The sequence below is a fragment of the Marmota monax genome, unplaced genomic scaffold, assembly GCF_021218885.2.
Source record: "Marmota monax isolate L192 unplaced genomic scaffold, Marmota_monax_Labrador192_F-V1.1 WCK01_AAM20220418_F8-fsc00131, whole genome shotgun sequence".
In the NCBI taxonomy this organism is placed as follows: Eukaryota; Metazoa; Chordata; class Mammalia; order Rodentia; family Sciuridae; genus Marmota; species Marmota monax.
Genome location: NW_026693141.1, coordinates 4,551,397 through 4,673,292, shown reverse-complemented (window position 1 = coordinate 4,673,292; position 121,896 = coordinate 4,551,397). Strand labels below are relative to the sequence as shown.

Genomic DNA, 121,896 nt, shown 5'->3' with positions numbered 1-121,896 from the left:
GGTATTGGGCTTGAGAGCAGAACTTGGCCTAAGGCAGGCTACCCTGGACTCCTTACAAATAAAGCTGCTCAGTCTGTCTGGTGGCTCCAGGGCATCTGCAGGTCCAAAGATGTGGGCATCCTAAAAATCCTGTCTGTTCTGGTTCTAGGTGGGGACGGGGACATCCCTGGATCCAGTGTCACATCAACTTACTCTCTGGGGACAGCAGCCTTCAGAGATAGCAAGCGAAGTTAGAATGAATTCAACTTCTCGGGCTTTGGGCCCTAGACAATGTATCTCAGAAACTTGGGATCCCCCTTCCCAGGAAAGGGGCAATGCCTCAGGCAGGAAGTGGCAAGTCACCAGTGACCCAGGGAAGCAGCTGAGGGGTGAGTGATGCTGGGCTCTCACTGGGTGGGGAGGGAAGTGGTACCAAGCTCCAGTGAATGCAGAGACTGCTTCTGGGGTAGTTTTCAGAGGAGCTGCCCTGGACATTGTTTTAAGCAGAGCGATGGGTCATGTGACCCAGGTTTCTCTTCTTCCTTTGTCAGTTGAATAGCGGATGCCCAAAACTCCCAAAGCTCTTGGGGTCTAACGCTACCTGTCTTGAAACTGGTATCCCGAGGATTCATGTAGTGTCCTCTGGAGATTGAGATATGGTGCTTTGGAGCTGCATGGAGTTGGAGTCACAGGTGTCAGAAGCACTAGTCTGGAGACCTCATTGTACAGCTGAATGCCTGAGGCTCACAGAAGCTCCATCCAGGAGCTCAAGGTCACTGCTGGTAATTGGGAGAACTAACAGCTCTGGTGGCCCGACCTCTGGTGGGGGGGGGTTGGTGAGCACCAACTGCAACACACGACCATGCAGGGAGAAAGAAAATTTGGGGAATGAACGAAGGGGAAAGTGGAAGAGGGGATGGGCAAAGAGCAGGAAACCAAAGGAAAATTCTTCCCTTTGTTTTACAGCTTTTTAACAAAGCCACGGGCAGTGCTGGTCAGACTGCCTGAGCAGCATTGCCATCTGGCGGTCATCAAGGGCATGCGTACTAGGAAGGAATGTCTAATTGGTCTAAGGCAGCGATGGCTCACTGGGGAAACCAGCTGCTGTCCCACCTGAGGCAGGGTGGAAGCTGGCAGAGAGCCAAGGAACTACTGTTTTGGCTGATCCTCCCAGAAGAGATGGCTTTTCAAGGTACTAGTGGAAACTCTTCTCAGCCCCATTTCTAGCCAGCAGCCATCCTTATCTGAGGACAGAACTGTGGGCAGGGCCTCCTGGTTATTATTACCTGTGGGCCACACATTCTCTTCCCACACCAATCCGGTCAACTGTCTTATAAAAGTTGTTCAGAGGAGCTGGAGGAACAGCAAGTTGTTTAGGTACCAGGGAATGAATTTAGGGACTCTACCACATCCCCAGCCCTTATCTTGTATTTTATTTAGAGATAGGGTCTCACTGAGTTGCTTAGTGCCTCACCATTGCTGAGGCTGGTTTGAAAAATCCTCCCTCAGCCTCCAGAGCTGCTGGGATTATAGGCGTGTGCCACAGGGCTCAGAGACATCATGGGGCTTATCTTATTGATCAAGGTCCAGCCATTTGCCAAGGTATATACACATTTTATTTAAAAAAGTTTACAGTTTTCATTATACACAACTATTAAGAGGTTATAGTCAGAGGAGGCATTTGTCTTGGTGACAGACATGCCACAAGATCATCACAATGCAAGGAAAAAGGTGAAAGGAAGGAGATGGGGCAAGGAAAAAATAAGCAATAAAAAGCTTCGATTTCAATGAAGGGCTGGTAAGTCCCTTTTCTCTCTTCAAGTATCACACAATATGTACCAAATACAATCAGTAAATAATGGCCATTTCTTCCCAAGCCCACAGCCAAGATGAGTATTTGCTAAATTAAGAGCCCTGGCCCTTCCTCAGGTGAGCAAAAACCCTCCTGCCCCAGAGGGCTCCACTTTATCCAGTCCCTGATGGGATCACAAGGTGTCCAGTGGCCAGAGGAAGTATGAACATGGATTCAGAAGTCCAGAAAAATGCAGTTCTTTGTGCCCAATCAGAAATGATTTGATTTTACTCAACAAGGCTGTGAACCCAGTTAGGAAGTTGATGAAATGAAGTAAAACTCTTGCTCACTTTTGTAAATGGCTTTCACTTTTCTAATCGAGTCACTAAAACATTAAAGGGCCACATGCCATTTAAAATCAAAAAGTAGTTCCCAGAAACATGTGCCTAGGAACTTGACCCACAGAGGCTAGCAGAGGGCCTGTCATGATTCTCAGCCATCCCAGCAGGAGGCCTAGGAAAAGCAAGCCTCAGGACAAGGCCAACTAGGGTTTCAGGGAGCCTTTTTGAGGGCAAAATTCCTTCAAGGGGAGACACTCCTCCGCAGCCTAGATTAGCCCGTTGGCAATTAGAACAGTTTTTGAAGTGGATGAAAAGTATCAGCATTGGAGAGTTTATATGGCAACTTTGATAATTATCTCACTAGTAGAAAATGCTGGTTGAAAATGCACAGTAACCTCAAGAAGGGTGACAAGACTGAAGACAAGCTCAAAAGCCAGTGTCTGATTGGCTACTGTTGAGCATGGCCCAATGGTCACCACGCTAGGCTTCTGGAGGGCACTGGGTTCATGCTGCAGGGCTACAGTCACCTGGCTCCTTAGTGCTTGGTGAGAGCTTGAGCTGTCATGTAAATAGGGGCAAAGGATAGCGTGTGCTGGTAAACCAGTTAGGATTTCAAAAATTATGGGTACCAAGAGTAATTTCCAGATGCAGCTTTTGACCTACTTCCATTGCCTCTAAAGCCAAGCATGTTCAGCAGAGCGTACACACACACCCGCCCCAACACCCTGGAACCATCTCTGGAGGCTTGAGTGTTAGAAGGGACACTTTTGGACAGCTCCGAAAGGCTTTTGGGTGTTGTAACCCCCTCTACTGCAGATTTAACTCCTCTCATAGGTGAGCAACTTAGAGACCCAGCCAGGCCTTCTTCCTTCTCTGTACCACCTGTATCAGCTCCTATTCCACCCTGCCCAGGAGCTGGGAAGGAGCAGTGTTAGTCTAATAAGAGATCCTTCCAACCTACCAAAAGCCAATTTCCCAGAGCTGAGGAAAAGGCCAAGAGTGCCAAAACATGCCTGCGACCAGGGTTAGTGCCAAGATGGGGTAAGTGCACAGAACCAGGGTAGTGTGATTTGGGTGGGAATCACAGGAGCTTCCATTGCTAACAGAAGCCCAATTAGACCTTCCCCACAAACTCAAAAACACGCACTCACGCACACTCTGTAACTACACTCAGACTTGCTGCTTAGCCCTTGAAGCCCCCACCTGTCTTCACGTGGAAATTCTGCATTATCAGCCCCGAACTGCTGCCACTTCACACCAGGCAAGCTGATGGCTTTTCCCTGAAGCAAAGTGGAGATGATTTCCCAGTGAGGGGCAGAGCTGTGACGCTGCTCACAGACCTTCCCTAAACTTTGTTCTATTAGGGATTTTTTTTTTTCTTGGACAAGATCAAAACCAATTATTTATTTTTTTTTGGAAAGGTAATTAGAACACTATTGTTTGTACAATATTGAAAAAATACAATTTATTGTTTGAACTCAAATCATCACCCAGCACTTCAAGCCTATTCTAAGTAAAGGCTACAGAACAAGCAATCTGCTAAAGTGCAGGGAAGCAGGTCCCACAGGGCTGGCAGAGACCCTCCCTCCCGTAAGGCCATGAGAAGACAGCAAGCCAGGTCAAGTACACCATCACATGTTAAATAGTTAATACTACCCTTCCAACACGCCACTAATGCTAGCAATAGTCAGTATAGTTAACTAACCACAGCCCTACAGAACTGCATTTTTCAAAAAGAAAACCTTTTGCTTCATGCCCGTAATTAACATAAAGTTAGTAAATTCTGTGTCTTTTTATTTAGGAAAATAATCATGCTAAAAGCAAGTTGTACTTTCTAGATTTTCAAAGAAAAGATTGATTGTGCTTTTTGAATTAAAAAAAAATAGGGTATCCTTCCAACCTCACTGACTTAAACCTTGTGGAATACAGCACTTCTAAACTAAAGACACACATCAGAAAGAAAAATTATCCCAGGGACACTCAAAAGTTGTCTTTAGAGGCTTTTAGGATTAACTAATTCTGCTTTTGTCCTACTGGTTGCAGGGCAGGGGTGGGGAGCTGCTGTCTATAATGTCTCCAAATTCCCTCCAGATACAGCAGGCAACACTCAGATTTGAAAGAAAATTCCACCGCAACCTGGACGCAGGGTTAGGTGAGCAAACATGGGACTAGCAGGCATTTTAAACTGAATTGCTCTGAACCCACCCAGGACAGAAAGTGACCTTCCTTCACAACCCACCCTACTAGTGCATGTTTCAGGATTCCTTCTTCCTTGTCAGTCACTCTCTGAAGATAGCGGTTTTTCCCACGTAGAGCCACTTTGGGTACAAGAAACTTTATTTGTTCCAATTGTTATGCATCTTAAATTTAGCATGTGTGTTGGGTCTGAAATACTCATTTCCCACTCCCACAAGCATATGATGACCAGGCTGCTGCCAGGAGCAGCAGCAGGAGAGAAAACAAAACCCAAGCATTAAAGAGGGCCCAGGGCCTTGCAGCCACCAGGCAGATCTTCTTCCCAGGTCTAAAAGTCCACTGAGCGGCTTGTCCAGCGAGGAGACCATCTCTTGGTAGGTGAAGTTTAAGTTTGTTATCTGTCTAAGCACAATTCTCACACACATACACACACCCCCTCCCCCCCCAAAAAAACAAAAAAACCCCCCCCACACACACACACAAAACAAACAAACAAACAAAAAAACCCAAACAAAAAACCACCACCAACAAACAACAAGCCCCTCCAGTTTAAAGCTCTTAGTCCAGGGCCGTGGTCTCAAGCTGGCCCAACACTAGGATGTGACTTTTCACTGTTGGATGAGAGGAAGCATCTTCCAGTCACTTTTCTCCTCCTGTCCGCTCAAAAAAGGTCTGGATTACAAGCTGTACCCCAAGAAAAAGAATTGGGTTCAGAAAACACTTCCAAAAGCTTCTCCAAAGCAAAATGCTGTGGCCACAGGTCTGGTAGCGTGAAGGGCAGGAATCTACGTATAAAAACGTACTTAAAATCAGTCAAAAAGATGTTTTAAGTTTCAATTCTCCAATTGGCTCCCTGTTTTACACTGTTACTCCACAGAAACGGGCCCACTGAGGACTCTTGGAGGAGCAGCTGATTCGTACACGGCTGGCTCTACATGCTCCCACAGCAGGCCTCTTCCTCCCCAATTTTTTTCTTTCCACTTTGAAAAAGCACTATTCTATCTTCATGTCCAAGAGCTGGTTGGTTTGGTTTGTTTCTTTGGAACCATCAATAAAAGAAGCAACTTTTTCCTGTTAGTTTTACTCATGTCTACCTATCGAGCGGCTATTTCTTTTGACAGTTCAGTAGCACACAGGCTGACTTGGCCAAATGGACTTATGAATGCATGCATTCAGACCGCATATTGCTACCAAAATGGAATGTGGGAATATGCTATGCACCTCAGGTTGAGAAATGACCAAGAAATCAAGATCTAAAGGGTGATATATAATATATATATATCAATGCTATTATTCATAAAAACCTTGTTTAGTAATAAAAAAAATTGCTTTGTTTAAATATGAATATTATAGTCTGCTTCTCATGGTTAGGAAATAATAGTCTTTCTGAAAAGCAGGTGCTTTTTCTACTACAACTCCATGTCCTGGGCCTCATCTTCCGAAAAGTCAGACATAGAACTCTCCGATGAGCTGTCACCAGTGCCCTCTTCTTGCTCCTTCAGGGCCTCCTCCGTTGCATATTTTTGGATGTACTCTGCATGGAGTGGGGGAAAGAAAACATCAGTAGGTGAGTGGGCAGACATGTGCTTTTAGTGACCCCAATGCTGTCAAGTCCCACAGAGGTTCAGACTCCTCTTCTATAGTAGGGGCGAAAAGATGACATTTAGTATGGTCACTGTAGCTAAGGGGGACCCTACAGGGGAGATGGCAGTGGCAACACGGAATACTTGATTTTCAGAAGGATAACTACTTTTCATCATCATCCTGGAATGCTGGAGGGATGGGAGAAATGATATTTCTCCACACTTGATATGTTTTACTTTGATGTTAATAAAGCGACTCACACCCCAGATACAACAGGACTAGTTAGGATTCCACAGAAATTTATCAGAAAATCCCCATCATTTTCAGATTTGCAGTTGTATAATTATAGCTAGATCTATTATTATTTAGTCTACACAGATCCTGCCTGTCAGATTTTGGAAGCAGCCAGCAAAAACCATCTCCCAGACTGTTCATCAGAATGAGCTGCTATTTGGAGGCACAGGAGCCTCTGCGTGATTTTACCATGCATTATTCACCTGAAGATTTATGCTGCTAGTGCCTAGTCTCAGTCTACTGGCTGAAAAAGAATTTAAGAACTGCTGAATAAACAATGAACATGTTCCTAAAATTGCACACTGTTTTCAAGTAAATCACACACAATATGAAGAGACAGGCAGACAGTACAAATCACATCAAGAATGCAAGCTGGTGCCAGTGGCACACGCCTGCAATCCCAGCAACTTGGGAGGCTGAGGCAGGAGGATCCTAAGGTTCAAGGCCAGCCCCAGAAACTTGGTGAGGCCCTAATCAACTTAGTGAGACCCTGTTTTAAAATAAAAAATAAAAACATTGAGCTGCAAATGGCTCAGTGGTAAAGTACCTCAGAGTTCAATCCCCAGTAACCCCTACCCCCTGATAAAAAGATTGCAAGCTGTTCAGGCACAGTGGTGCACTCCTGTAATCTCAGCAAGTCGGGACATTGAGGCAGGAGAATTACAAGTTTGAGGCCAACCTCATTGACTTAGCAAGGCCTTGTCTCAGAAAAAATGTGGGGGTGGTGGGGGTGGGAGTGGTTTGGTATATCTCCACGGTAGAGCAACCCTGAATTCCCACTACCACACCCACCCACCCACACAAAAAATCACGTGTCCTTGTAGTTTTGTCTTTTCTACTATGTTGTTGCAGGGATGGAGATAGGCAGATGGCTTCATGGATTGCCAACTTCTAGGAAACCACAGGGCTATAACTAAGAATATTTTTCATATGTTCTTTACAAAGTTTGCAGACTTGAAACTTTAAGCCCTTTAAGTTCATAACAAAACTTGATACCAAGTTCATGAAGTTTAACTAGCCCTAATCTAGGTAAGAATTTACTTTTTGGAGTGAGAGAAATATTAAAGCCTTAGAAATTTTATTTGTGCCTGGCTATTCTGCTTCTTCCTTCACAGAAATTGGTCACACTGACATTGTTTTTTGACACTGTAATTTGATCTATCAGCTTTCTTTAGTATAGTCAAGGGACAGAGCTGGCCTATAATCCTGGCACTTGGGAGGCTGCTCAAGCACCAGCAGGGAAGCAGCTTGGGAAGAAATCAGCGGAGGGTCCTGGGAGGGAGGTCACAACCACACTGATCCCAAGCTCTGCTAGCTGCAGCATAGGACAGGCCATTCTAGGAGAAAGGCTTGGAAAAGGTAAGTGGCTGGGAGTGAGAGCACAGCAACAAAAGAGAACTGTTTGAGTCTTTTTTCTTGAAAGAAATCTGAAGTACATAAGGCAGAATAGTGAGGTTTTGCTACAGGTCAGTGGTGGGTTTATGGTAATTGTTTTTCTCCATAGATTTAAAACTATCCATGACAATGAAATTATCCATTAACGAAAGAAAAGAATATACCTGGGTGCCTGAAACTCCTCCAACTTGACTGTCACATAGTGACACATTTAGAGAAGTAAAGGCAAAGATGTCGATTACCTCAGTAGCAGAAAACCTGGAATAATGGAACACTTCATGCCACTCAGCAAAGGTTTTTGAGCAGAAAGTGACATGTTTACACAGCTCCAAGGGTGCCCAGTTCTTCAGGCTGTTCAATATTTAAACCTGTTTTCAGGTTTCATTTCAAATGTACACTCTAAAATGGCACTGACAAGTTTCCAGGACAGGAAAGGGTTCGAAGTGATGTAAATGTGCTGCTTTTGTGGTGACTGCCACACAACAGCTATGCCTGTCAGGCAGCCTGGGAGAGGGTCAGGCCAAGACACACACATTTGGAAAGCATTGACCTGGAGGAGTACCTGATACTGAGAGAAGTGGATAGCTCCTCAATGGGGTACAGAGGGGTCTAAAGACGAATACATATGAGAACTGTCACATTTGGCAAGTGACATGAGAAATTTTCAGAAAGGTAAGGAGTGAAAGATCAAAGCTGCAGAGAGGTCGAAGAAAATAGAACTTGAGATGGGTCCACAGGATCAGAAGAATTGAGGTCACAGATTCAGGAGAAGAGGGGAAACAACTATGGAGTTTAAGGCAAGGAAGCAGGAAGTTTGAAGATGAAATAGATAGCAAGATTCCTAGAGGACCCCACATGAGCAGATAAAGGCTTCTGAAACAGGGCAGCTCTGGCAGCAGGGATAGAACAGGAAGGGAGAACAAAACACAGGCTGGTAAGGAGTGAGTTTTGGAAATAAAATGGGACACCTCTTATTCCTGTGAGGACAAAGAAAAGGTGAGAGGGCTAGATAATAAAGGCACAGCAGGAGGCAGGGATGCACTCAGGTCTGATGGCCTTGAGTCCTCAGGTCACCAGGAAGATAAAATTATCACCAATTAACAATGGATTCCTTTTGTAACTGGGACCAGAGAAGATATGCACAAAAATAAGGCTAATGTTAAACTGCTGAGGCATAATGAATATGAGAGCTATAGAAATATATTCTGCACTGAGATATCTGTGGTTTGCAGATGCTGTTAAGCGATTCCTATGTCAAACTTTAGTATGTTCTCATAATAGAAATTTATCTGGTTGAAATGACTGCCTTTTTTTTGGAATACCTGTTCACTTGGATATGCAGATACTGTGCTACATAAATTAAATATTAATTTGAGATCTAAGTAAATTATACTAGATTTATTTCTGCTTTATCTAAAAAAAAGCTCCAAACAATACCCTACCAGAGACTACAGAAAATGAGGAAACAAACAGAAGGAAAACAACTGTTCAATAAATACCCACAATGTTCCTGTTTGTTTTATGCCTGACACAGTTAAGACTTAAGGACTACAAATAAGAACTATATCTTCAAGCTCTCATAAAAACTACTGCAGTCTCTTACAAATATATCTCAAAGGCCCACACATTTTGAGAAAGCTGACACATGGATCCTCTGCAGATGAGAAAGTTGTATTAAAACTGGGAGGATACCAGTGCCTGCCATTTGATAAGAGCAGGTACACTTTCACCAATTGAATTTTTCTTCTTTTTAATTGAGTTTTATGTATCTAGATTTTTCAAATGTGAAAGTTCTCAAACACACAGAGGTGAAATGGAAAAGTCAATGATCATGAGTAAGACCACTGGAACTATAGCTTTCTTTCACATATTTTCCTTTCAATAAAATTTCAGCCCCATTAATATACAAGCTGTCTTAATTATGGGAGAGAAAAGGATTCTAAATCCTAAGGGCAAACCAATTGGCACTCTACCATGATAAACTGGAGGTTGGCAAGTACTACTTCAGTCCACAACTGTCTCTTTTTTTAGGTCTGAGAAAAATTGAGGAACTAAGCTCCTTAAGACTTTTAAGTGACTTAAATTCTTTTGACTCCAGTTTAAACTATGTACCTTCTTACCTTTAATTTTCTGCTTGTATTCTTCTGGTCGGTGGAGGTACATGGCTGCAGCATCACCATTGAGAGGATCTATGGGGTTAGGATAGGCCAACAACTGAGGCAGGAAGGATTCAAATATATTGGTAAGATCTGAAACAGACAAACAAACAAGCACTTCATGCATGGGAACAGGAACATGCAAGTTCACCTAAACCTCAACTGAATTCAGTAATAAAACCTGCTTAACTTCTTAGATAAAAAAAAAAAAAAGTTGTTTTTTTGTTTGTGTTTTTTCACTTCATCTGCTATTATTTTTGTTTATTTTTATGTGGTGCTGAGGATTGAACCCGTGCCTCACATGTACCACTGAGCCACAACCCCAGCCCCTTAGTTTTTTCAAACTACACGAGGATGACTTTCCATAAAAGCGTGCACCACTATATGTGACCTATATTACATATGCATTTCAATGACAATTGAACTTTTAAATTTGAATTAATTTTTTTTGCAGTGGGTGGTAGGAATCAAGCCCAAGGTTTCATGCATGGCAGGCAAGTGCTCTGCCACTGAGCCCTTTCTCCCCAGCCCTTGTTTTTAAATTTTGAGGCAGGGTCTCATTAAGGTGCCCAGGCTGACTTTGTCCTTGAGATCCTCTTGCCTCAGCCTTCTGATTGGGATATGCCACCATGCTCAATTTCATTTTAACTTGAAGAACCAGATTCAGATATACCTGATATTTGCTTTGAAAGGCAATTCTCCTTAAAATATAAATATATATAATAATAATATATTTAATTTTGTGGTACTGGGATGGAACTCAGGGCCTCAGCAAGCACTATTCACTGAGCCATATCGCCACCCCCAATTTTCCAATTCCATGTTACTCTATTTTCCAAAATGAAAACTTAGAAATACTGCACATATTATCAAAACTTGTGCCCAAACTCTAAGGTACCCTATATTCTTACAAAATGAACAGTTTCTTAAAATAGCCATCTTTACAACTTTTAAAGTCCTCTAAAAAGTATTCAAGTACCAGATCTATAAGAACTGAACAAAATTGTATAGGACTTGATATTTTAATTCTCACTTTTTTTTTTTTTGTTACTAAGGATTGAACCCAGGGGCATTTTATCTCAGAGCTACATTTCCAGCTCTTTTTTAGAGAAGGTTCTCACTAAGTTGTTTAGGGCCTCACTAAATTGCTGGGACTGGCCTCAAACTTGTGATCCTCCTGCCTCAGCATCTCAAGCCCCTGGGATTACAGGTATGCACAATCGTGCCCATCTCTAATGATTTTTATTTTTACAATGAACCTTCTATGCAGTGTTACATGTGAATGTGCTGCCAAGTCATATCACTTGAGATTCGTGGTTTTTTAACCTCGGGTTTTGCTCCCCAGGGGAATCTGGCAATGATGGGAGACATTTTTGGTATTATAACTAGGGGCTGCAACTGGCATCTAGTGGGTAGAGTCCAGGGATGCTGCTGTAGCATCCCACAATGCACAGGATAGCCCCCCACAACAAACAATTTTCTGGACCAGAACTACAGTGCTGAGGCTGAGGAAACTGGCTCTTGAGAAGAGGTGAGCAAAGCTTTTTGCAAAGCATCAGTAAATACCTTAGGCTTTGTGGGCCCACTTAGTCTGTATTCAACAAACAGCTCTGCTACTGTAGCACAAAAGCAGCCAAAGATAACAGCTAAACAAATGGGTGTGGTTGTATGCCAATAAAACTTTATATACAAAAATGGGTAGACTGTTTGCCAGACTCTGCTCTAGAAAACTCTCAACTTAAGAGGTGGCTCTTCCTTACCACTGTAAGGTTAAGAAACTGAGCAGTTAGAATACTCTGGAGCTGCATTATTCAACAGGACTTTCTGCAGTGATGAAAATTTTCTCTACCTGCACTGTCCAAAACAGTAACCACCTGTCACATGGCTAGAATGACTATGGGAATAAATTTTTCATTTTATTTAAATCTAATTTGAATTTAAATGACCACTAATGGCTAGAAGATGCTGGATTGGGAGGCACCGGTCTGAGAATGATGTACATAGCTCCTTAACAGCTAGATACTGAAACCAAACAACTTTTTTTTTTTTTTGATACCAGGATTGAACCCAAAGGCACATAATAACTGAGCCACATCCCCAGCCCTTTTAAAAAAATATTTTGAGAAAGGTCTTGCTAAATTGCTTAGGGCCTCACTAAGGGCTGGCTTTGACCTTTAAATCCTCCAGTCTCAGCCTCTGAGATTATAGGCCTTTACCACTGTGCTCAGCCTTTGTTTTCCCTCTCTTAATCCTTGGGTTGGTAGGTGAGTTTTTAGGGTAATGACAGAAAATGCCAAAGAGCAAGCAAACTAAAAAGATTCACAAACTCTCTATTTTACACATAAAGAAACCCAGGTACACAGAGGTTAAGTAATTTGCCCAAAAGGTTGGATTTCAAACCTGGGCATATCCACTATGTTACCTCTGTTAATGGATTAAAAAAAAAGGAGAGGGGAATGTTTCAATTTTCATGATAGCACAAGCTCCCCATATCTCTGCAGCAAAACTATATACCTTCTTGGGCAGGGGAGCCAAAGCCCACGGCTTAGAGACGAATCCACCCCTTTCTACAAGTGCTAGTCCAGCAGGACAAGCTCTAAGCAGACCATGTTTGGGTGTTTCTATGGTCCTTTCTAAGAAGCAATATGCTTGTTTGTAAGAGGACAGAGCTAGGGGCTTCTGTCACTCAGAAGGATTAGCTGCTGACTACACCTACCAAACAACAGAAATCTTTACAAAACAAAGTATAGGTTCTGTTCTCTGTAAGTAACACTGAGAAGTGCTTCAGGGCTAGAGAAATGCTGCAAACAATATACTATATAACTAGAGGTTTCCTGTATCACAGAAAGAGATTTTATACCCTTTCCTACTACCTTTAAGTTTTCACAAGCTACCAATAAGTGGCTTTGCCTACGTGTTTGTTCCAAACAAGTAAAAGAGCCCTTAATTATTGGTTCTTGCTTCCTGTGTTAACACACTTTTGATCCATTTTTACAGCTGCACTGAGTCACATCTACAACGAAGAGCAGAAAAGGAAAGTCCACAGCTTGGCTCTGGGTGAAGATGATAGCTTCTGCAGGCCATCTTAAGATTTTCTGGTCCTGACCACTTAAAAGCAGTGTGGCATTCCTCAAAGTGGCTAATAAGGGTGCTAAGAAGCCACAGTTCTCCCAAAAAGGAACATCTCTTAGATACGCAGATAATCTGCTTTCAAGATAAAGATGCTGCAATGGCACAGTGGCACACACCTAAAATGCCAGCAAATTGGGAGACTGAGGGCCAGGAGGATGGCAAATTCTAGGCCAGCCTCGGCAAGACCCTGTCTCTTTCTCTTGTGTGGGGTCCTGGAGATCGAACCCAGGGATCTGTACATGCTAGGCAATTGCTCTACTCCTGTAGCTACATCCCCAGCTTATGACACCCTGTCCCAAAATAAAAAATAAAAAAAGAGCTTGAGATATAGCTCAGTATACCCAATCTAGTGATTATAGTCAGCTGGCTCCATTTCTGGCTGCCCTATTTTGTACAAACTGTCCCAAGATCCCCGAGAAGCACAGTTTATGATGAGCCCTAGACTAAATCAGCAGGTATTGAAGTGTGGTTCTATAGCATTCATGTAATACTCTTACCCCAGTTAAGGAATAAAAACTATATATTCATATTATTTTTTTAAACACCCAAATCATGATTTCTCATCAAAAGCAGCATCATTTACCTCACTCAATCTACAGCAGTGGTCCCTAGGTGAGTCTAGGTCTTAGTTATAAGTTTATCAAAATCACCCACAAAGCTCTTCATACCTACCCCAGGGCTTCCAACTAGGACTGGCTGGCCTTGCATGCACATGATACAAATATCTGAGCACAAATGAGCAGCCAGGGACACTAGTCTATGCAGACCCTATCCCTAATGACCAAACTGGAAAGGTGTGGCTATTTGTTTGCAGGTTCTTTGGCTTAAGAAAACACAGGTTTGTCAGCTGAGGTGAAGAGGCTATGGCTGAGCAGTCTTTCCTGACCTCTTCTTCTCTTTCTGCATACTGCATCATCACCACCCTCTTCAGGTGGAGGAATGCCAAACCATAGGCAGGAAAAGGTGGATCCATTAAAGCAGCATTAAAAGGCTGATTTAGAGAATGGTAGGACACACACTGCTTAACACACTGTGGAGAGCAAGCAGATTCCATTAGGATGGAGTTTCCAGCAAAATGCAGGTTGGTTTCTCAGTGGTGAACAATGAATGAAAACCTAAAGTCTAATCTTGGGCCTTTCCTGACTTACTCTTTGACCTCGGGCAGGTCTCTTCCTCTCTGCATCTCAACTTCTGCAAAAAGAGAAGTATAACACTTACCAGGAAGTATTACACATTACTAAAAATGACTATAACATCTGCCACAAACTGCACTAAGGAGCTACACTAAAATATTAATACAAATGTAACATCTCTTAATTAAGAGTAGAAATTTCAGCTACTGTAATCCTTAAGGATTAAATGTTAATTAAAATGAGTCACACAGGAAAAAAAAAATCATACTAATTCTTAAAGTAAAGCTACCCTACCCCAGGTGATTCACAATAAGATGGCCTATCGTCTAAAGCGGAAAACACAGGAGGAACAAATAACACATCCATGTCTTATTCTTGGCTATTTATGATCCAGTGACCTTAAGTTATTTCTTCTTCCTCTATTTCCTTTGAACATCAAAATGGAAAATTTGGTAAAGTATGCTACTTTCTTGAGGTTATATTCCTATGGATGTTAAAGCAGGACATGGTCTGCCCACCAGGAAAGCAGGCCCCACTTGGCAAGCAGGCGGTCATCTTAGGGACTTTTATTTGCAGGATCTTCACTTGTTATATATATATATATATATATATATATATGTGTGTGTGTGTGTGTGTGTATATTTATTTATTTTTTTAAAGGTACCAGGGATTGAACCTAGGGATACTTAACCACTGAGCCACGTCCATAGTCCTTTTTGTTTTATATTGAGACAGGGTCTCATTAAGTTGCTTAGTGTCTCACCAAGCTGAGACTGACTTTGAACTTGTGATTCTCCTGCCTCAGCCTCCTGAGCTGCTGGGATTATAGGCATGTGCCACCGTGCCTGTTTTTTCAGATTTAACACTTAAAAAAAAAAAATAGCTGTAACTCCGATAATACCACTATCATATAATATAGTCACAACCAGGTGTCAAGAAAAATCAAAGCCATTCCTACTTTCTCAAAAGCCATCTAACTCACTCCTCTTTCTACTTCTACTCCCTGTTCTCTGGATGCCCATGTGCTGCTCCTTTTTACAAACAAAAAGCAACTTATTTGAAAAGACAGCAGTTCCTGTACAGCAGTGTGAATTCTGAGGTATTTTTAAAAATTAGTTTTGTACTCACTCACTCTGGGAAGTCTATTCTTAAATTTTTATTTTATTTAGTTTTGGGGAGAGGAATCAAGAAGTCATATACCTCTGAAACCCATTCCCTCCTCTTAATAAAAAGTGTAGGTTTACTGCAACACCCTCGCCCCTGGGCGCCAAATCTTCAGAGGAAATGTAGTCAGGCTTTCTTCTTATACAACACTCAGTTTCCTGACTTACCACGAGCTCTAACAAAACATCTCTAGTTCCTCTTCTTCCCAGCATGTCTAGTCAAGCCCCATCCATATTCCAGCCCTGGATCAAGGCAGCCATCTTCTAGATAGCCTTCAGGGCTCCATACTCTTCCTTTTGTAATCAGGAAAAAAACTTTCCTTAAATCAATCAGGTAGGGGCTGGGGTTGTGGCTCAGCGTTAGAGTGCTTGCCTAGCAAGTGCAAGGTGCTAGGTTCAATCCTTAGCACCACATAAAAATAAATAAATAAAGGTATTTTGTCCAACTAAAAAAATACTAAAACAAAAACAAAAAACAACCAATCAGGTAATTTCTCACTAAGGGCAAGTTGCTCTGGTCCAAAACTCTTCTTATTTCAGAAACATGCTATCAAATAAACATAGAATTCTCTGTCCCTCTTCCCTCTGGTGGAAGACTTCTTGCTGCCCAAGAGGAAAACCAAGGGAAGTCTGTTCTGTAATTTAGTGAAGAGAAGGGTTGAAAGGAGGGGAAGAAAATAAAAAATCCTGTTCACAGTTAGAAAGGGAAAAGATGCACAAAAATCACAACAGGTCAATTCTCATGGTCTAGAACTGATGATTCCCTCTGTGATTTACACAGAACTTTTCCCCCTGGGTCTAGCCAGTAGAGTTGAACTAATGGCTAAATAAGCTGTGATCACTTAGGAGTTTCAATCATGTTATTCATATCCTCAATACTAGGGAAAATCAGCTGCCAAATCCCCTAGGCTGACTTTTGCTCATCTTCTAAGAAACTGTTGAATTCTTCATCATTAATCGCTGAGCAAGTCATAAACTGATAAACGGTAAGAACAAAGCCAACCATAAAAATGTCATTTCTTTCTTTAGACAAGTTTTTATTGGCGGGGGTGGGGTGGGTATCTACTGTATGTATAAAAACCAGGTAGCTAAATTTTCAGTGTTAAGACTGAGGGCTGGGGATGTAGCTCAGGGGTCTAGTGCTGGCTTAGCCTACCTTTTCTTCCCCCTAACAAAGGAAAGGGAAAGTTTGGAATTAGGATAATAAGATTTACAGAATATGTAATAATTTTGGGTTAATTAACACATCTTCATCTTTTGCTCTTTTTCCAGTTCCTAAGAAGTTGCAATAATAATATATTTGAGTTTTTATTTTCTTACTTTCATCCATAAACATTGAAAAAAACTAAAATTCTTATAATCCCAGTGACTAAGGAAGCTAAGGCAAGAGAATTGAGTTGGAGGCCAGCCTGCATCAAAAAATAAAAAGGAGCCAGGCGCAGTGGCACATGCATATAATCCCAGTGGCTCAGGAGGCTGAGGCAAGAGTATTGCAAGTTCAAAGTTAGCCTCAGCAACTTAGCGAGGCCCTAAGCAACTCAGCAAGACCCTATTTCTAAGTAAAATATTAAAAGGGATGTGGCTTAGTAGTTAAGTGCCCCTGAGTTAAATCTCTAGTACTAAAAAAAAAAAAAAGAGAGAGAGAGAGAGAAAGAAAGGGCTGGTGGGGATGTACCTGAGGTCCCTGGGTTCAATAACCAAAAAAAAAAAAAAAGTACAAAACCTATGTACCTCATCAACCAGAGATTCCTGCATTGTCCACATCTGAGCATTTGTTACGTATAGGGGCAAAAATATCTTGGTAAGCAGATGGCCAACACCCCTTGACGTTTTGAAACTTCAAAAAGCTAATCAGGAATACCCTCAGGTAGGCAGACTTCAAAAGAGAAAAAGTTTTTAAGATTTAGAGTAAGATTCTCTAAAATGATTATTTTGAACCCAAATTCAATGATCAAGAGCCCACTTCTCTACTGTTCCAAGGGCACACAAGACTCAAGCTGGAACAGCCTACCCATAAAAACTTCCTGTGGTGCCACAGAACAGGCCCCATTGGCCACAATTCATCACATCAGATTCAGTTTGCTAAATGCTAACAAGCTACAAATACAATGGTACATACCACCACTAATTTGCTAAAAGGCAAATTAAAGAATGTACATAATATGGGGTTGGGGGCTGTAGCTCAGTGGTAGAGCACTTGCCTGGTGAGGTACTGAGTTTGATTCTCAGTGTCACATATAAATAAATAAATAAATGTCCACTAACAACTTAAAAAAAAAATATACATAACTACTGAACTGAGAGGGTCTTACGTGTGGATAAAATATACAAAAGATATGAACCCGTAATCCATGCTAGTTCATGGATCTTTCTTTTAAAAGGTCTCAATGCAGGCAAAAACCAAAACAAATCATAACACCTCCCTCCTCACAACTCTTCTGCTATTAGCAGGGATTAAGAATTAGTTGCGATCTGGGGCTGGGGCTCAGTGATACAGCACTTGCTTAGCATGTGTGAGGCACTGCGTTCGATCCTCAGCATCACATGTAAAACAAATAAAGCATTGTGAAAAAAATTCTTTAAAAAAAAAAAAAAGAATTCATTAAAAACTTTTCAAAATGAATTATTTGCCATATATGCAATATATTTAACGTCTCTTTGTGGTAGCATTTTGGCTTTTAAGTATTCTAAGATTAGAAACAGGTAGTTCTGTTATGTGTGGGAAAGGGCCACGTCAAAGATGCAGTATACTAAAACTTACACAAGAGCAGCTATGTCCTCTGAAGTACCAGGTCACCAACATGAGGTGTGTAGTTATGTAACATGGATGATTTTAAAGCATTCCAAACCCAGTTACAAAATCATTTCCCATTCATTGCCTAACAGTAACATCCCCACCCAATATATTTAAATTGCATAGTCTACAGAAGAAAACGAACATTCCTACGTAGATCAGAATGAAGAAAACAGATCTTGTTCATCGAAACTACTGTTCATTGCCTTGTCAATCTCAAAACATTTCTCACCTTACTGAGGTATTTTTTAGAGGTCATTCTAGTTCAAACCTTATGTGACCTTGCTTACCTTAAGAGACTGCAAGCTAAAATACATTAACAGGATTTGTTATTAACCTTTCTGAAATAAGAGCAGTTAATGTGTAATTAGCTAGCTAGGTATTCTTGCAGTTACACTAAAACTCCTTATTAAAGCTTTTAATTGCTAGGCAATAATATAATTGTTAATGCCAAAAAAGAGTAACAAGAGATAACGTCATGCAATCATAAACCAAATGTTCATGCACGGGGGAGACTTTACCCACACATTGTAATCACAAGCAAAGTAAGAGAAAATAAATCAAGGTTACTTGTCCATATAATCAAGAATGAAACTTGAGCTCCGAGAACTACAGCACCGAAGAAAGCAGAACACAGCTGTGGCTATCTTTCAGAACCATCATGTTCCATGATCCACAAAGCCTGGACTACTCCATGATTATAATGCTGATCACTACCAAATGTGGTATGTTTTCCTTCCTTTTTGTTTTTGTTGGTTGTTTTTTTGAATGGTACTAGGGACTTATGGGCACTCCACTGCTGAGCTATAGCCCTGGTCCTTTTTATTTTAGACACAGTATCACTAAGTTGCCCAGGCTCGCCCTGAACTTGATATCCTCCTGCTTCAGCCTCCCAAGTCACTGGGATTAAAGGTGTGCACCATCACACCAGGCTGAATTTGGTATTTCTACTGAATTTCCACTAAGTGTTCAACACACAAACTCCATTTTCCTGGAATAACTAACTGAATTCCTGAACCACATATTTATACCACCTCTGAAGATTTCCAAGCAAATAAAGGAGGATGGTCAAGGAGCTAACTTGTACTGCTGAAGTCAACAAATCCAAAACTTAGCATATTCATATTTCTTCTTTATTTATGATAGGTGACATTACTCCTAAGTACTGAAAATAAACAACTCTACCTGGCATCTATCTACAACACTCAGAATGACATCCAGCCACTTCAAAGGTAGAATGATGTCTGTGATTCCAACATGCATGGACCAAAAAATACTGAATACTGGAGTTCTGGAATCTGTTCAAAAGAGTAGCTTTTGGCCAATCAATCACCCATGAGCACAAAGATTTCTTTATCAGTGTGATGACACTATAGTGTCTGGAAACAACATATACTAAATGCAATATAAACCAGTAATTTAAAAAAATAATTATCTTGAGCCAAAATTTGAATTATTGGAAGATGTACGGGCTACTTGGCTGAAAAGGTGAGTAGGATGACTACTAAATCTGTTTTAAGTTTTTCCTAACCACCTGGTAAAAATTACTTCGCTTCTCTTGCCTCATCTCCAAGTTCCTGACACATTCCTTCTGTGGTAGTCAACTTCATTTGTCTATTACTAATGCCCTAGATTACTAATGGAAGTAATATCCTACATGTTAATTTTTCTCCTCAGCAAAGACACAGGGAGTGTAGTGTTTACTGGCTAGCAAGCCTAAACTTAAGAATTTTATAAGAAAATAGCCTCTCCACTTTATTTGTAGAATCCACAATATAAGTAATTTACCAGTCAAATGGGGATGATAACAATAAAGGCTGGAGAGAGAAACGTTAAGTGCAAGAGTCAGCGTGCATAAGATCACACTGCACTGCCAATGATGGTGCTGCAGCCCTAGGAGCACAGCTAAGGATAAAACATGTTTTGGAGAAAACCAGAAAATGACAAAAAAGGGGGTTGGTTTAAAAAGCAACCCATGGCTTCACACTCTTTCCATCAGTTCTTAAAAATTACATTTGTTTTTGAAACTGAAATCAAGATTCTCTTGGCTGCATTTTAAGTTTTCTCATGCTTTTATCACAGCTGTCTGCAAGAACAGAAAGGATGGTAAGAAAAGATGCTATCATGCAAGAAGCCAAAATAAATGAATTTTGTCACCTGCTACTTTCCTTTTAAAGTCACAAGAGTAGCAATAGATAACTTCAAACTGATGACAAGCACCTTTATAGAATTAACTGTACTACCCACTATAATCAGTTCTCTTGCAAAGTTAAATAAAATTAAAAATTACTGGGTAATTAAACTATGATTATGCCAATTTTGAACTTCTGAATGAACTAGCTGCACATTCACTTGGCAAAGAGAAAACAGGATGCAAACAGGCAATGTGTCAGATGGGCTTCCAGAAGTCAATTTTCTTTGGGGAGACAGAGAGGATTAAATTTACCATAAAGATGAACACTTTTTAAAATCAGGCTATGGTAAGTATAAATCTAAAATTTATACTACACATATGTATACCCATTGCACAGTACATGCCTGGAGCACAGTGAACTGCAGGAAATTTCACAATCAACTCCCAGCTACTCACCATATTATATAGTAGGGGTAGGTGTTGAAACAAGTTTCAGGTGCCAGACTAAGCCTTTTGCTTTTCAGTTGAAAAAATTATGCTAACATGCCAACTTTCTCCTGTTATTATTAGTTTTTTTTGGTCATTTGAACTACGATTCTCTCAAAAATCACTGTAGGAAATGAGTGATTCAGAACTCGACAATTGTGTTCTAACCCCAATGCCAGAGGGTTTAGCAGTTTGTAATAAAAACTCAATTCTAATCAAGATCAGGAAAGTCTTTAAAACAAACAAACAAACAAAAAACACCTTCAAGGTCATTTGAACCAACTCTTTTCACCAGTACTGTGTGTTATTGAGATTGAGCCCAGGGCCCACCTCTAAACTACATTGTCCCCCATTTTTAGTTTTAGTTTGAGTCACTAAGTTGCCCAAGATAGCCTCAAATTTACAATCCTCCTACCTCAGCTGAGATTTCAGGCCTGCACCACGGTACTTAGCTTATACCAGTACTTCTATATATATTATACTAGCCTGCTTCTAAAATGTCTCATGGAAGAAATGCTGAATTTTCTTGAGAAACTGTTGGTATTGAGCAAAATATCAGAACAGTTTTCCCATGGTGAGTATATTTTTGATCAAACTCTGAAAATATTTCTTTGTGTTTTCCTGTACTTACCCGTAATGTCAGTGTGCCCATACTCTTGTTATGGAACAGTTAGAATAACTCATACACATTCAATGTGGAAATCTGCTTTCTGTTTCTACTGATTTAACTTTTTTCTTTTGTGGTACTGGGGATTGAACTCAGGGCTCTCTACCACCCTTTTATTTTGGAACAAGATTTTGCTAAGTTGATGAGGCTGGCCTCAAACTTGCAATCCTCGTGCCTCCCGAGTTGCTAGGATTACAGGTATAGCCACCATACCTGGCCTGTGGTTTAACTCCTGTTGCTTATTAAATGCTTTGCAAGCAAATACAAGTATTTATCATTTTATAAATGTGATAAAGCCTTAGTCATGTTGGCTTCTGCTTTAAAATATGTTCTGACACTCACACAGCTGATAGAAATGTGAAGATGATACAGCAACTTTGGAAAACAGACTGTCATTTCCTTAAAATGGGAAAATACAGAGTTACCATATCATCTATCAAACTCACTCCTAGGTACATACCCAAGAGAAATAAAAACCTATGTCCATGTTGAGATTTGTGCACAAATATTAACCAAGGGATTATTCATAATAGCCCAAAGTGGAAATAATCTAAATGCCCATCATCTGATAAGCACATAAACAAAATGTGGTAGCAATAGAATATTATTCGGCCATAAAAAGGAAATTATGATACATGCTATGTCAGGGATAGGCCTTGAAAACATTATGCCAAATGAAAAGAATAAGTCACAAAAGAACACATATTATATAATTCCATTGATAAGTAATGTCCAGGACAGATAAATCTATAGAAATAAAAAGTAGATTAGTGGTTGCCTAGAGATGGGGGGATGTTGGGGGTGGGAATAACGAAAGACATGACTTTCCCTCATTCCCTTTGCAGTACCAGGGGCACTTTATCACTGAGCTGCATCCTCAGCCCTTTTGATTTTGAGACAGTCTCACTAAATTGCCAAGGCTGGTCTCAAACATGTAATCTGCCTGCCTTAAGTCTCCCAAGAACTGGGATTACAGGTGTGTGTCACCATTCCCCATGAGTTTCTTTTGAAGAAAATGTTCTGAATTGTCTGGTGATGGTTGTTCATAACTGAATATACTAACTATTGAATTACACATTTTCAGTGGGTGAGTTGTGTTTGTTAATTACAATAAAAGAGTTACTAAAAAAATTGTTCTGAGACATGAGGTGTTTGAGAATCAGCAAACCTCTTCTAGAAAAAAGGTTTTGATTAAACTAAAACCACTGTAATTGAAACCAGCTTGCAGTATCTTGATGTGTATACATTTCTAAAATGTGAATGCAGTTTTAGGAAAATACATCATTACATCAGATATTCCAGGCAGCCTGCCATGAGACTTTTTTTTTTTTTAACAACCCCCCACAAAAAAAGTCTTAAAAGGAATCCGTTTAATCAACTTCAGAGTATATGTTCTCTCTTGTTGCTTCATCTCCTTAAGCCATCATCTCCCTAAAACTCGCATGTTAAAACAGTACTTGGGCATGATTAATTCATTCATTTAACAAATAGTTGAACCTGTCCTGTACACCAGGCATGGTTTTAGGTATGTGAATGTGTGTGCAGACAAGCAGCAAGACAAAGTCCTTACTCTTGTGGAGTATTTAACTCAATAGGACAGGAGAAACAATAAATGAGTTTTAAAAACTTATTTAAAGCAAGGTACCATACCATGGAGTAGTTAGGAAAGGAGGCTTCTCTGAGGAAGTGATGCTTGAGGTGAGAAAAGAAGGTACAAACCACACAAAGATCAGGGAAGAGAACTGCAAATAGAGGAAATAATTCCTGAATAGAGAATGGGGGGAGGGGTGTTATCTGTGTGCTGGTGACCAACCCTCCTCTGTGATTCTCATTCACTAACAAGCACGAAGATATCTGGGAGGACCGAGATGCCTTACCCACCTTAGACCATTAAAATGTCTCCTGACTCTTCAACTAAAGGAAGCTGTCTTGCGTCCTTCAGCAACTGTTCACTCACTCACTCTTGTAAACCATAATGGACTGTGCAAAGAGTCCCAGGACTTTTAAGACAAGACATGCACCTGACAACTTTTAAGGTAGGAAACAAGCTAGCAGCACAATAAATGAAGGTAAAATCAACAAATACAGAGTACAAAGTAAAAGTAGGCCAGAAAGAATTGTAAAATGTGAGGGTATCCAGGATGACTGCCAACAGGAGAATCAGAGGAGTTTCATGGGGTGGAACCACCAGAGCAAGGAATGTCTAGACTGAGAATTTGGACATATGGGTAGAACAAACAGATTTGCTTTTATCTCTAACTTCAAATATAATTAAAAAATATTTTCAGCTCCCCAACCTGGTCACAATCTCAAGGAAAAAAGGCTTGATACTTCTCCTATCTCTGTGATTTTTAGTTTAGTATTTTGCAGAGATGGGCCATTCATTTGTTCATTCACTGCAAGAGATAAGTTATCAATTTCAGCCCTGAAGAAAGGCTAAATTACTTTTTGCTTCATAAAGAGCTTGTGGCCTTTGAAAGAAATGATTCCTGGAAACCACTTACTACACTATTCATCTCATTTCAGAGGGACATTCCTAAGAGGTTTCTCAAAACTAAATCATATTACATATAAACAGGGATATGCAATGTGCTTCTGAATATAATACACGTATTTAAAAATTTCCACATGTACTTGTGCCTATATACATATTCCTTAAGTTCAGTATCTCAAAAATATTTTAAACTTGGACTGCTAAACTGAAGCTTTTTTTTTTCTTTCACTCAACACACTTTATCATCCAGTCCTTCAAAATCCCTTCCCGTCCCAACAAAGCATCTTAAACCAGAGAAGAAAAACCAACAACATTTTCTTAGGCAGTGTCTCAACACCTCCAAAAGGTATTCCATGGCCAAACTCACCATAAAGAGCTGTCCAAGTTTGATTAATTACATCTAGACACACAGTTCCTGACCTGAAACAGATGGAAAGAATGGTATTTTTTAAAAAAATTAGAAAGTTAGTTGCATGTATCTGGCAACTAATTTTATTTATCACGAAAACACCTTTAATAGATCCTTAAATTTTAAAAATGGGGGAAAGTATAATGAGGAGCAAAATATTTACAAGGTCATAGGTGTCTCCTTACAGACTGAAAAGGAAAAATAATTATAAGAAACCAATAAACACCTGAGCCAGGTGGTCGGAATTAACATTGGAAACAAGGGGCAGATAGAGCTGTGATACCCTGATAAACACAAATTTTCCCTGTGTGGTTAAGCGTGTGCATACCCTGAAACTAATACAGAAACGGACAAATCCAAATTGTGGGAGAACTTATAAAATAAATTATCTATATTCTAAATGAAAGTAATTTTAAAGAAATGACAAATAAATGCAATATGTGGTTCTGGACTAAATCTTTTACTAAAAGGGGAAAAAATGCTAAAAAGTACATTACTACAATATAGCAATAGACTATAAAGTATTACATTAAGTTCCTGAATCTGGAAACTACTTTGATTACTACATTTTGTTGTTAGGATGACTGATATGCTGAAATATTAAAGCACAAAGGGACACAATATATGTACCAACCTACTCACACAAAGTTCAGAGAAATCTCACAGGTAAGCTTTATGAGGGCAAAATGGGATACTGTGAAAAGTAAAAACTGCAGTCCAAATGGTCATGCCTTCTAAATAGCACTGGAGAGGGACACAAAGACTGCACTGGGACCACTTTAACATACCATTAACACCACAAGGAAAGAAAATGAAAATGAAGATTCACAACTGAAACAAAACTTTTCTCTCAAGAACTAAGAAATACATTTATGGGCTAAAAATGGCAAATCTGTATGCCAAAAACAGATCTCTGAGCTGTGTCTATATGATGAGAACTAAGATGTGAAACATTGCAAATGTTAGCTGGATATCAAGGGAAGTGAAGGATGCAGGCATGACAATGGAAAAAATTAACAATGTACAGCGAACCAGAACTCAGTGGTTTAAAAGAGCATATCCCTAGGACTGTACAGTTTAAATGACACTCATAGTCCACCTCCCCCATAAAATCCTAGATGATAAATACAGATTATTTCATAACCAGGAGAGAAAAAAGAACTCTAATCAAAAGCAGTTGCTACTAAAATGTAAACATTTTTAAATAGTTACTTACGCTTCATCAATGTTGGGATGGAAAATTTTATTCATGAATCCTGTAAAAAGAGATGTTAATTAGCAGCAAAAAGTATCCAGAGAACAATGAGTTTTAAAGTATGTCAGAAACAACTTCAGTATGATAAGGAAAAAGGTGATAATACTCATAAACCAATACTTTCAACCTTAGATCATTGGCTATTGATAAGACTATATTCTGTTGGCTCCAATTAACTAAAATATATGAGAGTTCTAGTAACAAACAAACAACTTTTGGGGAGTAATGAAACTTTATACAAAATAATCTTAAAAGCAAGTGCTTCCTAAGCTATGAAGGTACTTGCCAAAGAAGATTTTTTTAATACTAAATGATTTATAACTAGTGTTATGATAAACATTAAGAAACTTCACTGACAACCCCCCACCACACACACACAGTTTTATTGTTCAAGCTCTAAACTTTAGGTTCTGCACTTGAACTTCTCCTTCTGAGGCTCATTTACCGTCATCATTAGGCTACACCTTGTACGGAACATGAATGAAGCTGTTGAAATGTTGTAGGAACACCACTTGCAAACCACAAAGGATTTCACAAGAAGTGACCAAAATATTTCCTTTAATTTTGTCTACTCATTCAAGGAAACCCAATCTTGATTAAAATTGAGGCAACTAAGAAATTAGGCAAGGAGTTTTAAAAAATTCTTCAAGATGGCTGCATCTGTCAGGGATTTTTTTTCCCCCTAAAAAACAAGTACAGATTTTAATGTACTGCTGTTTAAATTGCAAGGAGAAATTATTTTCTAACTTAGAATCAATGATTTAAGCAATATTTGTATATGCAAATGACAATACTCTAAAGCAGAGATCTATTGTCAAAGCTGTCATATTGTCATTTTTTCCACTTTATTTCCTTACTGCAGCAGTTTTTGCTATTGCTGTGCCCCAACCCCACCTTCCCTCACCCATCCCCACAGGTTCACTCCCTCATTCGAAACATAGCAGCAACACCTACATGACAGCAGTTGTGCTTTTTTAGGGTACAAAAATGAAACAATACACCATTCTCCAAAAGGTCACTAAAGAAGGACAAGAGCCAGGAAGAAATAAATGCAATGTGTATAAGGTATGGACACAGGGTACACGTGGAAAGGGGAAGAGTCTTAAAGATTCAGAGAGGCAGCACCGCAAGTGCTGCAAGTGAGCTGCCATGGACATTATCTCCAAAAATCTTAGAAACTTTATTCGAATTAGCAATTGTGGGAAAAGAATACAAAACCTCCAATATTCCAGTCTTTGACTGCTCTAGCTACTCCAAATACTAATCCTGCTTCAATTTCTGTTTTTACATTCTTTTTACTCTCTGTACTGAAACAGTTTTATCTACTATAATGAAGAGTGTTTAAATTCTTTAGATGCCCCCCACCCGCCCCTCAACACAAAAGCCAGGTTCAATATTAATTTTTCATTAAGGAAAATGAAGATGTTTCAAAGTCTAGACTTAAGGGGTATGTATTTTACAAAGAGATCATAATAAGCTGATAGAAATGGTCATGCCTAAATATTAAAAAACAGGGGGAAAAGTTCCAGATGGCCATAGTTATTCATAGCAGCATTGTTATAAAAGCCTAGAACCAAATTCGACCTCATGAACACGAGATGAGCTATAAAGTACCCATACACTTGGGAGTCCTATACAGCCAAACATAATCAACTAGACCAATATGCACTAACTTGGATAGAGATGAAGCTCAGTTAAAAAGAAAAAACACATATAGTTACAGCATACTAAAATAAAGCAATAATTCTTATCTCCATGCTTTAAGTATGGAAAAACATATCAAAGTTGTAAAAGTATTTCATGTAGGGTACAGGGCCATGGCCATGGTGGGAATAGGGAACAGAAGAGGAAATAGCAATTAAAAATGATTTTATCTGTCACTATATTCCTTTTAAAAAGGGACAAAGTGCTTGTATATTATTTACTATTTTTTAAATGTTTAATACAAGCATGCACATAGACAAGAAACAGGAAGCAAATATGAACAAAGATTAGCAGTGTCCAATTCTTGATGGTGCAGGCCTTTTCTCCCCTGCATTTTCCATATCCTATCACTCCCTCTGTCACCCCTGTACCAGAAGTGGGATTGAGAAGATGTGAAAGGCCAGTGTCAACAGTAGTCGTTTTTGAGAGACTCCCCCATGATTTCTCTCTTCTTTTGACTCTCCTAAATTTCTATAATGTGTAACGTCAATAGTTAAACAAAAATCACTTTCAGTCTGGGTGCAGCAGTCCAGGCCTGTAATGCCAGTGACTTGGGAGGCTGAGGTGGGTGCATCTCAAGTTCAAGGCCAGCAAGGGCAACTTAGTGTAACTCTATCTCAAAATAAAAAAGGCTGGGGATGTAGCTCAGTGGTAGAGTGCTTGCCTAGCATGAGTGCAGCCTTGGGGTTAATCTCTAGTACAAAAACAAACAAAAAACTCTTTAAATAAAAAGATCATAAACAACAAGTCTTCTAAAGTAATCTAATTATACATGAGTTAACTAGTGCTGAAACCTTTTAAGAGAAATGTTATCATGTTCACATCTTAATTTCTCTTGTTTAAAACAATTTTGGGGGAGGGGAGTGGTACTGGGGATAAACCCAGGGGCCTTCTACTACTGAGTTACGACACTCTAGCCCTTTTCATTTTGAGACAAGGTTTTGCTAAATTGCCAAGGGCAGCCTCAAATTTTTGATCTTCCTGCTCAGTCTCTGGGATTACAAGTATATACCACAGCATTAATCAAAAAATCCTTGGGTTCTAAGGCATGTCATCTTCAAGATCAGTTACATAGGAATATGCTGTTTTCCCTAATGCAAGGAAACTTTTTTTTTTTTTGGGGGGGGGGGCGGGTGGGCACGGTGAGGCCAGGGATGAAACCCAAGACCTCACTTGTACTAGGCACTACCACTGTTACCTCCCCCAGCCCAAGAAACTTTCTGATGAGTGGGAAACAATGTTGGGCCACCATGTAGTCTAACTAAAGAGAATGGTTCTACTATGGGAAAGTAATATGTTCTTTTTTTTTTTTGGTGGTGCTGGGGATTGAACCCAGGGCCTTGTGCATTCTAGGCAAGCACTCTACCAACTGAGCCATATCCTCAGCACCAAGTAATATGTTCTTGGTACTTACTTAAAATCCTGCCTCTGTTAGAACCCTTAAAACTAATACCTAGTGGAGAGTATCTATGGCAAAAGTTCCTGATGCTGGCTACAGATGAGAATCACCTGCAGAAACAAAATAAGTGCTAGGTTATAAAGTGGCTAGTGTTGGGGCTGGGGTTGTGGCTCAGTGGTAGCGTGCTCGCCTAGCATGCATGAGGCACTGGGTTCGATCCTCAGCAGCACATACAAATAAAGACAATAAAGTCCATCAACAACTTAAAAAAAAAAAAATTAAAGTGGCTAGTGTTATAGGAAGGCTGGGATAGGAGTTGCAATTTTAAACATGATGGTGAGGGAAGGCCTTCCCGAGAAGATGCCTTATCCTGAAGGAGGCGCAAGAGCACCAAGGGGAAGAACATTTACTCAGCCCAAATGCTCAAGTGCAAAGCATATCAGGAGTTTGCTTAATGCATTTGAAGGTCAGCAAAGGCATTAGTGACACTGAAACGGAATAAGGGATATAAGACCAGAAGTGGGTCCCAGAAGTGGGTCACAGAGGTGATCAGCACACTGAGGGCTCTTTTACATTCTGAGGGAGACAAAGCCACTGAAGCTAGTGTCTGACATACTAATATAGTATCCATATCATTGAATTAAAAAAGAAAGGCTAGTTGGAGAACAGCTCAATCAGCTCATAGCAGTTCAGTGTTGGGGAAAGAAGATGAGGAATGGCTGGTCTCACATAAAATGGAAAGGGAATCCTAGAAATGAATTAAGCTTCAACAGTTTGATGCCACAGGGCACCTTAAAGGTGTAAGTCAAGAAAACAGCTGTGATAAAGAACTTTAAATGTTTATCAAAACTGTCTTTAAAAGATTAAAGTGCTTCCCTCATTGACCATGGCCTGGAGAATACATTTGGAATGAATATAGGTTCTACACTGTTTTCAATTAAATCTAGATTTGGCCTGGTTGAGTCTAGGAGTACATAGTAGACAGGCCCAAAAAGGACTTAGTAAACATGCTTTAGTAATAAGTGAATTGGGCCCAGTCCCTAGTGCCCTGCAAGACTAAAATACCATATGAGCTCTGGAACAGAGGGCAGAAGCAGACAGCAAAGAGCAAAGTAGTACACAAGGGTTCTAACCCCAGTTCTGCTCTCAACCATAGGCCCTGGGTCAGTCACTTCACTTCTGGGGTATGTTTCTTTATCTATAAAGAAAAATAGCTAGATTTCCAAAATTCCCACTCTTATTCTATTTTAAAAGGTCCTGTCAGCACCAAAAATCTAGGAGTTAACTATAATGAACAGAGTTCCGAGACCAGAGGACTTTATCAAAACACATTTTCTAAATTAAAATGACCTCTCCTTATTCCAAACTTTTTTAATTGTTTAAAAGAATGTATCCAAAGTAAGTCCATGAAAAGGAACATGTCTCCTTTGCATTTGTTCTTGGACAAGCTGTGAGCAGTATTTCTGGCATTCATTTACATTCTGGACAACAATGCCAACAATGGAACTTCTGGACCAGGACGGGAGACTGGGAAAGAACAGGCTAGGAATTCTGAGAAGGAACATTCTCAGGACCCAGTGTTTGCCCTGGCATGTTCTCCTTCCTTTTGGCAAGGCTATCACCACACTAATGAATATGTCTGCAAGAAGAAAATTTTCCCAACACTTGTTTCCATTCAACCAGGAACTATTTTGAAGATATTTTAAGAGAACATATTTTGAAAAAAAAAAAAAAATTTTTTTTTTTGGAAACATGATAAAAGGAAGCGGCAAGTCTTTTTCCTTTTTTTTTAGTGCTGGGGATCAAACCCAGAGTCTCAAATGTGTTAGGACAAGCATTCTACCTGAGCCCACCAAATAATTTTTAATCTATATGACTTGAGATTTTATTTACTACATTTTCTAATGATATATTTCAGTTATCTCCATCAGAGAAAATGAGAACTCCTTTAAATCTTCTGGATATTATTCTCAGGCACTGCTCTAGCTACTTATTAAAAGGTGTGGGGGGGGAGATGACAATAGGAATAAATAGCTAGGAGAAGAAATCCAAACCATGCTTAATCGATGCAAAACTATCTTAAAACACACACACACACAAATTATTACAATAGAAAACTATTCTGTGCTTTTGCTTATTCCACTTCAATACTCAACTGCTCCAGAAGAGAAAGTAAACATCATGAAGCCAAATCATGCTGAATTGGTTTTTATTTCAGCTTATTTATTTTTATATATTTTTTAGTTATACATGGACACAATATCTATATTTATTTTTATGTGGTGCTGAGAATCAAACCCAGTGCCTCACACGTATGAGGCAAGTGCTCTACACTGAGCCACAACCCCAGCCCCTTTATTTCAGCTTATTTCTATATCCAATCCCAAAAGGGCTCTGTACAAAGTTGTACACACCTGAGTAACTTCTAATGTTGAGGTAAATATGCGAATAAATGAGATGAAAATTAATCTTTTAATGCTTTCATTTCCTTTATTTGGGGAGGGGATATTAATGATCAAATTTGTGGGTGATCTATCTAGAAACTTCACTCAAAATTACCTTGACGATAATGAGAAGTTAGCGTGTTTTCTTTGTCACTTGTCTAAGTCTACCCTAGTGGAAGCTGATGAAAAGTGCCAAAGGTAAAAATGAGCTCGCTTCCCAGGAATACAATGGACCTGTACTAAGATGGTTAAAGCAGCTGTGGCCTGATGTAACTTAATGGTAAGTTTATGATTACTGTGTGAAAATATTTAAGTCATTCTGATATTTCTACCTTTAGGACAAATGCCCACATAAGGTAGACTATTCACAACCAAAATGACTTCATTCCATTTAACTAGGTATGATTGTTTAAAACATGTTTTCAGGGGCTAGGGTGTAATTGAGTGGTAGAGCATGTGCTTATTAAGCACGAGATCTCTGTGTTCAATCCCCAACACCAAAAAGAAAAGAATCTATATACATTTATTAAAGATCAGACCTTGGCCTGGGGACATAGCTCAGTTGGTAGAGTGCTTGCCTCACATGCACAAGGCTCTGGGTTCAATCCCCAGCACCACACACACAAAAACATCAGACCTTATCTTTCCATGTAATATCTCAGACAAAAATTTTTAAAGGCTAGTAACTTGGATCTCAGTTCCTAACATGGAGATGACTTGAGTCAGAATACTGCAGCTGATTCAAAGGGTAGGGATGCTGCCAGTCTCATCTGTGACAGCCAGAGGCTGTGTCTATTAGTGTGCATTAGTGCACACTCTAACAAATTTTTCATCTTACCTCAGACAGCCAGGCCCAGCCTGCACCTGGGCAGAAGTGTCTTCAGAGAGGTGGGCCTTTCCTACTCAGGAGAGATGGACCTGGGCTGGTCTCTTCTTGGGTGAGGAACCAAGCAAGAAGCTCACTCAATGCCCTGTGTCATGGGAACTTCTGAACTGATCCTGTGTGTGTTCAGGAGATCTAAACTCATAAGGGGTCCTCTTTTCTGTTTCTTCCTTTCTCTCTGATAATATAGAATCTGAGGAATGGGCTGGATGGATAAGAAAAGTTCATTTATAACTAAGAAAAGGTGAAGAGTTATCCTTCAACAGCATAATCCTTATACTGACCTAGCAGATCATCAGAACCTTAGCTGACTGTCCAACAGTTTCATTTTTGGAAGACTGTAACCTCTTTCCCATTTCCAGAGTTTATCTTTTAGTCTCTTGGTCTTTTGTATAACCATACTGTGGAATCCAGCAGCAGTTTCATGGCCAGAGGCAGGACAATATAGAACACATTGGACTTGAAATCACAAGACCCAATTTCAAGTCTCTACCACTCACAACTTACTTCTTTGACTTTCTGTTCCCTTATTTCTAAAACCAGATTAAATAATGTTCTCTACATATCATAGGACTGTCATGAAGATTAAATGAATTAATATGTGGTCTACGTTTTCTAATGATATATTCCAGTAAGCATTCATTGATGTTAGTTTCAGTTTAAAGAGTTTAGGCAAGTAATTCCACCTCACTTTCCTTATCCTAAAAATGAAACTATCTGCCCTATGCATCCATCTCTTAAGCCTTTAGGTACTGTTAAGAATATTAGAGGATATTTTGATTTAGGGGATATGCTTATAATCTTTTCACACTGGAAATGGAAAATATAGTTACTCTAATGGTTTTTTAAAAGACCATTCTGACTGCATTTGGTATGGTGAGAAAATGAACAAAACAAAACAACAAGAGAATGGAAGGCAGATTCTGCAACAAGTAAGTAATGATATATCTCAGCCTCATTTTTGTCCATCCTTCAAATGAGGCGACTAGATGACCTAATCACTAAAGTTCCTTTTAACAATATGGTTTTCACCAATACCAGGAATATAAACAAATCTTTAAACTGTGTGAAAAAGTTTTTCAAAAGGAGATAAGACATTACTCTTGTCGTTTTTAACAGAAATTCAGTTTAACTAAAGAAAAAGAAAGCCAAGAATACATGTTTCCATTCTTTTTTTTTTTTTTTAATATTTATTTATTTTTTAGTTTTCGGCGGACACAACATCCTTGTTTGTATGTGGTGCTGAGGATCGAACCCGGGCCGCACGCATGCCAGGCGAGCGCGCCACCGCTTGAGCCACATCCCCAGCCCCACATGTTTCCATTCTGATATCAAATCCTAAAAGGAAAAAAAGTGGACTTAATACCAAAACAACATCAGAATAACCAGCTCAAAAAGCTAGAGGTCACCCACTTTAAAGCAGGCACCCAGGCAGCAAGTAAGATGGAATTTTTATATAGCAAATGGAAAGATATATAATAACGAACTGTCAAAGGCAGAATTCAAATGGACATAAGTCAACTTCCAGAAGGAAATGGACAAGTCCTCTGATGGTAATAAGCAAAAGCAAGGTTACTATCAGAGGAAGAGAGGGAAAGCTTGTTTGTACTCTAATAGTAAGATGAAAGGAAATGGATTTAGATAATGCAGATCACTTAAAGCAGGTTTTCATATCAATAAGGCCAATTTGACCACTGGCTTCTTCCCTAAAAACTTTAGCATCTGGTCCCTAAGCCTCTCTTCACTCAAATCCTGTCCTTTTCAGTCACATTACTATTAAGACCACACATCTGACACCCTGGCATCTCAGTTCCTTATACTTCTCCTCAATGACCTTTCCTCTCATTGCACTTCACATTTCCCAGAACATACCTTGAACTGTTATCCCTATAAAGAGTTCTACCTCCCATATCACAAATTCAGACATTCCCTCCCCTAACATTGTCTCCTGTCCTTGTGAAGGAGCTTCCTACCCCATGAATTAGTCTTTTGCCTGTGAACTCCAACTTATTGATCCATTTTCTACCTGCCAGCACTCTAAACTTCACCCTCTGTCCTCTGTCCCTCTAAGGTGATTAAGAACCATCACTATTACCACTATGCTCTAGCAATCCTCTGAAAAATCCCCTGCTCTCTCCCCTCCAAAATGCCCATCCAGCAAATCTACAACTGGAGCAAGTCAATCATGCATACTCTCTCTATACTCATTCCTCAGTTCCAAGGGAGAGTGGTTCTCACCTCCTCCCCTAGAATCTGCTCAAGTCCCTACTCTAAAATGGCACAGCATTTGCATATAAAGTGTGTGTATATATATATATAATATATCATATACTTTATGTCTTCTCTCATAATATATAATACAATCTACTTGCTACATTGTTATACTGTATTTTTCAGGGAATAACAAGGGAAAAAATGTTTTCAGTATAGATGCAAATTATTTTTCCAGAATATTTTTGATCCATGGTGTTGGTTGAATTGGTGGATAAAGAATCTTTTGGGATGGGACTGTAGCTCAGTGGTAGAGCGCTCGCCTAGCATGGGCAGGACCCAGGTTCGATCCTCAGCACCACATAAAAATAAAGGCATTGTGTTGTGTCCATCTACACCTAAAAAAAAAAAAAAGAATCTTTGGATTTGGAGGACCAACTATACTTGGACATGAGGGTGCCTGCCACTAAGTAGAAATTCATTCACTTACTTATTCAAACATTCTTTGGAACAGGCAATGTTATCAAACCCTAAGTATTTGCTGGAGTGAGTGCTATCAGTTAAATAGAGCCGGAGCTGCCTTAATGGATTTCCTATCTATTGAACTGCCAGGGAGGTATGATGTAAATAAACAAATATATACCAACTTGTCAAGATAGGCTCATCAATTACCTGCTATGAACTCCACATCACCTACAACTTTCTTCTCTCTTTTCTCTAGCACCTTGCTCTCCCCCCATTGCTCAATGAGTTTTTCACTTGCTTCATTCTGCAAATTTCCCACTTCCTTTTCCTCCCTCATCCTTCTCTCCTTGCCCATTTTAAGATGGGAGCCAACTGGCAGAACCCCCTACTTTCCATTTCTAAAATCCTCCCTGCATACATATTTTATTCTCTTTCCTCAACACTCACACCAATGCTCATGCTCTTGCCAACAACGGTCCTCTGTGCTCTGACCTTGCCCTTTCCTTTCCAAAGGCATGGCTCCTCCAATCCTCCTTCCAATCCCCAGCATCACCAAGCTTCCCTCTTTTCTAGACAACTCCCTACAAAGAACATTTAAATATCCTTCCAAATCTTCCATTAAAAATATAAAAAAACAGAACCTACCCCACTTCTTTTAGGTACGCCTCTCCTCAATTTGGATGGTACCCTTAATATAGCCAAATTTCCTTAAAGCTACAAAAATATAGACCAGAGCTTCTTAATATTATTACCATTATTATTAGCTCTAAACCGGGCCTCTTTTTTGAAGAGAAACATGGAACAAGGCGGTGGGGAAGAACAGAAGAATCAGAAAGAAAATCTGTTCCTGATAATAGCTTGTATAATTTTACTTTTACCCTGTCACCCTGACTTTCCCCATAGCAGTAGAGTGATCATTTAAAAATGAAATCTGCTGGGCACAGTGGTGCACACCTATAATCCAGTGACTCAGGAGGCTGAGGCAGGAGGACTGCAAGTTCAAGGCCAATCTGGGCAACTTAGATTCTGTCCCAAAGTAAAATAAAAAGGGCTTGGGATGTAGTTCAGTGGTAGAGCATCTCTGGGTTCAATCTCCAGTACTGCCAAAACATTAAAAACCACAACAACAACTTAACCTTTTACTCTTCTTAAAACCTTATGACAATCTTTCCATTAAACAAAATGAAATTCATACCTTTAACCTAGCTTACAAAGCCCTTGCCTATGTTTGGGCCTTATATTACACCTCACTTTCTACCTAGCCCCCATCAGCCAAGTGCACTGACACTTGTGGTTTCTTCTGCTTGGATGCTCTTTCCCTAGTCTATAGGGATCAGGGCTGGCTTATATTTTTATTTGTGTTTCAGCTTAAGTTTTCTTTGCCAGAGAGGCTTTCCTAAATATGTAACCCAAGGTAGCTATTCTATTACATCAATTCTCTGTATAAAGCTATCAAAATTTTATATTTTGCTATATCTTCTTCCCTTGAAAGAAAGTGTCGAGACTAATTTGCTCACTTTTGAATTTTTAACACCTAGAATAATGCCCAGTACACAGCAAGAATCCAATAAATTTGTGGAATCAGAAGAAATCATGTCAGATGACTCTTAAACCTCAGTAACTGGACTAAGTTTTTTAGAAATTCATCCTGAAAAATTTCATTTTCAGAACATCAGTAAACAGAAAGCTTTTAATTATGGCTATATTCTCAGAGCATTATCTCAAAGAACATTTACAAAACTTTCCTCCTAGGGCTTGGGGTTGTAGCTCAGTGGCATAGCACTTACCTAGCATGTGTGAGGCACTGGGTTTGATCCCTAAAATAAAAGTACTGTGTCCATCTACAACTAAAAAAATATTTTAAAAAATACTATTAAATAAAAAAACTTTCCTCCTAGAACTTTGCTTCTCTTGATTGGAATTCAAAAGATATATAACTGCTATTGTGTAGTGATATAACTAATTGAGACAGGAACTACTTCCATGACCTTGGGTTTGAATTTAAAGAAGTATACAGATGATCTTAATGAAATTTTGCTTCCTCAGCCCAAGAATTTATTTTATTTGTGGAAATACAGTGGCCCAAATAGGCCTTTGTTAAATGAGTAAGCAACACCTCTCATGAATGACACACTCCTCTCCACCCTGACTAAATACTGCTCACTTAAGTTACTCAAACTAGTTCTTGAGGGAGTAACTGTAGAATGTTTTCACTGAGGAACATAGAAAATATATGGTAAGTATTCTAAGTTCTATAGTTAGTTTAGTCATACCATATTATAAAATTACACTCCAAAAATAGTGTAAGGTATTTCTGGCCATAGTGGGGAAAAAAATTATTTCAGAAGAGTCTACTATTCTAACAATAAAAAAGATTGAATCATTTTCCTTAATCACTGGCAAAAGATATATATATATATATGGCTCACTGATTATCAAAGTGTTTTTCAATGAAGAAACATGATAATAGGTAGGCAGGTTGGCTCACACCTGTAATCCTACTTCCTTGGGTGGCTGAGGCAGGAGAATCACAAGTTGGAAGGCCAAGCTGGACAGTGAGATCTGGTCTCAAAAGGAATGTAGCTCAGTGGTAGAGTCACTTGCCTAGCATGTGGGAGACTCTGAGGTCTAAGCCCCAGTACTAAAAAAAACAAAACAAAACAAAAAAAACAACTCTATGACAAGATTGGGAGATTTAAAAAGGATTTTGACAAGTTATCTAAGTCCAGTGAAAGGACAACCTAAACCATCCTATTTAGATGACAGCTTGACCACAGTACAGCTTGACACTATACAGCCACTTATACAGCTCACTATAATATTTTAACTATTTTACTGTTGCCTGTGACTTTCATTTTGTCTCCATTTACTTGCCTGGGTTTTGCTAGCTCTTTTTTTTTTAACATACGATTTATTTTTATTTTTATTTTTTTAGTCATACATGATTGGCTAGCTCTTGATGTATGCCACTTACATCAAACTCCACACTGCATGGGCTTGCTGGATTTTTTCTGGCCATTCTATTCACATTCTTAGATCACCATTATGCAGTCTCTCCAGAACAGTGTTCTCAAGCACCCACTTCTCCTGCACACTCCACTGTGGAATTAAATTACAATCTAGACAGACTACATACAGCTTGCTCTGAGGAAAGGACCTTCTTCACTGAGAACATGTAGATACATACTGGTAGCATTTCAAAAGCTAGTTTTTAGACTTGTGAACTACATCTTTCAAGACAGTTTTCTATTTTTTCAAAAAATATTTTTAGGGCTGGGGTTGTGGCTCAGTGGTAGAGCGCTCGCTTAGCATGTGCAAGGCCCTGGGTTCGATCCTCAGCACCACATAAAAATAAATAAGTAAAATAAATATAAAAAAATATATATATTTTTTTAGTTGTAGACAGACACAATACCTTTATTTTATTTAGTTTTTTTTTTTTTTTAATGTGGTGCTAGGGTTTGAACCCAGTGCCTCACATTTGTAGCAAGTGCTCTACCACTGAGCTACAACCCAAGCCCCAGTTTCCTATTTTTAAAATAAAAGTAAATGGTGACATGGGTCCCATGCTGGTCTTAATAGTATTTGCAAAAGATCCTAAAATACTCTACATTTTTATCTGAAATTAGCAAAATGCGATTCTATTAATCCACTGGCCAGCAATGATTATTTAAATATAAGATAAAACAACAATTTAATTTTATCTAGCATTTAGGTAGATATGATCTGAGGGCAACTACTATACATTCTGAAGAAGACTTCATGGTACTTTCAAGACCTTCACAGGCTAAAAGCCCTGAATCTAATGTTTTGTATCTTTATTAGACTTGCAATTTTCTTTTTCCTTGACTCAGGCTTATTACCATCATTAGCTTTATACTGGGCCCCTTTTCAAGAGAAACATGGAGCAAGGGTGGTGGGAGAGAGTGGAAGAGTCAAAGGAAAAGATGTATGGTGAGAACTGCTAGAGAAGCCAAGAGAAGAGGGAAGGGGGGAAGAAAAGGAATGAAGAAGTGTGTAAAATTAGACTATAAGCAGAAGAAAAAGGAAAGAAAAGAGTATGCACACTTACCTGCATACACAATTAAAATTTAAAGGAAAAAAGGAGGTTGGTAGGAAACCTGCAGGTCAGACAGGTTTTTAGCAAGCTACCAGGTGGGAATTCTGGCCAAGGAAAGCTTGGTGACTTTCTAGAATGAAAGACAGAAGTGCAGACAATGATGCGGACAGGACATTCAAAGGTCATGCCTTTGTAATATTTAAAAAAATATTTACTTTTGTAATAAAAGCACACAGTGTAGACTATTTAGAAATTACAGAGCAGTTATGTTTTTAACCTCTAACTCAACAGTTACTGATAACTATAGCCAATATTCTGACATTCACAATTGAAATTTGCATGGAAAATATTTGCATTTTCCTTTTTGTTCCTCAAAGATGGTGTTAAAACGTGAGTAATGGTTGTAAAACATTTTTGTCCATTAAGACATAGTATGTTATAGTATAACTTAACTAGTTTATTACCAATGGGCTATTCAGGATACTTCTAATTTTCAAAAATAAATTTTAACACTAAAATTTTTATCTTTTTATCTGAGATCACTCATCTTTATTTCACCTCCATTGGAACTGCAAGTCTGTATTTTCTTTGATGAAAGCTTTTCTCCTTAGTTTAAGCTAAGTATACATGTACTAGGTAAAAACTGTGAGTGTGGAGAAGTAGGGAATAAATAATACAGTCTCTGCAACAACATCTTTGCATAAAATAAAATCTTCATGGACTGGGGAATTACTTGAGGTTCTGAAAGGATACTAAAGTTCTCAGATGCACCTTCACATCTTCAAAGCATTTAAAGACTACTTTCAACATACAAAACAAATTTTCTTTTAAATAAAACCCATTTCCTCCTTGTACCCTGTTATAAACAGGCACTGACTCACTCACAGCTCATCTAAAAACACAATGAAGGGCCACGGGCATAGCTCATTGGTAGAGCACCTGCCTAGCACATGTAAAGAAGAAGGCTCTGGGTTCCATCCTCAGCACCACAAAAACAAAACAAAATGAAACAGTGCCACCAAAGAATATGTGTTGGCACACACCTATAATCCCAGTGACACTTTAGGCTAAAATGGGAGGCTCGCAAGTTCAAGGACAGCCTGAGCAACTTAGCAAGACCTGTCTCAAAAAACAAGCGCTGGGGATATAGCTCAGGGACAGTGTGCCCCTGGGTTCAATCCCTAGTATGCCCCCCTCCCCCAATACACAAAGAACATGTGCTATTTTATTTATGTTCATCTTCTAACTGGTAAAGGCCGCCTACAGTTTTCCTCATGTCCAGAAGGACCCCATACACTCTGAGTATTTAATGTCCTGGTCAGTATCAAGCATACAGAATTAACTTAATTCCAACATCACATTTTTCTTTTCTTTTTTTTTTTAAAGAGACGTGGGTATCACTTCTATTGTTGCCCAGGTTAGCCCTGAACTCCTAGGCTCAAGCAATCTTCCTGTCTCAGCCTTCCTAGGAGCTGGGTTTACAGACATGCACCACTGTACTCAATTATCTTGTTTTCTAGAAGAGGAACAACAATTTTCATTGGTCAAGGAGAACTGGGTCCAGAACTTCTCATTCCTGATAACCAGTGATAAATGTCTAATCACCCACTTTTAACTCTACATGGTCACTAATCCCCAGCAGCATTGCTAAGTACTCTAGGAAATATTTCTGAGTGAAAAGATAAAAGTCAGTCTGACTTTTCAGAACTTAAGAGACTTAAATATGATTCCTTTCGAAGCAGTCTTTTCTGGAAGAATATGTAAATATTTCAATGATGTTATAGTTGATTAAAGAAAGTTTTCTAATTTCTCTTTGGGAATACCCACAGGACCAGTTTTATACCAACTGATATTACTCAGTTTTTCTATTCATCTCTCTGGGATTAAATTACCTTTAGCTATTTCAAAAATTCATTTGTAGCTTCAAAGCATCAAGATTCATCATTACTTATGATATTCAAAGAGAATGTAAAGATGAGCTCTAAGTGGTTGAAAAGAGAGTCCATAACCTCCCAAGGTGCTCATTTATATTCCTTTTCTTTCCCAAGAGGATTTGGGGTAGCTATGTCACTATTTGGGGGAAAATAAGAACTTATTTATAGATGTAAATTGTTTAAAAGAACATCTCACGTAATCAGGCAACTACTAAAAATCTTCTCAAATTAAGTTTTCAAAAAGTATCCCAAAGATAAATATGTCAAATTATATCGAATGTATATTCAATATGCAGAGGAATGTTTTAAATAACAGACAAGAATATAAATAATGATACCCATTTAAGGCATAAAATTATGAAATGTTTTAATTTTTTTCCTTTGTTTTTGCTCACAACTTTCTTACATTCCTTAATGGATATGATCATTTATACAATTAGAAAATATACACAAACACACACAATTAAAACAGGTATATATTTAAAAATTCCAAGATGTAAGCATTAAAAACATTTAATCTCAACTTTTTTTTTGGGGGGGGGGGGCTACACTGGTAATTGAACTCAGGGTCTCATGAATGCTAGACAAGTGCTATAACACTGAGCTACATATTCCCCATTGCAGCTACACCTTAGTATATAAGAGCTTAAAATTTGGCTCAGAAGGAATGTACATCTGCCAGATACAATGGAAACAAGGTTTAAAAAGAATGTGTTACTTTATTTCCTTTCCCTTCTGTATAATTTAACATCTACACAACTCAAAAAGGAAAACTTGCCTTTTCTAAGTGAGCCACTGCTTTTCGAAATGCTTAAAGCACATCAACAGTAATTATACTGTTGATGACTTGAAAATGGGTCACCCCTCACAACTGATTAAAACTCTCTTATGCAATCTTCCTTTGGAGGAAACAAGGACAGCTTGTACAAATATTTCAACTAGATCTACTTCCTTAAGAGAAGATGATACACATTTGTAGACACTACCAAGTTCGGAAAACACACAGAAAGGAAAAGGAAACTAATGAAGTTAAGATGGTCTGTCCATTTGCCCCAATTATTTTTTGCAGTGGTGGTGACAGGGTACCAGGGATTGAACTCAGAGGTACTCAACCACTAAGCCACATCCCTAGCCCTATTTTGTATTTTATTTAGAGACACGGTCTAACTGAGTTGCTTAGCACCTCACTTTTGGTGAGGCTGGCTCTGAACTCAGGATCCTCCTGCCTCAGCCTCCCAAGCTGCTAGGATTGCAGGCGTGCACTACCACGCCCAGCTGTCCAAGTCAATTTTATACAAGGTCACTGACTTTTTGGAAAGGACACAGGCTTGTTAATAAATAAGCAGTGTCTAAAGTTTAGATATTTTAGGGATGGGGGTGTAGTTCAGAGGTACAGCACCTGCCTCACATATACAAGGCCCTTGTTCTAACCACAGCATCAGGAGGAAAAAGGCATACTGGATAAAGTTGTAGATATTTTTATCTTTTTTATTTAAAAAGCTAAAATGAATCAATCATGTTACCTGGAACAATAACAACATTTGGGAAATAACTACTTTTGTACAGGATATGCAACTGCATTTCTATAGGTTAAGTACTAATTTCAATAAGCTCTACTGTCTCCTCTCTGACTAGGAATGTAGTGTAACAAAACTGGATTTGGAAGGCTAATTTTTACTTTTTAAGTCAATGTATTTATGAGATGTGTCTGAATGAATTTACATGGTTTGGGTAATTTGTAAAGGCTTTAAGATCATATCACTTGACTACATACATGTTTCAAATGTCTGAATAGAAACACCCCTCTCAAGTTAAGAGATGAATAAACTATCGGCAGGGAACAACAACATGCTGTCATGGATTGGAGGCAAGAAAAGGCCGATGCCCTCAACCACACAGCTATTAAAGTCAGATGCGCTCTTGAGTTGTTTCAAACACTACACACCTCATGATACCACTTCACCATTCCTAACTCTAAAACTTGGAGCTCCTAAACCAATGAAAAAATTTCAGATTCATTTATCCATAAAGTATCTTCTCGAGTGCTGGTTTAGAAAACTCACCTAACAAACTCAAGGAAATGAGCACAAAATTTATCCAGTCTAAGAACAAATTTATAGATGCTCTATATTTTTAAAGCATAAAATACTAAAGCATGTAAAGTAGTTAGATATTAAGGAAGAGGTTACCGCTTTTGGACTTAAGTCTGTGACCATCCTAACTCTTCTGTACTATTTGCCTTACAAAGAAATACAGAAGCATGAAATGAAATCAAAGCTTCAGAAAGCTTTGGTTTTTTTTTTTTTTTAAACTTTTTTGTTGTTTGCAGCCAGGAGATCTATCTGGCTTTAGCTCTGAAGACAGTTACAGTGGTACCAAGATATTTTAACTCTGGCTGTTCTCAGTACAAAGCTCAGTCGGATCATCAAAGATTGTTCAATATATTCCAATTTTATTTTATTGTTCTTACTTAAAATTGGTCAATATTTTATAATATTTTAGTTACGTATAGACTAAAGTTAAAAAAAGTTTACTAAAGTTAATGAGAGAACTATCCTTCTACAATCTCAAATATTTAGAGTTGTCACTTTCAATCAGAAGTACTAAAATAACTTAATTATCACTGAGCACACCTCAGTGGAGGAGACAGGTTAATAACATCACAAATTGAGGTATAAGGAAGATGAAGGCAAGGAAACCTCTTGCATAATCCCACACTGAGGTTGCTATTCTTCTGTCTACTGTTTATAAGGCTAAAAAGATTGGAGAGAATGAAAGAGTTGTTTCATTGCTTAGTACCCAGAACTGGGGTTAGCCAAAGTGAAGTAAGAGCTAGGCTGGATTTTTAGATGACAAAATTAGAACAGTTATTATATACCATTCGTTGACACCTAAAGAGAAAAATCTACACTGTAAGTCATTATAATCATGCAAAGAGGTGTGTGTGTGTATATATATATGTCCTTTATCACACTGTGGAAGTCCCCACCAAGTCACTGATTTAACCAACCAAAAATTCAGTTAAATCATCATTTCTAGAAATATCTCCCACAAAATGTAGGATATCTTTTCCTCTTAGATTTCAAAATTCCCTAAGGAGAGAAACCAAACCAAGTACTCACATACCTATAGATGGAGATTTGAAAGGGTATTTATCAGGAAGATCCACTCTAACTTTCCATACTCCACCTTCATACGGTGCTAGAATAAAAGTAAAAAAGGTTAAACATCAGAATTGTGTCCTTAAATTAGAAAATAAATCTTAGTATAAGTTAAATGTTAAACCCTAATCTCTTCTGAAAACACTCAAAATTAATTCTTTAAAGAGTCAGAACCCTACTATAACCAGTAGGTTCTCTATGTACTTTAAAACATCAAAAGTTGGAAAATCAGCAGTGATTGTCTCTTTCAAATATATTTGATTCTATTAAACACTATAATCTGGTAAGTAATAGCTACTTACATTCCCTTTTCTCCTATCTCAGCCAAGCCCCACCAAAAAACAACAACAACAACAACAACAAAACAAGAACAAAATGTCCAGTGTGGTGGTGCACACCTATAATCCCAGCAGCTCAGGAAGCTGATCACGAGTTTAAAGTCCGCCTCAGCAATTTAGCCAAGCCTTAAGCAATTTGCTGAGACTCTGTCTCTAAATAAAATACAAAGAGGGGCTGGGGATGTGGCTGAGTGGTTAAGTACTCCTGGGTTCAATCCCCAAAAACAAACAACAACAACAATAACAAAACCCAAAATGCACTTCCCAGAAATCACTCTCACAGCTCATTAGAAAGTGTATAAAGTAATTATGATGAGAAATTGGTTTTCTCACTGGTTCTAGAGTTCAACTGTACTTACTTTTCAGCAAAAACTATACATGCTACTATTTGTCCATGATGTTCTGTCTTTAAGAATAAAAGACTATAAAAGAACACATATACTTACTTCCTTGTGGTCCATAAAACTTCACTACAAATTCATTGAGTCCTCCCAGGATTGTAACCTCATGCTTACTCTCAATGCTAAGGTGGAAGGTAAAGGAAAGTACACAGGCTTTATATCAGGGGAAGAACTACTGATAACATCCTCAAGATATGCCAACTAAAGTGTTACCAAAACTTGACATGATACTGATACACAGTACACAACACAATACAATACACAACAGCTCTAGTAGTTTAGAAGGCATCTGACTCTAATGAAAAGAATATGAATGAACTTTGGATTCAGAGAGAGACTGCTGTTCAAATCCCAGGACGGTCACTTACTTGGTTTGTGAGCCTCGACAAAATAATGCCCTTTGTGGGCTGGGGCTGCAGCTTAGCAGCAGAACGTTTGCCTAGCATGCATGAGGCACTGGGTTTGATCCTCAGCACCACATAAAAATAATCAAATAAAATAAAAGCATGTGTCCATCTACAACTACAAAAAAATAATGCCCTTTGTTCTCACCCTGCGAACTGGGAAAATAGCATTTAATCTGTGAAGATTAAATATGGAAAATGTATAAGAAGAATACATCTGCCTATATGTAAATGAAAAATGGGCACTTTTAATATTTTTCCTAACTATACCTTCTACTCCCCAATAAGCCCTTAACATAATTCAGTACTCTTTAGTCAAATTCGCATGTCTGGTAAGTCACTAAAAATTCTCCTAAACTAGAAGTGCTATGCTCCTAAAATTAAGGATTTAACTAAGGAAAGTCCCCACAACTTTCTCCTTGGCTTATGAAATACTCAAAATAATTAATGATACAACTTTACTATAAGGCAGACTGTTTTATCTGTTGTATTTATTTTCACTTACTCTTTCCTTTCCTCCCCAGACTCCATCCCCTTTAGACCTGCCTTTAGGTTCTGGTGTGGTCCAGGGCTTTAATTACAGAGAGGTAATTCAGAATTCTAAGTTCTCTTCCTAAAAAACTGACCTGGCCTGGAGCTCTCACCGCTTCACTGACTCAGTTACAGAAAACTAATTAATCCGTCTTAGTAGAAGACAGTGCTACTGATCTAAAACCTATTTGAAGTCTTTGCTTTGTGGACTAACTCAACAATGACACTACGATAGGAATTTTAGGTGGTATGGCTTTGGAAATTTTTCAAATCTAAATGTAACAATAAAGAAGAAAACCAGAAATGACAGAACAGGTATCATCTTTCTCAATCAGCAGTGCCAATTACATTTTAATTACACATATGAATATACAAAATAGATAAATCAAAAATTTTTAAATGATCTCAAATAATGGAAAAAAATGATATTTTTAAAGGTTTGAAATTAAATATTTGGCTCCCCAAGTCCTTGTCCTATAGGCCACAATACAAACTGCAAGAGACCAGGTATATTTTGGGTAAAGTCCTTGCTTGAGAGCCTTGGATAGTATCCACAAGAGATATTTAAATTATATAATCCAGACTATACTAATTTAGTCTCATGCTTTTCTAACTGAAAACTATTCTCATAACAAACATACTCAAATAATATTCACATAGGAAAACTGGGATCATTTCTCACTGGTCTAATGACACACAGATGCCTGCTCTGATATACTAAATTTTTCCTGACCAAAGAGTCACCCTCTGACACCCACAAAATATCCCAAAGCTAATGCAGTATTTTTTGTTTGTTTGTTTTTAAGTACAACATGTTTAAAACATTTTAAAAGTTTTAAAAAAGCACCCTTGTGTGAGTGTGAGTTTGTGTGTGTTGGGGGAGGGGGGGTCAACTCCAGTTATAATATAAAAATTAAAAACAAACAAGAAGCACACAAAGAAAATACTTTTCTATGGAAAAGGCCTTCCTGAGACCAAAGCCAGAAACCGCAAAGGAAAAGATTAGCAGATATTATACATATTTAAAACTTTTATATTGTAAAAGATAAAAAAGACAAAGGAAAGGCTAGGGAGAAAAAATATATAGCATACAACCAAAAAATGTAGATTTTGCTGGGGATATGACTCAGAGGTGGAGCATGGGTATGTTAGCATGCATGAGGCCCTGGGTTCAATTCCCAGCATAAATAAATAAATAAGGATTTTTAATATATATTGTGTCCAACTACAACTAAAAAATAGATATTAAAAAAAAGTTAGGGCTGGGATTGTGGCTCAGTGGTAGAGCACTCGCCTAGCACAGGAGGGACCCGGGTTCGATCCTCATACCACAAACAAATAAAGGCATTGTGCTGTGTCCATCTACACCTAAAAAAATAAATGTTAAAAAAAAAAAAGTTCAACTCACTTAAGTTTAAAAAGATTTTTCACTATAAAATTAATAAAGATTAAAGAAATAGATAAAATCTTGTGTTCAGTGGAGTATGAATTTTTACTTCTGAGGTCAACTTTAGCACCATATTCCACAACTTAAAATAAATTTATTCTTTTATTCATATTTTTAAGTTAATTTTTAAAAAAATATTTATTTTTTAGTTGTAGTTGGACACAATATCTTTTATTTTATTTATTTTTATGTGGTCTGAGGATCAAATCCAGGGCCTCACATGTGCTAGGCGAGCACTCTACCGCTGAGCCACAATCCCAGCCCTAATTTTTTTTTTTTTTTTTCAAATAGCCAGCAGAGAGTGTGATATGGTTTCATTGCTTTGAGAAATTGCTGGCAGCACTGAATCTGTACATAGGCATGTCCTGTGCCCCCTCAGTGCTATCCCTGGGTATATATCAACAGATACGTACAGCCATGCTCTCCAAATACATGTTTAAGAAAGTGCACAACACTATATGTAATATCCAAGTATTATAGACAATCACAGGTTCATCAAAAGTTAAACAGGAAACTATGTTATAGTCATCCAACAGAATTTTATACCACAAATCAACGAAGAGAATGACTTGATACACAAACATAAGGGTTTCACAGATAAGTGAAAAAAACACAGAAACAAAAAAGCAGGTATGATTCTGTTTATATATACTACAGTCAAGCTAAATGAATCAGTAGTATTACAAATTAGGATAGTGGTTACTCTGCTGTGAGAAGCTCAGTGTTAAAGCACCCCTGGGTCCAATCCCCAGTACATTTTTTTTTTAATGAAGTGCTTTTGATACACACATAAACGTTTATAGCAAAACCTGAACCTTAAAGATGGAAAACCACCTAAATTTCTATCAACAGGAAACTGGTTAAATGAAATATAAGCCATCTGTATTACATAGGCTTCTACAAGGGTCTCCTAGTGTCCCTGGCCATTGGCTCCACCAATGTTGTTTCTGCTCAACTGAGGGTATCTAGAAGTTAAATATAAAATAGTGGCATAGGTAAAGATATCCTAGCCATTAGGCAAAACTATATAAACTGGCAAAGATAATCAAAGAATAGAGCAAGTTAAAAGATAAAATTAGTTTAAAAAAGAAATCAAACTAATTTTGTAATATAAAATCCATATTAGCAGTATTCTCCATCAATCAGAAATAATTTGCTATAAATGACACTGATCCATAAGCAATTATTCAATCATTTAAAATTATGAGTTATTTCATGTATGTCACTTCTGGAAAACTGAAGATATCTTTTCCATCCTTTACCCAAATAATGCAATATACCTGGGTTTCTTCTATTTTGTTATTTGTTTAGGATCTACTTCCACACTTACATTTACTTGACAAAGATGATTCTACTTTCATAACTTATGTTAAAGTGAAATTAGAAAATCAACACTCCCTTTTCCCTATGATGCCTAATACAACCCACATGTCAGATACAGTAAGTCTCTCTTCAGCTACACCATGCCCAAATAGTCCATTTCATATGAGAAAGCAAACCAAATAAAACTTTTAAAACTTCTACCAACTTGGTAAATGAGACACTGTGCTAAGTTTAGGACATCTTGGAATGATACAGATGTGAAATCAGAAGGGGGATAAATTAAAGTTTAGTCAAAAGAATAACACTGCATTAAAAATAAGTCATTCCATCACCACCGAATGACTTGCCACAAAAAATATAAAATTACTTGACTACTGTTACCATGAGTATTTATGGTAGAGACCACAAGTTTCTTTCCCTTCTGCTTCAAAATCAAGGGCAAGAAAATAAGAATGCTGGTTAAAATGACAAAAATAACGATCTATTTCTGAGATGGGTTGGTCAGGCTAGTAGACTAGTGGAAACTCAATCAGAAGGTTCCTTTAATACTTTCTCAGTTTCAAAACTTGAAAATATAAAAATTTCTTGGATGCTACTCTGGCAAAAATTTGTTATATAAACATAAATCATATTTTACTCACCTCCGACCTAAGTTATCACAAAATATTAGTTTTTACCCACTTAGCATTTCACTATTGTGGATTATCACTATTTTCAGAAGAATAGTGATTAACATTCCCAGAAACCCAAGTCCATTTCACTTTTAAAATGCCTATCACCCAGCACCTTATTTCTCCTGAATGGCATTATGAGTACACAATTTAAAGGTAAATGCCAAAATGTCAAGAGATAACTGACATTCCTGGCAAAATTCATCCATGAGGATTTCAGAAGTAATTTTTATATACTTCTGAAATTTTCAAGAAAGGGAGCCAAGAGCTAAGCCTATGCCACAGGATTGACATTGACAGGCCAAAGACTCAGATCTCACACATCATATCCTAAGCTTAGTGATAAGAGTTTATAAAATAAATTCTAGAGTAGTGTTTTAGGGAGGGACTGGGATTTTAAAGAACTTGCTTTTGTGAGAGGCAGCAAACTGTACAGCTTTTTCTCTCTAGGTTCAGACCTGTCTGTTTCTGGTTCTTGAGATTAATCACACAGGAAAGTTAAAGAAATTCAGCAATCTTCACCACCTACTTTTCTTGGTAAAAGATGGAAATCCGTTAATCCATTAATAGGAAACTATCACAAAAATATTTGGGGGTTATAAAGAATTATTCTCTTTTAGAAATACATATTGAAATATTTACTATTTTAAATGTATTAAATCTAGGGTATAATACAGTGTAAAAGGGGTACAAAAGGTACTGAAGAAATGGTATTGGCCCTGAGTTCATAATTACTCAACCTGAGTGATTGCTCGATACATGGGGTTTGCCATACTATTTTTGTTTATATTTGGAATTTTTGATATTAAAAAAGCTCTTAAAAAAAAAAGCCCTAAAAATATAGTCAGTTATAAACAGAACTCTGTTTTTAGCAGAGATGGGGATGAAACCCATGGCCTCATGCATGCTAGGCAAGCACTCCTCCACTGAGGTACATCCCCAGCCTCAGAACTCTAGCTTTGAATAGGCATGACATTTTAGAAAAACTCAGTTACTAGAGCTCTCTTAAGAATTCATAAAATGATCCAACATTTTCCTAAGGTACAACACTTAGTCTGGGGAAGAAAAAGCTAGCTAAGTGATCCAAACACTTTACATTGCTGGACAAGGTGGCACACACTTGCAATCCCAGTAGTTCAGGAGGCTGAGGCAGGAAGATCACAAATTCAAAGCCAACCTCAGCAAAAAAGGGCTGGGGATGTGGCTCAGAGGTTGAGTACCTCTGGGTTTAAAAAAAAAAAAAAAAGACAAAAAACCCAAAGACTTCATATTGAAAAATAATCTGCCAAAGAAAGTAAAATAGCTAACACCCAGAAGTAATCAAATTTAAGTGGCTTCACAAAAATGTCTATAAAAACTCCAACCACAGCTGGACATGGTGGCGCACACCTGTAATCCCAGCTATTCAGGAGGCTGAGGCATGAGGATCCCAAGTTGCAGGCAGCCTGGGCAACTTAATGAAACCCTGTCTCTAAGCACGATTTTTAAAAGGGGTGGGGTTGTAGTTCTGTAGTAGAGTGCTTGCCTGGTATGCATGAGGCCCTGAGTTCAATACCCAGTCCTGGGTTGGGGGAGTGATCCAACAATGGTGAAGGAAGACTAGTATGGCTTTTGTGTACCCATGACAAACAGCCTCTGGGCAAAATAATAATTTAAACAAAGACACTTCTTTGGTTATAAGTGAAGAAAAAAAGATTCCTGTTTATTAGAAAGGCTTCTGGCTTAAATGAGTTTAAATATAAAAGGTATGGGGTTTGTTTAAAGGCTTTTGTTCTTCATATTAGAAGGGGGAATTTTATTCAGAGAAATAAGAATAAAAATAAGCTATTGAGAAAATAAGCAGAAAAATAAAAGGCTTACGGGGGAAGTCTTCTATGAGTAATGGAATCTAAGTGTGTGGATAATATAAAGAATTAAGAAAAAATTTGCTCATTTATCTCTATCTCGAAGGAAAATACTACAGTGTGAAGGGTAATCAATACTATCTCCTAAGCTGAAGCATTTTGTTCTGTTTTTTTCTACAACTATTTTTTAGCTTTTCACATAAATTAACAGGATCCTATTAAGCTGAGCTATAGAGAATGCAGAGTGGATCCATTAAATCCACAAAAGATCAAAGAAGCTTTATGTCTAATCAGAATTGGGTTACGACACACTCTACACACCTTCTACATACACACCATTAGGCAAACAAAAAATATATATACATTCTTAAACACAGCCTGTCTTCAAGAAAAGTGAAGTCTAGTATGAGAATACAAGATTTGGTCATTAAGCAATAAACACAAAAAGGGGTTTGCACAAAATGCTAATAGAATTTGGAGTAGAAAAATTTCCTTTGTTCTGACAAGAGAAAGCACAAGTTGGCTATGGGAAGCAAGTATTTACAGAATACTTTAAAATAAGAATGTGATTTGGACACATAGAGGTAGCAGGAGCCATTTAAAGCAAATACTTAATTTAGGTCCAGAGATGGCTGACACTGAATTTTTATTTTGAGTGGACCCCCAGGAGTTCTAACAGAAAGCAGGCCAAGACCAGATTATGGAGCAACCTGAAAGCATGGATTTATCTAGTGAATAGGGACACAATATATCCACACATAGTACATGTAAGTGTGTTCTACATAGATAAACTAGTTTTGGTGTACAGAACAGGTACAGGGTAACAGAGTTAAAGCAAAAGAGCAGAAAGAAATGTTCAAGACCTCAACACAAAGATAATAGTTGCGGGAATGATGGGAAAGATTGTATGGCCTTTACAGTTGACTGGACATGGAACAGGTGTAGAAAGCTCTGGTTGCTAGAATGTCACATTTTCATGAGAAATCAAAAACCAGATTTCTACATAAATCTAATTTCTAAATGTACACAATGCATAGATGTTCCAGTGTGTCTCAGTGAGGCCTGCCTGACAAAGCCATTTTCAACCACACACTCTTGCCACAATGTGATATATGTATTTTATTTTATTTAGTGTAATACTTATCTCCTATTTAAGACAAACTTCACAAGGGTACGGATTGTCTGTTTTGTTTGCTGCTGTATTCCTGGATCCTGGAAGAGCTCCCAGCAAACGGTAGGTATTCAGTCAATATTTATAAAATGAACACATGAATGAAATTGCAAGATAGCCATGGCCTGTTGCTGCCAGGCCAAGATCTGTGTATAGTTCCAAGAAAGTCAGACAGGTGAGGTGATACCATCAATGAATGGCACAGTGGAAGAGAGAAGAAACAGGTTTTAGTTTTGTTTTGTTTTTAATGGGAGATTCTTAATTCACTTTTGCACCTGCCGAACTTGAAGTATCATCAGATAAGCCAAGTGATGATGTATTATAAACAGGTGGATGACTCATGAATTAAAAAGAAGTCACCCTGTAAATCACTTAACTCTGAACATGTCTTCTACACTCTAGAAGAGCAGGAGGAGGGGGAATGTGGGGGGATAGTTGGATAAAACCTCACTTGCAAGGTCACTGAAGATTTAATGAAACACATATTCAGGTACCTGGCCCATCAAGAGACAGGGCCTCATGCACACTAGGTAAGTGCTATGCCACTTGTCTATTCCCCCAGCCCTCAATTTTTTAAAATGTAAACTAAAAAACATTCTACCTAAAATTTACTTAAGCAACAAACTTTTTTAAAGCAATACCTAAAAATTTTGTTTTCTTCTGTATTCTGGTTAAGAGAGAGATACTTTTCCTCATGCTGGGTTATTACTATTAATAATAGTTGATATGCTGTACTAAAAAATACAATGATGCCCTTAGGAACTAATCAGGTAGAGATTCCTTACACTGTGATGCTAAAGTCCTTGCATTAAGAGGTTCTTAGTTTCTCTCTCTTTTTTATGTTTCTCCATTCTTAACCTCCTTTAGTTAATCTGGGAGCTATCACTAGGCTACTATCCTTTAAAAAATATCTAGAGTTGGGCTAGAAAGATTAGATAACCAAAGCTCATGAAATTACATTTTTTTAAAAAAGGGTAAACAATATGTTCTAAGAAAGATAATCTCTAATGAATAAAATACACAACTCTTAGCAGTTTTACAACTAAGTAAACTAAGACCCTTCTAAGAAATGTACCACCTATTCAAAAATTGTTACTTCAAGATAGGTATGTGCTGGCCACAATGTGCATGCCTGTAATCCCAGCAGCTCAGGAAGCTGAGAGCAGGAGGATCACACGGTCAAAACCAGCCTCAGCAATTTAGCGAGGCCCTAAGCAAAACGCCCTAAGCAACTTAACAAAACCTTGTCTCAAGTAAAAATAAAAAGGGATAGAATGTGACTCAGTGTTTAAATGTCCCCGAGTTCCTGGTACAAAAAAAAAAAAAAAAAAGTATATGTTGTTTAAAAGCAAATAAAGCAAAAAAATTTTGGCAACTTACTATAGTATCTTAAAGACATCACTAAGGAGAAGCATATATTTTTATTTTTTAATTTTTTTTAATATTTATTTTTTAGCTCTCGGCGGACACAACATCTTTGTTTGTATGTGGAGCTGAGGATCGAACCTGGGCCGCACGCGTGCCAGGCGAGCGCACTACTGCTTGAGCCACATCCCCAGCCCAGAGAAGCATATATTTTTAAAATTTTACATAGTCAAAACATTTACACCAGTACGCTCTGGTATCAATATGGTTTAAGTAGGCCTGCCCAACTTGTGTGTTGGAAACTTGGTCCCAGTATGGCACTGTTAAGAGGTCACTTAGAGTGATACTATTGGAAGGGATTAAGATGGTTTCAGTAGGACCCTGAACTAGTTTCTGGAGGAAAAAATTGCTATAAAAAGGTCAAGCCAGGGCTGGGGTTGTGGCTCGATCCTCAGCACCACATAAAATTAAAAAAAAAAAAAAAAAAAAAAAAAAGGTCAAGCCAGGGGCTACGGGGGTTCAGTGGTGAGGGCTCACCTAGCACATGTGGGGCACTGGGTTCCATCCTCAGCACCACATAAAAAGTGAAATAAAGATATCCTGTCCGTCTACAACTAAAAAAAAAAAAAAAATATATATATATATATATATATATATATATATATAAATTTTTTTTTTTTTTTAAAAAGGTCAAGCCTGGCCCCTCGCCTCACTCTGGTTTCCTGTCTGGTCATATGAACTCTATTATATGCTTCCACCATGGTACCACCAACCATCAGGCCCTTACCAGAGGATGAACCAATGTGGCTGCCCAATCTGGAATCTTCAGCTTCCAAATACGTATTACTGTGTAATACGTAAACCTCTTCTCTTTATAAAATCACCCAGCATTAGGCATTTTGTTATAGGAACAAAATACAAACTAGTACAAGACAGGAGTAAGGTTAAATAGCAGGTATGTTCTTTACCTCCCAGCAGACTATAAATTATACCAGCTTTAGGAGAGATTGTTAATAAAAATCTCAAGTGTTTCACTTCATTTAGAGCTTCTGTATCAGAAACCAAAGTAAACACTGGCAAGATCCTAGAAAATATTATTTTTTTAAAGTGAAAAAAATCATTGCTATAACTGACAGCTTTTCCCTGAACGTATTATTTTGTTTAAACTTTATTAAAAGTAAAAATTCTAAACAGAAAAGTTCAATCATAAGTTACAGAAAATAATTTTTAAAACAGGTTTAGAAAAGGTATATTAGATATATGAGAAAGCTCATCTCTGCCCCCATTCCTAATAAAATATATTAAAAGTAGATTTATAAAATCAAATACTCAGATGACTCAGTTGCAGAAAAGCAGAGAGAGAAAGGTAAAGGGAAATAGGAAACAACAATGATGCCATCTTGAAATCAACAGGATATACATTCCGAACAGAATTAAGATTTATATTTTCAAAAAAATACAAATCCCAATTATGCCTTTAAAAAAATTTGGAAGTTAGAGGCTATCTATAAAATTCAAATAACTCAACAAACTTCACTACTTGCAATTTTATGGCAACAGTATCTTTTGTTTACTTATAACTGAAAATTACAAATTTATGTAATATATAATGCACATAAGTAAATTAGCAGCATATCAGCTCAGCAGTGTTATTTCTCTTAAATAACTTATAGAAGGTTAATCCTAAATTTATTTTTCACAATTTGGTTTCCTTGATATAACTGATTCAAGGTAAAACTGCAAGCATATTAAAAACCCATCACCTTGGGCTGAAGATATAGCTCAGTTGGTACAGTGCTTGTCTCACATGCACAAGGCCTTGGGTTCAATCCCCAGAACCAAAAAAAAAAAAAAAAAAATTCATTGACTGGCATGTGCAAGGCCCTGGGTTGGATCCACAGTGCCACAAAAGCAACAAAAAAACCCCATCATCTGTGGAACACAGTGGCACAAGCCTGTAATCCCAGCTAGCTGAAAGAAGGTAGAAGGATAGCAAATTTGAGGCCAGCCTGTCTCAAAACACAAAAGGCTATGGATGCGGCTCAGTGCTTTCCTAGCATATGTGAGCCCATGGATTAAATCACCAGTGCAACAGTCAGGGGATTTATTAAAAGCATCATCCTCCTAAAGCATTGCTTTTTTTTCTTTTTGTACTATGGATTGAACCAGACACTTAAACACTGAGCCACATCTCCAACACCACCCTCCCCCACCCCATTTTCTTTTGGTCATGCTGGGGATTGAGGCCTTGTGCATGCAAGCCAAGCATTCTACCAGGTATATATCCCCAGCCCTTTTTTCAATATTTTATTAGAGACATGATTTAGTAAATTTGAACTCTTGATCTTCCTGCTCAGACTCCCGAATCACTGGGATTATAGGCATATGCCAACATGCCCCGCTCTTTTATTTTTTCACAGTGCTGGGCGACAGAACGCAGTAACTAAATTGCCCAGGCTGGCCTTAAATTTGTGATCCTCCTGCCTCAGCCTTTGTAGTACCTGGGATTACAGGCATATGTCACATCTGGCACAATCATTATTTTCTTAAGTATGATATAGCGGGCTGGGGATGTGGCTCAAGCGGTAGCGCGCTTGCCTGGCATGCGTGCGGCCCGGGTTCGATCCTCAGCACCACATACAAACAAAGATGTTGTGTCCGCTGAAAACTGAAAAATAAATATTGAAAATTCTCTCAAAAAAAAAAAAATAAGTATGATATAGCATGATGGTTATTTTAAAGAAAACCCATATTTTTAAGAGAAGCATATTAATATACAAAAGGCAGTAAATGACAATGTGTCAGATTTGCCCCAAAATATTTGAAAAGGAAGAAAGAAGATGTATGAGGAAAAAAAGTGATAATTGTGAGATGTTAATCTGGGTGATGGAAATTCATTATACTACTCTTTTTGTCTACATTTGAAAATTTTTGTAACCAATAGATAATTTTGCTTTTGTTTCACTTCTTTTTCCATTTTTTCCCCCAGAAGACTACATATCTGACTACAATCTACTTCCACAGAAAGATGACACTGTTAAAGAACTACCAGTTGGTCAAGAATCCAATTTAAAATCTACAAACTTGGAATATAACTTTGAACAATTGAGAAAAAAATATAAGCCTTCAAGATTCTTAGGACAAAAAAATCAACAATCCACAATGTAAATCCAAACAAATGATTTAGGAAAACTTTTAAAAACTTTTCTGAATCTAAAAAGAATTTAAAAAATAAAACTTTTCTGAAGTATTTTAGAAGGCCAGACCTCAAGAAATATCTGGTACTTGATTAAAACATATAGTTTTCCTTTCCTGATCTCAAAGGATTATAAAAATCAATTTCTTAGGGCTGGGGTTGTGGCTCAAGCGGTAGCGCACTTGCCTGGCATGCGTGCGGCATGGGTTCGATCCTCAGCACCACATACAAAGATGTTGTGTCCGCCGAAAACTAAAAAATAAATAAATCAGTTTCTTAAGACAACAAAACTCTTTCCTGATTAACTGCATTTAGCTAGGGCTATGTCACAGCCTGTAGCACCTGTCAGATAGGAGCTGTGGTACAGAGAGGAGGCATTATGTGACACTCTAGACCTGTGAATCTTCAGTGTGGAAGCAGATGAAACCACACCTGTGTGAGAGAAGCCAGCAGAGACAAAGAACCCTGTCATTTCAAAGTCCTACTATATCTAACCACAGGAGGTTGGTAAGGCAGACTAGAACAACGACAAAGAAATCCCACCCTTAAGGATGACAACATTTAACCTTGAAAACTTCCAAGTTATAAGGAACATTCAAATTCTCCATAAATAATACAGAAACATGCAAATAACTGGTGGTCCTCTGCAAAATCCTAATGAAAACCTGTTGCAAAACATCCACTCATAGTGCTTAGAACAAAGCTCATCACAAAGCTGTTTCTCAATAATATTAACTAAGCTAAACTTACTACGGTCTGACGGAATATCTTTGTAGTGCATTTGGTGTTCATGTTTCTGATGCTGTTGTCCCTGAAAAATCTTTAAGAACACTAACTCCTTTTTTTTTTTTTTAATTACCACCCAAAAGACTATATACCACTTTGACCTTAGGAGAGTTGGACACAAGCCAATTCTATCAATGAGGACAGAATTAAGCTAAGCAAGTGTTTAAAAATCCCCACTCATAGACATTCAAATCAAGACACATGAATCATTGACAGTAAGCAGTGGCATTTTATAAGGCAATATTTTCTTTGGCTTTCTTCATGGTGACATATATAGTACATTATACTTACAATGTGGTGATAAGAATTAATAAATCCCGAGCATTGTACCTATTCAGGAGACGAAGATTATCAAAGTGTGAACAATAATGGATCACAGATAATAAGCAGAAAGCATCTTAGATATGCTATCATCCTCTTCCTCTTACAAAACACTCAACATACCCTGAAGTAATGATCTATGTAGTAAAAGACCCTAATTAAAAAGATCCACAACACAGACCAACCATGGCTCTTCCTTCACTTCTGAAGACTGGCTAAATTACTAGTTTGGATCTTTAGAGATCAACAATTTTCATCAGCCTTATTAATTTTTATGACTTCGATAAGATCAAGGAAGATTTCTAAAAGCAAATTCTTCAAAATTCAAATATAAAAATATAAAAAGAAAAAGATAACACACATGCATATAAAATTGGTTTTCCCTTATAAACAAGTTAGAAACCCCTGCTCTAAAGCTCTGATCACAAGAACTCCTCATCTCTTTTCCAGAACATGAAGAGCTGACATCTGCTATTCTCTTTTATACTATTCCATGTTCACTAAGCATAGCAGGTATCAAGTACTAAGTGGCTGTAATGACAATTCAACTTTGATTTCATAAAAATTAAAAGGGTTCAGAGAACAACACAGACAAGCCTTTTTGAAGCAATGCATGCACAAAAGGGTAACAGATTCAAGATCACTGTCAAGATTTCATACTGAAGAAAGCAAAACTACAGATGAATACACTAGATAAATCACATGTAATTTTATTTAGTGTTCTATTAAGTAGAGAAGAAATGTGTGTTTCAAAACAACACAGATTTGTCGAAACTGGACTCAACTGGACCCAGTTTCTATTGCTCATTTGGAAGACTTTTGAGAGGCAGTAGCAATCATCTGTAATTAATAAAGGCCTGGATAAATAGATTTTAAAAAGCATCAAAAAGTAATATGAAGTGATATGGAAAATAACTTCCTCAATTGAAGTTCTGCTTAAAATCTAAATTAAAGATTAGTTGATAGGCATATTATTGCCTAAAACAGATATAGGACACTGCCTTATTTATTATCTTTATGAATAATTAGATGAAAGAACTGGGATGGAAAATAAAAATAACATTACAGTTTCTGTTATTTAAAAGTCCATAGGGGAAATGGCAAATGAAGGGGGGGGGCGATTTTTTTTTTTAAATATGCACAAACAGTAAGTGAATAAAGAAAGGCTAGATTGTTAGGAGGTACAAGAAGGAAAAATTTTTTGTTTATTTTTATTGTGCTGGGGATCAAACCCAGGGCCTCACACATGTGAGGTAAGTGCCCTACCACTGAGCTACCACCTCAGTCTAGAAATGAAATTTTAAATGAAAAGAAACTGCTTTTAAAGAAACATTTTACTATAAGAAAATCATTCCAGTGTAAGCAAATGAGCAGAAAACCCTGGAAAGTCAAGAGCAGAGAGGTAAAAGGAGACTGTAACTAGGTGTGCCATGTGATACAACAACAAGGATGTCAGAGCTATTTTCAGCATAACACAAGTAACAGGTGGTAGAGCTCAAGAGGAAGCTGGTAGCCCTGCCACTAAGACTGCTAGCTCAAGACCAGCAGAAATTATTAACACGGAATAAGAAATGGGTTGTCAGATCCAATGAAGAGTTTATGAAAGTGATAAATAAGTTTTAGGAAGCTAATCCAATAGTTAAAAGTAAACAGAAGTTGAAGAATTAAATATGCACAAGCAGTAAGTGAATAAAGGCTAGATTGTTAGGAGGTACAGGAAGGAAATTAAAAATCAAGTCTCTCACAAGAAGTATTTCCGGAATAGTTGAACAATGTGGAAAAAAAAAAGTTATTTATCAAAACAGGAGAAAACAAACCTAGACACATATGCAAGGATGGGTGTATATATAGTAGAAAAATTTGGCACTGAAAAGGTGACAAAACTATTGGATTTCCCTCTCTCATGTTTGTACCACAGGGATAAGTAGAACTAATAAGCTCAGGTGCCACTGAAACATGCTGGTGCTGCAATCAGGACAGAGCAAAGACACGGGTATGTGGGGGCGTTTACCAGGGATTGAACTCAGGGGCACTCAACCACTGAGCCACATCCCCAGCTCTATGTTGTATTTTATTTAGAGACATGGTCTCACTGAGTTGCTTATTAGCCTCACTTTTACTGAGGCTGGCTGGCTGGCTTTAAACTCATGATCCTCCTACCTCAGCCTCCCAACCCGTTAGGATTACAGGTGTGCACCACGTGCCAGGTGAGAAAACACCTTTCAATACAACAAAATAACCCCATCAGATCCAGTGCTGAGTTTCAGGCCTCTGCTTGTTGCATGGGGTTTAAGCAGCCTTCTCATCCCCTAGTCCTGTAGTTCCACTATCCAGAAACTACCATTGCTAGCACATTTTACACAGAAATGTTTACATTTTTACACAGAAATGTTTACATATACACATGTTCATGGCATCACAGACACAGGTGTAAAATGTTCTGCAAATACCTTTGTCGATGCAATCCAACTATAGAACATCTTTATGAGTACATATAGAGACTTAGGCTCCCCCTTCCTTTTGGATATCTGCAATAATATCAATATACCATAATTTAAGCATCCATTAGTGAATGTCTGATTGTCAGACATATTCCCCCATTACAATGTTACAATGAATAGCCTAGAACATGTCTCTTGCTACACTTTTTCAAGTACCTGCAAATTTCTAGAAGCTGAACTTCTAATTCAAAAGGACACATTCCCAGTTTTGATATCCAGTGCATAAATATCCTCCACAGAGGGTATTTGTGTCCAGCTAATTTCTAACTACCATCATATAAACAGAACTGTTTTCTTCTTACTCTCACCAATACTGGTGTTAAAGTTTCTGAAGTGAAACAAAGTTCATCTTGAAACACTACCCTCATTGCCACCTGCATGTCAAATTGCCCAGTGCCGGACTGGGGATGTGGCTCAAGCAGTAACGCGCTCGCCTGGCATGGGTTAGATCCTCAGCACCACATAAAATAAAATAAAGATGTTGTATCCACCGAAAACTGAAAAATAAAAAAAATTCTCTCTCTCAAAAAAAAAAAAATTGCCCAGTGCTCTTTCTCTCCCATGCTGCTCACCAGTCCAACTACAGCACTGGTAAGGTCACCCCAGGGAAAAGCAAAACACATGCCTTTCACAATGACCCACTCTACTGTCCTTCTTCCCTAACACAACAGTGCATGTAATCAGGATTAATGAAGAAAAATATACTGAAAGATAAAAGTAGTTTTCATTAACTCTCTCCAAGACTAACTAATTAAATCTCAACTTAATCCACAAGACAGGTTAACTCCAAAACCTGGACAGCAAAAGCTTAAAAATAAGAATTTAGTTTAACATGGTATCACATAATCAAATGACAAATAGTATCTTATCTACATTTCTAAATACTGAAAAGTACTTTCACATCTAAATTTATAACCCAAATAGGATGTTATGTGAGTTTATCTCTTTGATGGATCTGACATTATAAATAACTCCTTACTCCAAACTACTTCTGCTATTATAGCATAAAAAAAATCAGTCCTTACAAAAGGATTACATGGATTTAATTTCTTCACTGGGTATAGTTTCAGGAGCCTGTAGTCCAAGTTTCTCTGGAGACCAAGGCAGGAAAATGGCTTAAGCCTGGAAGTTCAAAGCCAAAGCAAGATCCCATCCCAAAACATAACAAAAACCATATTTAACATTTTATAGGAGTATGTAATGTTACTTTCCAATTTACTAAAAGCCAATTTACATTTGACTGCCTGAAATAAGAGATTACAGAGAAGATAACTGAAACATATGGAAGATAATTCAATATACTTACATCTAAATAACATCCTTATGTACTTTTATTTGATTTTCTAGTTTCAAATATTATCCAATGACTTTCTCATGACAGAAAGTCAGCATTTTTACCTCACCTTCATATTCTCACTATCCATGGAACAGTTATGAATCATCATTGGTCAAATTAATACACAGAGATTATATTATGACCATATACATTATTCACTTCTGAGGCTTCCAGTTTACGACTGAATTTTTTTTCAGTTTTTTTTTCCACAAAGAACTAATTATTCCCTTAAAAAAATTAAGCTAAAAAAGCTGCCAATATATTGACCCTTAATTTGTCCCCTCAACTCTGACAGAACTGTCTCAACATGGTTAAATACACCAAGGTGAATATTTGTATGTGAATGTTTTCCCAGCAAATTTACCTTTTTCATTTCTTTGGTTTAATCAAGCAACATGCATTCCCTGGACATACACTGGCTAGCAAAGGAAGGTGACCCATGAATATGCTACTTAACAGCAGAAGCCACACAGGAAATCATATCTGATTCCAATCCACCAAAGGATAATTAAGAATTCATTTCACTAGTCAAAAGGAACCACTAACGTCAAACTGTTGGCGACTGGTACAACTCCTACTCAGTGTGGCTCTCTTTCCTGTCTTTTGCTTCCTATTAACCCCAACAATGCACATGCAACCTAGAGCAGTGAAGAACATAAAGTGAGCATAAGAGCTAGGAAGGAGAGAAGTCTTGCACTGGTAGGGAACTAAAACAACAGTCTAAAACACCAAACATAATTCAAAAACTGTACTCAGAATAAGGGTCTAGGATGTGCTTATCCTGAATTGGTTTACAGATGAGGATGCAGCACTAAATTTCCAATATTTATTTCAATAATTATACTAAAATAGTAGACCAACAGCAGATATTAACAATGGTCGATAGAATTATGTTAAAATTCTCAATATGATACAGAAATTTCTCAATATGTCTATATTTTGGGTTCACTTGAGATAGAAATTCAGACAAGAGAAGGAACATCTTAAGAGTATCTGGAAGCCAGGCGCACACCTATAATCCTGTGACTCTGAGTGGCTGAGGCTGGAGGACCATAAGTTCAAAGCCACCCTTGGCAGATTAGCTAGGCCTTGAGTAACTGAGCAAGACTATTTCAAAATAAAACATAAAAAGGACTGGGGGTGTGGCCCAGTGGTTAAGCACCCCTGGGTTAAATCCCTGGTACAAAAAAAAAAAAAAAAGTATCCTCAGCCAGGCATGGTGACACATACCTATAATCTAAGAAATTTAGGAGGCTGAAACAGGAGAAGCACAAGTTCAAGATCAGTCTGGGAGACTTAGTGAGACACTGTCTCAAAAAGTAAAAAGGACTGAGGACATAGCTCAGTGGCAAAGCACCCCTGGATTCAATTCCCAACACTACCACAAAAAAAAAAAGTATCTGTAATTGTAGGATAAATGTTACTACATAAGACAGAATTCTAGCTTTTCAATCATTATTTGTCAATATTAACACGCCAGAAAATAATATGCTAAATGAACATTTAGAATTACAAATTTTAAACCAGGGACAGTGGCAAGCAGATTGTGATTTTCTGTGTGATTGATTGATTGATTTGTACTAGGATTTGAACTAGGGCTTTCATGCATTATTAGGAAAGTGTTCGGCTGAGCTACATCTCCAGCACCAAGGATTGTGATATTGAGGCCAGTCTGAGCAACCCAGCAAAACCCCATCTCAAAACAAACAAACAAAAAAACCCCCTAGAATCACAAGTTCTAACATTTCTGGTTCCAAACAAACCTTAACCTATGCGAATCATTGTCTTAAATGCACTCACCCATGCCCACAATATGACTAACACAGTAGGCCACACTCTCCCTCTCTGCCTTTCTAGCCTTACTGGTTGTCTTCACTTCTTGAAATACGTGCTGTCTTTTTCCTTGGGGCTTTTGCTGGCCCTGAATTCCCTGTTTCTAAAGCTAGCTTTCTTCTTTTCTTATCCTTTATGGTGTGTCTGAATGCCTCTTCCTCAAAGACCCTTTTGATCAAATAAAGTACAAACCCTAACAGGACCCCCCCACCATCTTTTTTAAATTCTAATTTTTCCTGTGGTAGAATATGTATAACCGCCCAATTATTTTCTATTTCAGCCTACTTTGTGTCCTTGTAGATCTTATCATGAGTACTATTTTTCTGTTTACTTCTCACCTATAAAATTCAAGTTCCAAAGGGTAAGAACCTTATTTGACTTGTCTATTTCATTCCTGACACTTACCTTAGTGTCTGGCCTACAGTGGGAGCTCAATAAGAACTGGTTAAACAAATAATGAGAATGGATGCCAGGCCCTCCACTAGACTAGGATCTGGAAATAGAGCACCTGCCTTTAGATAGCTCAAAGTTCAGTAAGGAAATAGACAAGCAATCAGCTACCAGGCAGGAAGATAAAAGTGATGTGATAAGGGTTACCTAGAGATGGTAGGGAGGCATTCTGAAGATGCTTCTATTGTAATCTAAGAAGGTGGGGAAGCAAAGGAATTTTCAGGAGATGGTGATGCTGTCTAAACCCAAGAGGAGATTGGCATTTTGTCCTTACATAACAGCTGCAATGAAGTTTTCCCTAACACATGAAATAAGATGGCTCCTCACAGTTTAAATTGAGATCAATGCAATGACTAGGAAAGAGGCTGCAAACTGAAAGAGAAAACTTAGTTTCTCATAAAGCAAGATCCAATATAGCCATACTGAGTTTATTCATACATGTGAAGAAATAAGGTATCTGACATAAAGGACCAACTCTATAAGCACTAAAGAATTAAAAAGAGAAAGATTAGCAGGGGCCATTGAAGCCACTGGAAGGGGAGAAAAAGGAGACTGTACAGATACCTGAGTCTGCTGATCATAACAGACCACTCCACCATGAGAAGGTGACATCAACAGATTATGTCAGATCATTATTACTTGATTCATCTCATTCCTGTTACGATTCCAGCTCAAACAACCTTCCAGTTACAAAACAGGCTCCTAACTATGTCTATCTACAGGACAGAACACATTGGTTCACACTGACAATTATATGCTGGCTTTCAGATTTAAAACTCTGGTTAATCAAAGTCAGGAAAATGAACTTGCTTAGTTCATTAAACACACACTTGGAGGGCAAGAGAGAGAGACAACAAAGGATCCGGTTATTATGAACTCTAAGAGGGAAAAGATTTAAAAAAAGTGTTTCAGGTAGACCTGGCAAATGTATGAGAAGGCAGCTGCGCATGGTGGCACACACCTACACACCCAGTTATTCAGGAAGCTGATGCAGGAGCATCAAAAATTCAAGGCCAGCCTCAGTAATTTAGAGATACCCTGTCTCAAAATAAAAGATAAAAAGAGCTGGGACTGTAGCTCAGTGGTAGAGGGTCCCTGGGTTCAAATCCCAGTGTACAAAAGAAAAAAAAAAAGGAATAGGACAGGGGGACAAACCAAAGATGTTATTTAAAAATTTGGCTTGACTTATTTGGGGGTGATAGCAACTGAAGAAGAGAGACACAAGTCTTATAGAGAGACATTCCTGTTCAACGCCAGGGCTACAAACGCCCCTGTGTTTACCCATCCCAAAGAATGAACTTGGAGGACTTGACAGAGATTTTGGCATTTTATCATTTATTCCTTGGTCAGGGTAGTGGTGGCGGTGGCGGCAGGCCAGGATATAACAGAGGGCTGCTCCACATCTACAAGGGGGGTGGGGGACGTGTGTTGTGTGTGTGTTTGTGTGTGTGTTGAGTATGTGTGTGTGGTTTTTGTGTGTGGAGGGGGTGTAGGTAGCATGCCCACCGTGCAGGTAGAATCCTTCAGATGTTTTATAAACATTCATTTATTTTACAAGCAGCATCACTGTGTTTAGATTCCCTCCTAAAGACTGGAGATAATTGGGTGGACCTCCCTTCTCCATTTCTTTCATTATCACTTCTTATCTTACTGCAAGCTTTTGGAGGCACTGATTAGTGTTCAGCCCAACAGTCCCATTTACGACATACTAAATCTGAGGCCCCTGAAGAGCAACTACATGAAGATGTCCAGTAGGCATTTGGACATCTCTGGAGCTCAAGAGTATTCAGGCAATCACAGAGAACTCACCCAAGAAAAATCTGTCTATTAACAAGAAATAAAGATCAAATGTGGAACCCTGAGTAAACCCAGGAATTAAGGGATAAAAGAGGAACCTGCAAGGGACACTGAGAAATAGGCATCTAAATTTATTTTAAGAATTTGTAAGATTATTGATGACAGCTTTCAAAAAGAACAACTGCAATCTCTACAGAGAAAAAACAAGTTTTAAAATGAAAAGAAAAACCAATATGCATATAATAAATTCACTGAAAGAGACACAAAATTTCTTACAGAATACCATATTATGGCTTCCTGGGACAGGAAGGAAACCAATGAGATACACCCTCCTGCCTTCTCACCAGTACTTCAAAACACACAATAAAGCTGCTGTTTGAGAGAAACAAAGAATTTGCTTTTAACACCTACTTTTAAATGTCTAATCCTCACCTAAAGTCTAAAAAGCCCATGATGTTAAACACCTTTGGATGAATTTTCAAAACAGAGATGAAATCTGCAATGTGCATCTTAATAATTAATACTGGTTCTAAAGACATTACTACACATTTATACTCCTGAGAGACCAAACTTCTGAGAGGTTTATGATATACAGCACAGTACTAGTCTCCAAGAGGTGTCCCAGAGTTAGAAGAATTGCTTAAAGGTTTACTGTCATTAACAGCCATTTATTGCTAGGTATGATGACACATGCCTATAATCCCAGCCACTCAGGAGGCTAAGGCAGGTGGATCTCAAATTCAACGTTAGCCACACTTCTGGGTTCAATCCCCAGTACCACTAAAAAAAAAAAAAAAAATTATCTTTTGAGTGTATGTTTGGGGGGGGGGGGTTGTTTTGAATTCAAGGGCACTCTACCACTGGGTTACATCTCCAGCTCTTTCTTAAAGTTTTATTTTGAGACTGGGTCTTGCTTAATGGCCCAGGCTAACCATCCTCCTGCCTCAGCCTCCCAAGCTGCTGGGATTACAGACATGTGCCTCTGTACCCAGCTGTTTACTGTTGATTATCAGAGCTAAGTGCTAAAACTTGAGTTGTACAATATTTTTAGCCTATCATTTTATAATTTTGTTGTGGGAAGACCAAACACTCCATAAAAACCTAGGATTTCAATACAAGTTGCAAAATTAAGTGGTGTGACAGATCAGATGAAGGAATAATCCTTAAGGATGAACTGTATTTAAAAAAAAAAAAAAAAAATGGGGCTTGAGCCAGACTTTTAAGGAAAGACAAGATAGTCAAGACAAAAAGGAAGGGGAGAGCAGGGTGTAGTGATGCTTACCTTTAATCCTAAAGATTTAGGAGGCTGAGACAGGAGGATTGCAAATTCAAGGCCAGTCTTAGCAATTTAGTGAGTGCCTAAGCAATTCAGTAAAACTCTTTGTCTCAAAACAAAAAACAAAAAGGGCTAGGGATGTAGCTCAGTGGGTTAAATACCTAGTATCAAAAAAAAAAAGTTTATGCTAACCACACAGTGGCATAATTTATAATCCCTGCTATTCAGGAGACTAAGACAGGAAGATCATAAGTTCAAAGCCAGTTTGGGAAAAACAATTAATCCCCCTACATTCCCAGCCTCAACAACCACCACCAAAAAAGGAGTAGAAAATGCTGCACATTTGATATCTGAGATTAATTCAAGCCAGCTGACTGTATCCATCTCTTCCCAACTTCAAATTCAATGACATCACATTGGTAGACTGAAACCAGCCCTGGTAGAGTGTTTATACTTCAGCAAACACTACAACTCAGGGCTTTATCCCTGCAAGGGCAGTTGTTCATTATTCAGCAGCACACTCTGTGTTATTTCTATACAAGATCTAGCCTGATTGTGGCACTAAATGAAGAGTCCCTTGACGTTTTCTTCTAACTAGAAATAACATAATTCTGAAGTGCCATTTCTTAATCTTACTGTCAATAGATGGTTATCAAAAAGTATAAGATGTAGGAGCCTAATGTTTTACTAGTCTCAAAAACTAAAACGTGCTTATGAATAAAACAGAAACCTTTGTTTGTCTCTCAATCAAGGTTTCTAGCTATTATGTGGTTTGCCTTGGAATAACACCAATTGAGGATGATAATGCAAAAAAATTCCAGCATTCATTCCATTATAGTAAAGGCTAATTGCATGGGCCTATTATTGGAATATACTTTCCTAGTTCAAACTAGCTGCATTTCAATAGAGTAAAGAGGGTTTTCTGGAGAATCCCTACTGTGAAAAGATGAACTTTGTCTTAACAACTTTAGTTTCAAAAACTATTCATTTACAGATGCCTATTTCACATCTCTGAAGCAAAATGGCTCATTTGTTATGTAGATTACAAAGCAATCACTTAAGAATAAAGAGGTTTCTTTTTTAGAAGCTCCAGCTAACTATCTAAATAGGCTCAATCTCAAAACCATCAAAAATATTTCCAAATATGACAGCATTGTTTTGAGGCTTCAGATTTAGCTGCAGGGAACAAATGAACACCTCCTTCCCACTTTCCAGGAGACAACCTAGGGCAACTCCTAAGAAAAGTTTGTCTTTAGAGAGTTCTTGGAACTATATAGGTATAAAAGTGAAAAACAGGTAAGAGTAGGGCTGGGGATGTGGCTCACTGGTAGCGCGCTCACCTGGCATGTGTGAGGCACTGGGTTCGATGCTCAGCCCACATAAAAAAATAAATATTAAAAAAAAAGGAGGAGGAGGATATGCAAGAGGTACAGAATGATGTTCTTTACAGCAGGTCTGAATTCACAAGTCTTTCAATAACTTACAATGTAACCTCTCAGGAATAAACCAATTTAACTCACTTACATCTGAAGTACACTATTTTACTCTAGAATATTACAATGTTTATTTCTGCTAAATATGTAAATGCACTTCAGAGTTCCTAACTGAGACACTAACACCTTCATCAGTTGAAACTCACTACAGCTAGAGCCCTTCTTTCTCAGAGAAAGGGAAATATATAGGAAAAAAGTCACAAAGAACTATGTAATATAAGGAGCAGAGAAAATGTCAGCTGGGGAAAACACCTGAAAACATGAAGTATGTGTATACGAGGATCACCAGGGCATTGCCATTCCTTGCCCCACTGAAAGCTGGGAGTGAGGTGGGGAGAGGGTATTAATTGGACATGTATACTTGACTGAAGCACTCCTTGAATTTCTCTAAAAGAATCACTACTCTAGGAATTGAGCTGCCAGGCCACGAAGAGAACATAAGAGGACAGTTCTGAGCCCCAGGCCTCTCCACTGAGCATTCTTTGTACCACAGACTCATGCCCATGGATCTTTTCACCCCTTTCCTTAGGCTTCTAATTCCCCCAAAGAGTAGAAATAAGAAACTTTCAATAAGAAAAAAGTGGCCAGGTGCAGTGGTGCAAGCCTATAATCCCTGCAGCTTGGAGGCTGAAACAGGAGAAGCACGAGTTCAAAGCCAGTCTCAGCAATGGCGAGTACTAAACAACCCAGTGAGACCCTGTCTCTAAATAAAATACAAAATAGGGCTGGGGATTGTGGCTCAGTGGTTGAATGCCCCTGAGTTCAATCCCCAGTAACAAAAAAAGAGAAAAGAAAAAAGTGTACATGTGGTTCCACTCTTCCCAGATGTTTAATGTACAGTTAGTTATAGAAGCAAGTGACAAAGGAATAAGACATAGGACAGATCACTTAAGAGTAACTTAAAGGAGATAAGAGTTGGAGCCAAAAAGCAAACAGCTCAATTACATAAAGCGGTAACAATGCTTATCTGAGGGAGAAACAAAGAGCACTATTAAAGCATACTACAGGCAAGAGAAGCATCTAAATGAAATATTGAGGGTGAGGGGAGGAAGATGCAAGGCTTCAGATGGATAATGAAGAATAAATAAAAATTAGAAGTCAAAGAAACTGTGCAAAACAGTTAGGAACTATCTTAAGAGGCTAGTGACTGTCACACAGTGTGTGTACCCAGCTCAGCAGCACCACAGCTGCACCTATACCTAGTAGTGGAGCACTTGCCTTTCTATGGAACTGATTTTTTTAATTAATATTATTATTTTTAGTTGTTGATAGACCTTTATTTATTTATTTTTATGTGGTGCTGAGGATCGAACCCAGTGCCCCACCATGCTAGGCAAGCGCTCCACCACTGAGCTACAACCCCAGCCCCTATAAAAGTTATTTTTATACCAAGGCTAACCTCTCTACCAGCCTCTCTATCAAACTGACTTTTATATCAAGGTTAGGTTTTCATAGACACTGAAGAACAACTAAGGGGTTATAAGTAGGAAGTGGCAAGATCAGATGTAACAGGATTGCTCTGCAGCAAAATGAAAGGCAAATTAGAAGGAGAAAGACACTAGATGCAAGGAGCCCTAAAGCTGTGAGATGATTTACAACAATCCAGGTAAGATTGGAGGGTCTTGGGGCTGTGGCTCAAGCGGTAGTGCGCTCGCCTGGCATGCGTGCCACCCGGGTTTGATCCTCAGCACCACATACAAAGATGTTGTGTCCGCCGAGAACTAAAAAATAAATATTAAAAATTCAGAAAAAAAAAAAAAAAAAAAAAAAAAGATCGGAGGGTCTAAACACAACAATGGTGCTGGGGACTTGGGGGGGGGGGGTGCGGGGATTTAGAATGCAGAGGGAGAATAAACAGGATAGGGAGGAGTTAAAACATACAGGCTTCCCACTTCAGGCAACAGATGAGTGAACGTACACCCACAAAAACAGACTGCAGAGCTGGGGAGGTAGCTCAGTAGTGGAGTACTTGCCCAGCACATGCAAGACCCTGAGTTCAGTCCCCACCACCACCAAACAACATCAAAAAAAGACTGTAGTCTTCAGTTTGGAGGATATAGCACTGAAATCAGTATTTGCATCTATTGGAATACTCTAGGAAAGACATTTAGAAGGTGGGAAATTATACTACTCTGGAATTTGGGGAACAACTCAAGACAAATCATTTTATAGCAAAGGATATATACGTGAGGACTCCGAAACCAATCTTTGATAAATATATACAGAGGGGATGTAGGACCAAGGTAGGGACTCACAATGAGACAAAATTCAGAATGTTCCTTTAGTCCAGGGATCCACAAACTATGGCCCATCGTTTGTTTTTAAAAATCGTTTTCCTGGAACATGTAAACATATACCTATACATTTAAACAAGGCCAATGGATGCTTAGAGCAAAACTCTGCCATTGCAAAGATCATGAGGTCCACAGATTCTCAAAATAGTATTATGTGGACAAAGTTTATACACCCTATTCTAATCAACAGAACTTGAGCTAGAGTAAAAGCCCATCCCTATATCCTACCTCAGTTTCTCCATTTGAGAAACGAAAAGTATACTGTATTTAAGTTCAACAAGAACTTAAAAGGTTCATGAAAGTGTTTATTTAAAATTGTCAAAGCCATTTGTCACCTGGGCATAGTGGTACACATCTGTAATCCAGCCACAAAAAAAGGTTGATACAGGAGGATCCCAATTCCAGGCCACACTGGGCAACTTAGCAAGATCCTGTCTCAAAATAAAAAGTAAAAAGGACTAGGAATGTAGCTCAGTGGTACAGCAACCACAGTACCACTAGATAAATAAATAAAACCATTCATGAAAACATTTGCTCAATTCTTCAATAATTTTGTTTCCCTACACCAAGTGTTATATCCAATTAAAGTCAAGATCAGACTTTAAAATTTTCTGCAGAGAATTGAGAATATAGTATTTAAGTTTCAAGGCAATTTACTGACTTATATGTGACTACAATAAAAGGAATCTCCAACTTTACCTTATATCCAATTTGGAGAGTCACACACTCTCTACTCTAGAAAGCATTCACCTCCATGATAAGCGCTGGTAAAAGAAGAGATGAACCACACAGTAGAATAAGTCACCTTATATGCCTGCATGCCTATCATGTTCAGGTACCATTCTGGGCAGCTAATGCTGGTCTGTTTCATTTAAGCCCCACAACAACCCAAGAGGACACTGATCCATATTACAGATGAGGAAAATGAGCCTTAAAAAGGCCAAGAGCTTCACCTCACATCCCGTAGGGAATGGGGTGATAGAACCATGTCTGACCTCAGTAATTCTACTTAACCACATTTACCTATGCTGAGAGAGAGAATGTCAGTAAAGGAAGGAATAGAATCTGGAAACATTAAGAACACATATCTGCTTCTTTTTTCCCCTAGAACTCCTTGCATGTCTTAGAAGCCACTGGCTTCGAAGGAAAGCCATCAACTGTACCAACTGGCTCTGGCAAGCTAGTCTCAGAACCACCACTGAGTATAGCACTGCTGCTAGCAGGCAGTGAATTCTGTGAGCCAAATACCAATGCACAAATCAACTAACTTACTCTTTCTTTTGTTTTGTTTTGTTATTGGGGATTGAATCCAGCAGTGGTTTACCATTGAGCCACATCCCCAGTTTTTGTTTTTTATATTGAGACATGGCCAAACTGTTGCTGAGCCTGGCTTTGAACTCCCAATCCTCAAGTCCCGAGTATTACAGGCGTGTACCTTGTGCCTAGCCACAGGTCAACTTTCTAAACAACCCCCTTCATTAACTGAAGGAAGCCAGCACAAGAAATAAAAAGATCTTTTTAATCAGATATTACAGTAATGTATTCTTAAGAGGTCATGTGATACATTCAGTGGAAAGAACATAAGCTTTCCCTTCAAAGTGACTCAGGTTTGAATTCTGGTTTCAATACAAGCCTTAAGAAAGTGACTTACTTATCTTTACTGAGCTCACTCTCTCCATGAGATAAAGACATCCTCTTTGCTACCCAGACCAAGGACTGGTACTATGATGTAGAGTTTAGTAATTCAGAGTCAGAGGCAGACAGGCTGAGTTTATCAACCAGCACTGCAACTTACTTGCCATAAGCCTTAGGTGTCTCATCTGTAAAACAATGAAAATAGTTTTCTTCTGCTTTGGCTATAGGTGCAGGCAGGCTGTTTTACAAAAAAAAAATTAAAATTCTACTGCTAAACAGATGCCTTTCTGTCTTAGTGTTTCATTCTGGTACTTGGAAAGCTGTATGCTGGGAAAATCATCTGTTTTGTTTAGAAGTTAAGGGTATTGTTTGCCTGAAAGCTCCAGTGGTAGTAGTATGTATTTCAATTCTAAAGCAGCAGATGAAGAATGCTTCTCGCCATTTAACAAGAGTCAAGCCAGTAGTTTCAGTCTCAGAAATGTGCTTCTACCACTCCTTCAAAGCTAGGAAAGTTACTTTCACAGCCTCAGGGAAAGAAGTAGCTTCCCCTAAAGACCAGGCTTAGGAGGGCTGGAAGTTGTCATTTGGTCTAGAGTTTAAATTGATAAAAGAATCTTTGAATGCCTCCTGAGTCAGACACATTACTGATGCTGGAGTGTACCACCCTGTGCTGGGCACTGTGCTTGTTAGCACTTCCATGACTTCCACAGAATGAAGCCTGAGAGGTAGGTACTATTTCCACTGTTTTAAAGATGAGAAATCTGAGGCTTAAAAGGAAGGAAAATAGCTTTTCTGTTTTAGATTTCATCTCTGGAAATGGAAGTAGAAGCAAGGCTTCAAGGTCACACAGTACACACAAAGAACATCCTGTCCACTTGCCTAAATACACTCTGAGCATGCTCACAGCTAATGGCCAAACCACCTGCAAAAGTCCCATTTGCTCAGTCTCACATGTTGTCTACAAATTCAAGATTATGCTGTTTCATTTTGTTTATTTTAGAACAGTCACCTTGTATCCAATTGATCCAGCCTACTTTCACTGCCAAAGTGTTAACATGCATTACATTTGCTAAAGGCAGGAAGTAAATAAAACAGTCCCAGCCTCTACCCTGAGGACATACCCACACACCCCTACTCCTTCCCCAACTGTTAAACTATGCATATATGCATTTGCGGTTAAGAGTGTGCATGTTAGAATTGAGGCAAGTGACAGAAAAGGATGAGGGTGAAAGAATCAACATGCCCCAGGGAGTATCTGAGAAAGGCCCAGGCAAAGATACTGGGCAACATACACTTTTGTCTATAGTTTTCTTAATCTCAAACACGGTTCTCTCAGTAAAAGCTCTACCTGGATTAAATGTGAAACAAACAAACAATAACAACAACAACAACAAAAAAAACCCAAACAGCTTTGTCTTAGAGGTATCATGGAGGGCAGGGCACGTTGATGCACAATCTCAAGTCTGGGAGACTTGAGACAGGAGGATCACGAGTTCGAAGCCCAGCCTCTCAGCAACTTTGCAAGGCCCTAAGTAACTTAGTGAGACCCTATTTCTAAACAAAATATAAAAAATGGTTGAGAATGTGGCTCAGTGGTTAAGCACCCTAGATTCATTCCCCAGTACCAAAAGAGAGAGACAGACAGACAGACAGACACACACACACACACACCATGAAGGAAAGAGTGTAATTTTTATTTCTTTACCTAAGATAAAACTTTGAATTATAAAGTATAGAAAAGCTAACCCACCTACATATGGACTCTCTTCAATTAAAAACAGCACAAAGGGGTAGGTGTGGTGGCTCATGCCTCTACTCTCAATGACTAGGGAGGCTGAGGCAGGAAGATTTCAAGTGTGAGGCCAATCTAAGCAATCTAGTTAGGCCCTAAGCAACTTGGCAAACCCTGTCTCAAAGTAAAAAAAAAAAAATGAAAAATAAAAAAGGGATGGGGATGTAATTCAGTGGTAAAGCACCACAGGCAGGAAGATGGCAAATTCAAGGCCAGCCCTGGTAATTTAGCAAGATTTTCTCCCTAAATAAAAAAATATATATAGTTCAACCGTAGAGCACTCCCTGAGTTAACCACCAGTACTAGAATTAAAAAAAAAAAAAGGCACCAAGGGCTGGAGGTGTAGCTCAGTGGTAGAGTGCATGCAAGGCCTGGGGCTTAATCTAACAAAAAATGGAAAAAAAAATACATATATATACTCTTATATATCACTCACGAAACCCTCAGGATTTCCTCAGTCTCTCGGTGAACAAATCTTTGAATAGCTACATTAAAATAAAAAGCAGGATGGAGTGGCACATGCCTTTGATCCCAGCTTCTTACGGAGCTGAGGCAGAAGATTATAAGCTTGGGACTAGCCTGGTCATTTTGGCAAGAGCCTGTCTCAAAACAAAACCCTTTAAAAAAGGGCTAGGGAGGGCTGGGGCTCAAGTGGTAGCGTGCTCGCCTGGCATGTGTGAGGCACTGGGTTCAATCCTCAGCACCACATAAAAATAAAATAAAGATATTGTGTCCACCTAAAATTAAAAATAAAAAAAAAAAAAGGATACGGATACAGCTCAGTGGTATAGTGCTCCTGAATTCAATTTCCAGTGCTGGTGCAGCAGGTGGGGGAACACCGAAAATTTCAAAATACAACTCTCTTAGTTTGGTCTCCTAAAAATTGCTCCTATTAAATAACGCTGGCAGGCCTCAACATTCGTGCCCTAAAGACAAACACTCCTATTAAAAAAGAACTAGCAGTTTAGGAATGCCAAAAGTGGCAAGGAGCGCAAGGAGATCTCATATCACCATCTACACACACACACACACACACACACACACACACTCACACACACACCTCCCCACCAGTTGATTAACAAGAACTGGCTTTCTAAAGGAAGTTCTGTATTCATATTTGCTATGATGTAGCAAGAGTAAGAGATAAAGATTGAAAATATCCTCAAAAAAGACATTGTCCAAAAATACAAATTCTACCTATTCCTATCTGACAACAGAAAACACCTGTGAAGACCATCTGACATTCCACTTAAAACCAAGGAACATGGATGAAACCAAATATATCCCAGGATAGACCACAATTCATTCTACTTTCCCACTAGGAAGAAAGTTATTAGAAAATGCCAACTCCAGTTAAAGGAAAATTAAAAATTTCTATTATTTACTTGTTTCAAAAGGCAATAATAAACCACAGCTAACAAGCTTGAAACTAAAATTTAAAACTTGACCATCAAAAAAAGCAACAACAAAAAATTATTTGCACCCTGCTTAAAACCTTCAACCACCAAAAAAAAATATATATATATACACACACACACACATATATATATGTATGTGTGTATGTATGTGTGTGTATATATATATATATACACACATACATATATATATATATATATGAAAAAATTTTTAAACCTTTCAGCTATACTCTGGGTGCCTATAATTCAAAATTCCTCATCCTGCCTACATGTCTGCTGGCTCTCCTCTGCTTATCCTCTGACCTCACCAATCCTGGGACCCTGCACAGTCATTAACACTCAATGTTTGAGTGATGTGGTTTTACAGCTCTATTCCTCTGCTAGTCCTCTCCTCTCTACCCACAAGGGCCTTCAACACCACTTCTCTCTGAAAATGCCTACTCATCTTTCAAGACCAAGGTCAAGCTTCATCTTTCTCAACAGTCCTGTTTCAAGACAGCTGTCACTGGTGCTTTAAATATTTTACCACTTAAAATTATTTTTTGGGCTGGGGATGTGGCTCAAGAGGTAGCGCGCTCGCCTGGCATGCATGCGGCCCCGGGTTCGATCCTCAGCACCACATACAAACAAAGATGTTGTGTCTGCCGAAAACTAAAAAATAAATATTAAAATTCTCTCTTTAAAAAAATAAATAAATAAAATTAGTTTTTATTTGAATGATTTTATTTTTTAACTACATGACAGCGGAATGCATTACAATTCTTATTACACATATAGAGCACATTTTTTTTATATCTCTGTTTGTACATAAATTATGTTCACACCAATTCATGTCTTCATAAATGTACTTTGGATAATGATGCCCATATCACATTCCACCGTCATTGCTAACCCCCTGCTCCCTCCCTTCCTCTCCCACCCTTCTGCCCTATCTAGAGTTCGTCTATTCCTCCCATGTTCCCCTCTCCCTACTCCACTATGAGTCAGACTCCTTATGTCAGAGAAGACATTCGGCATTTGTTTTTTTGCATTGGCTAACTTCATTAGCTTTATCTTCTCCAACTCCATCCATTTACCCGCAAATGCCATGATTTTATTCTCTTATTAATTTTTAGTGAGCAAATGACTAAAAATTTTTTTAAAAAAGCAAGCTTTAAAATGTTCTAACACTTTTAGTTTCAAATCAACATTTTAATTTGAAATATATTCCACCCATATATTTATATATATTCCACCTAGGTGTTATTCAAGGAGAAAAAAGCTAAAACTCTGAAGTGCTTTTGTGCTGGATACTGTGCTAATGACAACCAAGTACACAAATTGACTTACCTGGTACACCAAGACCTTTCATGGAGAGTATTATTTTTCTGTTAGACTGCATCACAGAGTCTCTGGTTTTTAATATTGAAGGTCCAATTTCATTCATGATTCTCCAATTTCTTTTTTTTAATTTTTTTTTAGTTGTAGATGGGCACATATCTTTATTTATTTTTATGTGGTGCTGAGGATTGAACCCAGTGCCTCACACATGCAAGGCAAGTGCTCTACCACTGAGCTACAGCCCCAGCCCAATTCTCCATTTTCTGAAGGCAGAAAAATGGACTATGGAATTCAATAGTATGGATTCAAATCAAAAAGATTCTTCTGCTTAACTCTCAGTTAATCCATGAAGAATCTATTCCAAGAATGACACATAATTTTACTTATTCAATTTGTCCTGTCACTGCAGTCTGTTAAATAAACACACATTTACTAAATAACTAAATGACTGACTGGGCTCCATTTGATCACTTTGCTTTAAATCTAGGGACACAGCTCAATGGTAAAGCACTTGCCTAGCATGTGTGAGGCCCTGCGCTGGATCCCTAGTGCTGGGGGGTTGCGGGGGAGACATACTCATCAAGTACACCCTTACAGAAATTGCTTAAAAAAAAAAAAAAAAACATGCAGCTACACAGTAAATTTAAACTCTAACTTAAAAGCTGACTTTATAAATTATTAGAGTGTATGAAAACTATTTTCCCCACTAGGATAACAGGGGTTTAAAGTAATCTTTTTTTGTACTAACCTTTTCCGAGTAATATATTAAATTGTTTAAAGAGTAAGAAGACTATACACTTTCTTTCTGCGAAATGGCTGAATTAAAAATCTCACCATTTGAATATTTCCCTTACAGATATTACATGTTATAAAAGAACTTACTGTTCCTATTTCTTGGTGTGATAATGGCAAGTACTGTGCTTATTTAGGAAATTCTCTGATGATGCATGTTAAAGTAGACTAAAGTGTCATGATATATGTAATTTACTCAAATGATTCAATTGAAAATTTATGATAAAGTAATTATAGCAAAAATATTGAGTCTACATAATGGGGTAGTATACAGGTATTCATTTATACTAAACTTTCTACTTTCAGATATCTGACATTTTTCATGTTAAACTGAAAAGAAAAGTTTCCAGTTAATATCTGTTGAGCATAAAACTTAATACTGCTGTCATTATACAATTCAATCTAACTTACCCTTATCAATAACCTTAATTTTCAGAATAAAATGACTTTTTACCTGCTAAGTTTGGTTTTACTCATAAGAATATGACAAATTAAATAAAAACATCTATAATGTGGTCATGTTAAAAGTCTCCCACTTTAATTTAATGAACACTACCTCCATCCTAGAGTTAGTTCTGCTATATTAATAATTTACAGCAGCCTTTTCTTGCTATTGGACAGACACTCTTTATGTGACTACAAAGTTATGTTGTAATTTAGAAAAATATAAATTTCTTCAATCATATTTCCAATACAGACTGAGCATACCTAATCCAAAAATCTGAAATATGAAATGCTCCAAACTCCAAAACAGTGAGCTTCAACATAATGCCATAAGTAGAATAGAAAAATTTCACATCATAAAACTATTTAATACATAAAATTACTTAAAATATTGTATAAAATTATCTTCAGTCTATAGGTATACAGTATATATGAAATACAGATGAATTTTGTATTTAGACTTGGGTCCCATCACCAAGATACCTCATCTGGAATACGCAAATAGTCCAAAATCTGGAAAAATCCCAAATCCCAAACATTTCTGATCCCAAGCACTGAGAAAAGGGACACTCAACTCAAACTCAAATAAGCCAAATTCAGCTTAAAGGATCTATAATTTAATACCTGGCTTTACCTAATAATTAAAAAATCCCAGTAACGAACTACAAATATCTGTGGTGACTAGTATGAGATACAAATGGTTCTGAAACAACGAAGCAGTCTAAAAATCGATTTTTCATAACACTGGCAATTAGAGAACAACAATGAAGGAGGAAAAAAATTTTTTTTCGGGGGGGGGGATACATTTATGGCTCAAAATTACATAATTTGAAAAGAATTCTAACAAGGGCTTTGTCCTATTTACTAAATCATACCGCCTCCCTAGATGTATTATACATGAAAACCAAACTGAAACAAGACACGAAGGAACCACAAGTCTTTCTGTCCTGGAACATAAAGTAACAGACACACTTGCCCCACCAGACACAATCAGAAGTTCTTAACTTAGCTGCTTCCCACACCAGACAAAGACCACCTGGATCCTACCATCTATAATAATTATTCATTCAGACACTGGCTAAAGTTTGACCTAAACATGGAAAGTATAGCATTTGAATTCTTAGGTAAGCAGGTGATGAGTTAACACTAGCTAGCATTTTAAAAATTGCACTTTCACAATACTTGACCTAACTCCAAGGATCATTTCTAGAAACTCATTACTGGAATAAGACAGAGGCTTTTCCTACTCAAACTTAATAATGACACCAGTTTCTAAATATAAAGCAACATTTCATTGCTGTATTTTAAAATCAGAAATGAAGATGCCAAAGGTTTTCTACTTTGAATTTCTAAAAAGCCCTATTAAAAGGTGCCCTTTAATAGATGAATGGATAAAGAAAACATGGTATATCTATACAATGAAGTATTACTCAGCCGTAAAGAAGAATGGCTTTTTGACAATTGCCAGCAAATGTATGGATCTGGAGACTATTACAATGGGTGAAGTAAGCCAGTCCCAAAAAACCAAAGGCTAAATGTTTTTTCTAATAGGTAAAAGCTAACCCACAATAATGAGGGTGGAGGTGAGGGGAAGAAAAGAAGTGTAGTAGATTAGACAGTGGGGGAATGAAGGGAAGGGAAGGCAGATAAGCAAAGACAATGGAATGAATCTGATAGTTTTTCTATGTACATAGATGAAAACAACTCAGTGAATCCCACCACCATGTACATCCATAAGAATAAGACTCCTGGGGCTGGGGATGTGGCTCAAGTGGTAGCGCACTCGCCTGGCATGCGTGCGGCCCGGGTTCAATCCTCAGCACCACATACAAACAAAGATGTTGTGTCCACTGAAAAATATTAAAAAATTCTCTCTCTTTAAAAAAAAAAACAAAAAACAAGAATGAGACTCTAACTATAATAAGATATGTTCCATGTGTGTATAATTATATCAAAATAGATTCTGCTGTCATATATAACTAAAAAGAACCCATTAAGCTGGGTACAGTGGCCTGTAATCCCAGTAGCTCAGGAGGCTGACACAAGAGGATAGTGAGTTCAAAGCCACCCTCAACAACAAGAGATATGCTAAGCAACTCAGTGAGACCCTGTCTCTAAATAAAATACAAAATAGGGCTGGGGATGTAGTTCAGTTGTCAAGTGCCCCTCAGTTTAATCCCTGGTACTAAAAAAACAAAAGAACCAATTAAAAATAAAAAATAAAAAAATAAGGGGGCACTGGGGCTATAGCTCAGTGGTGAAGCGCTTGCCTCCCATGTACGAGGCAGTAGGTTCAATTCTCAGCACCATATAAAAATTAATAAATAAATAAAATAAAGGTATTGTGTCCAACTACAACTAAAAATACACTAAAAAAAAAAAAGAATAAGGGGTCAGGGATTTAGCTCGGTGGCAGAGTGCTTGCCTAACACATGCAGGCCCTGAGTTCGATCCTTGGCCCTAAAATTAAATAAATAAATAAATAAATTCATATTGAGAAAGTTTGGCATGGTGGCACACACCTGTAATCCTTGTGACTCAGTAAACTGACAAGAGGATCACAAGTTCGAGGCCAGCCTTAGCAACTTAGTTAGACCCTGGTCTCAAAAATAAAAAGGCTAGGGCTATAAGCTCAGTGGTAAAGCACCCCAGGCTTAAATCGCTACTACCTTTAAAAAAATAATACATACACATTCACACAAAGTAACAAACTATAGAGCTTATCTATTTTTAAGGCTCATATTTATCTATGAAGATTTAAAATAAGATATTATAAATTAATAACTTTTTTCAATTCTATGTTCCCTAAAAGGCAATACCAGGTATGCATATGGCTATGAAGGTCTTTTGCACTGATATATATACACAAAAAGTAAGTTTCATGAAAAAGGTCTGATAAAAAGAGAATATTCAAAATTGCAAAGATTTAAAATTATCTAAATCAACTCCTCATTTGATATATAAGGACATAGAACCTCAAGAAGGAAGTAAAAACCCCAAAGCCTCCAGGCCACTGAGCACAGAGCCAAGGGCAAGAGCACTGTTCTTCCAGGCTATCTCCTTTCCTACCAACCTCTAACAGCAACTAGCTCCCAAATTACGTCCTCTGAGTGTGAAGATACTAAATTATAAATGAAAATAAGCAGGTTATTTTTTCCCCTTCTCCCTTAATGCTTAAGAGTAAATAATTTTATCACATAAGTCCAATCTCCCAGCAAAACAGAACCTAGAAGAGACATGGGACATAAAGGCAAAAGATAAATTTCATGAACAAAAATCTAAAGACATGAGACATTTCATAAAACCTAGACTTACATAATAATGCCCTCAAAAATGTAAATGAAAGAAAAAACATTTTAAAAAAATCACTATGGAAGACCCTGCTAGACTCAATCCCATATTTATTTACTCCTTCTTTCTTACTAATAAAACCTCAATTTAATTCAACACAGTCAAAAAGTTATAGTTCCCAACCTCTCTTGCAGCTAGAGTTCGTGAGTTGATCTTTATTGCCCAGGATTATCAGCGCAATTGGTAGGGGAAGGACACTCAGCAAAGTTCCTTAAAAGGCAGGTGTGAGGAGGGAGCAGTCTGCTGGTTCTTATTCCTTTGGCTTCCTCATCACCTTTCTTCCCCCTCCTGCATGAAATACTAATGTGATGGCAGGAGCAGCCCTCTAGGATATAAGCCATACAGTATCCAGTTGAGTAGACAGTCAAAAGGAATCTGAGTCCCACAGAGCCTGCCTTCCTTATCTGCCTGCCAAATTTCCGTTACTGCCACTAAATTCCTAACTGAGCTATTCACTAAACAATTATTTTCAAGACACATTCACATACATATATTTCACATAAACCTCAAAAAAACTATAAGTATTTTCTTCATTTTTTGGATGAGGAAACAAAGGCAAAGACAGATGCAAACCCAAATTTAAGACCAAAGCCTGTATCATTCCTCTGTATTTAACTTCTTCAAGTATATCACGTATCTGAAAAAGTGTCTGCATTTCAAAATAATACACCAAAATTCCATGCACTCTTTCCTATCCATTAAAACCCTGCCAACCCGTGATCAAATTTCAACCACCTCTGTGGGTACTTTCTTTTCCAAGAGTCTTCCTTGGGTTGACGGATGAAGGATCACACCACTGAAAGTACCAGGTGTGGCCCTATGGGTTGCAGGGTGTTCCTCAGATCAGAAAAAGACAAAAACTCAGCCTGTTCACTTTAAGCAACCCACACGATCTTGGTCACATACCCTGCACTCCAGTACAAGTATATATCTAACCACAGTGAATGATTTACATCCTTGGGTCCTTTAATCAAGCTAAGCCACCTATCAATTCCCACTTCATTAGGGACCTCCTGCTCCATGACATTCAGCTTCCTTTAGGAAGCCTTCTCTGATAGGCTTAACTCCATATTTTCTCAAGGCCCTACCCTTGTTTTAAACTTAAAGTTCCTGTGCTATTATTCATATAATATCTTTATGTCTCCAAGTCATGACCCTATTCTTTTTTATACAGAATAAAACAGAGGCCCAATGTTAATAACAGACTTCATTAACATCTTTAAATGAACTTACTGAAAGGATGGGGGAAGTGCTGACAAGAACATAAACAACATGATTAAACAAGAAAGCAAGTTTTACATATATAAAAAACAAGATTTGTATAAGCTTTATGTGTAATAGTGTGTATTATAGCATTTAAGTCTAGACTTCTGGATTTTAATAAAGATAATTGCTTTATGAATAGAATATTCCAACAATGAGCCCATTGTCAACTGCCCAGTTAATTCAGTGCCCAAGAAGAAAAACATCTACTGGCTGGGCAAGGTGGCACATGCCTATAATTCTAGCAACTCAGAAGGCTGAGACAGAAGGATCACAAATTTGGGAGCTACCTCAGCAACTTTGTGAGGCCATAAGCAACTTAGTGAGATCCTGTCTCAAAAAGTAAAAAGGGCTGAGGATGTAGCCGAGTGGTGAAACACCTCTGGGTTCAATCCCCAGTACCAGGGCGACAGGGGAGGGGAAGATCCTATAATTTAGAACTGAACTGCAATCCAGGATGTTTCCTTTTCTCCGCAGTCACTACCACCCTTTGTCACATGTACAACACACCACTACTTTATGACAATACCAAAAAGGAAAAAGCTGCATAAAGTGACTCACTACCAATTTTAAGAAATCTCAATTTCAAAGATGTTAAGATGTGGAAAAAAGTCTGTTAGAATTTAGAAAATATGCAAACTTGACATTATTTACTAACATAAAAATATTTGCCATCTTTTATGCAATAACAATTTCCCTTCCAGGCTCAATGTGTATTTTCATGATTTACTGTGTAATTCAACTTGATCTGATTCAAGTATTTTATTTTTAATATTTATTTTTTAGTTTTAGGTGCACACAGTATCTTATTTTATTTTTTGTGTGCTGAGAATCGAACCCAGTGCCTCACGCATGCTAGGCGATCGTGCTACCACTTAAGCCACATCCCCAGCCCCATCGAGTATTTTATTAAAGAACCTACTAATATGCCAGACAGTATGCTGGGTACAAATTAAAGAATTTCTGAAACTTTATCACAACATGACAAATTTATAATTCTCCTCAAATTGCTGGTATTACAGGCATGTGCCACCATACCTGAGGACAACTGCCCTTTCAATCTGTCTTTGTTAGAGTAGTGTTTCTCAAATGCTTCGGTAAAAGTAGTTTGAGATTTTAAGAGTGTCTTTAGAACTCAAAGGAATTTTTTTTTTTTTTAGTATGAGTTGTACTTTTTGATATTGACCATTTTAGATATTAAAAATAATTCATTTAAAAGTGTTAACAAGCAAGGCATGGTGACACATGCCTGTAATCCCAGCTACTAGGAGGCTGAGGCAGGAGGATTACAGGTTCAAAGCCATCCTGGCCAACTTAGCAAGACTATCTCAAAATAAAAAAACAAATTTAAAGGGTTGAGACGGTAGCTCAGTGGTAGAGCACTTACCTTGCCTATGCCAGACTCCATGTTCAACCCTTAGTACTGAGATAAGAAAAAAGAATTTCAATTCCTATCACTTGTGGAAGAGCTGCCCCTCTTCAGTATGACTTCCAAACTGTTTCTATTATGAGTGCCAAAATTCAGTCTAAAAACAACCCAAGAACTTGGGGGAAACTCTGAAGTATATTATTTATTCTATTTATTTAACAGGTATGTCCTGGGCACCTATGACATATGTAAACTGTGCTATGAAGGAAACCCCTGTCAACCCCAAATCCACCATAAGGATTTACTCTATGATCTCAGAACTTTGAACAGACCTACATGACCCAGGCTTTTAATCCACAAAAAGTGAGCTGTAACATCTCAAAGCAAAGATACTGCAAGAATAAATATAAAATACATTAGAATGAAAAGTACCAGGGGCTGGGGTTGTGCTTCAGAGGCAGAGCGCCTGCCTAAGATGTGTGAGGCAATAAAATACGGGCTGGGGATGTGGCTCAAGCGGTAGCGCGCTCACCTAGCATGCGTGCAGCCTGGGTTCGATCCTCAGCACCACATACAAAAAAAAGATGTTGTGTCTGCCGAAAACTAAGAAAAATAAATATTAAATTTCTCACTCTCTTTAAAAAAAAAAGCAATAAAATAAAAAAGATACTGTTGTCCACCTACAACTAAAAAATAAATATTAAAAAAAGTTTTTTTAAAAAGTACCACATCACACAACAAGGACAACAAAGGTCAAATTAAAGACAGAATGGGTCAGATGTACAGAATTTAGCTGCTCCCTACTAAGATTTTTTTGAAGAAAGTAAAAAGGTCAATCTGGAAAAAGTTACATGTTTCTAAATTTAAAAAACATTTGCTCCCCAGGTGCAGTGGTCACCACCTGTAATTCCAGCAGCGTGGGAAGTGAGGCAGGAGGATTGCGAGTTCAAAGCCAGCCTCAGCAAAAGCAAAGTGCTAAGCAATTCAGTGAGACCCTGTCTCTAAATAAAATACAAAAAATAGGGCTGGGGATGTGGCTCAGTGGCTGAATGCCCTGAGTTCAATCCTTGGTACCCACCCCCCCAAAAAAAATCTTGCTCAATCCCCAGCACCCTCCCTAAAAAAATCTTTACAATATATATAAAACTTTTTATACAATAAAAATAGCATTCTTACATTTTTATTTTAAAAGTTAATACTTTTTTTTTCCTTAAGAGTACTAGAGCTCTGTTCACTGAATGTGACCCACAGGGCACTAAATTTAAAGTGAGCAAAAGAACCAGAGAGACAAAGAACCAGCTAATCACTGCCCAGAGTCATCAAGTCAGTAAGGTGGCCTTAAGTGCCACACAGTTGACACTTAGCACCTATGTGACATCTGAGTGTTAGTATTATATTTAAAGCCAGAGGTCTAAAAATGCATCACCTGGGTTGCTGAACCAATTTAAACAGCTGGTTACATATACTTTTGACTTACAGATTGTACAAAAAAACAGGTATCCTGAGGAATAAATTCTGAGTTGGAATAACATGCCAATGTTAGTTTCTTAGTTTTGACAAATGTACCACAATCGTATAAAATGATAACATAAAGGAAACTGGCTGAGGTAAAGGAACTCTCTGAACTATATTTGCAACTTTTCTATAAATCTAAAATGCTTTGTCCAAAAAAAGCAAAAACCAACTAGGCATGATGGCACATGCCTATAATCCCAGTGATGAGGCAAGAGAATCACAAATTCAAGGCCAGCCTCACTCAGCAACTTAGCAAGGCCCCATCTCAAAATAATAAAAGGGATGTAGCTCAGTGGTAAAGCACCCTTGGGTTCAATCCTCAGAACCAGGAGGTTGATAGGCATCTAAAGTCTTTATGTATGCTTAACTGTCTTGAAACTAAAATAATACCACTGTAAAAAAAGAAAAACTGACAAGAGTCTAAACATCAAGAAAAATGCTAGCAATTAAATTTCCTAAAAAAGACATTTAAAATATCTGGAGAGTACTAAGAGAATAAGGATAAAATACTTAAGTGCTCAAGTACTGAACTGTTGCAAACTCTTTAACAAGATCCTACCTGGACACTGGAATATTCTTTTACTCAATTACGCCCCATATCCTAGTCCATCTTCTAAAAAATAAACATAATTCTGGTGATTAAATACAAAAAATTTTGAAAGGAACAGCATATTGTCATTCTATTCTGACAAAAGCCTCCAAAATCAGGCACTTTATAGGCTTATTTTACTTTTTTAAATTATTGACAAGGGGACTGGGATTGTGGCTCAGCGGTAGAGCACTCGCCTAGCATGGGCGGGACCTGGGTTTGATCCTTAGCACCACATAAAAATAAAGGCATTGTGTTGTGTCCATCTACACCCAAAAAATAAAAAAAAATTTTTGACAGGGCACTTAAAATTTAGATACCTCAAGAATATAAGATGTAGCCAGGTGTGGTGTCACACACCTGTAATTTCAGGATTTGGGAGGCTGAGGTAGAAAGATTGCAAGTTCAAGGCCAATCTCAGCAATTTAGCAAGACCCTATGTCAAAATAAAAAGACATAAATAAGGATTGAGAATGCAACTAAGGAGTACAGCACCCCTGGGTTCAATTGCCAATACTGAGGGGAAAAAATACACATCACACAAACACACACACATGAAGCAATGTGCCATCTGATCTATAATTGTAAAGAGATACCAAAATACATCCTACTGTCTTTTCTTTGTGAATCTTATATTCATAAATATAATTAACTGAGGGATTATTAGGCTATGTTTTAATTTTACTTTAATTTTATTTTCACATAACAAATGTGATTACTAACTAGTAAAACTGATTTTAAAAGTCCCAGATGAAAAGTAGTTTCCTTATTTCAACCTTGGCCTCTCTTTTTCCTATCAATAATAAAAACAAAGTTACCAGAATTTATTCTCTCAAGTGGAAGAAATACAGCCAAGCATTGGTACCTCTGAAACTGCTACTGAAGAACAAAATAATATTATCTAGAGAGAGCATAATTATTAATTTCCATTCAAAGAGCCTTTATATTCAGAAAGCAACCACTGCTTTGCAAATACTACAATTTGCAATCCAGGTTTTTTACAAGTAAAAAAAAAAAAATGCTAAAATCTATGTAAGTATAATAAGTACTAAAATTTAACTTTAAATAATAAGATGTCATCAGAACTTCATCTGAGCTGACAAAACACTTTAAGAATGACATTTAAGAAATAAAACAGCCAGAATTGGCAGACTGAAACCAATACATTTTATCCAATTCATTAAATGAGTAATAAGTCCCAATTTAAAAGCATGTAAATCATACACTATTTTCTGATTCTATAAAAAAAAATAGGTGTTCTAATTCTATTTCCCAGTTAGGAAAGAGAAAAACATATACATCTGTCAATTAAGATAATCAGTTCAGGGGCTAGGGTTGTGACTCAGTGGTAGAGTGCTCGCCTAGCACATATGAGGCCTGGGTTAGAACTTCAGCACCACAGAAAAATGAAATAAAGATATTGTGTCCACCTACAACTAAAAAAAAAAATTTAAAAAAAAAAAGATAATCAGTTCAAAGGCATGAATACATTTATCACGTCACCAAAAACTGGAGAATACGGACAGGGTTGTCACTCAGTGGTAGAATGCTTGCCTAGCATGGGGCAAAGCTCTGGATTTAATCCCTAGCATGGGGGAAAAAAAGGAAAATAAGCACAAGTAGACATGGTATTTCATCATCCATTCTTTCAATTATAAGATGCAACAGGGCTAAAATTTAATCCTGGCAATAAGCTTCCTCCTTTACCTTGCCTGTAGGAGACAAGAGGAGGTTACTATGAGAAGGAGACCTCTAGACTTCCTTCCTTGAAGACTTAACGAAAACACAGTAGGCAGTTTCTGAGTCTCAAATGCACTGACCAGACTGTATAAAAAGTAGCTTAGGGGAAAAAAAAAAAAAATCCACCAGTAATAAGGAAAGCCAAGGACTAATAAAGAACACAAAATTCAGGTGCCAAACAAATTCCTTGATGTCTGACTTCAGTGACATAGTTAGGATAAACTTAATTAAGGCTTTGTTGTTTTTATTTATTTATTTTTATGTGGTACTGAAGACTGAACCCAGAGCTGCCCACATGTGAGGCGATCACTCTACTGCTGAGCCACAATCCCAGCCCCAAGGCTTTGTTATTTTTGATATTCATAGGATACATATCAAAATTATAATATTTTTAGCATAACCAAGTATAAGTTTAATATATTATTATCAAACTACACAAAGTAAAATAGACCAAGTATATTTTTTCAAACTCCTATGAAAAAGGATCTGGCTTTTTTTTTTTTTTTTTTGTACTGGGGACTGAACAACAGAGGTGCTTATCACTAATCTACATCCCAACTCCTTTTTATTTTTCAGACAGAGTCTCACTACATTGTTGAGGCTGGCCTCAAACTTGCAATTCTCCTGCCTCAGACTCTTTATTCACTAGAATTATAAGCATAGGGCACGTGCCCATGCCCAGCCTGGATTACTTTTAATTAAGCTTGAATGTAAGATACTGAAAAAGTATCTGGAAGTATCTTCCCCTCAAGGGCGGGATGGAGAGGGAGAGATATTAAAGTTACTTTCCTGCCAAGAGTTTAACTGTCTTGCTTGATTCTTAGAAATCAAAAGTAGAAGCTAGGTCTGGGGTTGTAGATCAGTGGCAGAGCGCTTGCCTAGCATGTGTGAGACACTGGGTTCGATCCTCAGCACCACATAAAAATAAATAAATAAAATAAAGGTGTGTGTCCATCTACAACTAAAAAAAAATTAAAAAAGTAGAAGCTAAGGGGCTGGGGGTATAAAACTCAGTGGTAGAGCACATGCTTAGTAATACCCACAAGGCCCCAAATTTGATCCTCAGCACGGCACAAAAAATAAAAACAAAACAAAAGCTAAGAACACTAATATAAAACAGACATAGATTTGAAAACAATATATGAATATGAGAATGAAATGGTACTTGGCTAGGCATGGTGGCTCATGCCTATAATACCATCAATTCGGGAGGCTTGGGCAGGAGGATCAAAGTTTGAGGCCAGACCCAGCAACATAGCAAGACCCTGTCTCAAAATTTTAAAAAACAGGACTAGGAATGTAGTTCAGTGGTAAAATGCCCTTGGGTTCAATTCCCCAGTATTTAAAAAAAAAAAAAGGAAAAAAAGAAAGAACAAAAATTGCACTCTTTTTAAACCAACCTGTGGTCTTTCCAATACAGCATGGTTTACATGTTATAAAGATCTTAACTAAATCACAAACAAGGGAGAAGTCACATTTATTACTCAAAGATAGAAAGAATATGGTTTCTAACTATTCTAATCCAGGAATCTGTAGAGAGATAAAATTAAGTTTTCACAAAGGCATGACTGATGACACAAACAAACATATATATGTCACTGGATAATCAAGATAGCATTTAAGAGCTACTTTTCTTTTTTTTTTTGAGAGAGAGAGAGAGAGAGAATTTTCATATTTATTTTTTAGGTTTTTTCCGGCAGACACAACATCTTTGTTTGTATGTGGTGCTGAGGATCGAACCCGGGCCACATGCATGCCAGGCGAGCGCGCTACCGCTTGAGCCACATCCCCGGCCCAAGAGCTACCTTTCTTTACTGTCAGGAAAAAATGCTAAACAATTCAGATAATCTGACTAAAGAACATATTCAGAGGTCTATTTCTTCCAACTACAGAACAAATCTAACAAAAAAAAAAAAAAAAGGTAGTTTGTTTTTCCAAAAATCTTTAAGGTTTTAAGGCTGGGGGTATATAGCTCAATGGTAGAGCACTAGTATATGCAAGGCCCTCGGCTCCAGCCACAGCACTGCAGAAAACAAAAACTATGGGCTGAGGTTGTAGCTCAGTGGTAGAGTGCTCGCCCTGCACATGGAACGTACTGGGTTCAATCCTCAGCACCACATAAAAATAAAGGTATTGTGTGCATCTAAACTAAAATAAAAAAAAAAAAAGTTTTAAAAAAAACATCTTTTAGAATACAACAGGGGGCAAAAAAGCAGGAATTTTTTTTCCCTTCTTATCAAGATGGCTAGGGGGGCTCGCTCCAAGTGTGGCTTAATGGTACAGCACTTTCCTCCCACATGAGACACTGGGTTCAATCCTAAGCATCATGTAAGAATAAAATAAAGGTATTATGTCCATCTACAACTAAAAAATATATATTAAAAAAAAGATGGCAGCTAGAGAGAATTGAATCACTCAAATTTGTAAAGTTAACAGACACTAACAATGTTCATGTTGCCAAGATCAGTGCTTGTTTTCTCAATTCATCTGACAATTCTGCTATCAAACACACTGTATTCTATATTTTGGTATACTAAATATACTTTAAGCAATACGGCAAATTACAATAAAGAGCTAAAATTCACGTCAAAAAATACAAGCACTTAAGAGGGGCTAGGGTTGTGACTCAGTGGCAGAGTGCTCACCTAACATGCATGAGGCACTGGGTTCGATCCTCAGCACCACATAAAAACAAAATAATGTGTCCACCTAAAACTAAGATACATAAATAAGTAAATATTTTAAAAAATACAAGCACTTAAAATGCATTCCCTCCTGTGTTCATCAACTAGAATATAATTTGTAATATGAACCTAAACTGCCCAAAAGCAACTTCATGAGATGATTTCGTTTTTGCAAAATTTTTCTTTTTAGTTACCAATAGACTTTACTTTATTTATTTATATGTGGTGCTGAGAATCATACCTAGTGCCTCATGCATGCTAGGCAAGTGCTCTACCACTGAGCCACAACCCCAGCCCTGCAAATATTTTTAATATCTAGCTTAATAGAAGACAGTTGATTTTCATATTGGGGTGATTTCTTGATACACTCAGTTTGGATTAGTGATCTGACCAATTACCAATTCACAGCTGTGAGAACTTAAGGCCTATGAAAATGACCATTTGGTGTAAACAAACAAAAAAATCCCAACCAACCAAGCCAGTTCCTTTCCTGGAGAGTGAAATAAAAAGGTCATATAGGGTAGGGTTGTAGCTCAGTGGTAGAGCACTTACTTAGCACATGTGAGGCACTGGGTTTGATCCTTCACACCACATTAAAAAAATAAATAAAATAAAAAGTATTGTGTCCATCTACAACTAAAAATATTTCTAAAAGATTATACAGTTTCAAGCTGTTGCCAAGGAGACTTAATAATTTATTTGCAGATTTAGATTCAAAGATTAGAAAAAGGGTACTAAACAACCAGCAGTCAATATTAAGACCAGAAAACAATATATCCAACTATATTATACTTGTTGGACACACTCTAACTGAATCAACCTTGTATAAATGCTACTTTGTGGAAATGTTTACCTGAACTTTTTTTGTTGGTTTTTTGTTTTGTTTTCTAAACAAAATAAGTTTACTACTAAGCCATATGCCCAGTCCTTTCTATTTTGAGACAGGGTCTTGCTCAGTTGCCCAGGCTGCCCTAGAACTTGTGATCCTCCTGCTAGTCTCCTGAGTCGGCGTGTGCCACCACACCTGACCTCTGAACTTCTTAATTAATCAAATTTTCAGAAAAACTGTCCATGCAATATAAAGTCAAATGACTAAAAAGCAAAATCCATAGAACCAAAGTTACATTGGCAGCAATGGAACAAAACAACAAAATTTATTTTTCACTAGGCTGAGTGGCAACTCAATTGCTTCTCAGGTGTCACAACCAGGCACACTTTGTTATCTAGTTTTCTACTTATATTGCTTCAACTAAGATTTTATAATCCAAGAAACCCTGAAAAGTGTACATGATAAAAATATGAAACATGGAAAAAATTGCCTAATACTAAAAAGAAGATGCATAACTACATTAATGATCTCAGATGTAGGGAATATATCCTTTCATGCATAATGCCTCAATAAAAATGGTTTAAAAGTTAGAAACCAAACCTGGCAAGGTGGCACATGCCTGTAATCCCAGGAACTCAGGAAGTTGAGGTAGGAGGATCACAAGTTCGAGGTCAGTGTGGGTAATTTAGCAAGATCCTGTTTCAAAATAAAAAGGACTGTAGAACTACCTAGGTGTTAATGCGTTCCTGGATTTAATCTCTAATACTACCAAAAAAAAAAAGAGTTAGCAACCAAGAAGGTTGAACAACACAATTTCAGCTGGGTGTGACAGCTGCACACGCCTGAAATCCCAGTGACTCAGGAGGCTGAGGCAGGAGTATCACAAGTTCAAGACCACAAGTAATTCAGTGAGACCCTATCTCAAAAAATAAAAAAGGGATGGCAATGTGGCTCGGTAGTAAAGCACCTCTTAGGTTCAATTCTCAATACCAAAAAGAAAAAAAGGCTTTATTCCCATTAAGTAGTATTTTCTAAATCCCTAACTATGGTTCCTCCTAGTGTTACTGCCCAGGATCCTTTTATGAGCCCAAAGACAAACCCACCAGCTATGCCCATCTTCCTAAGAGTGGTATGGCAAGGTCCAGCCAAGCTTCTACCTTACTCCTTCCAGACTTCTACACAGGGCCAGGCCAAATCATGAGCACCTATTCAAACCACCTATTAAATGCCATACATTCCATGGGAAAGTAAAAAGGCTCCTTCAATCCTCTGAGCAGACAGCTGTCCTACAGAGCTTCCCTCTTGGCCCTTGGGGATTTGAGTTCTGTTGGGCACAGGCAGATACCACAAGAACCGGGCTACAACCAGCCAGTCACCTTCCTCAAGAATCTGGTAAGGTACACAGAATTACACAAAACCATAGAACCTATCCATAAAAATACAATTCAGACTAAAAAAAAAAACAATTAAAAAATACACACTTCAGGTGGGCATGCACCTACAATCCCAGCTGCTCAGGAGTCTGAGGCAGGAGAATCACAAGTTTGAGAGCAATCTTGACAACTTAGCAAAACCCTGTCTCAAAATAAAAAAGGCTGGGGGCTCAGTGATAAAGTATCTGTGGGTTCAATCCCCAGTATAAAAGATTTTAAAAAATTCCTCTCAAATGTCATACTGAGCTATTAGAATCACTAATGCCAACAGCCTCTCAAAAAGCATAAGCTGACTTCTTTGCACAGATTTCTATACTACACTTGAATTTCACTTGGGCAATTAGGAAATACATTTTAATTTACATGCTCAGAGCACAATCCCTGTGTCTGATCAGTGAAACAGTACTCACTGAACACACTGCTACTGACTCCAACCTAAAATAGACTTAAACCAAGTTCTTTTTCTTGTTAGCCAAACTAAAAGTTCTGGCTGTCAGTAATGTTATTTTAAATAAAATACCAAATATAAACTCAAGTGTTCTTAATTTACCAGATAATGCAATAGTAACAATTACAAAGCAGCTTTTTATTATGACAATGTTTATTAGGCTACTAAATAACTCATATGGGAGGTCAAAAAGTTTTTTTTAAATACCATATTAAAAACTTTTAAAAATTCCAGAAAAGCTTATTAAGGAATATCCTAACCTCTTAAAATCTATTTCAGATTCTGCCACTGAGTTACTACTGGTTCCTTTTACCTAAGTTCACTCCATAAACTGAAGATACTATACAGAGTATTATGCAAGTATTTGTAAACAGATATAAATTTCACTGGAGGTGCTAAAGTAATGTCATGTTAAAAACAAATTCTGTCAGGTACAATAATGCACACCTATAATCCCAGCTACTTATGAGGCTGAGGCAGGAGGATCCCAAGTTCAAGGCAAGCCTGGGCAACTTAATGAGACTCTGTCTCAAAAAAATAAAACAAAAAGGGCTTGAGATATATATAGTTCAGTGGTAGAGCACCTCGGGTTCAATCCCAAGTACCACAAATAAATAAATAAATAAATAAAATGAAAGAGGGAAATGGGTGTAGCTCAGTAGTACACCACTCTGGGTTTAATACCCTGTACTACAAAAAAAAATTCACGTCAATACAGGCATCATCATCAAAAAAGTATTTATCTTTACAAAAAGACAGAATCTTCTTAGCAAATACAAATATTAAATAGGTATTTGTGACCATAATTATGGAAATGTTATTTCAGGTTGGGGATGTAGGTCAGTGGAAGAGTGCATACATAACATGCTCAAGGGCCTGGGTTCAATCCCTAGTACCACAAAAAAAGTGCCATTTCAAAGGTCTACAAAACAAAAATATTTCACAATGAAAATTTAGTTCTTGGCTAGTTGTGGTGGTGCATGCCTGTGATTCTAGGTACTCAGGAGACTGAGGCAGGAGGTTGCAAATTCAAGGATTCAAAGATAGATTAGGAAATTTAAGGAGGTCCGGTCTCGAAATAAGAAATAAAAAAGGGATAGGATGTAGCTCAGTGGTAAAGCTCCCTTAGTTTCAAGCTCCAGTACAAAAAAAAAAAAAAGAGAGAGAGAGAAGAAAATTCAAAGCTGGGCACAGTGGCACACATCCATAATCCCAACTCCAAAACTGGGGAGGTTGAGAAAAGAAGGTCATAAATTGGAGGATAGCCTGGGCAACTCAGCAAGATTCCACCTCAAAATAAAAACAAAAAGGACAGAAGATGTAGCTTAGTGGTAGAGTACCTATTTTGATTATGGTGACACAGGTTTCGTGTGTGATCTATAACTTTAAAATTTACCAAATCATTTTAAATATGTACAGATTATGTCAATTAAATCTCACTAGAAAAGGGAAAAAAAATCAGAAGATACCAAAAATTAATTTTAATATTATAGCTCTTGCCATTCAGAGCTGTGTGTTCATGAATGTAACATATCTAACTTACCTACTTATAGTAGATACCCAAAGTATACCTAATTTGTGAATAACGATTATCACAAAAAAACAAGAACATTTAAACAAAGAAATCAGAACTCATCTTTAATCACTATTCCAGGCTATTTCTGTAACAAAATGACACCAACAAAAATGCAACAAAATAGGGCTGGAGCTATAGCTCAGTAGTAAAGCACTTGCCTCGAATGTGAGTGTCACTGGGTTGATCCTCAGCACCAATAAAGAAAGATACTGTGTGTTCACCTACAACTAAAAACATTTTTTAATAAATAAACTGCAACAAAATAAATGAGGCCACTGAATGTGGGACCTATTTTTCAATTAAATATTTTAATTCAAATTTCTGCTTTTCAAAATCTAGAATTTCATTTCTGGAAAATAGGAATAACCTTAAGAAAATGCCTTATGGGGGCTGGGATGTGGCTCAAGCGGTAGCGCGCTCGCCTGGCATGCGTGCGGCCCGGGTTCGATCCTCAGCACCACATACAAACAAAGATGTTGTGTCCGCCAAATACTAAAAAATAAATATTAAAAAATTCTCTCTCTCTCTACCTCTATCTCTCTCACTCTCTCTTTAGAAAAAAAAAAAAAAAAAAAGAAAATGCCTTATGAGCAAAGCTTTTTTTTTTTTTTTCTTTTTCTGGTGGTGCTGGGGATGGAACCCAGAACCTCATGGATGCTAGACAAGTGCTCGACCACTGAGCTGCAAAGAAGTTCATTACAATCTTATTCAATAAAAAATGGCAAAGAAATCAATAGCACAGCTATGGAAGGACATATTACAACAGCTATTCCTTATATCTAATAGTTTTAACTGGGAATAACAGTTGCAAAAATATTGAGCAAAAACACAGCAGGCACATACAGTATGACCAACAGGTTTAAAACAATATATCCTAGGGAGAGTAAAAAGACTGATATGAAAGAACAGCAAAATGTTGACTTCTTAAAAAATTTTTTAGTTGTAGATAGACCCAATACCTTTATTTATTTATATGTGATGCTAAGGATCAAACCCAGTGCCTCACACGTGCAAGGCAAGCACTCTACCATGGAGCCACAACCCCAGCCCCAAAATTAACATTTAATAATGATTATTAAATGGTGCTGAGACCAGGCACAACAGTTGTCACCTGGGAACTACTTAGACCTGAATCAGAAAACTTTGGGGGTGGGACCCAGTAACCTGTTCTAACAAACCCTTCAGGTGATTAAGATCAAACTGAAGTTTAAGAACTATTGTTTAAAGTATAGGATGATGGGTGACTGTTTTCTTTCCCTTATGGTAACCTGTATTTTCCCCAATTACCTTATTACTTTTATAATCCAACTAAGTCTTTTTACTATTTTATTAAAACATATACTCTGAGTCTATAGGTAAAATGCTATTACATTGTAAGCCCTGTAATGTAAGGTCTGAATTGCAAGCCTAAAAAAAACAATAGCTCTTAGAACCGTTAAATCTGTTAACAATAACCAAAATAACAAGTATATGTGTATGGTGTATGTATATATGTGAAAAACACTGGTGAAGGAGCTTGAAAATCACAATGCTAGAAAAACCAACAAAGGTAGATTGTTTTAATGCATGCACAGAAACAGGGAAAGGGACTTTCATGGGTCACATCTGCAATAGATTATTTCCCTCTAAAAGCTAAATTTTTAGGCTTGTGTGTAATTTTTAGGCTTGTGTGTAAATGTACTGCAGGAATCAGATGTTCTGAAGTTGTCAATGCTTACTCATGTAGGTTCCTGCTTAACCAAAATAAGTACCAGTATGTTATATTTGTCACCAAAATCTAAGCAGGGAAAGCAAATTCACAACACTAGGAGTTGCCAAATCTTTTTACTTTTAGCTTGAAGACCATAAGACTATTCCATCTTTCATCTCACTAAACAAGAGGCCACAGGAAATAAAAGGCAAACCGCAGGTTCCCAATTGACACTGGAGCTAGTTAAAAGATTACAGAATTGTCTATACTTTGAACAGAAATTAAAGAGTAACGAAGACAACTTAGGGACAGAATAACTATCCATTAACAACAAAATTCCAAAGTTGAAGTCAAAAACAAATGGTTACACATTTTAATGTTTGGTTTTGTTTCAGGTTTTTCAAAGTATATTTTAAATACCCCACTGCACACTTTTTTCTTTTTGGTGATGGTGCTGAAGATCAAACGCAGGGCCCTTGAGCACGGTGGACAAGTACCAATAAACTACATCCCCTAGCCCTTAATCTTTTCACATAATTAAAATTCTGAAACTAAATACAAGTTACCCAAACAGCAAGGTGATGCATGCAGAGCTGACCTGACACAGACTGTTCTGATTAAAAAAAAAAAAAAAAATTGTTGTTGTTTTAATTCCATAAGCATCATGACCACTTGCACTTAATTTTCACTACTACCCCCCCCCAAAAAATCCATGTCTGGACTGGCACAAAAGGGGTGTTCAAACATTAAATTTGTTACAGAAACCCTAAAGTGATTCTGTAAAACTCATGCCATTTGTAAGTACAGTGTACACTGCCCCTTTCATCACTGTTGAAGCTTTTGAAAGGGGAGCTTACATTTCTAACATACTTTTGAAAACCTCCCTATGAGTCAGTTAGGTACATTTGAAGTAGCATATCCTATTTTGTTACTGAGCTCTCTCTGAAAAATAGAGTCTTTGAAAACTCTTGGTATTCTCAGTTTCCAAATCTTACAGTAGTAACAAATATGTGTATGCCAAGTCTCCATTATAAACAGATCTGCTTTTCTAGTCTTAATTTTCCTGAACATTTCTTATTCGCTAACAAATCAGGTTTTCCTATTACTACCTCTTAAAAACACACTTTGGTCCAGCTCACAAGGTCTCCCCAGCCCCCACACCTCTTTTGTATGTAAACACACTCTTGTCACACACGCCATCAGCTGTTTAGTAGCTCCACCCCTCCTCCTTTTCCGGGTAGTAACAGAGCAACCAATGAGCTGCAAGGAGCTCTGCCTGTGGCCTTTTGCCTGCATACGCTTTTCCAAAACAAGCAGCTCTAGCCTTCAGCAGGGGCCACTGGTTCACAGATAAAAGGATCACCAGGGCTGTGCAACAGGGTGAAACGAGTAACCCCCACCAACAAGGAAACCCATGTAATCTGAGCTCTTTGTTCCTCCACTGGGGAGAACTTAAACCGATATTCCTTTAGGGCAAATCACGCTTTAAGGTCACCGGAGTCCCAGTTCTCAGGCAATCTAAATCAGCGAGTTGAAGATGGAGAACCTCGGAGGTTGCCAGGTTGAGAACAGCACAGGATCACCAATCCACCTGACTTTGCAAACAAATGGCCACACTATTCCACAGGATTTGGGCTAGCTGCAAGCTCTTAGATGTGGACACATTACTACAGCACTCAAAAGTCATGTAAATCAGTTTCTAGGTTCCTAGGGAGGTTTGCACAACCCTTAAGCAGAGGATCAGAAAGGAAACAATGAATGAGTCAGAGTTTCAGAGCATAATCGCCCAGCAGATTATTAAGTGCATCCGTGCAAAACACACTCACTCCCTGCATAACTTGGGAGTCAGCTCTCCTCCTACCAACCCGTCACAAAAGAAATATCACTGACTCCAAAAAACAATCAGAGATGGTATCTGGAAAGAACCTAGCAAGGTGGCAGAAAGCAGTGGCCAATTAGTTACACATCCTCTTCTTTCCCTACCCCCACACCGCTACTTTCCTACTATATAGGTTCCCTGCCAGGCTGTAAATCTTGGTGGTATAATTATGCTCAGGAGACAGACAAAAATGGGCTGAAACAGGAGATTGCAATGAAACCAGCTATCAGCCTCTACACCAAGGAAATCATCAAGGGGCAGTGAGGGCCAAGGAGTAAGTAAATTCCTTCAGACCTTTTCTTTCCATTTCCTCTCCACCATCTTTCATTTCCAATCCTTAGCCCTTTCACACAATCATACTCATTTTAGTAATGGGTTGGAGAATTTTCCCTTCAATTTTTTACTAAATATATCTTACTAAAAAATTGTGGGCCCCATTTGGGCCTACTAATGTGAATTCAAGAGAGAAAGGAGGCCACAAAAATCACTCACCCCCACAACATACACATACACACACACACACACACAAAAGGAAAGCAGAAAAATTTTAACTTCCAAACTAAATTACACCAGAAAATAAACACAAAATAAAGATAACCTCTGGCTTTTAAATACCCAGACTATTATCCTCCTATCTCAGAGATCTACAATTTTAAAGCGCCTCAGCTTTCTTTTGTCAGCAAGAAGGAAGGTGGGGAAAGAACAGAAGGCCAATGCATCTTTGCCTTTCTTCATCTTCTACTAAAAATAAGCTATGAAATAAGCCACTTAGGGGGAGGGAAAAAAAGACACCCTGCTGTTCTTTGTCTGTTTTCCTCTCCCTCTCCACCCCCCACACCCCAGCTCCTAAATGCGGTAATCATTCTAGATGCCACAACTACTAAATGAACAAAAGGCACTGTATGGAAAAGGCATCAGGTCAAGTTAGGCCTCACTCTTTATCCTCGATTTTTTTTTTTTTTTAATCTCTATATGTACATAATTTGAGGCTCTGACATCGATCAAAAACACCTGGAATTCTCTCCCTCACTCTATCCCAATTATCCCTTAGGTAGAAATTTGCATTAGGTGTGACAGTAACTCTGAAGATAAAAATACCTCAAGACTCTGCCACCCTGTCATTTCCTAGTTTCTAAACAAAAATAAAACCCCAAACTGCTTTGTGTAAAATGTACACACAGTAATAGAAGTTTTCCTGCAACCTTATGAAAAGCCAACGTTACTAGTATCATTCACACATTTACAAAACAATCACAGCTACAAACAGCTCAAAGAGTTGCTTTCACTTGTGTCTAGACATATTTGGTACATTATTATTTGCTGCTCCCTAATCCCTGCTACTACTCCCACCCCACCCCTGAAAAAATTCTAAACTTGAAACCCTAGATTTAGAAATTTATCAGGTATTCCTAATTTCTAGCCAATTTCTATCCCCAGCAAGGAGAAAACACCTTTTTATTCCTGAAAAGATTATGAAAAAAAAATCTCAAGAGCCCAGGCAACTTCACTCCCATCCCCCACTTTCATATCATATACAAAAACTACTTTTTAAAAACTTTACCAAATTCCATATTAAGCATTTGACAATCATCATTGATCTCTACAAAGAGATAAAATAGTCGATCAAAAACAGTAACAAATAAAAGAGTAATTCACCTGAAGAATCTAACCAAACAACTTGAGTTATATAAACAAAACCCTGCAACAGGGGGAAATGGAGGGGGGATGGGGGTGAAGCAGAAAGAGAAACAGGAGACAGGACTTTTTAACTGCTTTTCACAAGCTACCACCCCCCATTCCCTCTTCCCCCTCTCCCTAGGGATTAGCTATTCAGAACAGTGGCTCACCCCACCCTCTAAATTCTCCCTCAAAAAAAAAAAGAATCCCTTGATTTGTCTCAGGAACCTTCGCGAATTTCTCTAGCTGGTCATGAAATAATCAGTCTGGCCTCCAACCAAAACCACTGCCTGAAGGACTCTTATCAGTTACAGCTTTCCCACTGCAACCTGGAGTTTATAAGTTGGGGGGAGGGGGACAGGAAATAAAGGGTGTCACTTGGCAAGACAGGGCAGGCAGTCCAAAAGAGCCTGACCCTCACAGAGGGAGTTTTGCTCAAAAGGATAGTACAGGGACTATTTTGTCCAGGAGCTCGTCTTTCTCTCTTTCCTCCCAGCTGTCAGATCCACAATATGGAGGGTGGCTAGCTGGAGGGCCTGGGGGTCCTCACCGCATACAACTATGGGTGGGAGAGGCTTTGTCAGTGGAAAGGAAAACAGGAAGGTTCTCCTAGAGATCAGAAAGCTTAACAGGACTCTCTGATTTAAAACACACACAGCTCTTTATTAGAAGAGGGGCCCTGAGCAGACTACTCTCTTCCTAATATAGAAAGGAATTAGGGATAAAGGAGGTCGCTTTAGTTACCCCAGTTCAAGAAGCACTGAGCAGAAGGAATGGGGGCATCTCAAGAGAGAAAGGCTTCCCTCTAGGGAATTTCTACCTTGAGTACCTAAATCCAGGGTGAACAAACAAGAAAGAAAAACCCTGAAGATGGTTCGGTATGAAGAGAGAGGCGGCTAATCCTGCCAAAAAAAAAAAAAAAAAAAAAAGAAAAAGCCGTTTAGGGAGTCCAAACGTTGTGGAGGAAAAGTCACGGGCTCTGGGGATGCAGAGAGAGAGAAGCAACGCATATTTCGGGGTGCTGCAGATAAAGAGGAGCTGAAAAGGCCCTGGACTCCTGGGAGGTGCCAAGGAGCCGCCGTAGGCACTGGGGGAGGGAGGGCGTCTTGGACAGTGGCCTCGAGTGCCCCAAGGCCCTTTCTTGGGTTTCAGGGGTGCCCTTGGCATCCCCACACCGCCCCCACACGCAGCCCGAATTCCCCCTCCAAGAAGGATACAGCTTGACCACGTCCGTGTCCATCCGCCTCTTGCCCGGACTGGGGGATGACATGGTGTCGCCGCCGCCTCTCTCCTTTCCTCGGCCCGTCTATCACGGGCCCCGGGCCCCGGCTCTGAGGAGCCCGCGGCCGCGCCGGCTCCTCGGCGGAGGTGGCAACCCCCTGCGGTCCTCTCGGGTCCCGTCAGCCGCCGCCGCCGCCCCCCGCACGGGGAAACACCGGGCACTGTCCGGCCGAGTGGGGGTGGGGACCCCGCGGCGCCCGCCTCGGGCTGCCCTCTCCGGCTGTGGTTCCGCCGCGGCCAGGCCTCGGCTCTCCTCCGCGCGGCGCGGCGCGACGCTCCCTTCTGCCTGCTCTAGCTCGCACGTCTGCCCGCCCGCTCACCCTCTCTCCGGCTCCTAGCAGCCTCCACGACAAGCGGACGACTCCGGCTCGGTCGGCCTCTCTACCCCAGCCTCGCTCTGGGCGCCGTGACGTCACCTCTGTGACGTCATCAGATGGGCGTGTTTGGTCGTGGAAGGGGTGGGGCGCCGCCGCGGCGTGTGCTTTCCCAGAGCATTCTGGGAGATGTAGTTCCTCTTTCTCTCGGCCTCTCAACACTCTGCCCCCTCCCCCAACTTCCCCACATACTTCATCGCTTAACTGTCGTTATCATCATCATAAACGATAGTAGTAAATAATGGAAATATTATTACATTTACCTGTTTTACGATCCTCCTTGTTACATGCTGTTAAAAAGGCTATTTGGATCTGGAGGAGGCCAAGGCGTCAATTACTCAGGTGCCAAAAGCTAGGAAAATCCCACACAGGCATGTTCCCTTCACTCTGCTCATTCGTGGGGCGGAGAGAATTTGTTTGCAGGAATTGTGGACTATGGCAAGGGTTCCTCAGAGATTGCAAACTCTGTACAGATAGGGCCACTATTTCAAGGACTAGAGTCAAGGCTGCAAGGTGCAAAGGCTAGAAATAATTGAGTACTAACGTCTTCGTTCTGCAGAGTTTGAGGTAATTTCACAAAATGAGTGATTGATGGAAATACCCCAAATATGCTGTAGCTCAACACAAAGACTACTCTGCCCTGCAAACTCCTGTTCCAACCTAATAGACTCCTTTATTCATTCAATAACTATTTATTAAGCACCTTCTTCTTCTGTGTGCCATCACTTAGCTGAGCATGCTATGGTGGTGAACCAAGATTAGATTTACATGGTCCCCTCAGTATGGATCTATAGTGTAAGCATTATCTGGGAACTTGTTAGAAATGTAGAATGTTGGGGCTGGGGTTATGGCTCAGTGATAGAGCATTCCACCTAGCATGTGTGAGGCCCTGGGTTCGCTCTTCAGCACCACATAAAGATAAATAAATGTATTCTGTCCATCTACAACTAAAAAATATTTTTAAAAAGAAAGAAATGAAGGATGGAGTTTCATCTCAGATCTACTAAGCTAGAATTTGCTGTTGAACAAGGTCCCCAGGTGACTTCAATGCACAGTGAAATTAGAGATATTGTTCTACAAGGCACAGAGGAGTCATATTGAACCGAGAGCCCAACCAGACAAAGGGAGCAGAAAAGGGTATTCAGGTATCTCCCCTATTTAGATCAGATTTTCAATGCCCTCTGTTCTCAAAAGTTTTAATTATTTCCTTGCTCTGATAAGTACGTTTGTACTTTGTCAGATCAGGTGCCATGAGTTGGGTCCCATTATGTAAACACACACACACACACACACCTGGAGCAACAGCAATCTGCTAAAGTTGTACATCATTTGCTCCTGTGATTCCATCTCTCAAAAAGATCAGGTTTTTAAATTATAACACATATGTAACATAAAATTTATCATTTTAACCATACTTAAGTGCACAAACAGCATTGAATAAATTTAATGTTGCTTAACCATCTCTATTATCCATTTCCAAAACATTTTTATCAATCAAAACAGAAACTCTGTACACATTAAACAATGACTCCTCATTCCCAATTCCTCCCAGCCCTTGGTAACCTCCCTTCTGTGTTCCAAAAGAGATGGCTATTTTTACTGCTTTTAAAGGAGTTAAAAGTCAAAAGGAGTTTTCTTTCAATGCTCTTTCTTATTGCACATGGTGAATCTGTCAGAAGTAGGACAAGTCTGCATGAAGAGACTTCCAACCCCCTCTATTTGACCACTTTTACTAAGGGGAGATAAAGATGGAGTGGAGATTTATCTTCCTCACTGAGTCTTCTCTAAGCTCCCTGGGTTTCTGTTGCTGCTACCTCCTCTTTCCCGCTCTCCTTCACCTGCTCAACTCCCACTCCAAGGCTAAGACGGCGGTTCTCAAGTTTGAGAATACTCCACAATCACCTGGGGAACTTGTTAAGTTCACAAATGTCCAGGCACCTTCCCAGGGAATTCCAATTCAGAAGATCTGATCTGGGACCTGAACATCTCTGTCTTTAACAAGCTCCTCAGATGGTTCTAATACAGACTAAAGTTTGAGAACCACTGCCTTTAAGATTCCAATAGGGGCTGGGATGGTGGCTCAGTGGTATAGTGCTCTCCTAGCATGCATGAGGCACTGAGTTCTATCCTCAGCACCACATAAAAACAAACTAATATATCCACCTAAAACTAAAGATACATAAATAATATTTAAAAAAAAAAAAAGATTCCAATAGGCATCATACTTTGAGAACACCTGCCTGACCATGCAGGTAGTTAAGTATGCCTATGGTGTCCTATACAAATAGGTCAGGGACTGTGTACCCTCCATTCCTCATTCTCACCTGAGAGGAACAGTGTTGCAAGTTTAGAAGGCATCATTTGTAGATGAACAGAGTATAGTGTCCAAAACAGACAAAAAGAGGGGATACTTGAAAAAGAGGATGAGGGAGTGGGACCTAGGCATGTTCCCTGGCTCTTTATTCTTCATTGATACTGTAACTGCTATGATCCAAGTCCTGGGCAAAAATAACCAATGTGTCAGTGATGGAGAATATGTGAACAACACTGGAGAAGGTGGGACTGCTGTATCTTGAAATGCAGCGAGGTGTGGTCTCCAAGCTTGTAGAAACGGAATAGTCATGGGAAAGGAATCATCCTAAAGAAGAGTTACTGTGTCTTTAGGAAGCATTTTAGCTCTGGACTACTTGGGACAAAGCTGCCTCTCCCTGCTCTTAATTATGCCTCAGTTAATTGCATATATCCTCCCTGGGCCTCAGTCTTCTCATCTGTAAAATGTGGCTCATAATGCCTTACCCACTCAAGTGTGTTGAAGGAATAAATGGAAAAGATGAATGTGAAAGCCCCTTGTAAACTATAAACTGCTTTCATAAAGTTAATGTGAAGTGTTGATTGCAAGGTATGATGTGGTAATGATGCTGGTATTATTGTGTAACTATTACTATACAATCAATACCCCATTTGTCCCCTCATATCATTGAAGAAGAAAGGTATTCATGGGGAGGGGAGCTTTTGTTTTATCTTTTTGCAAATGTCATAACTTCAGTTGTCTCCATGGCCAAAGTATATTCATATTTTTTATGATACACCTTTTCTCTCTGGGCATTTTGCCATTTATTCCCTCATAAATCTACCTCCCCTATTCCAACTTCCTCCTCCCTCCCCCTCTGTGATCCTTCCTTCCTCTTTCCAGAACTACAGAGGACTCCTACGCCTGCTCTTGAGGTTGCAAAAGGTGCCCCAAAGCAGAGCCTAATGGCAACCCTGCTTTTACTTGCTTTAGCTTAAGAAAAGTGGCGCTCCTCTTTAGCAGAGGCTCGTTGTTTGTTCTCTCCCTTTTCCCCTGGTGTTTCAGCCATTCAGAATGTCAATAATTTACTCTAAGACAACACCGGGCCTGGGAGTGTCTGTTTATATGTGTGTGCTCACAAGACAGTGCACCACTGCACCGGAATGAGCCATGTTCTTCCTTATCAGGTGCGCCCAGGGGTGACTGCAAGACAGCAGCTGTCCGACCCTGCCTGACTCACTAGTGTTGCAATCTGGGAAATGTATTTCAGGCCTGTTTATCTCTGCCCAAGGCAGGGTCAAGCTTGACCCATGGGGCCTCTGATCTCAGGAGCAGCTTCTCCAAAGCAAGAAAATAGGCTTGGAGAGAGTATAATGCTTTGAGCGTGACACTAGACAGAATAAGATGACACTGGTCATTTGGTCATCAGTGGAAAGGCCCAGCCCAGAATCTACTCTGTCTCCAAAATTACTTGTTAACCCCTCTAGAACCAAAGTGAATTTATCACTGTCCCTGACTGGTGGGAAAACCCCCAGACACAGCCTCCTCGTTCCATCCGATGGTTTCTTATCAGAAAAGAGGGGATTTGTTGTTGTTGTTTTTGTTTTTTTATTTATTTTTTATTTTCATGTGTTATATATGACAGCAGAATGCATTAATTTCATATTACACATATAGAGCACAATTTTCATATCTCTGGTTGTACACAAAGTAGAGTCACACCATTCATGTCTTCATACCTGTACTTAGGGTAATGATGTCAATCTCATGCCACCAAGAGGTTTGTTTTGAGCTGGCCCACTGGCATCTGGGATCACAGGTGCAGACCCCTCCCAGAAGGTCATCATATCAGCAGTTTCCTTGCTGCTGTGGAAACGGAAGCTCAAGACTTATTGCAACTCTTCTCCATGGGACCTTGTCACAGTGTGTCCCCAGAGAAGCAGTCAGGAGAGCTCAGGAACACGCAGCACAATTCAGTGATAGCTTGAAGACAGAGAGCCCCTCTAGTCCTGGTTCTATCTGTTACCGAAAGAATCTTGGGCCAGGTCACCCAACCCTTATGCCTCAGTTTCCTCATTAGTAAACAGGATGACAGCTTCTGTACTCCCTTTGCCTGGATCCAACAGGAGATGTCGCAACCCTGATGGTGCTAGTCAGCTGGAAGGTATGATCCTATCCTCTCCCCTCACCACATCTCCACCCCAACACCAAACCTCAAAGAAGGAGTGAGCTTAGAAATATCACACACCTGTATCTAGGAAGCGCTCTCCTTGTGCCAGCTTGCCCTGGTTGGAGCCCTTTCTTTGCTGGTTGTGGCCTCCAGCATTTCCTTTGTTGCTGTCTCACCCCCATCTGGACATTGGAGGCCTCAGGCCTCTGCTTCTTATCTATAGGTGAGCCCCAGGTGACCTCCTCCAGTCTCAGCTTTAACTGCTGTTGTTGACTGCCTGCCTGACCAGCGTTCCTGAGAGAGGTCCTCACCCCTGAATTCCAGATATATACAGCTGCTCCTGTGGCATCTCCTCATGAGCCAGAATACACTTCAGATACCTGCCCCCGACCTCTTCTTCACATAGTTTTCTTCATTTAAACAAATGGCAACTATTAAGCTGAGATATATGAAATCGCCTGTTGTTTTGTTTTGTTTGTGCTGGGGATTGAACCCAGGGGTGCTTAACTACTGAGCCATATCCCCAGCTCTTTTTATATGTATATATATTTTTTGAGACAGGGCCTTGCTGAGGCTGGCTTTAAATTTACAATCCTCCTGCTTTCAGCCTCCGTATCTTCTGGGATTACAGGTGTGCACCACCCATGAAATCATCTCTTAAGGTTAAGAACTGTTAAATGTTGACCATTTTGTTTGATTTGACCTAATGCACCTTTTTCTACTGACAAATCAAGCGTCTCAGACTATGATGCTTGACTTTTGTCTTCCTCTAACCCCTACAGCCAATCATCAGGAAACCCTGAAGGTCTCCCATCAAAATATATCCAGTATCTTTCCCCCACACTCCATCAAGCTACTATCATCTCTCAATTGGATTGCTCTAGTTAATCACTTCCCAGCCAGCCTCCTCCTTCCAACGCCCATATTGACTCAGATAGAAGCCCGCTATTTTTAAAATTCATAAGTCAGATTCTATCCCCACCACTTTTCAAAAGCCCCCAGGACTTCCCATTTTATGCTGTGCAAAGTCAAAGCCATCACAGGCTTCAAGGCCTGACAGGAGCTGCCCTACCCTTTTCCCTCAACCTCTCCTTTCTAGCCACACTGGCCTTCTTGCTGGTCCTCAAATACACCAGCATGCTTCTGTCTCAGGGCTCTGTACTTGTTACCTTCCCAGCCTGAAGCACGCTCCCCCAAATATTAAAATAATAAGCACATCTTTCTAATTCTTGGGGGTCTTTGCTAAAATGTCACCCTCTCAATGGTTCACCTGAGCACCTTATTTAAAATTGCAGCCTCCAGTCTATCCCAATATCTCTTCTCTTGACTTGCTACCATCTTATATATGTGTGTGTGTGTGTGTGTGTATTATTTTGAGACAGTCTTATCAAGTTGCTGAGGGCCTCAGCAAATTGCTGAGGCTAGCCTCGAATACTTGATCCTCCTGCCTCAGCCTCCCAAGTCGCTGAGATTATACGTGTGCACCACTAAAACCACCCCTTTTTATTTTTTGTTTTGAGAAAAAGTCTCACTAAGGTACCAAGGCTGGCCTTGAACTTGCAATCCTCCTGCTTTAGCCTCATGAGTAGCTGGAATTATAATTAGAGACAGTGTCTCACTGAATTGCTTAGTGCCTCACCATTGCTAAGGCTGGCTTTGAACTCACTATCCTCCTGTCTCAGCCTCCAGAGCCACTGGGATTATGTCATGTGCCACTGTGCCCAGCTAATTTGTTTATTTTTATTTTTTAAAAAAATTATTTTTTTTAGCTTTAGGTGGACATGATATCTTTATTTTTAATATTTTTATGTGGTGCTGAGGATCAAACCCAGTGCCTCATGTATGCCAGGCAAGCATGCTACCACTTGAGCCATATCCCCAGCCCTAGTTTGTTTATTTAATACAGGGTCTCACTACATTTCTGAGGCTGGCCTTGGGTTTGTGATACTTCTGCCTCAGCCTCCAGAGTGGGTGGGATTACAGTGCCTGAGGTTTTCTAGAATGACAGAAATTTTTGTATAATAAGCACCTATTCTGTTCCAGGTGCTGTAGCAACATGTGTTATTTCCTAACAGCCTGGCAGGACAGAGGTTATTTTGCCTGTGGAACAGAGAAAAAAACCTTAAGTTCAAAGAAGTCCAAATAACTTGTCCAAGGTTATACAGACAGTAAAAGGAAGCATCAGGATTTGAATTCAGGTTCCCAACTTCAAAGTCCATGCTTCTTACAACCTTCTACGTCACCCTATTTGTTAACTCAAATGAAAAACTTAATCTGTAGTTGATTATAAACTCATTATGTTTAGTTCCTCACCCAAATTCCAGCTCCTTCATGACCAGGAAGACTTCCAGGTCATTCTAAGCCAAATTAGGATTCCTCTAAAAAACAAGTCTATGCCTTCCTCTGGTGTTCTGTGGCTTAGCAAAGTGACCATGGGGACAATTGCTCAAACTAATCCCTTAGAGTCTCCCTTTTCCACCAGCAAAACCCATGACACCCCCTTACTCATATTTGCCAAATCTGAGCCCTCTCCCCACATTGTCACCTAACCTGTTACCACCCTCTTTCCAGTAAATCCCAACTGGCCTCTCTAGTCCCACTCTTGCCCACCACGACCTCCACCCTCACCCCGCAGTCCAATCTTGACGCAGTAGGCAGAAAAAAAATTTTTTCTTAACTTTTTAGGCGTAAATCCTAGGTATAAGTGGGTCCAGGACCCCCATGGACCTTCAGCACTTTCAGTTGCCTAAATCCTTTCCATAGAAAGGCACAGTATTTGTGTACAGCTTACACACACCCTCTCTCTCCCCCATTTTATGTGCGTATTTTAAGATACAGACTTACTCTGTTGCTCAGGATGGTCTCAAACTGCTGGCCTTAAGGGATCCTCCTATCTCAGCCTCCCTAGTAGCCAGGACCATAGGCACATCACCACACCCAGCCTTCCCAAAACTTTAAGCCATTTCTGTATTACTTATAATACTTAATACAATGCAAGTGTTATATAAATAGCTGGGTAAGGAATAATGATGAGGAAAAAAGTCTATGTATATATTCAACATAGACATGACTTTTTAAAAATATTTTCAATCCATGATTTTTTTTTTTGTGGGGAGGGAGTCATATTTACTACTGAGCTACACCCAGTCCTTTTTATTTTTTAGTCTGAGACAGGATTTGTAAGGCTGGCCTTGAACCTGGGATTCTCCCACCTCAGCCTCCTGAGTAGTTGGGATTACAGGCACACACCACCACACCTGACTCAATCCATGATTGTTGATAAATTCACAGATGCGGAACCCATGGATGTGGAGATCCTATTATACACTTATGTTTATGTGCTTACAAGGCACACGTGTGCTGACTGCATATATACAGTTCTGCTACTATTTCTCTTTATGAAGGTATAGTTAATAAAGCCAGACATGGTAGTGCATGCCTGTAAGTCCAACTATTCAGGAGGCTGAGGCAGGAGGATGGCAAATTCGAGGTCATCGTGGGGAATTTAGCAAGATCCTGGGTTGTAACCAGTACGGCAAAAAAGGAAAATGTGTGTGTGTGTGTGTATGTGTATGTATGTGTATATGTGTGTGTGTGTGTTTACAGATAGATAGATAAGATAGATGATAGATAGACCTTTTTTAAAAAAATTCAAATCACTCTCAACTCATAGCTGTTGCTACCTCAGGACCTCTGCACTTGCTGTTGCCTCTTTCTGGTTTATTTTATTTTATTTTGGGGGTGGCACTGGGGGTCAATCCCAGGTCCTCCTTTTGGTTTGCTTTTGTTTTTGTTTTGTTTGTGTTTTTGGTTTTGATTACTTTTTTGGTAATTTTTAATAACTTATTTGTTTAAAAATAATTTGTTTTCCAATACTAGGAATTGAACCCAGGGACATTCCACCAGTGAAAGAATCCCTTTTTCTTTTTAATTTTGAGACAGGACAGCACCATGCTAAGTTGCCCATGCTGGCCTTGAATTTGCCATCATCCTGTTTCGGTCTCTCCAGTAGTTGGGATTATAGGTATGCACTATTGCACTGGGCTGGAGATTTTTTAAAAATTTTTATTTCAAAAATATTCAAATATACTTTAATATATTAGAATAATGCATTGACTACCCAAATTAAATACCTGCCATCCAATTTTAACAACTGTTAATATTTTACAGTATTTACCTTATTTACATGTAGGGTGTGTGTGTGTGTGTGTGTGTGTGTGTGTGTGTTTTGTCTTGTTTTCTGCTAAACCTTTGCAAAATAATTTGCAAATACCAAGCTGTTTTAGTTTTATCTACCTTAACACACATATTAAAAATAAGGACATTTTTAACTGGGTAGGGTGGTGGCACAAGACCTCCACAACTGAGCTATATCTCCAACACTTTTTATTTTTTATTTTGAGACAGGGTCTTGCTAAGTTGCCTGGTATAGCCTTGAACTTGCTATCCTCCAGCCTCAGGCATCCAGGTAGCTGGGATTACAGGTGTGGGCCACGGCAAACACCTATAATCAGTTCTTAATGACCTCTTATAGTGCCATGTTTTTTTGTTTTTTTTGTTTTTTTAATATTTATTTTTTAGTTTTCGGCGGACACAACATCTTCATTTGTATGTGGTGCTGAGGATCGAACCCGGGCCGCACGCATGCCAAGCGAGTGCGCTACCGCTTGAGCCACATCCCCAGCCCCATAGTGCCATGTTTTTAAAACCAGGATTCATTAAAGGTTTACATAATGTGTCTGGATTTCTATCTCTTTGGTCTACTGTAATCTAAAAAAAATGCCCACTCCCACTCTCCCCACCTGCATTTCAGGTGTAGCCTCGAGATTTTGAAGTAAAAAGCAAATTGTCTCAAGGAACCTCTTATATTATCATTAACTATTGTTTCTTTATAGTGTCATTTAACTTCTTCTTTTCTCTTGTATATTTCCTATGTAAAAGAGCAGATGTAAGCTGGGTGCCATGGCCCACACCTGTAATCCCAGCAGCTCAGGAGGCTGAGACAGGAGGATCACGAGGTCAAAGCCAGCCTGAGCAACTCAGCAAAGCCCTAAGCAACTCAGTGAGACCCTGTCTCTAAATAAAATATTAAAAAGGGTTGGGGATGTGGCTCAGTGGTTAAGCACCCCTGGGTTTAATTCCTGGCACAAAACAAACAAACAAACCAGATCTAAGGCCCTCAATATACTCAGGATAAATATTTAGGGCCAAATTACAATGCTTGATAGGTCATGTGTTAGAGTCTGTAAACAAGTCTGAATAACAGAGTCTGCAACCGTACTCCGACAGTCATGGTTTGTGCTTCAGATTGTATTGCTTCACTGGAAATGTACCCTGCCAGGTTGTCCCTCTGGAAGAGATGCTAAGGTTAATCACTTAATCAGGGTGGTGACCAACTGCCCTATTGATGCAACATCTATTTTCCCTTCGCAGTTAGTTCTCATCCTAGCACTTGCCTCTTGATTGCATACATGGTTGGTTGATGGTACATATCTATAGCTCACTTTTGTTTCAGATTTTATGAATCCAGAGCACCTGCAACAAACTTGACACAGAGTTGGTGCTCAACAAACATACATTCAGCTGGGCGCAGTGGCGCATGCCTGGAATCCCAGCAGCTTAGAAGGCTGAGACAGGAGGATCTTGGTTTCAAAGCCAGCCTCAACAACATCGAAGTGCTAAGCAACTCAGTGAGACCCTATCTCTAAATAAAATACAAAATAGGGCTGGGGATGTGGCTCAGTGGTTGAGTGCCCATGAGCTCAATCCTAGTGCCCACCCACCCCTCAAAAAAAATAAATAATTAAATATATGTTGAATGAATAACCAGCACTGTGCCTGCCTTCATTCATTTTGGCATTGGGTTGCTTACACAGATGATAGAGAATGATGGTTTGGTTATCCTCTGATTGGCCATATGTTGATAATCATTAAAACTGCATTACAGCTGGGCACGGTGTAATCCCAGTGACTCAGGAAACTGAGACAGGAGGATTGCAAGTTTGAGGCCAGCCTTGGCAATTTAATAAGACCCTATCTCAAAGTTTGAAAACTTAATTGAAAGGTCTGTGGCTACTGCTCATTGGTAGAGCACCTCTGGGTTCAATCTCCAGTACCAAAAAATAAAAAGTGAAAAATAAAGTGGCACAATAGATATACTATATAGATATACTATATATTATTGTGCTGGCTCCTCTAATTTTGTGTGTTTGAAATATTCCATTATACTCTTTTTAAAAAGAATGATATGGGCTGGGCACACCTGTAATCCCAGTGACTCAGGAGGCTGAGGCAGAAGGATCACAAGCTTGAGGCCAGCTTCAGCAAATTAGTGAGGCCCTAAGCAACTTAGCAAGACCCTGTCTCAAAAGAAAAAAGAAAAATGGCTGGGGATGTAGCTCAGTGAGAAAGTGTCCCTGGGTTCAATTTCCAGTACCAAATTGATTAATTAATTAATTAAAAATTAAAAAGAATGAGTTGGGCATAGTGGACACTCTTGTAGTCCCAGCACTTGGAAGGCTGAGGTAGGAGGATTCCTTGAGCTCCTGAGTTTGAAACTAGCCTGGGCAACATTGCAAGACCTCATCTCAATAAAACAGAATCCAGTGACAGCTCACGTAATGTATTGGAGTTTACGTCTGTAATGGGCTGCTGTAATCTAAAATAGCCCCCTCATAGGGCCATCTCAAAAAAAAGAAAAAGAATGAGGCTCTGGGAACAAGATGATCTGTTTGAATCATGGCTTAACCTTTTACTCTCCCTGGCTTAGTGATCTTGGGCAAATTGTTCAACATATCTGTGCTTCAATTCCCTCTGCTAAACAGGGCTAACCCAGTCTGACCTGGTTTTCAGAATTAAGTACTCAAATATGCATAAGTATCATTAGATATTTAAATATCTCTTGAAAGCATAATATGATTTCTCCAACTAGTCAGGAAACAGAGATTACAAAACTGCATTTTATATTTATCCTTAATTTGACTCTCCCCGCTCCCCATACTATGTGTACAATAGGCAGTTAATAAATGCTTACTAGTGATTAAATGAAAAGTTCAACTCTGCCATGCAGAAACTTGTACACAGGATTTATAAAGCAGCTCTATTCATAACAGTCAAGAAGTAGAAATAATCCAACTCTCCATTAACTAATGAATGGATAAATAAATGTGGTGTGTCCATGCAATAGAATAGTACTCAACAATAAAAAAAGAAAAAATACAAATGCATGCTACAACATAGGTAGGTGCCACTGAAAACATTATGCCAAATGACTTGGGAGAGGTACTGGGGGTTGGGGATTCAACTCAGGGGAGTTTTACCACTGAGCTATACCCCCAGTCCTTTTTATTTTTTATTTTTTTCTTTTGAGACAGGGTCTTAATAAGTTGCTTAGGGCCTCACTAATTTGCTGAGACTGGAGACTGGCTTTGAACTTGTGATCCTCCTGCCTCAGCCTCCTGAGTCACTGGATTACTGGCATGTGCCCTTGCACCTCTCAACATTATGCCAAATGAAAGAAGCCAGTCATAAGCCAGTTATTTGTGTGATTCCGTTTCTATGAGAAATCCGGAGTGGAACTGTAGATACAGTGAGAAAGTGTACTGGTCATTGCCAAGGGCTGACAGGTTGGGGAGAATCAGGAGGAAATGACAGCTAAGGGGTGCTGGAGTTCTTTTTCAGGTGATGAAAATGTTCTAAAATTGATTCTGGTGATGGCTGCACAGATCTGTGAATATACTAGAAACCACTGAATTGTACACATCAAGTGAGTGAATAGTATGCTATGTGAATTATATAGCTCAATCAAGGTATGTTTGTGTATTTGTTTATTTTTTAAGACAGGGTCTCACTGTGTTGCCCAAACTGTCCTGGAACGCCTGAGCTCAAGTGACCCTCCCACCTCAGCCTCCCAAGTATCTGAGAATACAGTGCATACCGCCACACCTTGCTTAAAGTCCTTATTATTGTTATTTTTTATAAAGAGCTCAGTGGTAAAGCACTCTTCCTGCAAAGCCCTGGGTCCCCAGCACCACAAAAACAAACAAAAAGCAAAAGTAGAGTATCTTCCTTTCCTTTGTTGCTCCAGGTCCCAGCAGAGACAGATGTTGACAGAGTATCCTACACAATGTCCTCTCCTTCTCTCCTTCTCTGCCTCCCCTCCCCCTTTGGGCCAGGCAGAGTGGTGAGGGATGACGAGAAGGAAACTCCTCAGAGCGCAGGTGTGTGCTCCACCTGTCTCCTGGAGAGGCCTTGGTTTATCTTGTCTGCTAAGAACTGTGGCTTTTCTTGTCAACAAGCTACTACCTTCCCTCTCTGAGACACTATCCCATTTTGTCCCATCAAGTGTGTGGCTAGTCCTTTGAGGCTGTTTGTTGCAGGTCAAGTTTCCCCCGCCAGAGCAAACACAGCTGCCCATCTGAGACTGGCTGTTGCAGTCGAGGGTACCTTGCCAGGCTCCATGTGTACACAGTACTTCTCTTTTACGGGTGTCGTGTGGTTGGAGTGGCTGCTTGTTTCCGGTCCAGCTCCCCTACTGCACTGTGAGCAGGAATCGTTTTGTTCACCTCTATATTTTCTGTATCTAAAATAGACATCTGTACTTCAAAGGCAGAATATGTGGATCCGGGGCTTCCACTTCTAGTTGCTCCCATTTGGCCACTCTCTGAAGAGAAATGAAGGCCTTCAGGGATCTAGGGATTCCAAATGCCAATCCTGGCTCTCTTCCAGGGTGTGTAGGGAATTTACCTTCTCACCCCCTGCAAGCAGACTGCAAGAGGGGGGGGATTGAGTTATAACCAGGGAGGTTACACAGAATCAGAACCTTTTTTTACAAAAGTAGGTTAAGTCTTTGCCACCCAGGACTTTTCTGCTCATTTTTCAGGGGGGAATGGGGTTATATTAAGGGGAAGTGAGATATATTAAAGGCTGCTCAGTTATCAAAGGACAAAAAAGTTAAAGTGAGAAACGAGGACTCCCGGTCCCTCTCCTTTCCCATCTCTCTCATCTGACTTTCTGTCATTGTCTATAGAGCCCCTTTGGTTTTCCCAGGGTGCTCAGGTGGTCTTGGTGTGTGAAGGCCTTTGGCCTCAGTCCAGTGGTGACACAGCAAAGGATCCAAAAGTGCCCTTAGCTGAGGATCCTTGATGGCAGGTGTGGGAAAGGGAAAAGGCTTATGATTGTTACCAAGCTGTATTATTTGATGATTGATTTGGACTCCTATCAAACTCTGTCTGCTATGATACCTGGTTTATAACCTGGTTACAAACAATGCTGCCCCAACACTGTTTTTGGCTACCCGGTCAGTGGTTGAGCCAATGACGTGAGCCTTCTGCATAGTTACAGGCCCAGTTCCAGCTTGCAAGGCCTCTGAGTGCTTGCAAACAGTTGCATCGTTATCACATAAGAAAGGAGCTCAAGAAACCTCTCAATTTACATCCCACAACCTTTTATTTACTTATTTATTTTAAATATTTTTTTAATTGTAGATGGACACAATAGCTTTTAAATTTATTTTTATATGGTGCTGAAGATCGAATCCAGTACCCCACACATGCGAGACAAGTGCTCTACCACTGAATTACAGCTCCAGCCCTATTTATTTGTTTTTAAACCAGGGCATACCAAAGTTGCAATCACAATACATCTGGTGGGCCAGAGTATCAGGAGCCCAAACAAATTCAGAGTCAAGACAGTTTTGTTTTGTTTTTTTTTTTCCCCAAGTCAGTGTCTGGACCCAGTTTATACATTTCCCCACATTGTTAAACCCACTTCTTCCCAAGCCTCCATCCTGCTGTGCTCTTGCCCTACTTCCTGGCTTGAGGCAGCAGACCCAGCTTGTATCCTTGGATGGTGGCTGTCTCTGCCATCGCTTAATCCCCGCAGGCAGCCAGTACTTCAGCCTCCCCAGAGGAGAGAGGGCCAAGGGCAGCAGTTCCAGCATGTAAGTCCAACCCACCTGACTCAAGGATCTTGGAGCTTTCCAGCAGCTGCTCAGAGGGGCCCAGGAACACAACCCCATGGGGGTTGAGAGAGAGCTAACGTCCGTGGGGCAAACATGGAGCAGAAAGAGAGGAGGCTGAAAGACCTGGCAGCTGCTCACGAGGCTGGCACTGTCTTCCTCACCTGGTCGTTCCAGTACTCAGTGACATCGTGGCATGAACTGAGCACCCACACAATATCCATCATGATGGCACTCGCCCTTAGATTGCTCTCCTTCCTCCCTGCCTCAGCTCCCTTCCCTCTTTGCTCATGCTTGCTGCTTTGCTTGCTGCTTTTCGCTTCCAACGTCCCCAGTAAAACCTGAACGCTGGAGCTCTGCCTCAAGCTGTTTTCTAGGAAGTCAAGCAAACTGTGCATTTACTTTGAAACCCCCCCCCCCAGGCTTTCTGCTTTGCTCCCTGAAGTATGAACTTCTGCTCTTCTCTCTGAGAGCAAATGATATGGATAGGGGTGGATGCCCTGCAGATATGCAGTTGTTTTGCCTATGAGTTGGGGGTAAGGTTAATTTGAGGAGGAAAATATAGGAAACCCACTGGGGTTTAGGTACCAGCCACTTTTTTTCCAACCCAGCTTCATTAGTAATAAAGCTATATTTTTATGTTAATGTATCTGTTCCTAGGCCTTGCTGGCATTTGGTTCAGAACCTGTGGTGGTTGGGGAATGTTTTATGATTATTTTAGTAATTATAATGATCCCACATACCATCCCCTAGCTAAAATAGACAGCTAATAACCACCAGACATCCCATAGTTCCAGAGCAGGCTGCTGCTGGCCAGTAGCTCTCCAAAGGTAGCCCAGGTAGGAACTACCTAATATAATGCTAGTTATAAAGATAAGGGCATCATACTAAAATGTCTGTATTTTGCTTTGGGCATAAATGTATCCATAATATTTAAGATTCTTTATTTACTTATGTATTTGAAACTGGGGATTGAACCCAGTGGCACCACTAAACCACGTCACAGCCCTGTTTTTATTTCTCATTTTGAGACTGGGTCTCCCTAAATTGCTTAGGGTCTTTCTAAATTGCTGAGACTGGCCTCAAACTTGTGCTCTTCCTGCCTCAGCCTCCTAAGTTCTTGAATTACAGATGCATACCACCACATCCAGCTGATATTTAAGACATTTATCTCTTATCACTGTATCACTGAAAAATGTACTGCCTGTTTATTGATTCTAAGTGGTTGTTTTGTTTGTTTGTTTTTCTTTTCCCCAGTGGCTAGGCTTCTAGTGTGAGATTGGGGTTCTTAATGGTGTGCCAACATGTGGGTTACAGATGTGGGGAGGAGAGATGGACCCCACAGCCCTCAAACAGCTGGTGCCTGGAGGCTGCTTCCAGTCTATTTACCTTGTGTGTCACACAAATATTACCACTGACCTGGTGCCATGACATGAAAAAAGTCTGAGAAGCAGCGAGCCATACCGTACTCTTAATAAGGGATCTTTTGCTTCCCCTGAAGTGGACTGCTAATTGAAATGTTTTGGAATTTGCGGTATAAAAAGGAGGGTCAGAAGAATATTTGTTGAATGGATTGGTGAATCGATGTGTGAGAAATAGAAGGACTGGTTGTTCATTTTCAAAATGTAGTATTTAGCCTTAATTGGATCCAATTGTAGCCCTTCCCTTTTGTGCACCCTAATTCTAACATGAGCCAATCGCACAGATTGTAACCCCAAACTCCTCCAGTTAGAGGGAAAGGCAACACTGCATTAGGTTCCAGATATAAGCAGGTGGACTGCCTGCCCCCAGCAGCTTGCTAACCAAGTTCCTAACATGACCTTCTGCCAGGATTAAAGGTGTGCCTTGCCCTCCCACTTTCAAGAACCTGTTTGATTTCTTGAAGCACCTCATTATTTCTAACAATTTTGACACCCAATGTGGGGCTCCATGTATTGCCTAGGTGTCGCAGGGACCTTCCCCCTTCTCCAAGGAGACATGTCCCACTGCCTTGTTGCTGTGCCTATGCCCTCCTGAGCAGGGAAGGAAACTGCCATCCCTGAGGCCAACAAAGGACCCAGAATCCTAAGAGGATCGAAAGTGGATCGGCAATGCAGGGAAAGGGCCCAGGTAAGTGCCATGGAGACCAGGTAATTCTATGCACAAACCAAGGTAGGAAAATCAATTCTTGGGCTCCAGGGAGAAGTGCTCCTTGGTGGTCTGCCTATCCCCAGGGGGGTTGTGTGTGTGACTTGGAAACACAAGATCACACCCAGAAAAAATGGGATGAGACAGTATGTTGGAAATCCCTAAATGGAATTGCACATATAGGGACCTAAGATATGGAAGAAATTTCTGAAAGGGGAGATTGAGCATACGGTGAGGTCTCAGGTGTGTAAGGGAAAGGGTCAAAAAATAAATGCACACGAGGAAAATAAATTGCAGGAAACTATCAAAAATGGAGAATAAATATTCTAGGGCTAGGGACAGATAAGAACAATGGAAATAACCCATATGTGCAAATATTTTCCTTTAAAGAGTTTTGAGCAAGAAAATAAATAGTGGTGATTGTGGTAGTAAATCTGCCCCACAAAGGATGAGTGGCCACCTGACCCTTTGACTTTGGTGTCCACCATGGCCGGCAGATTCTATTCCTAATATTCCCAACTTCACAGGCCCTTTTCATATCTGGGTCATACTGTAAAAATCTGTGACAGGCTCTATTTTAATCTATGTATTGTATGTCATGTGTCTATATATGTTTGTGTCCATATCATGTACCTGGTACCAAAACTGGCTTATAGATAAATGAGTACACATAAATTTAATGAATGGTTCCAAATGCCATTCAGGTCATGTGACTTAAAATGAAATGAATCTCTGGGCCCAGGCCTGGAGGTGCATACCTGTAATCCCAGGGACTTAGGAGGCTGAGGCAGGAGGATCATCAGTTCAAACCAGCCTCAGCAAAAAAGCAAGGCACCACGCAACTCAGTGAGACCCTGTCTCTATATAAAAAATACAAAATAGGGCTGGGGACATTTGTGGCTCAGTGGTTGAGTGCCCCTGAGTTCAATCCCCAGTACAAAAAACTAAAATTAAAATTAAAAATAAACTGAAATGAAGACAACTTGTGTCTTCCTTTGATATCTTATAGGGAAATAGGCAGAAAATAAACCTGATTTGTCTGAATAGAGGAATCATCTGAAATAGGGTAATAAAGGAGAAAGAGCAGATTCACTAGAGAAAGGACAACAGAAACCCCTGAGACTGTTCCCCTTAGGTCCTTCCACTCCCAAAAGATCTTTCCTCTATCCAAATCAAAACCACACTGAAATATCACCCCATCCCAGCTTGATGCTAGGGAGGCTGTAGGGAAAGGGGAACTTATACACTGCTCATGGGAATGTAAATGAGTATAGCCATCGAGGAAAAAAGTATGGAAGGTCCTCAAAAAACTACAAATAGACCTTCCACATGATCCATTCAGCTCACTGCTGGAGATATATATATATATATATATATATATATATATATATATATATATATATATATTCTCCAAGAAAATCATGTCAATATATCAAAGAGATACTTGGACTCTCATAATCATCACAGCATTATTCACAATAGCCAAGAAATGGAATCAACTAAGCTAACTAAGCTGTTCACTGATGGATGAATGGGTAAATAAAATGTGGTATAGACATACAAGGGAATACTATTCAGCCATAAAAACAATGAAATCCTGTCATTTGCAACACCATGGATGGAACTGGAGACATCCTGTTAAGTGAAATAAGCCAGGCACAGAAAGCCAAATACTCTGCAGGTTCTCTTTCATTTTTGGAAGCTGAAGAAGCTGATCTCTTAGAGGATGGGACAGTGCGCACTAGAGGTTAGGGAAGGAGAAGAGGGGACATGGAGAGGTTAGGTAAACGGCACCAAAATACAGTTAGGAGAAATCAGTTCTAGTGCTCTGTAGCACAGTGGGGTAACTATAGTCCATACTTTATTAGATATTTCAAATCAACTAGAAAGTCAGAAGTTTCCCACCATATAGAAACAATTAATGTGGGAGGAGATGGAAATGCTAATAACTCTGATTTGGTCATTACTCATTGTAAGTATTTATAGAATTATGGTGCTACCCAATAAAAATGTTCAAATATTGTGCGTCAATTAAAAATGTCTTTCCTCTTTTCCTTCGATATTTGTATAACCTCATCTTGGCTCTTTCTGAAGATAGTGGTTGGGGGCTGGGGATGTGGCTCAAGCGGTAGCGCGCTTGCCTGGCATGCGTGCGGCCCGGGTTCGATCCTCAGCACCACATACAAAGATGCTGTGTCCACCGAAAACTAAAAAATAAATATTAAAAAAAAAAATTCTCTCTCTCTGAAGATAGTGGTTGACTTCTGGTCCTCTCAGGCTCTATTCCTTCTCCCTCCCATTCCTAAATAGACAGTTCTTGTTTTGCTTAAGGAGGCCCCACCTGGGCCTCCTCCCTCCCCCTCCCCGGGGATTTTGGCTTGTAACACTCCTGTGATTCACACATGTGTAAGTGCCTTTGTTTTCTGCTTTGTTCACCTCTTTGCTGCTTGCGTTTTGAACTCCTGAAAAGGAAACTTTCTCGTATTCATTGGCTCTGAAGAAAGACAGGAAACAGTCTTACAGCAGGAAGAATTCCAATACATGCTGTGCCCAGGATTTCTGTCCTGGGCACAAGGAGATAAACTTCCAACATTCTTCACTCAGGAGCTTTGGAAACATGCTCAGGGCTCAGAACCTCTGGCCTGGCCTCTTCCCAATAAGGCTACTACCAGTTCCCATGATTACCAGTTAGGCCCAGCACTCCGCATACCCCACACCCCACACCCAGCCAAGGCTTGTTTATTTCCCTAATGGTTCCTTGTTAAACTCCTGACTTTTAGGTTACCCCAAATTCTCAACTTTCTCCCTCACCTTGAGAGGAAGGGAGAGGGGTGCAGTGGCTGTTGGTCTTCAGCTGAGGAAAGGCGAAATGAAGTCCCTAGGGGTGTCTCTGCTGGCTCTGGCCCCAGGCAGGCAGCTCCCCAGCTCTGCTTCCCTCCCCCACTAGTCTCAGAGCTATTTGCTTCTTCCTGCGGCCCTGCAATGGCACGCCTCCTGCCAGGCCTCAGTGGTGTGTGAAGTTCACCTGCCTGCCTGCCACGCCCTCTGAGGGTGGCCAAGGCTGGGGGAGGTGGTGTGGTTTGGACAGAAGCTATTTCAGAAGGGAAGCCTGCCAGAAAGTTCTTCCAAGCTCACGAGACCAACCACTTGCCCCCAGCTCAGAGGCCCTTGGTTCCTGAACTGGAAACAAAGAAGAGACCAGCAGGAAAATTTTAGAATTTAAAACAAAACTTAACTACAACTGCCTGTGGTCCTGAAATTCGTATTTTTCATTTTTAATGCCTTCTGATTTTAAAAGTAACGGCTTCCCCGTGGGGAAAAATCTAGAACATGTAAGGAGTTGGGTGTGGTGGCACACACGCCTGTCATCCCAGCTACTTGGGAAGCTGAGGCAGGAGGATCGAAAGTTCAAGGCCAGACTCAGCAATTTTAAAAAGCCCTAAATAACTTATAGAGGCCCTATGCCAAAAAAAGGGGGATGTAGTTAGCTCAATGGTAAACTGCCTCTGGGTTCAAGTTCTAGTACTTTTTTTTTTAAAAAAAAGGAAAGTAATATTTATCCAAAATCACCTCACCTCCCAGAGAAAACTTCCTTAACAATTGGCATATTTTTATGTTCATACATTTTTTACATTGTTGAAGTATATTGTATATACAAGTTTGTATCAACTTTTTCTAGTTACTATTCCATGAGCATTTTCCTCCATCAGTGTTTTTGGTTGTTGAAAAGTATCCCATCATGTGAATGTACCATGATGTACTCAACTGTTTTCTCCTCCTCCTCCTCCTCCTCCTCCTCCTCCTCCTCCTCC

At 39.0% G+C, this 121,896-nt stretch overlaps 1 protein-coding gene and 1 non-coding gene across 3 annotated transcripts; both read right to left on the bottom strand.

The window, feature by feature from the left end:
• Positions 1–1,572: 1,572 nt before the first annotated feature.
• On the bottom strand, positions 1,573–101,586 carry Ube2h (ubiquitin conjugating enzyme E2 H). 2 transcript variants are annotated; one of them, XM_046455039.2, is made up of 7 exons: positions 101,102–101,583; positions 44,450–44,526; positions 43,631–43,705; positions 25,366–25,405; positions 24,108–24,160; positions 9,702–9,830; positions 1,573–5,842 (listed from the first exon to the last, which is right to left on the bottom strand). In XM_046455039.2, the coding sequence occupies exons 1-7, from the start codon at positions 101,152–101,154 to the stop codon at positions 5,718–5,720; spliced, it is 552 nt and encodes a 183-aa protein (XP_046310995.1). In that variant the 5' UTR covers positions 101,155–101,583; the 3' UTR covers positions 1,573–5,717. The 2 variants fall into 2 exon arrangements, with proteins under 2 accessions (XP_046310995.1, XP_046310997.1); XM_046455041.2 differs by lacking the exons at positions 24,108–24,160; positions 25,366–25,405 and having other exon boundaries at positions 101,102–101,586.
• Trnas-aga (transfer RNA serine (anticodon AGA)) lies at positions 28,420–28,498 on the bottom strand. Its single transcript has one exon. It is a non-coding gene; the product is annotated as a tRNA-Ser (tRNA).
• Positions 101,587–121,896: the final 20,310 nt, after the last annotated feature.

Bases quoted from the DNA above. Each gene is read 5' to 3' on its own strand.
- Ube2h (XM_046455039.2), bottom strand. From the start codon at position 101,154: ATGTCATCCCCCAGTCCGGGCAAGAGGCGGATGGACACGGACGTGGTC. The intron at 9,831-24,107 runs GTGAGTTTGGCC...TGTCTGTTTCAG, and splicing joins AACTTGGACAGCTCTTTATG to ATCTTACCAATATATTTGAA. The intron at 5,843-9,701 runs GTAAGAAGGTAC...CACTCCATGCAG, and splicing joins ATACAAGCAGAAAATTAAAG to AGTACATCCAAAAATATGCA.